This window comes from Brassica rapa, chromosome A02 (assembly GCF_000309985.2).
Source record: "Brassica rapa cultivar Chiifu-401-42 chromosome A02, CAAS_Brap_v3.01, whole genome shotgun sequence".
Classification (NCBI taxonomy): Eukaryota; Viridiplantae; Streptophyta; class Magnoliopsida; order Brassicales; family Brassicaceae; genus Brassica; species Brassica rapa.
Window position 1 is genome coordinate 11,659,175 of NC_024796.2, and position 118,930 is coordinate 11,778,104.

A 118,930-nucleotide genomic window follows, 5' to 3' on the forward strand; every position below is an offset into this window, starting at 1 on the left:
TAAGGTTAACTAAATATATAGAGTTAATTAAATACTTAAAGAGGAGGCATAATTAAAAAAAAAAAGAAGAGAAGGCATAATAATAAAAGTGATTAAACGGGTGAGTTATGGATCAATTCTGCAGCTTGACCCACCTAAAAGCTTTATACACACAAACGGATGGTTTCATTTTACTCCTATATCGCCTTTTGTCAACGGCGTGTAATTTACACGTCACATGTCATCAGCGCGTGGCGGTTGGATATGAATCTCAAAAGAAAGTAAGGGGGTGGTATTGAATCAAGGAATGTAATTGAATTTGAAAGAATTCTTAAGTAAGAACTTTTGCAGTATTTTAAAAGATTTAATGAGATTTTAATGCATTTATCCAATTCTTTTTATGATGGATTTTAAAGGAATATACATTAATTTGATAGAATACTAATTCCTCTAAATTCTATGAAATTCCTCTAAAGTATATTCCTCTAATTTAAAAAGTTCACGAAATTATTTATTAATCTTAAAACTGAAAGAAAAATAATAATTAGCACTACATTAGTTTATTGGTTGTAACAATATACTTTTATTAGTTCTTTCACATACATACGTGCAAATATTTATTTTATAAAAGTAGATTATATGATATATACACACGTAAATGATTAAACATATAAATACAGAAATAAAAACTCATGATATACAAAGATTTATGAAATAATAAATGGAGACTATTGGAAAAAACGCCATGAACTAATGATAAAAAAACTAGTATATGCCATGAACTAGTACTTTAACGTTTGGGAAAAATATTTTTTTTTTAGATGGAATTTTTGCTTTGTGAATAGATATGCAGTGCTCTATATATATAGGAGAAGTGATCTAGGTTTTGTTTCTTTAGAAATATATAAGAACTATTTTATAGGGATTTATATGAGAGATAGATCTAATTAAAAAAAACGTTTTTAAAAATGCTACGTACTATTTTGTTGAGATTTTATGATAAATGCTATTTTGTAGGGATTATGTTATTTTTCTTTTGTTATTACGTGAGTTTGTAAAATGTAGAGGGAGAAATGATAGGTTGTGTTTTTCTACGCTCATAGCAAATCTCTCCATATAGGCAAAGAATTGTTTCTTTACATTTCTATAGGACATTTTCCATTAAATTCTTATCAAATGACATTACTACAAAATCTCTCAAATATTGAATAACAATAGAATTTAAAGTAATTAAAAGAATGATTACAAATGCTTAATCCAATAACACAAGAATTTAAAAGAATTGATGAAATCAATAATTGAATAACAGTGGAATTTAATGGAAACTTAAATTCCTTCTAATTCTATCAAATTTCTAAATCCAATACCCCCACCTAAGAAACTTACCTTCTTCATCATCCACTGGAATTTTATTTTAACTTATATATTTACCTTTTATTTCTAAATAAAATAAAGACTTCAATCCAAACCTACATACGCATTAACCACACCTTCCCGTATTAACCCCTACCACCACTAACAGACAACTGTTTTAAATTGTTAACTAATTAGTCAAGTTAATTAATAATTACACACATAAATAATCCAGATTCTTCTGCTAATTAGCCTATTAATGACTCAGAGCCTAGTCAAAGTTAGTATACAAAGTATTCTAGTTTACATTCTTACATCAATCTTTTACAATTAGTACAATTATATATAATTACATCATAGTTATCTTCTCATTCTCCAATTATATGTGTTTCTTTTGCTGAAAAGCGTATCCGTAATCATTATTCGATTCATAATCTTTGTTATCCTTTCCACATGTATATTATTATTATTTGCTATCAATACAGATACAACAATTAAGTAGAATTTTGACTAATTGTTCAGACAAGATACACACGTTTATTAAAGATTTAAAAGTTTCGGAATACTATGAATCTTTTGTATTTAATATGAGCATTAAATAGGTAATTTGTGTGTTGGAAAAAGTGTGTATTAAATCAAAAACAAGGAAGAGAATAATTAAAACAAAAGAAACAAAAAAACGAAACGTGAATATTTGAGAAAAGAAATTTAATTGAATTCAAAGATCACCAAAAAGGTTTATTATAAATATTAAAAGTTCACGAAAAAAGAAAAAGAACGAAAACGCCGTTGGTGACCAATTGAAAACGGAACCTTGAAGACAGAGGAGTCTCTGTCTTGTCCAAATAAAAGAAAAAACCAGTTTAAGGTCTTTGTCATGTTTTTTATTTTATAATTTAATTTAAATAAAATCAAACTGTACAAATCAGATCACAGTTATTTTAATTAAGTAATGGTATAAACCCTAGTTGGAATTACAAAATAGGATAAATAAATTAAAAATAAAATAAAGAAGAGAGAGGAAAAGGTGAGAACAGTTAATGGCGGAGCAGTATAAGGAATCGCGTCTCTCTACAAATCTTCCATAACTCTGTATCATCATTCTTCTCTAATAGCAAAAAAAAAAAAAAAAAAAAAAGCAGAACAAGAAAGAACTAGTGTTTTGATGTTGTTGTTAGTGGAGAAGAAGAACAAAAATCAATCTCTCTCTCAAGAGTTCTCGAGATGCGAGCTCAGTTCTGTAGAAAAGGAACCTTCTCTGTACTTCTCCTCTTCCTCCTTTTGATTCTCATCTTGCCCAATCTTTAATCTTCTTCTTCCTTCAGTTTCACTCTTTCTTGTTTTTTTTTTCTCTCTCTCTGTGATCAAAGAGAAAGTCAAGAATCTTCTTCTTCTTGGTATCAGATCTGTTTCTTGGTCCATAATTACGTAATAGAGGGTTCTTGATCTAGGGTTTATTTTTGCTTGCAAAAAAAAAAAAATAAAGAATCTGTTTCTCATCCAATTCTACCCACCATTTTTTGTTGTGGGAGATTTTTTTTTTTTTAATTTTCTTACAGAAAAAATTTCAAAGAGTTTTAATTCCTTTTATTTTCTTCATTAAAATCTGAGGAGAGAAAATCAGAGGGAGGAGGTTTTTTTTGTCTCGTAAGTAAGAATATTTTGATTTGTTTATGGGAATACCTGATGGTTCACTCCTAGATCTGATTGTTAAGGTTAGGTCTTGGATAACTTCTGATCCAAGCGATTCTTCTTTGTGCTACTCTTCTTCTCAACACTTTGAAACCATGCCTATTGTCTCCAAAATGTGCAATGACTGTGGAGGAGCCAACCTCCACCACGGCGGTTACTATTGCCTCAGCTGTGGCCGTTTATGGTGCAAGAGCTGCTACTCTGAATCCGATAGACAAGAAGATTACAAGAAGCTTTGCAGAGAATGTGACGGTGAGGTTCTTGAGTTGAGAGAAAAAGGATATGACAAGGTTCACCCTCGTGATAGCCCTGATCCTCCATCTTTCCTAGATTGCAGGAACATTGCTTCTATTCGTTGCTATCCTCGCAGGTAAAAGTGTTTGTTGACCTTTTATTACAACACAATCTTTGGAGTTTGTTGTGTCTTATTATGTTGTGTGTGTTTGCAGGGGAGAGGAAGAAGAAGGAAGTAGAAGCTGTGGTAATAAGCAGTTTCTAAGCCCTTCAAGTGAATACTATCAGGACAGTTCAGATATAGAGTCAGGTAGTGTTAGTGCTAGGCATGAGCATTTTAGTTGTAAATCTTCTGCTGGTTCCAGTCCTCATGACAGTCCATTAAGGAACAATTTTAGTCCTCTTGGGCGCTTTGTACAGCACGCCAAAGACCTTAGCCCTAGAGCCAAGCCAGTTCAGGGGGCCATGGAACCAGAAGAGGAGGTAGATACGTTGCAACAACCGTTGGATTTTGAGAACAACGGCCGCATCTGGTACCCTCCACCTCCTGAAGATGAGAATGATGATGCTGAGAGTAGTAACTACTTTGCGTATGATGATGATGATGATGATGACGATGATGTTGGGGACTCTGCTGCCGAGTTTTCATTGAGTAGCAGCTTCTCTAGAGAGAAGCTTGGAGAGAACAGTAATGAGCCTCTTAGAACGGTGGTGCATGACCATTTCAGAGCTCTTGTTGCAGAGTTATTACGTGGAGAGGAGCTTGCTCCTTGTGATGATGATGATGGCAGTGCTGGTAACTGGCTTGATATTGTCACTGCTTTGGCATGGCAGGCTGCGAATTTCGTGAAGCCTGATACTCGTGAAGGAGGTAGTATGGATCCAGGGAACTATGTCAAGATCAAATGTGTAGCATCAGGGAATCAAAATGAAAGGTATAGTTTTTCTCTATAGAAACTCTTTTCATTTACTGATGTTCTTCTTCTTACTGAACACACCTTTGTTTTTCTGCAGCATCCTTGTCCGGGGAATAGTGTGTAGCAAGAACATAACACACAAGAGGATGACATCACAGTACAAACATCCGAGGGTGCTTCTTTTAGCTGGCTCTCTTGAGTATCAGAGAGTTGCTGGCCAGTTAGCTTCCTTCAACACTCTTCTCCAACAGGTTAGTCTTTTCCTACTCTGCCGGCCTTGAGATTTTGGGGAGCTGTAGCCGATTTAGTAAAGATTTCAATAATTTTCTTCAAAATATTTGGGGGCATTGGCGAATGTTTCATTGGGCTTTTTCCAGGACCGGCCCTGCTCTTCCTTATAATCTTTGATTCATGACACTGAACTCATCTTAATAATTTTTGTGTGTGTGGTTGGACAGGAGAATGATCATCTCAAGGCGATTATAGCAAGAATAGATTCACTTCATCCTAATGTTCTCCTAGTAGAGAAGAGTGTATCTTCATATGCTCAGCAGTATCTTCTAGAGAAGGATATTTCATTGGTGCTCAATGTGAAGAGGTCATTGCTTGACCAAATAGCGCGTTGCACCGGTGCTGTTGTATGCCCTTCTGTAGATAGTATCTCCACTGCTAGGTTGGGACACTGTGAACTTTTCCGGACAGAGAAAGTGTTGGAGCAACATGAAGCTGGGACTCAGTCCAACAGGAAGCCTTCAAGGACATTGATGTACTTTGAAGGGTGTCCTAAGCGCCTAGGTTGCACCGTTGTGCTTAAGGGAAGTTGCCGCGAAGAGCTGAAGAAGGTTAAGCATGTTATTCAGTACGCTGTGTTTGCAGCTTACCACTTGTCATTGGAGACTTCATTCCTTGCCGATGAAGGTGCTTCTCTGCCTAAGATAAGGCTTAAGCAACCGGGGATGGTTAGGTCAGCTTCTGAAAGGAGAATAGTTGATGATGGCATTTCTCTAGTGACTCATTCTCCTTCAGAGAAAGATCATGAAGACACAACATTGATGCAAGAGCATGAGGTTTGTGAGGATTTTGATCCAAGTCTGATATTCCCATCATGTGAAGTTGACACTGAGCAATCTGATGCCATGTATGTTGGAGACATCCCTGAAACACCTACTCAAGAGGTCAGAGGTGAAGAGGAGAACTTGCCACAACATGAGGGACATGATGAAGAAGATGTTTCTAGTGAATATTTCTCTGCTGCAGACTCTCATCAGAGCATTTTAGTCTCTTTTTCAAGCCGGTGTGTTTTAAAAGAATCAGTATGTGAACGGTCAAGACTCTTGAGGATTAAGTTCTATGGATCCTTTGATAAACCTCTCGGAAAATATCTGAAAGATGATCTCTTCGATCAGACATCAAGTTGTAGAACGTGTAAGGAGGTGGTTGATGCGCATGTCCTCTGCTACTCTCATCAGAATGGAAACCTTACCATAAACGTTAGACGTCACTCATCCATGAAGCTTCCTGGTGAACAAGATGGGAAGATATGGATGTGGCATCGCTGCTTGAGATGTGCACATGTGGATGGTGTCCCACCTGCTACTCGTAGAGTAGTTATGTCTGATGCTGCATGGGGACTGTCTTTTGGGAAGTTTTTAGAGCTTAGCTTCTCTAATCATGCAACTGCGAACCGTGTTGCATCCTGTGGCCATTCACTTCAGAGAGACTGCCTTAGATTCTATGGGTAAAAACTCTATATAACATAATCTCATTCTCTATAGTTATTACAATACTAATTATGTTTCTATTGTTGTGCAGATTTGGGAACATGGTTGCTTTCTTTAGATACTCTCCTATCAACATTCTTACTGTCTTCCTTCCTCCATCGATGCTTGAGTTTAACAGCCATCCACAACCTGAGTGGATAAGGACAGAGGCAGCAGAGGTTGGTTTCAAGAAGAAACATCTAAACCCTTTGCTTCATGTTTGGTTAATGCTCATATACTTTGTGTTTGTGCATTCTACAGCTTATGAGTAAGATGAGGACTATGTATGCTGAGATATCTGGTATGCTCAACCGCATGGAAGAGAAGAGTAGTTTACTAGAACCTGAACATTCTGAAGCCTCTGATCTGCAGAGCCGCATAACGGGTTTAAAAGATCAACTAGTGAAGGAGAAAGATGAATACAATGTGAGTTCCTTGTCTTAAACATTGCTTTTGCTTCTGAAACCTTGTTGAGCTTGTCTTTGATAGAACCTTCCTCACCCTGAACAGGATGCGTTGCAGCCTGTTTTTGTGGAGAATCTGCAAAGTCACGGGAGTTTGGACATTCTTGAGCTGAATAGACTGAGGAGGGCACTCATGATTGGTTCTCACGCTTGGGATCATCAGCTTTTCTTGTTGAACACTCAACTCAAAAAAGCTAGTGATGGCAATGCTTCTAGGAGTCTGGAGATTCATGAGCCTCCAAAGAGTGACCAGAGACCACATGAAGGTTCAGATGAGAGGGAAGGAAACGCCCATTCTGATGCAGAAGCTAATGATGACAATAAATATCCGGACAAGCTCCTCTCCCCTGGCTCCTCCCTGTCCGAGAGGATAGATTCAGCATGGTTAGGCTCGTTTCATAGTGAGGCAGATGCTAAGTCTCCCCTCAAGAGACTCGCCAGACCAATCCGGGTGCAGTCTTTTGATTCAGCTATACGGTTTCAAGAAAGGATCCAAAAAGGTTTGCCACCATCTTCTTTGTATCTCAACACACTCAGATCTTTCCACGCTTCTGGCGAGTACAGGAACATGGTGAGGGACCCTCTCTCTAACGTGATGAGGACTTACTCACAAATGTTGCCACTAGAAGTACAGAAGCTGGATCTTATCGTTGGTTCAGCGCCTACATACATCTCCTCAGCTTCTCAGATGGCTGATGGGGCTCGGATGCTGATCCCTCAACGCGGCTTAAACGATATAGTGATCCCTGTGTACGATGATGATCCCGCTAGTGTTGTCTCTTATGCTCTTAACTCAAAGGAGTATAAAGAGTGGGTTGTTAAGAGAGGCATCCCTAGGAGTAACAGAGATTCTGAACCTTCTTCTACATTCTCTACTTGGCGTTCTCTAGGGGCTATGGATGTTGATTACATTCACCATGCAGTGTATGGATCTTCTCAAGATGATAAGAAGTCTCCTCATCTGACTATCTCTTTCAGCGACCGCTCTTCCTCTTCCTCTGAAGGTAAAGTGAAGTTCTCTGTGACGTGTTACTTCGCAACACAGTTTGACACTCTGAGGAAGACTTGCTGTCCAAGCGAAGTGGACTTTGTGAGGTCCTTGAGCCGGTGTCAGAGATGGTCTGCGCAGGGAGGGAAGAGTAATGTTTACTTTGCCAAGTCATTAGACCAGAGGTTCATCATAAAACAAGTTGTCAAGACAGAGCTGGATTCTTTTGAGGATTTTGCACCTGAGTACTTCAAGTACATGAAGGAGTCTCTCAGCTCCGGGAGCCCTACTTGTCTTGCTAAGATCCTCGGTATCTACCAGGTTAGTTCTCAGTACTTTTGGGACAAAGCTTTTGGTTTTGAAGTGGAGTACTTTAGATTGAATGCTATCTGTGGTGTGTGCAGGTCTCAATTAAACACTCTAAAGGTGGTAAAGAAACAAAAATGGATTTGATGGTGATGGAGAATCTCTTCTACAACAGAAAGATCTCTAGGATCTATGACCTCAAGGGATCTGCACGGTCACGGTACAATCCAAACACATCTGGAAAAGACAAAGTTTTGCTAGACATGAACCTGCTTGAGACACTTCGGACAGAACCTATATTCCTAGGGAGCAAGGCCAAGAGAAGCCTAGAAAGAGCTATATGGAATGACACAAACTTCTTAGCTGTAAGTGATTATTACACTACTTACCAAACACAGTCATTGTTTCTTATAATGTTTTGATTAAATCCGTTTGCTTTTTTTTTGTTGCATAGTCTGTGGATGTAATGGACTACTCATTGCTGGTTGGGTTTGATGAAGAGCGTAAAGAGCTGGTTCTTGGGATTATTGACTTCATGAGACAGTACACATGGGACAAGCACCTTGAGACTTGGGTTAAAGCTTCAGGCATTTTGGGTGGACCCAAAAACGCCTCTCCAACAATAGTGTCACCAAAACAGTACAAGAAAAGGTTTAGAAAGGCCATGACCACTTACTTTCTCACTGTTCCTGAGCAGTGGACCTCTTGATTAAAGTGAAAGAGTGAATCATTTTTCATCATTCTTTTGTTATTCTACAATAAGAAAAAAAGGGGAATTGGTTTAACAGACTGATACAACATATACAGGTTGGGACCTGACTGATTGATTTGATCTTTTATTTGTTTGTGTTTGGTGTGTGTGAGTGTTGGCTTCTCTGAGTATGGAGAATTGTATATTGTATTTATCGGCTAAACTTATGCCACACAACTTGAAAGAAAAAAAATACTAATGATTTGCCATTTTTCTTTTATCTTTTTCTCTGTAATTGGTCTCATATTTTCAGAGTTTTGATATTAGATGACAAACATCAAGGTAATGTTACAGAGATAAGGATGTGTATTAGCTGAGCTCAAGATCAACGAAGAAGAAGAAGCTCGAAATGGAAAATGATTCTTGTTATTAGATCTTTCTGTTACAAGTTGCTTTATATAGCAACGGTCATCCGGTTTACAATAAACCAAAATCTAATAAACTTTATAACCGGTTTATATCAATCCTAATTGAATCATGTACGTTAATATTCCCCCTCAAGATGGCGAGTACAAAGAACATAGAGACATCTTGCCAATCAAGGAATGAAATAAACCAGGAAATAATGGCTTCGTGAAGACGTCGGCCAGCTGATTCTCACTGCGAACATGCAAAGTCTTGATCAAACCACTTACAATCCAATCACGAACTTGATGACAGTCAAGCTCCACATGTTTGGTCCTCTCGTGGAAAACCGGGTTGTTGGCGATATGAATTGCTGCCGTTGAATCACAATAGAAAGCCACTGATCTTGTCTGTGGTGCCTGCAATTCAGTAAGTAAATTGACAATCCAGATCACCTCTTTAACCGCAAAAGCCATCGCACGATACTCAGATTCCGCTGAAGAATGAGACAGAACATCCTGTTTCTTGCTTTTCCATGAAATCAGAGAATCACCAAGAAATAAGCAAAAACCAGAAGTAGAACGTCGCGTATCTGGACAAGAACCCCAGTCTGCATCAGTGTAAGCTTTGAGAGTCAAATCACATTCCGTAGAATAAAATAACCCCAAACCAATAGAGCCTTTAAGAAAGTGAAGAACTCGATAAGCAGCCTGAAGATGAGACTTCTTAGGTGTAGAGGAATACTGACAGAGTTTATTGACTGCATAGGTGATGTCCGGGCGAGTGATAGTGAGATACATTAAGCGACCAACAACGCGACGATAAACGGTTGGATCATCTAATACCGGTTCCTTGGAATCCTGACGAAGCTTCACATTAGGATCCATTGGAACATTGACAGGTTTACAAGCCAACAAACCAGCTTCCTCAAGAATCTCTAAAATGTATTTCCGTTGACAAATAGCAATACCCTTACTTGATCTTGCTATCTCCAAGCCTAGGAAAAACTTCAAAGGACCCAAGTCACGCAGTTTGAAAGAATGTTGAAGATTTGATTTGAGAATCTCAACCTCCAGATCATTACTGCTAGCGATGATTATATCATCAACATATACTAAAACAGCCACATATTTGCCGCCAATATTCTTGATGAACAAAGTATGATCAGTATGTGACTTTTGAAAACCAAGAGAGAGGAGTGTAGTACTGAACTTTATAAACCATTGTCTTGATGCTTGCTTAAGACCATAAATGGACTTGTTAAGCCGGCAAACAGCATTAGGAGGCAGAGATTCCCCCTCTTTTGGTGTGTAGCCCGGAGGTAAAGACATGTAGATTTCTTCTTGAAGATCACCATTTAGGAAAGCATTGGAAATATCCAACTGTGTGAGACTCCAATTCTTTGCAGCTGAGACAGCCAAAAGAGTCTTGACTGTTGTCATTTTTGCAACAGGGGAAAAAGTGTCAATGAAGTCGATTCCTTCCTGTTGTGTGTAGCCTTTGGCAACCAAGCGAGCTTTGTAACGTTCTAAGGTACCATCAGCCTTCAATTTAACCTTGTAAACCCATTTACAGCCAATTTTGTGTTTACCATCCGGGAGAGAACATATAGTCCAAGTATTTGTACTCTCAAGTGCCAACAATTTCTCATTCATTGCTTTGAGCCAGACATCAAACTTCTTCGCCTGAGCAAATGATACCGGTTCAACATGCTGAGCAAGAGCACAAATATAGGATTCATATCCTTCGGAGAGTTTAGCATAAGAAATATAAGCCGCCAAAGGATAAGGAATGTCCGTGTCAGTCATATGACACAGATATTCATTTAGATATCCAGGAGGCTTAGAAGTTCGTTTTGATGCTTCTCTATTTGGATGCGCGTTCACTGGTTCACAAGTTTCACCCACAACTGCAGGAATTTCACTCTCAACTGCAGGGGATTCACTTGATACTGGAGGAACATCACTATCTTCAGAGTGAGGCATGTGACCCATAGAGAAGAAACCATCAAGATGAATAGGTTGATCAGTAGAGAAAGGGAAGATCGTCTCATGGAAGACCATATTTCGAGAAATGTGTATCTTGTTAGAGTCCAGATCAAGTAGTTTATAACCCTTATAACCAGAGGGATAGCCAATAAAAACACAGGGTTTAGAGCGAGGCTGAAACTTGTGTCTATTCTTAGAGGATGTAGACATATAAGCTAAGCAGCCAAATACCTTGAGACCACTGTAATCTGGAGGTTTAGAAGTGAGTACTTCGTAAGGGGTTTTGTTCTTGAGTAAAGGTGCTGGTGTTCTGTTGATTAAGAAAACCGCGGTCAAGACACAATCACCCCAATAATCCAATGAGAGATGAGACTGAAACATCAAAGCTCTGGCAACATTAAGAATATGTTGATGTTTACGCTCAACCACACTGTTTTGCTCTGGTGTTTCGGGACAGGAATGATAAGCAATGATTCCTTTCTGCTTAAAGAGTTTGGTAAATTTGAGTTCAGGAGCATTATCTGATCGTACACTTTTGATCTTCGTTTTATATTGCAGTTCAATCATCTGTAAAAACTCAGGAAACACGGTAAGAACCTCATCTTTACTTCGAAGTAGATAGATCCACGTTACTCGTGTGTGATCATCAACCAAAGTAAAAAAATACTGATAACCCTCTGTGGTACAGACCGAGAAAGGACCCCAAATATCCATGTGAATAAGATCAAAAGCCTGTTGACAGATGTTGTTGTGAGACGTATAAGATAACCGCTTCTGCTTTGCAAGAGGACATATATCACAATGAAAGGACGTTTTATTCGTGTGTTTAAATCCAAGTACATCACGAAGAAGATCAGTTTTCTCCAAAGAGGGATGTCCTAATCTATTGTGCCATAACTGAGAATCAACAACAACATTAGTACAGAAAGATGAATTCGCCACATCCATGGATTCTGCTAGCTGCGTTGTATCCAGCACATATAGATTTGATATCTGCTCACCCTGACCAATCATCAACCCCTTGATATGATCCTGTATCATGCAAGACGAATCATCAAACATTATTCGATAACCCAATGCCTTAGTTACCTGACTGACACTCATGAGATTTAGTCTGAAGTCAGGAATATATAAGACATTGTCTAGAACCAGGGAATTGCTCAGCCTGATTCTGCCTATTCCTTCAATTCACACGCCCATACCAGTAGGTAAAGTAACAGAAGCATGTAAAGAAACACAAAATGTTTCAAATCTGCTTCGATCACAAGATACATGATGGGTAGCGCCACTGTCTACTATCCAAGAATCAGATACTAAAACATTGTCTGTAGCTTTTAAAATGGCAATGAATCGCAAGGTAGAAGATGAGCAAGCCATACCAGGTAGAGCAGTGATAGTAGCACCAGATGTAGAACCAACATGAGAAGATTCAGAGAAAGAGGGCTGGAGTTGCGAGTTGAAATAAGCAATGACGCCTTGAATCTGATCTTGGGTCAAGCTATTGATCACATGAGGGATACTCTGACCACCAATCTCTGTATTGGCTAAAGTGAGCTGAGCTGCAACAGGTTTAGAAGAACCTTGCGGTTTCCCTGAAGAAGGCTTCTCATATTTGGACTTGTTCCTATGCTTGAAGTCAATGGGATAGCCATGAATTTTGTAACATGTGTCTGTTGTGTGGCCAGTGTAACCACAATGAGTACAAACAGGTTTGTTAGGTCGCTGGTGATAATTCACATTAGCCATTGAGGATTGATCAACAACGGGAGCAGCAACTTGGAATGCAGTAGCATTCTGAACTGAAGCGAAGGATCGCTGACTGTGATCTTGATCAAGGAGATTGTAGATTTCAGAGAGATCAGGCAAGTTCTTCTTCATGATAATCTGACCTCGAATGATGGAGTAAGACTCATTCAAGCCAGCCAAAAACTTAATGATCTTTGCCTGATCAGCTTTCTTATCAATCGCCTTGCAACAATCACAGGTACGACAAGTAGAAACACACGTAGCACCATCCAATTCATCCCAAAGCGTCTTCAGGTTCGTAAAGTAAGTTGCAAGATCCAAAGCTCCTTGCTGCAATGACCAGATCTGTTGAGAGAGTTGATATGATCTAGGAATGTTGGTGATATGAAAGCGAGCTTCCAGATCTTTCCAAGTCTCAGATGCATCATTGAAACGTAAGATACTTTTGTAAATCTGCTTCGACACGGAGTTAAGAATCCAGGATTTCACCATCGAGTTACAACGAGACCAGATCCGAAAGTTCTGATGAGATTCAACCGGTCGAGCTAAAGATCCATCGATAAAAGCAGATTTGTTCTTCGCATCTAACGCAATAGTCATAGCAATCTTCCAGTTTTCATAGTTCGAACCATCTAGTACCTCAGAGATGAGCGCAGCACCCGGATTATTACCGTTTGTTAGGTGAAACGGAGAATGAATGCCGGTGAGTGGTTCCGACGGGGGAGACACGGGATCTGGTGATTGAGATTCACGAACGGTAGATCTTCTCGCCGATGCTGATGCGCGACCAACACGACGACCCACCTTTCTTCTGATCACCATTTCCGATCGTTAATGTGTGAAATTTGTGAATCGAGTCAGAATAACGTCGAAACTTTCACAGAGAAGGATCGATCGTGAGAATCAACAATCGATCGAGGTCAAAAGAAAGAAGAAAAGGAACGGATCGGATGAGAGTTTGTTTCTCGCCGCTCTGATACCATATTAGCTGAGCTCAAGATCAACGAAGAAGAAGAAGCTCGAAATGGAAAATGATTCTTGTTATTAGATCTTTCTGTTACAAGTTGCTTTATATAGCAACGGTCATCCGGTTTACAATAAACCAAAATCTAATAAACTCTATAACCGGTTTATATCAATCCTAATTGAATCATGTACGTTAATAATGTGTAATACATGTGAGACGATAACAAGCTCAGCATCTCTCGTCTGAATTGTGTTTCATTAAACTAATTTTGTGTGAACTAATTTTAATGTTAAATTAAGTTTGGTGGATAGAATAGGTATCTCCTACCGCTAGATTATACACAAGGAAAATCTATATATCATTATGGTTGTACATTTTTGCTTTAAAAAATAACATTTTTGCATTTAGAACATTCTGACTCATCTTTATATTTATTTTTGTAATATTCTTTTTTGTCAACATATTTTCATTAAGATCCATAATGGGATTTTTGTAATATTATTTAAAAGTAAATTATTCTAACCTACATTTTTTCTTCTTCTAAATTACAGATCTTTATTGTTTTCCTCTATGTCTAGTGGAAGAAATAAAATATCTTATTTTTACTCAATCTATTAGAGTGGATTCCACCTCATTATAGAATTACTATATATTTCTTAAAAAAATAATAAATATATCAAAAAAGGTTTAATAACTAGTCCCAAAGTATGATCAGCAACACTAAAATGGGATGATCACTGAAATTACAAAGAAAAAAAATCTGAATCCTACTTAGAAAAGAGGCAGAGCATCTTCAGAAATCTGTTCAATCCGCCTCAAATTTAAGCGAAAATATTTCTTTAGACTATATATATAACACAAAAGAAGCCATCCAATTATGCAGAAAATGAAAGGAAGCTACTATGCCAACTTCAAACTCCAAATATCTGGCTTCTCATACTAGTGGTTAGCATTAAACTAAGCTAACTAAATATATATATTTTTTGGAAAACTCTAAGTTCTAATAAAGGATAAATTGTTCATTTTAAGAACATACTAAAAGTTGTGTTACACAAGTTGGAGCACATCTGTTTCCTAGTTGCAATTTTCGTGATTAAAAGATGCAAGAAACGTGGCTTGAGATACGGAACAGTGTTTGTTTCTCTTTTGGTCTTCAACAAGAATACAACACAACTTAAAAATAATTGACAGCTTCTTTGTCTCCAATCTGAACGCTTCTTCCTCCATTACGAAGCAAGTGTTGTTTCTGATGAAACAAACCACTTGAAACGTTGAGGAGACAAAGTGCTGTGATCTTGTTGTAGAAATCAGAGACACTCTCACTCTCTTTCCACAGTTTCTCCACTTTCCACTTTGGTAACTTCAACTTCACACTAGTCACCACTTCTTTCTCTTCTTCAGCAACCTCCTTTATTACCGAGAGATCAGAAGATGATCTACGCGAAAGCTTCAGATTCTCAAGCCTCTCCTTGGCACCCATCCTGATTCCCAACCGAACCCTTCTCGGGGTTCTCTTTTTCCATCTTCTGCCACGTGGGTTTCGATCAGAGCCGGTACTGGACATAGCAAAGTGAAAAATTAACGTTTTAAGAGTTAATATATATAACTACGTATAGCCCCCAAATATTACTTCCAAAACCCAAACTGTAAAAGGGATTACCTGGGAAGTTCAACCATAAAATAAATCCTTTTGGATTGCAAGTATTGTTTAGGATCCAAAGGCTTTGCTCTGATACCGAAACGCTTCACGGATTCAGATTCGAAGAGAACGTGACCTGGAAAATCTTTAACAACCGTACCAGCTTTCACTGGAGTTTTCAGCTTGAAACTCTTGCCATTGATCTTCATGATTTTCACAGTTTTCTTGCGTCCCAAGATATTACCCATTACAGAATAATGTGTTTGTACGTTTACTAAAAATGTACCACAATAGAGTTTTTGTGTGTGTGTCTGTGGGGGGTGGGGGGTTTGGTATCTATTAAGAGCTCATGTATGTAAAGGTGGGTGCTCTGTTATAGATCAGATGATTATAGATTTTGGATTTATGGTTGGTTGTTGATGATACTGAACATTTTTTAGGTCAACAAAGTGCCAAATCTTCAATAATTAAATAATAACGAGAAGACAAAGTTAAGTCGCATTTCACTATCGATCTTAAACCTATAACAACCCAAAAACGAAGTTTATATATTAAAATCAAATAATTATATTGAAAATCGAGAGTATGTAATGTTCTTCACTTAGACTATATGTGCAAGATGGATACTGAAAAAATATGTGATGTTTCCTGGAAAATGACTCTTGCGTGAATCACTCCGATTAATCTGGAAATGTTGTAATTTATATGAAATGAACCGTGAAGCTTAACCAAAGTCCTCGTTAATCATATGAAAAATGTTGAATTAACACAAGTATTTGTATTAAAAATTAATCAAAAAAAGAAACAGCCAACGAAATTAAATTAGTAAGTTATTTTCGAAACTTTTTTTATTTGTTAAGAGCTATTTAGAGAGTAATCCTTGAGATGATTTGCGGAGAAGTTCTAGCGGATGCACTTTGCCCGGTGCTGCACCTGATGCACCTATTATGATCTTGTTCTCATCAGCTAGCGAAAGGCTAAAGAGTGTAGCTACTGTGATTCCTTTCGCTTCCATGGTTCCAGATCTGAGGAACTTGCGCACTATAGATGTGACTGCTCCTACAAGCATGATCAGACGTTCTTTGTTGCTTTGTGTATGGAAAGGGTAAGAACGCAAGTGATAGCTTTCTCCTGCGTTTCAACATCGTCTGATGTCAGAAGGTTGCCTAAACAGTATTTGGTCCGACCGTTCATGTAAGTGTAACCACATGGCTTCTCAATGTAGTGCTTAGTGCACCACTGAGAGATGAGACTTTGAGAGCGTGTTTGGAGTAGGAGTAAAGTTTGTATGTAAGACCTCTCGTATGTCTGTCAATGAAGAGTGAATATAATTATTGAGGTTTCGATTCAACAACACTATAGGTAAACGCTATGTATATAGTTCCTCTTGGTAACTGCTTTCTCAACTTTTAAACATTTAAGAGGCTTAGTTCAATAGTGTTCAAAAAAGTGTTCAAAAAAAAGATGCTTAGTTCAATACACCCTAAGAATTAGTCCCACTAAATCACGTTACCGTGCTTGTAGTACTAGCTAGCATTGATGCGCTGATATTTAACTTGATTTAGAGATATCAATCTCAAGACATGAGGTATGTTGAATTGCTACCTTTAATTAGTACTTCAACGTTAGTTTATGATCAAAATATTTGGAGTGATCAAAATGAAAAACAAAAAACTACCTTTTTGGTTCAAGAAATAGTTAGTTAATCAAGTCCATGACTATATATATATTAGCGTTTTGAAAAGGGAAAAAAATATACAAAGACATTCAATTTTAGTACTGATACATTCCTTTCTACTAAGTGAGTCTTAAATTGTTTTTTTTTTTCATAAAAGAGTAAAGTGTGATTTGAAGGGAGATGGAAATATTTTTCATTTCAAGTGAGTACTTATTGTCAAAGAAAGTACATCTTCTAAATTATCGTCGGTTTTTAACCGTGACATTTAATTAAGAGAAACGTTTGTTCACGTGGGTGTCTAATGAAAATCTGTCGGTCCAATTCGGGTTGAAAATTTTGAACATCATTTATTATCCTCTCAATTGAGTATTTTTATCTAGTAAATTACAAAAAAAAAAATATCTAGCAAAATAGTACAGATAAATACACCATTTTTCATTTTTATATAGCAATAAAATATCCGATTTCACTGGAAAAGAAGAAGCGTTTATTGACGCGTTGAACCATTGCTGTTAGATTCTTGAAGGCCACAAACTGGCCAAGAAACCACCGTCTCCGCGGGGATGAGACTGATGTTGAGGTCAGGCAAATGACTATGTCCGGCACTACTACTAGCACTATCATCATAGCAATTGGTACTAATTGAAACGGGTAACATTCTCATATCACATGATTCGGATACCGAAGAAGATTGATCACTAATGATATCTGTTTCAAGTTTCTTATGAGAGGAATTGAGGTATTGTCTTGAAATGTAGTTTGCGTGATGGTAGAGACGATGGTTGGTTGGGTCTATTCCCATTTTCATGAGTTTCCTCTTTAAGTAAGTTTCCCAATGGATCCTTATTTCAGTATCGGTTCGTCCAGGTAACCTTCCCGCTATCAATGACCATCTGAAAACTTACCATCAAAATCTTGTTACAACGAAACTTTCATATCTGGTATATTTTTTTATATAGTATAAGATTTGAAATGGAATTAAGAAGAAGAAAAGCAACGAAATTAGAACCTATTGCCAAGAAGTGCATGAAGCCTAAGTATGAGATCGTCTTCGTCTTTTGAGAAGTTGCTTTGTTTGAGTTCAGGTTTTTCGTAGTTTCTCCCTCCCACTCTACATCTCTCGGCACGATGTAGCAACCCTAAAACATTGATTAGGGATTAAATTTCACAGATTAAAACGATATCTCGTTGCAAACTCAAAAATGCACATGTACTGATGTACCTATATGTATAATTCATATGAAAAGCAAAACACACGATTTACTTTAGAAAAACTATATTATTGATAGAAAATAGTTACTGGAGGGCGGATAGAGAGCGCGGACACAGACTATGTTCATGCTTCTTCTAATAAGGAGATTGGTTGGTTTGGTTCTATTTTTAGGTTGATTCATTGTGAGGTTAAGCAATTGATATATATATATATATATAGAAACTAAGTGGTGGTAGCTTAATAGTAATTTCTTGGGTCAGTGTATCCACATCAATTCAGGTTTGATTCCCCTTGAGAACTAAATTATCACTACTTGATTAGTCTAGATTTGGACTTCGGTCCAAGTGGTTTATATTGTAACCGATGATCGGTTCACTCCTTGACAATAGTCGGAAGGTACACAAACTCGGATCATGCAATGTGGTACTCTTTAGAGATAGTCCATTTTGCAGCATTAAGTGTGTTCTTCGTGGGGCCGACCGGATAGCTTATAGGATTTATCAAATATACAGTAGAATCTCTATAAATTTATACTCGATAAATTAATAATTTCTATAAATTAATAAATTTCGTCGGTTCCAACTTTGGCCGGTTCAAAATTTGACATAAATCGATAAAAAATAAGATAATAATTTTTAGAAAATTCTATATAAATATATGGTCCCACTAAAATTATAAATTAATAAATTTTATGTATACATATTTTATATAAGTAAGAACCTATTATTATATTGTTTGTTTTATATTCACAATGGAATTATCTTTATATTTTCTTATCACTTTATATATATTTGATGAGATTTAGTAATATTATATCTAAAACCACATTTAAATTTTATGCAATATGTATTATATACACCAAATAATATAATAAAATTAATATAAATGTCAAATTTCGAAAAAAAAAACAATTAATATCTATCACTAAAATCAAATTCTTATTTTAGAATAAATATATTTTAAAATAAGAAATCTAAATAAGAATTTTTTTGTAAATTAATATATTTATAAATTAATAAAGTTCTAAAGTTTCAATATTATTAATTTATAGAGATTTTGGATTGAAGATAACGATTTGAATAAATTAATATCTTTTGTATATAGGCATATAGAATAGGGAATAGGAGAGGGATTGAAGCTAACGATTTGAATTTTACATGTGGGATGATAGAATCGGGCATGTAGTTGGAGGATGAAGAAGAAAAACACATCCATGTGCTAATTGGTCCCACGTTTATTCAAGACCCTAATCACCGATGTTTTCATAGTCTCATAAATGTGAAAAACTGTTCGCATTTAAAATGCCGTACCTACAAACATAATCTAATCCAAATCTCGCTCTTATCAATACAGTATTATTTTTTACAATCAGACATACTTTATTATTAGCTATTTATATGGTTCTACACTTTTAAATTCTGATAGTAGTTTTTTTTAATCCAGTGGTTTAACAAAAATTCACTAATACTTCTATACAACAATGTATGTTTAAAATCTCAAAAGAAAAACGAGTTATACAAATTAATTGAGAAAATGTTTACACGAGATTTTCAACATAACATAAAGAGCACAATAAAACATGGATCTCATATGGCAGCTGCATAATTGTCGGCTGTAAAATGTTTCTACTGGTATCAAAACCTAGACAAACTAAACATTTCTAGATCGAGGGCGAAACCCTAGCGGTCAAAGAAAAAAATGAATTTTTTTAAATTTGTTTGTAAAGATTTTCTAAATTTTTAAATTTTAACATTGGTTGATTTGATTTGTTTTGTACTTTTTTGCCAATTTACTTTAAATATAAAGTTTTTTATTTAATGTATTTTTTTTCAATTGATTTTGATGTGATCAAGTATTAACCACTAAATTCAGACTGTAAGTGCATGTCAATACACGGTAGTACTTTTGGATCAAATTTACGAAGACCAAGGTTACATTACAATTTTGTGGGGGACGAATAGAGTTAGAACAAAAAAAGAATTTTTTGTGTTTATCTAATTGCAATGAATGTAGAACCGAATGTAAATACAATGTAAACTATGAATAAGAAGCGTCAGGTCTCTGGTAATTCCCAAGAATCACAAACAGATATGATTATTAAACAAACAATGTATTAAGAACCGTCCTAAAACTAAAATCTCTTAATTAGACTAGCCTACTTTCGTAGTATTACACCCTATGCATTAGAATCCTAGAGACTAATTTCCATTGAATATTAGATTTTGAACATGCAATAATAATAAGTTTGATAGATTCAGAAACTCCCTAACATCAACTTCTATTGGCTAAAAATATTTCACTTATCTATGTTCGTTCAAGCATTTAATCTAACATTTCAGTGCATTAAACAATTTTCAGTGTGACTATTTCCTTATTTACTTTATGTGTTTGGCTTTGGTTTTCTTTTATTATTATTGCATTTTGCTATTAACGTGATAAACACGTCTTAGTTAATACTCCCGACCTCATTAGAATTTGTAAGAGGTGGTGTAGTTTAGATTATACAGAAGCGACCTTATGATTTTAACGACATTTTCATATTATTATGAAATAAAAAAAGGCTTTTGCTCTCTTCTTTCCTTGCATTTTGGCTTGAATTAGGATTCTCAACGATTTCAATAAGACATGATCTTATGCATTCACATACACAAAGCTGGTGGAATGATTGTCTCACATTCACAGACAAGTTCATGATAACTTGCAGGTTTCATCATCAAAGTACAGCCCACAGCCGATAGACATAAGCATGATTTACAATTCTAGGTTGGCAACTTTGTGTGGGTAGTTTTAACAAAGGAATGTGCTCCTCCTAGCTTTTACAAAAAGTTGAAAGCTCGAAAGATAGAACCTTAAGAGATATTAGAGAAAATGAATGCTAACGCCTACAAAGTTTAACTACCACCTAAAGTTTTTTGTTCCGATGTTTTCAACATTAAACATCTCTTTCCATCATTTTGCATGATAATCCTGAAGATTCAAGGGTGAATCTTTTTCTACCCTAGATGACATGATGCAGCGTGACTATTTATTTATTTCAATTATGTGTTTGGCTTTGGCTTTCTTTTGTTATTATCGTATTTTTCCTTTTAATGTGATAAACACGTCTGAGTTAATACTCACGACCTCATTAGGATTTGTAAGATGAAGTGTAGTTTAGATTATATAAAGAAGTGATTTAAGGGACATTTTCATATTATTATTAAATAAAAGAAGAGTTTTATTCTCTTATTTTCTTGTTTTCGGCTAGAACTAGGGGTCTCAACAATTTCGAGAAAATATTGATGTGAGGCATTCACAAACTAAATAAGATGTTTATGCTATTCTAGCTTATGCTACATCACTAGGTGATCAATCCAAGCAAGATCTAAAAACAATCTAGATGAAAAAAACTGATAGATTATTCTCTATTCAAACAAATTACAATTAACAATCCATAAATTCCCTTGAAACCCTAAGCCTAACTAATGGACTACTTACACATAGCATAATAATTGTAGAGATATGATGGATAATGCATAATGGAATTAGAAATCATAAACATGGTTCAGAGAAATCTTTTCTAAAGGGATAGATTAGTTTCCTCAAATCTCCAAAACCAATAAGTCTGATGAAAAAGAAAGTATAGCCTAAACAATTGCGGAAATAGAAGATATAGATCTAATTCACGTCATGGTTAAAGTTTGGGTTAAACCAAACCAAAAATGAGGAAAACGAGCATAACATTTGATTTAACCAATGGATCGACCTCAAATCAGTGGCATCGGAAAGTAACTTAATTCTCTATTTTGTTTCAAAACTTAAAAGAAATTTATCGGTGGGAAATCTTTTATCTTTTGGTAAACTTCTGATGCATCTACATAGTTCTACAATTATTTTTTACACTTAATTCGACACAATTTGCTCTAAATCAACCTAATTCCTGAAAATACTCTATAAAAGACTGAAAATTTTTGAAAACATATATTATAACTTGATAAACAGCTCAAAACAAAGATTAGAAATCGAAAAAACACATTTTATTATATTTGAAAAGGTAAAAGTTGCCGTTCAGTTAAACTTCTGTAAAGAAGTAACAAAAATATTTTGAAGCGAGAGGTGGCAGCAATTCTTACAGATTTCAATTGTTGATGACTGGTTTTAATGTTGATGTGGTTCTTATTAGAAACTATTCTTATCGCGGAGTGTAATATGAAATTTTATTTAATCAATTATTTGAAACAGTGATTTCATTAACTCTATTGTTACCAAAGTGATAACTAATAGAGCAAAAAAAAAAAAAATGACTTGTGGTATCTCTCTAGTACATATGTGTTTGTTTATAACTTTTACAAAAAAAAAAGTGTTTGTTCATAATGCTACGTTTAAAAATTATCGCTGGTAGCATCAAAATTTATCGGTGATATGTGTAGTGTCGTACCAGTCCTTTTTGTCCATTAAAATGGTTGTATGAATTCAACTGTAGTTCACACTTTTTTATTATCTACTTTATATTTTTCTACCTATTAATTTAACATCTGTATGAAATTTTCTTAAATAAAATTCAACATCCTTTTTTTATCATTAACAACAGACTCATACTGACTCTATGAACCACTCCAGTAGATGTTGATCCATGTGAACGACAAACAACGGTTGTTTTCTGACACTGCGTGCTAGGCTATTCAACATCCTATCCTAGTACTTTTAATTTATATTTTTATTTCTATAATTTAATAGCTACAAAATAATAAAAAATGATTGTAACCTAACTAAATAACTAAAAACAACAGTCTTAATAATTTTATTATATTTTATGTGTATTCTTCACTATATTTTTTAAATACTAAATTTGATACTGTTAAAACAAAATATGACATGACATAACTGAATTCATAAAATTAATATTAGTAAAAAATATAGAAATAATAATGAAAATGACGTTTTTGTTCTATACTCAAATAAAATGAAACTACTCTCTATTTATTGGTCATTAAAAATGATAACTTTGATATCCTACTATATAAAAGGGACTAAATTCAAGGCTTTTGAGGCTATCCACCTCAGCCAAAATATTCTCATCCAAAAAGAATTAAAAATAAATGTCATTTAGAAGATAATTAACTAATATAAAACTTTTGATATTTCTAAAAATTTTAAATTTGTAACTGCTAATTTATTAATAGAATCATATATCTATATTGAATTATGTTCTATTTTTAATCGTTACTTTAAGAGTAAATAAATTATTAATTTATAATATATATATAGTTTATAACTTTATATTGTAGTTATAAATAAAGAGAAAATAACCGGGAAAGGTGAAGAAGCTCATATAAAATTATGTAATTAAAATGGTAAAATGGTGAATATGATGAAGTGAATCTAAAAAAATTTGTTGTACAAATTATGGTGCTTTCTTCGTCCACTATAATGATTTAAAATAATATATATTCATATAAATAAGTCAATATTTGTTATTTTTTCTTTGTAAGATGTTAAGATTATCATTTTCTGAAAGGTTACACTGATCCAAAGAGATTAGTTTGTGGAGCTAACCAAACGAGGATTATAGTGTTTACTTTGGAAAAAGTAATAGGTTGAACGATAGATGGCGTGCGTGTTTTTTCACATGGAAATCTGCACATATATTAAAATTGTAAGATTTGAATCATAGAGAAAATATAGTGTATATGACTGAAGTTGATTCATTCTGAAACTAAAGATGGCTAAAATTCTTCTTTGTCAAAATGCATAGATGTGAACCTTATATGAATAGAGTTCTCAATTGCTTATAGCAGTGTAATAAATTCCGTGTGTAAAGGAAAAAAAATGTTAAATAAGTGAAAACAAAAATTATGATTTTTTTTCTTGTGCCTATAGGCTCTTCGCAATTTGAAGAAGAAAGAACATATTGTGTGAAAATCTTTGGCTCGGTCAAATTTTATCGATTTGTTTATAAAACTGTTGTTATATGATTCATGTAAATTTTCAGTGTTGATTTAAAAGCCCAAGAAAACCCATTTATACTGACTTTTTGATTTTTTTCTGTGATTTAAATTTAAAAAAAAATAAAACTTTCGATAAGTTATGTAAACTCAGAACAAGTATTTAACTTTAGAAAGCATTTACATGTTTCAAACTTATAATATATACATATATAATGTTTAAAATTATGTATATAAAACCTGTATAAAATGTGCTTAAATATGTTTCTCTTCTTTAATGTGTTAATTGTACTATATATAACATTATTTTAAAATTTCAAAAAGTTTATGTCACATTCAAAAACTATCAATAAAAAATATAATTCTCCATCTACAACCAGAAAAAAGAAAAACTATAAACATATAAATTTAAATTAAGAAAACTCACATTGGAAAAACAAAAAATTAATGTAAAAGAAACAAACCGACAAATAATATTATAAATAAAATAAATTTATAAGACACAATCCGCGCGAAGCGCGGAAAAAATCTCTAGTAGTTTTTAATATCCGCCAACATAAGTTTCGCCACATAAATTAATAAGATTCTTAAACCAATTAAAATAGTCGTACTATACACAACAAAGATAACATCCCGCGTGAAGCGTACACCAACCACTAGTATTTTACTATAAAATAATTAAGTTTGAAGTGTTGGTTGAAAATAAAATTCAGAAAGTCTAGATAACCAATAATAATATAACATCTATATATATAAATCAGGGTTTTCTCTCACCTCCTGCAGCCACGTCAGCAAGGAAGGAGGGGCTTTTTACGCCACGTGTCCTCATTCTTTGTTTCGAACTTTCGATGATGCAATCTAATGGGCCATACTTCTCTTATTAAAGTGAGCCCAACATATTATTGTGTTCTTATAACTTTCTTTGAAGGCTGGTACAATGATTTTTTACCATAAGCAATATTATTTTTTTTAAAGGTTTTTTTTCTCTTCGTTAACAACGTAGCTGCGTTCTATTACCGTGACTCTTGAGATTTCAAAACCTCAGACCAAAGCCTCTGTAACGTCTTCAGATTTTGCCTATACATTTATCCAAGCATTAACGTTGTTCCTACCACTCCTCCCAGCATTAAGTCGGCCTTATCATCCACCAAGGTAGCCGTTCAAAACACCGAAAAGTGTTCTTCCCCTGCGAGGACAGGCGCACTGCAACGAAATCTAAAGGTCAATCACAATCAAGCAACAGCTCTGTCAATGGCGAAATCTTACACTTTTTTTGCCGATTCGAATGCTGGTCGCTGCTCAAACACGGTGGATTAATACAAAGCTTACAACTCCGAAATCTGTTTGTTTGTTCTGTTTATTCTCTAAGTGGCTTTGATGTTACATTGAGCAAAAAAAACTTCCGACTCTCTGATGCCCATGTCTCCATTCGATTCAAAGATGGTACGTCGCTAATCACAGATTCGATAAAGTCAATACAAACTGAAATATTTTGATTCCCTGACTACGATGGCAAATACCAACAAACAGTTACCTGGTATTCTTTTAATCTTCTATATCTTCTCTTATCAATTAGGCATTTTTCAATCATATTAACGCATCACCACTTCTAAAATTGCAAGATACTTGGTGAGCTTTTCGCAATCAGGAGCACAACGTGTTATGTCTACTTTGCGTATATAAAGGTACTCGCTACATTTGGGATTCCCATGGCTGTCATCTTTTACAACTATGAATGTTATCGTCCTCTCCTCTCCATGGCAGTTTTATTGAATCTTTACAGAGATGTGAATGTAGTAACTCTTTTTGACTGGTTCATCTTTTGCATTTCATGTCAAATTTGAAAGCTATGGTTCTGAACCAAAATTTATGTTGGTCATTAGCATCAATCCTAAGGTTGTTGGTGGTGAGTAAACTTAATATTCCTTTTCTCTCCTGCAGTTAGACAAAACCTCTCTCCCATGCAGTTGATGTATTAAATTTTACAAACAAATGTAGCATTCTCTTAACTAACTTCCCATTATGCAGGCCGTTTTTTAAATACAACTTCTGAAACCCACATCTAATTTGTCTCAGACACAGCTGTCGGAAAAGAACACTGTGAAAAGTAAGTGACTATAAATCTAATATTAGACAATCAGCACCGATTGAACATAAATATTTTGCCATATGATTCAGTCTTATGTTTTCTGTGTTGCCACGTTTATTCTCTTAAAGTTATTTAGGGATGTCTCAAACCAAACTGGCTCTTCATCAAAGCTACTTCATGCCTAGAAAATAGAACCTCTAATCTGAGCTTAACCAATGTGTTCTCACATCTGAGCCACGGGTCAAAGTTACATAAATCATATTTTATCCTTAAATTGTTGTAGTCCTCTTACTGATGACAGATAATTGAGATTTTCTGCACCATCAAAGTTACTGGTATCCAGACAGAATAAGAATGGCGCTATATAGGTTGTTCAAAGAAACTTCAGAGAGAAATTTCTTCTTTCACATGCATCGTATGTGATAATACCAGCGCTGTAGGCGTTCTCAGGTAACGCTCTAATAGCCATGCTCATCCAAATATTGTATTCTACCCCCATATATTCCCTTACACTAATATAATTTTAACCTATATTCCATGTCTACAGGTATCAAGTTGAGCTGTCTGTCTCAGGCCAGACGGATGAAACAGTCCTTGTGGCTTTTGATGTGGAGATGACTAAGTTAACCAACATTCAAGCTGCTGAAGCCGACCATATTTTGGTATGCATATATTCAGCCATTTAGAATTACATAATACTTTTCCTCCTATGTTTGTTTTTTCTAAAAATATTGTGTCTTGGATTTGCAGGGTGTAGGTGTCAATGCTCATGTGGACAACGAACTCCCAGAGTTTATTGCTGATATTGTAGGTAAGACCTTCATCTTCCAGCTCAAGTTAGTAGAGTTCAATTTCACTCCTAAACACCAAAGGATGCACCTCTCCCAGAATTTGTTATTAATATTGGTATCTCATACTGTCTTAATATATTTTTCCTAAAGAATATATTCATGAGCATTACTGCATTCTGAACAGGGAGGTGACCATGGTACTGTTGATGATATGCCTAGAGAGAATCCAGTAGCATCTAAGGTCTTTGCTGGTGACAAGAAGACTGATGTTGAGCCACCATATGATGTGTCAGATGAACTCGAAGTGAATACAAATGCCAAACATCAACCATCCTCATCTGTTGTACCTGGAGGCGGGCGTCCGGCATCAACCAAGCAGGTGGTTGGTCCAAATGAGAATGGAAAGAAGAAGGCACGCCTGGCATAGCTCCACCTCGAAAACACAAATCTCCACTACATTTCTTCTGTTTTAATGTCTTCCTTTTATTTTCTTATCGTGAAAAGCTTTTGCAACTCTTTATCTATGTTATTTAAACTCAATGTAGTGGTGGATGTTTTGACTATTAAAGAAAGTTATTTACTAAATATGTCCTCTAAGTTTCTTATCGCACAAAGCTTTACTGACTTTATCTATTCTATATTAACTTCAATGTAGTGGTGGATGTTTTGACTATTAACAAAAGGTATTTACTAAACATGTCTTCTTTTAGTTGAAATGAAATATCTAAGGCAAATTAATCCGTGAACAAATCATGACCTCCGCATGACAAATATCGTGAAGATGACAAGTTTGAAATAACAAAACTATTAATCTATAATAACAAACGTACGTTATCGATTAGATGATCACAATCTCAAAAACAACGACAGTCCATAAATACATAAACAGAAAATATGAACTTCTTACTGATAAGCTGTAAGACATGTACATGTCAGTTCTTACATACCTTCTGTAAGGCTTAGGAATTTATGCCAAGATCCCTGCGACAACATAATTTGTCCTTAAACCAATTTTTTTACATTCAAATAATAAATAATTCAGATATTACACTTTTAAATCAGTCATTATTTTCATAGAATATGTAAAACTACGTTCTATCAAATGATATAAGTAAAATATGCTTCATATATTTTAGTCTTCAGCCAAAAAATTCAGCTAACTGAAATTGGAATATATTAAATTACACATGTATATGTTGTTTGAAACTATGTTCTGACAAATGAAACAAATAAAAGATTCTTTATATTAGTCTCGATTCTAATGAAACTTTTGCTGAGATTGTAGTATTAGTACATGTGATTAATAATTTTACTTTGTTTATACTGCATTTCATATTCATTGGCATAAAACAAATCCACTTTTAAAATTTTGAAAGGATAATCGTGAATTAAATGATATGCCACAACTTAATATCTATGTGTATATCCTTCTAAAAGTTAGGAAAATGAAATCCAATTATTAAAACTTTGTCAAAAGCAATGAAGATTAATACTCCCTATGTTCCTTAATATTACATATTTTAGAAGAAAAAAATTGTTTTAAAAAGATCTATTTTTTACATTTTCAAGACATGTTTTATTAACTAATTGCAAATTTTAAAAACTTAATTGTACTTACTGAATTTCTATTGGCTTAAAATTATGGAACAAAGATAAACACAAAAAAAATATGCAAATTTAATGTGTTTTATTAAAATGTGTGAAAAATGTAGAATATGTAACATTAAGAAACAGATAGAGTAAATGTCAAAATTTCCATTTTAGAAAAAAATAAAATATTTTTATACATACATTCAAATTATGATTATTTAAAAATAATTTCAAAACCAATAATGCAGAATCTGAAATACAGTAAAATACCTTCATAGCGCCGGCACACTCCTAGTATGGTATAATAAGAAGATTTATTGCTAGCGGCTCAAAATTGTTTGAATCTGTATAGCTGGATATTTGTTTTTTTTGTGTCAGCATCCATAGATACGTGATATTTTTTGTCGACAGTATTTGATAAAAATTCAGAAGATGACAAATAATAAAAAAAAAAAAATTGTTAGAAAATGTAAGCGATAAACTTTAAAGAAGAGGACACATATTGAAGAGTTTGTAAGCGGGGAACAGTGAGAAACATTAGCGTTCAGTTTTATTGAATGGTAGCTGGACTAGAGAGAGTACAGTACCACTGTACGAGGAATCTTGCATCAACCTCCTCGGAGCTTCTCACCAACCAAAACGTGTACTATCGAGTCTGTTTAAGCCCATAAGTACTAGTCCAGAGGCCCATTTATTTCCCCATTGACATAAGCTACTCCCAATATCAGAAGTCGAGTAAAACATACAGTTTGACTCGATATAAAAATAGTAAGCCAATTTTACTGTAAAACTAGGATAGGATAAGACCTGCGCCTTGCGCAGGGTAAGTTTATTTGTATATATTATCGATAATTTATATATTTGATCATTTTATTTATACATATACAATATTTTTTGTTGTTATTATATAATTATTATCGGATCAATTTTTATTAAAAATTATGGAACAAAATTATAATTAATTTATCATGAGCTGATCGGATTGGACATTAAACAAATTATGACATAAAAACCTTATTTTTTTCATCGAACACATTCTTGAAAAAAATGAACAGTATTGTTTCCACAGTTGAATTATTTTGACTTTTATCTTCCATATGGTTTTGAAAGCTTTCATATCAACCATCGAATTGATACATGTCATTTATATATTTTTAGTCATATACTTAAGGAAATTTACATTTTGTAATTTAAAGTCGTTTTAAAAAATTCAAAATATAACATATAAGAAAAAGTCTAACATATAAGAAAAATATAACATATAAGGTGTCATCATTTTTGTATTTTAAAAGTTGTTTTTAAAAAATATATATAACATATAAAGTTTCCTCATTTTTGTAATTTAAAGTCATTTTAAAAAATCAAAAATATAACATATAAGAAAAAAATTATTTTTTATTATATGGTTAATGTGATTGTTTTTTTAATAATATAAAATAAAACAAAAGTGAATAAGAATGCAAAAATTGTTATCAAATCTTTATTATTCATAATAATTAATTGTCATATATATGTAAATCATATTAGGTTTTCGTAGCTTTTATTTAAGGAAAGAATACACACTTCTTATATTTTAGGTTAATATAATGTTCTTTAGTGGACATTAAACAAATTATGACATAAAAACCTTATTTTTTTCATCGAACACATTCTTGAAAAAAGTGAACAGTATTGTTTCCACAGTTGAATTATTTTGACTTTTATCTTCCATATGGTTTTAAAAGCTTTCAGACCAACCATCGAATTGATACATGTCATTTTAATGTTTTTAATCATATACTTAAGAAAAACTTACATTTTTGTAATTTAAAGTCGCTTTAAAAAATTCAAAATATAACATATAAGAAAAAATCTAACATATAAGAAAAATATAACATATAAGGTGTCCCCATTTTTGTACTTTAAAGCCGTTTAAAAAAAATATAACATATAATGTTTCCTCATTTTTGTAATTTAAAGTCATTTTAAAAAATTCAAAATATAAGATATAAGAAAAAATCTATTTATTTTTATTATATGGTTAATGTGATTGTTTAATTTTTTAAATAATATAAAATTAAACAAAAATGAAGAAGGATGCAAAAATTGTTATCAAATCTTTATTATTCATAATCATTAATTGCATTATATATGTAAATCATATTAGGTAATTCCGTAGCTTTTATTTAAGGAAAGAATATATACTTCTTATATTTTATGTTAATATAATATTCTATAGTGTTATATAATTATGGAAAAACGGGACAACTTTAGATTGAACTATACTTTATACTAGGATAAGACCTGCGCCTTGCGCAGGGTAAGTTTATTTGTATATATTATCGATAATTTATATATTTGATCATTTTATTTATACATATACAATATTTTTTGTTGTTATTATATAATTTATTATAGAATCAATTTTTATTAAAAATTATGGAACAAAACTATAATTAATTTATCATGGGTTGACCGGATTGGACATTAAACAAATTATGACATAAAAACCTTATTTTTTCATCGAACACATTCTTGAAAAAAAATGAACAGTATTGTTTTCACAGTTGAATTATTTTGACTTTTATCTTCCATATGGTTTTGAAAGCTTTCATATCAACCATCGAATTGATACATGTCATTTTTATGTTTTTAATCGTATACTTAAGAAAAACTTACATTTTTATAATTTAAAGTCGTTTTAAAAAATTCAAAATATAACATATAAGAAAAAGTCTAACATATAAGAAAAATATAACATATAAGGTGTCATCATTTTTCGTATTTTAAAAGTTGTTTAAAAAATATATATATAACATATAAGGTTTCTTCATTTTTGTAATTTAAAGTCATTTTAAAAAATCAAAAATATAACATATAAGAAAAAATCTGTTTTTTATTATATGGTTAATGTGATTGCTTTTTAATAATATAAAATAAAACAAAAGTGAAGAAGGATGCAAAAATTGTTATCAAATCTTTATTATTCATAATCATTAATTGTCATATATATGTAAATCATATTAGGTAATTTCGTAGCTTTTATTTAAGGAAAGAATACACACTTCTTATATTTTAGGTTAGTATAATGTTCTCTAGTGGACATTAAACAAATTATGACATAAAAACCTTATTTTTTCCATCGAACATATTCTTGAAAAAAGTGAACAGTATTGTTTCCACAGTTGAACTATTTTTACTTTTATCTTCCATATGGTTTTGAAAGCTTTCAGACCAACCATCGAATTGATACATGTCATTTTAATGTTTTTAATCGTATACTTTAGGAAAACTTACATTTTTGTAATTTAAAGTCATTTTAAAAAAATTCAAAATATAACATATAAGAAAAATATAACATATAAGGTGTCCTCATTTTTGTACTTTAAAGCCGTTTAAAAAAAAAATATAACATATAAAGTTTTCTCATTTTTGTAATTTAAAATCATTTTAAAAAATTCAAAATATAACATATAAGAGAAAATCTATTTATTTTTATTATATGGTTACTGTGATTGTTTAATTTTTTAAATAATATAAAATTAAACAAAAAAGAAGAAAGATGCAAAATTGTTATCAAATCTTTATTAATCATAATCATTTATTGCCTTATATATGTAAATCATATTAGGTAATTCCGTAGCTTTTATTTAAGGAAAGAATATATACTTCTTATATTTTAGGTTAATATAATGTTCTATAGTGTTATATACTTATGGAAAAATGGGACAACTTTAGATTAAACTATAGTTTATATTAGGTGCTCTAGAATTCTTAGAAAATAGATTTAGAAGGCATTTAGATGTGCCACATAAGCAAGAGGTCTTTTTTAATTAATACAAAATTGAGGTTACATCTTTTCAAATGCTTCTCAATTAATATATAGGGGATTAGGTGCTCTAGAATTCTTAGAAAATAGATTTAGAAGGCATTTAGATGTGCCACATAAGCAAGGGGTCTTTTTTAATTAATACAAAATTGAGGTTACATCTTTTCAAATGGTTCTCAATTAATATATAGGGGATTTATAGCATAACAAATCTAACATCTTGCTTACAAAACTCTTTCATCACTGACCATCTTAAAAGGCTTCATCATCATATATTATTTTCATTGTCCAATATCTGCAATTTAGTTTTTTTTTTCTTAACAAAGTAAAGAAAAGTTATACTATGTATATAAGTTATTGGATTGTTAGGTACATAGTCTAACTTTTCGTTACCTTGTTAGGGATCCAATTGATTTGGACTGTCATGGCTGGGATTTTAACAAAAAAAGTGACTTCTAAAACTTTTAAGGCTTTATAACGTAAAAACTAAAAAGGAATCGTAAAAATAGTCTAACGTCACAAAGTATTGGCTTTAAAAAAACTAACCTAACAAGTGAAAACAACGAAAAAGTGGACTTCGAGTAATTTTAGGAAGACTTACTTTCAAATTTTAAAAATGTGATTGATAAAAAATAAACATTGAAGACTGCAGAAAAAAAGTGAAAGCTTCTAAAGCCTAATCCAATCGGACCCTACGTCATTTCAATTTAGATTGTTTTGTATACTATTTATATTTAGAAAATATGGATAGATCATATGTCATAAAAATCCAATAGTCCAAAAAGATGAAACAAAATGTAGTAGAAGATATAAGCAAGAAGAAAGACCTAGCCGTGAAAACCCGTCTCAGCCAAGGAGTTGAGTTTTTCTCAGCCTATCCATCTTCACAGCCAACTCCGCGACTTTATCTTTCCGGCCTTCATCGAGAAGCGCTTGTTTAAGCCGGCTAAACATATGCCCCGGTGCCTTAATACCCACATCCAACATCTCACTGAAATACTCACAAGCCTCATCTAACTTGTTCTCATTACACAAAGCTGTAATCAAACTAGAGAACATGTGCATTCCCGGAAGCACACCTTTTCCTTTCATCTCATCCCAAATCTTGATCGCCATGTCCAATCTCTCTTTATTACAGAACATCCTCACCATAATCTCATAAGTACTCACCGTCGGCTCACAACTCATCTTCTGATAAACCTCATACGCTTCTTTCGTCCGCTGCATCCGGATCAGATGATGCAGGATTATATCATAAGTCCTAGCATTTGGCCCTATCCCTTTCGTTCTCATCTCTTCCACCACCTTAAACGCGTCTTCCACTCTCTGCGACCAGCAATAAGCTCCTACTAACGCGTTGTAAGTAGGAGCTTCAAGGGGGAACCCCGAACTCTTCGACCTCTCGAAAAACTCAAGAGCTTGATTCAGCCTCCTCTCGGAACCAAGCCCATTGATCAGACTACAGAAAATATGAGGACTCGGCTTGCAACTCCTCATCTCCATCTCATTAAAGAACCTAATAGCCTCGTCATGCTTTTTAGCCTTACAATGCGCGTTGATAATGATCCCATAAGTAACAACATCAGGCTCAAAACCTTCATCCTTCATCTCTCCGTAAACCTCATTAACCCTCAAAAGATTCATCTCCTGACCCCACCCTTCGAGTAAAATAGTGTAAGACTTCACATCAGGCTCAAACCTTTTCTTCTTCATTTTGTCGAACACCTTCTGTGCATCACCAACGTTTCTTGATTTGCTTAAAGTATCAAGCATACGGTTAAAATCACAAACCTCCATCGTAAACCCATACTCTTCCATCCTCTGAAACGCGGTGATCGCTTCTTTAACCTTCCTGGCACGAGCGTAGCGTCTCGAGATCAGCGCGAACGTGTCTTTGCTCAGAAGCTTCTTGTGTTTCATGTCGTCTACCAAACTCCACGCGAGCTTGAACTGCTTGATCTTGCCTAAGGACTCGATCAGCGCGTTGTAGGTCGCGGTGGTGTGCTTGAAACCCTTTTGATTCTCGGCGTATTTGAAGACGGAGAAGGCTAGGACGCCGGCGTTGCTCAGCTTCTTCAGTACTTCTTCGACTAGCGACGGGGAGAGTTCGATGGAAGCTTTGTTGAGGAGGGTTTCGACGGTTGAGTCGGTAGATTTGGAGAGGATCTTGCAGATTCTATCGGCGTCTTGCGAAACTCCGACTTGGGTTTCGACGGAAGGACTGTGTAATGATTTGTGGAGAATCAAGTTTGAAGCTTTGTGAGTCCATTCGAGATTCAAGCTCTGTTCTCCGACAGATAATATTCTACAGTAGACACGACGAGAGAACTGTCTCCCGGCTAAGCGGATGATGCAAGCGAATATCATTGGAGTAGAAACTTACATTTCATTTTCGATTACCTTTTTAAATGCCCGGTTCTCAGTTTCGGTTCAATTTTCTCAATTTCAATTTTTGGGTTTAAAGAAATATAAACAGTAGTATTTATGAAATTCGGTTATCTGATTTTTGGTTTGATTCAGATAACAAGATTAAAAATATGTAATTTTTTAAAAATAAGTTCATTAAGTTTTGATTCAGATTTTTTAGATGGTTTTGGATGATTCAGCTAAAAAGTTAGATAGTTCGAGTTTTTCAAATTAAATGTTAGATAATTCACATAAAAATTTACAAAGTCCTAACGTAGTTTGTTTATATTGCTGGCAAATAAAAAAATTCATATAAAAGTTAGATAATTTAACATTAAAATTAGAAATAATTATATAATTTATTTTTATTTACTAATAAATATCTTTCGTATAAAAATCATATTTAGAAATTCACAAAAGAGAAATATCTTAAGATAGCTATTTTTAATCTTTTATCACAAAAATAGTTCTCAAAAATGACCAATATAAGTTTTATTAAAGAGTAAAAATGTATTTTTATTCTAGGATTAACTAATCTATACTTAGAGTTTAGAGTTAAGATTTTGAGGATATGGTTTCAAATTTAAAAAAATAAAAAATAAATGTTACAAATTTCAAAATAAAAAAAAAGTTATTTTCGTAAATCTATTTTCTTTCATGTTAAAAGGGTTATATGAGAGAATTATCCAATTCAAAAACCCACTTTATTTTTGTTTTGGTTCTGGTTTCAGTTTTTAACATGGACCATACAAAGATTTGACCATCAATTTAGTTTCGTTTTTGGGTTCGATTTTCGTTTAATGCCACAGGTCGCATTCCGTTAACTGAGAGATACAACAAAGAACAAAGGTGGAAAACGACACATGCCTTAACAAAAGGAATTGCAAAATCATGGGAAAAAGAGAAGAAATCTCTCCTTTCTCTTCTCCTCGTATAAATACAGCCCCACTATTTTCCAAAGAATTAACCTTTCAGACATAAAACAAATGTAATCCTGTGTCGTGTCCCGTGTGTAATGATTTCAGACAATCCCACCATTCTTCTTCACTTGCATTGATTTGTCTGTGAATTCAAATCATCAAGAAAATTCGTTATCGTCTCTTCCAGCTTCTTAGCCTGAGGACCAGCTTTCACCACGTTGACATCATCCCACTCCGAGCAAGGATCAGTCCACCAGCTACTATGGCTCGCGCACCAAGCTCCAGGGGTCACCCTGTACCGTCCCCGTTTCAAGATCTCTCTATCGACCTTGTCGAGGACCGGATCGTCCTTCTTGAACTGCCGGGCGAAAGCCGCTCCGCTTGAAGCCATCTGATCGAAATCCGGTGTGGTGAGGAAGTGTGGCTCCATCTTCGGAGGGCTGTCCCATATCATGTAGCGTAAGTCAGCGTTGACCGTCGTGTTAATGAACTCGGGGGCGTTGCAGATGACCGTGTGGAAGTAGCATTCTTCGGAGAGGATGACGTTGTTGAAATACATGAGGAGGATTCTTGGTAGATTGTCCCAACCGAAGATGCTGTATTCAAGGAAAGATCTGCTCAGTACGATCCACGGCGAGCCTGCGTGACATTACATGTTAGGGACTATGTAACCACAGAAAGTATTATTAGGTGCTGAATATTTTAACCTGTAAAGACTTTGAAAGCATCTGGTGTTGGTCGTTTCTCGGTGGCAGTGAAGAGCTGTGTTCTTCTGGCCAAGTAAAGTGCTGGATCCACAACAATAGGCTTGATTCTCTGAGATCTACCGAAACATACCATTATTCATTATCCACACTGAATGTAACAAACATTGTTAGTATATATATATACTTACTCTTTCCAAGCAAGATCACTAGTATGATCAATGAAGTTGACGCTTCTATTCACCGAGGCAAACACATGAGACAGGTCTGAAAGAGAAATCATGAGTGGAATAAAACGTTACTTTGAATCATATGAAGACAAATAGAAGAAGTGAGTGGATTAATAAGACCAAACATAACAAGCTCACAAAGAGATGTCCAAACAAAGATCTAGAGTGGAAATGATTCATTACCGTCTTGAGTCATCAGGGGATAATCCAAGGCACTCAGCTCAATAAACCAGTTCCAAGAACGACCAAGCTTCAGCAAGATCGACACGGCGTGAAGAGTATCAGCAACCTTAGACGCGCCATTCTCGGAGAGACGATGAACCTTCCCCAACACATCAACGTTCCCAAAGGCACTCACAGCAGGCACAGATTTCAAGTCGGAGAGAAGCGCTACCCTCTCGGCGTCAGTAGCTTCAGCTCCCAGATGGAGAAGGTACCGGTTCCTAGGGTGATAAACCGCGAGGAGCAACCGGAAGATCCGGTCACCGTCACCACGACCGCCGGTTATGTAATAAGCGAAAGATGGCGGGTAGTGAGGACCGTGGCGGATAGGGGAAGGGAAAGGGTTAGAGGTGAAAGCGGAGAAAGAGTAGAGCAAGAGGAGGAAGACGGAGAGGAAGGCTACGGAGAAGAGTGTGAACAGCCATTTCTTCTCAGCTCCCATCGTTGCATCTATGGAGTCTTTTTTTTAGGGATCAGAGTTAGAAGGTTTGAGAGAGGTGGAGGTTGAGATCTTGATTGGGATCGGACTCTGGTGAGATCTCTAGGTGGCGGAGAGAAGAAGCAATGAATAAGACAAGATGGAGGTTAGGGAGAGTGGAAGAGAGAGAGTGAGAATAAAGGTTAGGGTAAGAAGAGAAGGAAGAAGACAAGGATTCTCTCAGGTACAGGTTTCGATCTCCGATCTCAGTCGGTTGTGTACCTTTTTTTTAACTCGCTTGTGTTAACAGTAATTGCAAACTCTTTATTCCACCACTCGATCCTTCTATAGCGCGTGTGTTACACGCTCCTTGATATATGCCTGCGTGATTATCACACGCCGGTTAGTGCGAGGAAAAAAATAAAAATGGGCAGCTTTAAAACACAAAGTAGATTTTGGATTCAGATCTTATTAATATGTCCTAGCTTCCAGAAATAGTAACTAGATCATATCATTTATAACTTGCTCGTTCGATCTTAGTAAGTAAAAACTTACCCTTTTGGATTTTCAAAGCAATCACAGAGACACAAGGTCTTTTGTTTGGAAATATTGTTGGTATAAGTTTGTTTGAATTGTTGTTTAGTTACACGGAGTTGACCTCCTTGCTTACGTTCTCAACATATTCAGGTTTATTACCAAGTTGGTTATTTTGAAACTTAACTGAAACTCTGTTCTCCTTCTTCTTGTGTAGAGTTTCTGACCTTTTCTTGTCAATAGAAGCCGGTTTGAATTCATATGTATATCACCTCAACATAAATGCTTTTCCATTAACAAAATCAACTTTCTTTGGTAATCAAAACAGAAAAAAATAATAGAGGGGCGTTCCGAGAATCGAACTCGGGACCTCTCGCACCCAAAGCGAGAATCATACCACTAGACCAAACGCCCATATGTGATAAACAAAATCGAAACAGCACTTACAGTGAAAAATACAGATCAGAACTTATAGAAGGAAGCATCCTTAGCAGAGGAACCCAGGACAAGAACATACCATTGATCTGTCTTCCGGGCGGTACTCGGTTCTTCTCTAGAGTGATTTAGGAGTACTTGGGAGGATGATCAAGGCGAATCCATCAAGAAGACGACATTCGAACCGAAGCTTCAAACCAACGACGTAGGTCTTTCTTTAGGGCAGAAGAAATCGATCCGGGATCTATCGGAATTTCGGATCCGAACCATGTTGTAATCCGTTAAACCAATTATATACAAACACGTGTCAGTAAGTTTGCGTAGGCATCCCACGTGGAACTGTTTTGGTTTGTGACAGATATTTTATTCCCACGTGTGTAAACCCTTATGTTCGGTGTTTTAACTTTGAAGTAGCGCGGTAGTGGTACGATTTGTTCGGTCCGGACTTAACTTTAAACCGGCCGTCAGTAAAATCTTTCTTGCAAAATGTAAACAATGTGATGGATCAGTCAATACATTAACTTTGGTAAATATGTGACCCATTTGAAAAGCTATATGTTTTGATATTGTATATGTATGCATTCCTACCAACAATGGCATGAACCGTGCAGTTACAAGTTACATGATACCTTATTTCCTGGTTTTAATCATCTAAAATAGAAAGCATCATCCGTATTCACATGCTTGAGATTAGATATGTATTCACGGAAGAGTGACCTTTCTTAATTAAAATGTAAAAAGAGACGGGCCACCGTCATCATATCCAATGGTGGAGAGAGGTTGCTTTGAAAGATAGTGGGATTGGAATATGCGAGGAACTTACTCATAAACGTGTTATGTCTCGGAATTTGATTCTTTGGAATGGATATTTTGGCTACTTCACACATACAAAATATAATAAGTATTTATCTATGATTTATTAATAATTGTACTAACTATATCAATTTTACCAAAAAAAACTATATCAGTCACTTTATATTTTCCACAACGTTTATATATATTTTAAATTATTTTATTCATTATTAACTAATTTTAAAACATAAATGTATCACTTAAAATGTAAGAAAAAAATAAGGAAATGTGTAAAAAAGTTCAACACCATATCTAGAGTAAATAGAATGAAGATGGATTATATGAAAGTAAATTATTGCAAAGATCCAAAAATAATGCCTCTTTACTTCACCATTCAATGGTATCCAAATGGCATGATACCCATGGCCTCTGATTGGTGACACAAAAATCATGCTAATAATAAGAGAGTTAAGCTTTTAGATACTGTGTATAATGTGAATAAGATAAAATCCATACTTTTAAGTTCAAAAAAAAAAATCCATACTTTAATATATATTTCTTGAGAGATCTCCGTATCAATCTGATTACATATAAACTTTAGGTTTACCCTTTTAAATACGACCGTCAAAGAAGGCGAATACGATTCTTCTAAAGTTCTGTCTTTGTAAAGTCTCTTTCTTTAAAACACCACTAGATCTTGACCCGTGCTTCCGCACGGGTATTTGTTTTTAATTTTTATAAATATTTAAAAATTAAATACATATATTATTGTACTAATTAAATTATAAGATGATAATTAGTTAAATATAACTGAGTTAGTTTTATTATTCTGAAAATTTTAAATGATTTTGATTAGTTTAATTTTTAATAAACCAATAAATTAATCTTATCATTTAATCTATTTTATAGTTTTTTATGGATTGTAAAATTGATTTTTTGATTTTGATTTTTTAAATAAATGAATGATTGGATATCTTCTAAATTTATTAGATAGTTAAATATTAGACAATTTCATAATAATTTTTATAGAAATTGCTATTTATAAGGTCAGTGGCATTGAATGGTAATTATTGAGAAAAACTTAGGGTTAAAATTTATTTGTACTTCAGTTTTAATAGTTTAGATCATAACATTTTGTGCATTCGAATCACAAAGCAAGTCCGCATCTCTTGAACTTAAACACAATGGGTTCTGCCTCCAATCCTCTCGTCACATCCTCCGTCGTCGACGACTCGCCGCTTCCCTCAAACCTCACCCAAGACGATCTCAAGAAACTCGCCGCCTACAAAGCCGTCGAGTACGTCAAATCCGGAATGGTCGTCGGCCTCGGCACCGGCTCCACCGCCAAACACGCCGTGGCTCGCATCAGCGAGCTTCTCCGCCAAGGCAAGCTCCGCGACATAATCGGAATCCCCACTTCCACCACGACGCACGAGCAGGCGGTTTCTCTCGGGATACCGTTATCCGATCTAGACTCTCACCCCGTCGTGGATCTATCCATCGACGGCGCCGACGAAGTCGACCCCGCCCTCAATCTCGTCAAAGGACGCGGCGGGTCGCTGCTGAGGGAGAAGATGGTGGAGGGAGCGTCGAAGAAGTTCGTGGTGATCGTCGACGAGTCCAAGCTCGTGAAGCATATCGGCGGAAGCGGGCTCGCCGTTCCCGTGGAGGTCGTGCCGTTCTGCTGCAACTTCACGAGGGGGAAGCTGGAGGAGCTTTTCAGAGAAGCGGGGTGCAAGGCGAAGCTTAGGGTGATGAGCGGCGGAGAGGCGGCGGCTGTGACGGACAACGGGAATTACGTGGTGGATCTGTACTTGGAGAGGGATATGGGAGATTTGGAGGCGGCGAGCGAGAAGATATTGAGGTTGCCCGGAGTGGTGGAGCACGGGATGTTCCTGGGGATCGCGACGACCTTGATCGTCGCCGGAAAATCCGGTGTAACCGTTAAGGATAGGTTTGGGTAAAAGGGTAATTTCATGGAAACAAATTAGGGTTTATGGTTTGGTTTTGGTTTAAGATGGATCTTTGCTTCTGTAAACCCTTTGACTTATTCTTGGTCAGTATGTAAGAGTTTGATTCTTGAATTGCTTACTGTTTGTTTGGTTGGTTGGTTTTAAACAAGTTCAGATGAAATTGCAAAAGTGGTCCCTAACTTTCTCTATTTTACAAAACAAACTGGATACTTTATCCTTTTACCCAATTGCCTAAAACATCCGCCATCTAATCTATTAAAACAGAGTCCTATTTGAAACTTACCATGCCATGTTTTAATTTCAGACCTATTAAAAATGTTGTAACTAATATATAAAACAAGCTTAATAACTATCTAATAAAACACGCTCCATTAAGGATGTTTTGTCTTCTTATCTTACTAATTTAATTTATATCTTCGTTGGATTTACAAGAAATAAAAAACCAAAATTAGTTTCGGCTATATCAGTTTGATCGTGGATCAGCCATTCTTTTTGATTCGAGCAAGATTTTCTACTTCTTCAATCATTTAGTTGAAAGAAATCCTCTACCTTTAAATTTCTTAATTTGTTTTTTGGGTTTCACTGTAATTGAAATTGAAAATCTCTGCAATATTTCTTCTGGGCACAACAAAACCCATAATCTCTACAAATTCAAATCATGAAAAGTGAAAATCTCTGCAATTTCATTTCTGGGTACTTAGGGTTTTGTTCCTTAATTTCAGAAGAAGTTATAAATTAAAAGAAATACTTTTCAGGTTTTGATGGACTGTAGAGATGTGATGAGAAGAAAGAAAGTATAACTCTGAGAATTAAGAAAATGAGAGGAGAACATAAATGGGTTCTTTGAAGAAGAAAACCATCAATGCCTCTACCAAATTCAAGCACTCTCTCAAGAAGAAAATGAGAAGAAAATAGAAGGCTGAGTCAGCTCGGTCTCCGTTGAAGATGTTCATGATGTCGAGGATTTTCAAGTAGTTGATGAGTTTAGACAAGCCTGGTCATGGACGAGTTGCTACTACCTTCTAAACATGATGACTAGGACATGATAATGAGGTTCTTAAAGGTGAGGAAATTGGACATTGAGAAAGCAAAGCAAATGTGGGCTGATATGATCCACTTGAGGAAGGAGTTTGAAAGTCTTTTACACGTGCTTTGTTATGTTGTTGTTGTTGTTAACTCATTGGTCTATTCTGTATTCTTTAGGTACTGATATCTCTGCTGGAAAAAGAAGGAGAAGTCTCAGAGGAGAGGAGGGTGCAAGGGATGTGTCCTCTAACGTTAGAGGAGGTGGCTTTGGTTCTAACAGCATTGGGATTCGACATAAGTACATAGATATACATTGCAGCTCGTGATATATACATCAGATGTAATATTCTGAATCCATTCATTTTTCATGACAACTGACGAAGTAGTGCCAGAAAAAACACATATATATATGTGTGTTTCTTAGCTTACTATGTTGAGTTTGCAGGTATCTCATGTTTAAGAAAACAGCTTGACCACAAGAGATTCAAGGAGCTACTGGACTTGCATCACAACAAGCATGTGAGATCAGTTTGCAATAGCTGTCAAGGAAGCTCTTGAGAGAAGAACAGAAACACCAACACATCGAAGAGTTGTCTTTTTTTTGTTTTTAAAGTATCTAAGAGTAATCTCTGATAAACCTAAGGAGGAATATTACTTTTACGCAAACCTTCGTAAAAAAAATATAGTATAATCTTTGATAAATCTCCTTGACACAACGCAGAAAAGGTGAGAGATTGTTTCTTATTAGTTTTCAAAGCGTGTTTTTATGTAGCTAACTCAACTGTATCAATTAGTTTAATTAAATGGAATTTGGTAAAACCATTGTGCAATGTGAATTATGTGATTGATATATGCAGTAAAAGAATTTAATTTGGTTTATTGCAATAAAAATGATGTTTCTCAGTTAAATCATTTAATTTGGCACGTTTTCTTTTGATGTTTTCATCATCAATCTCCTTTCACTTATCAAATATCTGTCGATGATGGAATAAAATATTTGCGGAAAGTATAATATACATCTAAGTTAAGTTCAACAAGATGACAATGGTATCATAAAACTCAAGCTATCTTCATTTTCTTTATAGGCTTAGACATTTTCAGTTTATAAGTTCACTAATATGTAATATAATACACACGAGTACAAAAAAACACATGAAAAATTTATCTTACATATATAAAGAATAGTTTCACGATCATATCATACAAAAAATCAAAGCTAGACACATATATAAGTGAAAAATATACGCCCCACACCAACCATATTTTTTCCAAATAATAGGTAAGATATATATCATATCCGAAGATGACATAAGTTATCAACACCGTGTAGAAAAAAAATCATAGTCTATTTAAAACGCAATCCATGAATTTTTTTTTAAAAAAATACCAACACAATAGAAATAATTTAAAAATATATATATTAAATTTAACAGATAACTATAAAAAGTATCCGCGCATCGGCGCGGGTTAAGCTCTAGTTTAATATTATGTTTTATTTGTAAAATCATATTATTGTATTTCATAGAAGATACGGACGAAAACAATAACATCACTGTGTAGCTTTTATGTAACATTAGAAGAAGAGGAGCAAAGTTTCACTTTCTTGCTTTTAAAATGTGAAGTTGGTGGCAAGAGCCATGAGATTGAACGGTCTGATCTTGTTCTCGTTTCCATTCCACAAAGCTTTTGACATGAGATGGTAAGTACGTTCTGTCGGATGATAAAAATCCCAAAACATAAACTCGTTGGGGTTATTACAAATCTTGTATCCTTCTCTTCCACACTGTTTCAACCCTCCCAGTGTCCCTCCCCCACAACACGCATTCAACACATCCGAAAACCCTTTCACCAAAACCAATATTCAGTTTACTGATATACACACTTGATGAAGCATCAAAGACATGAATTACCGTAACGAGCAGGGTAGGTTTGGAATCTGTGAGTGATACCATACACAGCTCCAAACACAGCAATGGCTCCAGGGTACTTAGTGCCACTATATCTTCACTATATTAGAGGTAAAGCTCCAAACACAGCTCCAAACACAGCAATGGCTCCAGGGTAGTTAGTGGGGATTATGTTCACTATATCTTCAAGTCTTCTGTTATACTTCTTGGCCATAACATTCATCTTGCCAAAGCATTTATTGGTTGGGGCATTAGGAAGCAAGGCTCTTGCAGGGACACATCCTACTGGACCTAAAGAGAAGATGGCGATGCGACGAGCTCCTAGTTTGTAGATTTGATCAATGGTTTTGTTAACTTGGGTTAACATTGAGTCTACATAGTCGTCTGGAGAGAGTGTAGTGGTTTGGAATGGAAGAAAGTAGTTAAAGATGTCGTTGGAACCAGACTCTAATAAGAAGAGAGATTCTTGGATTACAGATTTTTCTATTTTGTTCTGCTCTACAAGTGTTTGGAATTGCTGAAGTTGCGTTTGGATCGGTGTCACTCTCTGGATTTATACATGTAAACGGATGATTCATAAGAAACAAAACATTAAGAGAGAGAGAGAGATGTTATAGTTATATAGTTACCATGTCTTTGTTGGTATCAAGCAAGAATCCACTACCGGCACTGGCGAAGTTAATGCCATTAGAAGGGAATCGTTTTAAAGTTCTGTTCAAGATTTGGATCTGCAGTTCCAAGAATGATTTCTGTAATGGAAGACCTATAAATTGCGCTGCAAGGAATCAAGAAAATAGAGAAAAGTAAGGTGTCTTGAGGAAAAAGCAAGTAATTAAAGAGTTGGGAGGCATTATTATTACATATGAAGTCAGCTACGGTTCTTCCATTGGTGAACCTCCCGGTAGGTTGGTGGAAGAAGGAAGAGCCATAAGGAGGAAAATCAGCTTGAGCAGTGCAGTTTTTGTTGAAATGATTGTTTCCTGCGTCGAAAATGGAGTCGCCAAAGGTAAAGATGGCAGGAAGGGAGGGAGAAGACTTGGCCAGAGCCACGGGAGAGGCTAGAAGGAGCAGAGTAACGAGTAAGTCCATTGAAGACATGTGTGAGGATAAATTCAAAGACATTAGTTATATATATTAACACTCACATCATTTAGATTAGTGTAGAGTCAGTCACACTGAAATTAAGGTATGTAAAAATTTGCAACGGAAAGGCAAGAGCATTGTTCATGTTTATACAGTTTCTCTTTGGTGTGATTAAAGTTAGAGGTTGTTCCCAATTTTCTTAGTTATAGATGATTCCTGTGACTGTTCAATTACCTTAAAAACAACATTAGAAAATAAACTATATTATCTAACTAGTATTTATTAACTAATTAGAAAATAAAATTTTAAGAATTGTGTTTCTATCATGTTTTCAATTTCTCTATTATCAAAACATAATAACTAAAAAAAATCGAAATAATGATTTGCAATTTGTCGAAAAACAAAATAAAACACACTTATTTTCTTGCAATTTTAATGGACCGTATGGGCCTGACCTCAAAAGCTTATCGATTTTAGGACAAAAATAATAAAAAAAAACAAATGGAGAGGCATCAGGAAAAGGAGACTCTAAAAGAATAAAAACATATTCTCAAAGCATCAGAAAATGCCCAAAGCAACAGGGGAGCCTCTCTCCCTCCTTTATTACCCCCCCTGAGCCGAAACCCTAATTTTCAAAATTCACCATCCCTAGATGAAGCGCATCGTCAGAATCTCAGTCACCGACGCAGAAGCCACCGATTCTTCCAGCGACGAAGACACGGAGGAGCCCTGCCGAGAAACAACAACAACAGCCCAGGTCCGCCGCCGCCGCGGGAAACGCCTCGTCAAGGAGATCGTAATCGACCCTCCCGACTCCGACGACAACCGCGACGCCTGCAAGACGCGGTTCAAAATCAGGATCCCGGCGGAGTTTCTCAAGGCGACGGCGGAGGGGGGGAAGAAGAAGTTCCGCGGAGTGAGGCAGAGGCCGTGGGGGAAATGGGCGGCGGAGATCAGATGCGGCCGAGCTCTCAAGGGACGCCGCGATCGTCTCTGGCTTGGGACTTTCGACACGGCGGAGGAAGCTGCTCTTGCTTATGATAACGCGGCTGTTCAGCTTATTGGACCTCACGCGCCGACCAATTTCAGTTTCCCGGCGGAGAGCCAAGAGGTGAAGATGGTGGCCGGCGCATCCGCCGTTGCTCGAGTCGCTTAATTGGGGATTTGTTTTGTCATTTAGTTGGTCGTGTTGAATTAGCAATGAAGGTCTGTTGTAATGGACTTTGTAAATGAATCTGTCTGTGCTGAATCTCCTCATGTTGCTTCTGCTCTTGCATGTTGTGGTCTCTCTGTGTATGTGTTTGTTACATCGACGACGAGATTGAAACCCTGAAATAAAGATTAGGAAAGTTGGGGTTTTTTGAATCGGGACTTATTCGTTATAAGAGGAAACTCACCTGGAGATAGATTGGAGATGTTTTAAGTGAACCAAACCAACATTCCTAATCCAATCAATTTCGGGTTAGTTATTCGTTAGAATTCAGTTTATAATAACAAAACGAACTTAATTGAACTGAATATTAACCGAACGAAACCAAAATAATGAAGGTTGGGCATATATTCAGAGTTTCGGACCCATCGAATTCAATCCAGAAAATATCCAAAATTATATAAAATGTTTATAACATATTTTTTTCTTAGATCTAAATATTTTCTGTGTGTGTTTTGTTGACAGATTAAGTGTTTTAGTTATTTGAACCTCAATTTATTTTTTGATATTTATGTTAGTTTGGTCTAAATATAAGTTTAGATGAAAACCCCAAAAACATTTTAATATTATATGTATTTTTGAATAATTAATACAAAGATATAAGATTTTGGTTACACCCAAAGGTTTCTGAATCCAAAACTTACCGAACCCTCTGATCCACAGAAAAAAGGAAAATCTGAATGGATATTAAATTTCTAAACTGAATATTCGAAAATATGAATGACTGGACCGAATCCAAACGATATCTTGACCCTCATGACTACTTTGAATAGAGGTTTTTCACTGATTAGAGTTCAATTGCAATTACTAAAAAGAAATTAACATAACTGAACCCGGAAAAATAACTAAACCACTAGTTTGAAAATATAATTTGTAAATATGTAAAGCTATTCGAACACTACACAATTATTGTTTCTATAAATGTACTTGTGTGTAGTTATTCATATTTTTGTACATGGAAAAACTTAAAAACAAGAAAAGAATCAAATCGCAAAAAAAAAGGAATCAAATTGCCTACTAATTTGTCGCCACCATAAAATACAAACATTGTACTAATGGCTTCACTAAACTAATTTATATGTTTTTTGCATCTTTTGATCCTTGTATGTGTTCAGCTATACATGTTTAATTCCTAATTTGCTAGTAGAAGCCTATGAAAACTTTAGGCGGCCGAAGGAAACGTTTTTTCCTTTTCCTTTTTAGAGGAGTAGAAGAATCACAATACGGCTGACCGCTAAATTCCAAAAGGAAATACTTAAAAATTATGGAGATTGGAAGCAAACATCTCTGAAGAAAACAAGAAAAGAGTGAGGAAACACATTGAGTGGGTTTAAAAAAGGCATACAAATTTTCGCTTGTATCGTTGATTATAAATTTGAAAATGGGTGGTTCCCAACTTGACATGATATAAAAGCATGAAGAGTTTTTGTTTTTTAGTGAGTGCCTTGAAGAGGAAGACACAAGCATCCGTATTGCCAATATAATCAACATTGAAACTAAATTTTAACCATTTCTAATATATTTTGCTATTTTATAGTATAAAATAGAATAATTGTAAGGTAAAATTTATTCTAATTCACTTTAAAATAGCATTCTTATATATTCTAAATATAATTAAATGTTATTTTTCTAAAATAAAGAAAGAGAAAAAACTATTTCAAAAAAATGGATTGGAATAAATTTACCTCTAAATAATATTACATGTAAATATAGACATGAATTGGAAATGTTATAATAAACATTGAAACTCTTTTAACCAATCAGAGAACTATAAATTTTGTTCTCTTTTAACAAATTACAATGTATTTAAGTTTGGTAATTTCAATACAGAAACTTTTCACCAACGGTTGATCTCAGATGCGTTTTCTTAATTAGGCATCAGTATAATGCCCCAATTAGATGAATGACAGAGAACACATGCATTGGTGACAAAGTGAGACGCTGCTGCATCTTGAAGAGGTATAGAATCATAACACGACACTCCGCTAACTTCCACAAATATAAATAACTCCTACTACTACTACTATACAAAGTAGGGAGACTTTTATTAATATTCATCACAAATCTCGAAGTCTCCGGAGAAACAGCAGAGAACTCAGGAAAAATGGACACGGCGGAGAAGGGTCTGCTCGCTCTGAGCGGCGGAGGAGAAGAAGAAGTCAGCACGAGAGATCGGTTTCTCCGGGAGATGAGGAGGCTCAGTTACATAGCAGGTCCCATGATTGCAGTAAACTCTTCCATGTACTTTCTCCAAGTCATATCGATCATGATGGTTGGTCATCTCGGTGAGCTTTACCTCTCCAGCACTGCCATAGCCGTTTCTTTCTGCAGTGTCACCGGCTTTAGCCTCGTCGTATGATCTCTTTCTCTATCCTCTCTTCTCTTGAAAAACCAGTTCTAAAAATCGCGGCGACCCCCAAAAAATCGACCACCTAAACAATAATCCTCTATTAAACGCCTAACCTATTTTTAGAACATTGCGAAAAACTATGCCAACTAAGATTTTGGAGCTATATATAATTTAGTAAAACATTTAATAAAAATATTTAGTAAGAATTTTAATAAAAAGAAAAGATCTATGTTTATGTAAATTTTTTAAAAAAAAATTGTTTACAGTTTGGATTGGCTAGTGCGTTGGAGACTTTATGTGGTCAAGCTAATGGAGCTAAGCAGTTCGAGAAGCTTGGCGAACATACTTACACAGGGATCTTCTCTCTGTTCATTGTTTCTATCCCTTTGTCTGTTCTCTGGAGTTACATGGGTGAGATACTCTCTTTCATCGGACAAGATCCTCTTGTTTCTCAAGAAGCAGGAAAGTTTGCCACTAGGCTCATACCATCACTCTTTGCTTACGCGACATTACAACCACTTGTTCGGTTTTTCCAAGCGCAGAGTTTGGTTTTGCCTTTGATTATGAGCTCAATGTCTGCTCTGTGTTGCCATGTTGTTCTTTGCTGGAGCTTGGTTTTCAAGTTTGGGCTTGGAAGCTTAGGTGCAGCTATTGCGATCAGTGTTTCTTACTGGCTTAACGCAACTGTGCTTGGATTGTATATGACGTTTTCTTCTACCTGTAGCAAGACTCGTGGGAAGATCTCCATGAGTGTGTTTAAAGGAATGAAAGAGTTTTTTCGATTTGGAGTCCCATCTGCATCTATGATTTGGTATGAACAACCTCTTTGTTTCTTATTTGGTTTTGGTCACACTGTAATGATCATATTATTGTGTGTTATGGTGTTGAATTAGCCTTGAGTGGTGGTCATTCGAATTTCTTGTCATGCTCTCTGGAATTCTACCAAATCCAAAGCTAGAAACCTCTGTTCTCTCAGTGTGGTATGTTCCTTATCTTTTAAACCGGTCCTACCATTTTAGGGACCAAAAACAATTTAGTAAGAATTTTGATAAATCTATTTTCTTATCAATTTAGGAGCATATGTTCATTTATACTGATTTAAAAATTTTGGAGAGCAAAGACCAATGTTTCACTTCTCTAAGCCCATGACCGGCTTTGCTTGTATTTTGGAATGAAATATCATCATATAAACTTACTTGCATGCTTCCTTGTTTTAACAGTCTATCAACAATCTCCTCCTTGTACCAAATACCGGAGAGTCTAGGCGCAGCAGCAAGGTTCTTTCTCTCTTTTTTTTTTTTATTTAATAAGAAAAGGAGATATCTAAAAACCATCTGATCACAGCTGTCTTTATATTTTATTGGTGTTGTATGCAGTACAAGAGTTGCAAACGAATTGGGAGCTGGAAACCCAAAAAAAGCTCGAATGGCGGTTTACACAGTGATGGTTATCACAGGAGTGGAAGCACTGATGGTGAGTGCGATAGTCTTTGCTGCAAGAAACGTATTTGGTTACCTATTCAGCTCTGAAACCGAAGTTGTGGATTATGTAAGAACAATGGCTCCTCTGGTTTCTTTATCAGTCATATTCGATGCTCTTCACGCAGTTCTTTCAGGTTAGAATCTGTTCCTATAGTACTGTTGAAGTCATTGAATAATTAAGAGACTAACTTAATGAATAAAAACAGGTGTGGCTAGAGGATCAGGGAGGCAAGACATTGGAGCATATGTTAACCTAGCTGCATATTATCTTTTTGGAATACCAACTGCTGTTGTATTAGGATTTACGTTTAAAATGAGAGGAAGAGGACTCTGGATTGGTATCACGGTCGGGTCTTGTGTACAAGCTGTTTTGCTTGGTCTTATCGTCAGCCTCACCAACTGGAAACAACAGGTTAGTAAATTACTGAAAGTGATACGTACGTCTTTTAATTTGATATGTTGGTTTCATACATTTAATGATTGTATGATTAGTCCATGTAAGAGAGTTAAGTGAAAGTGATGTCTATTTAATATTCATGTGAATCATGTGGGCATTGCAGGTGAGGAAGGCAAGAGAAAGATTGATGGGTGATAAGTTTGAAGACGACGAACATGTAGAGATCATCAGTTAAAATCAAAAGAGTTATTGGATCATTATTTTGTCATTTAATGTTGTTTTTTTCATATTTCAGAATACAGTAAAACAGTAATGGGAAGGATTAGAATGTGCACACACATGTACGTGCACATGAGTTATGGCATCTACTTTCTTTCCCATACACATGAACATGAAGTTATTTTCCTATCAAATTAAAGGTTAATAATCTTTAATCAAACAATATTAGTTATTAAGAAAATGTCCAAAACAAAGGCCTTGTCTAGTTAATTTGAAATGGAATAAAATCCTAACTAGAGACACTTTAAAGGGTTGGGCATCACTCCCAACCGAATCCAATCCAAAAAATCTGAACACAAACCTGATCAAATTTATAAAAAATACCTAAATGGATATTGAGTTAGCACAAACGGTATATCCAAACCTGATCATATAATATTTACTCCATATATATAATATCGAAAGTTAATCCGAGCATATCCGAAATTGTTAACATAATTCTCTCCTAAACCCAAAATATTATGTCATTTGTTAATATGTTTTATATTTTGTTTATTTGAATTTCAATTTCATTTTTAGATATTTGTGTTTGTTTGGAAATAAATATAAGATCGGATGAAAACACTTAAAGAGATGACAATATTTTAGGTATTTTAAAAGATTATGTATCTGTATATTCAGTTATATTCAAATTCTTGGATTCAAAGCTTACCAAACCGAACCCTACCTAAAATATGAAAAGTACTTGCATACATAGTTGATTCTTAGACCAAATTATCAAAAAATCTGAAATATCCGAACCAAATCAAATCCAAAAAATATTCGAATGCTTAAACCTACTAAAATTAAACCACTATTTTTCAAGGTTCTCGGTCTTCTTAAATTTCAGTATTTCAGGCATTGCCTGAATTTTGTGTGTTCTTCAGTAATAACTATCTATTCTATTAACACTGAAGTACAAAAAACTTCTTGCCTTTTTTAAAGTGGGTTTCTAACCATTTAATTTATTATTTTCATTTAAGTTAAGTGTTTTATTACAGTTTTTATATTTTTTTTAACTCTTCTAAATTACTTCATTAATTGCATTTACTTTAATAATTCAATGTCATTTATTATGCGTATTAACCAAAATAATTTCACGTGTCATAATTGCTCCATTAGTAAAAAAAAATTTAAACCAGTTAACAAATTTTTTTATTTGTTTACATAATCAGTTAGACATGAGCTTTCAGGTATACGTTTGGATATAGATCGGTTTTTACGTGTATCGAGTTTTTGAATGTTAAAATTAAACTATATTCGAATATTATAAATTTTTGGACAGGTTTTGAGTTGGATTCTACCGAGTCCGGGTAAGTTTTTAGAAACCTACAAATATCTAAATAACCTATATATTTAAATAAATTTCACTAAACAATTTATAAAAAGTAAAAACCAATAGCGGCAGATGTGCTGGTCAAGCTCTAGTAGAGAATAAAGTGGTTGCATGTGCATACTAATTGAAAAAAAGGTGCATACTAAATCTTGTTAACTGGTAAGACTAACTCCTATTTCAGAATGCAATAACAATAAACTTCTGAGAGGAGTGATTCAAAAGAAACTGCTCAAGAATCTAAGAATGCGGAAACTTTCCTACAATGCATGAAGATACTCAAGACTTTTGGATAAACTTGAGTGAATGCTAAGAGCAGCTGTAGAAATCCTCCTTCAGCAAACTATAGTGAATGTGAAGGATTGGATAAACAATTCTACGGAGCAGTGAATCTATCTATATATGTCAAGAAAGGAGCTATTTTTTCAAAGCATTTGAACCATCTCCACAGACCGGATACAAGTGTGTTCGATCAGACCATGTATTCCGGTCTTTTGAATCAATCTCAGAAATGCATTTCCAGACAGCAGTGTTAGCCTTAAAGCCACTTCCACCCCCACTGCCATACTCTCTCTCTCTTTTTCATTCAACCTTTGGCTTCCAAGTGTTGCAACTCATACCGCAGTGAATACGAAGATGTGTTCCCATACCGATACAATGTTGACCTTGACGCTTCTCCACACCCTCGATTATAACTAAAACACCAAAACCCTAAGTTAAACACGTTTAAGCTAAAATACCTAAAACCCATATGATTATTATAACCATAAATAAATAATATTAAGGAAATCCTAAACTGAAGACGTTAACTTCGTTGCTTGTCGACATAACTTCGCTGCATCACTATGTGAGACGCTGCTGTATTTTGAAGAGGTATAGAGTCATAACACGACACTCCGCCAACTTCCACAAATATAAATAACTACTATACTATACAAAGTAGGGAGACTTTATTGATATTCACAACAAATCTCGAAGTCTCCGGAGAAACAGCAGAGAAGTCAGGAAAATGGACACGGCGGAGAAGGGTCTGCTCACCGTAGGAGAAGAAGAACAAGTCAACAAGAGAGATGGGTTTTTCACGGAGATGAGGAGGCTCAGTTACATAGCAGGTCCTATGGCTGCAGTGAAAATGAGAGATATCTAAAAACCATCTGATCACATTTGTTTCTATGTTTTTTTTTGGTTGCTTGCAGTACAAGAGTTGCAAACGAACTAAGAGCCGGGAACCCGAAAAGAACTAGAATTGCGGTTTACACAGTGATGGTTATGGCAGGAGTAGAATCACTAATGGTGAGTGCAATAGTATTTGCTGCTAGAAACGAATATGGCTACCTATACAGCTCTGAAACTGAAGTTGTGGATTATGTAAGAACAATGGCTCCTCTGGTTTCTTTATCAGTCATATTCGATGCCCTTCACGCAGTTCTTTCAGGTTAGAATCTGTTCCTATAATGTTATTAACTAATTTAGAGACTAACTTAGTTAAATGAAACAGGTGTGGCTACAGGATCAGGGAGGCAAGGTATTGGTGCATATGTAAACCTAGCTGCATACTATCTCTTTGGAATACCAACTGCTGTTGTATTAGGATTTAGGTTTAAAATGAGAGGAAGTGGACTCTGGATTGGTATTACAGTTTGGTCTAGTGTACAAGCTGTTCTTCTCAGTCTTATTATCACTTTCACCAACTGGAAACAACAGGTTAGTGAATCACGGCAAGTGATACGTCTTTTGATATGTTGCTTTCATACATTTAATGATTGTGAAAGCACAACCATGATTAGTCAATGTACGAGAGTTACGTAAAAGTGATGTCTATTTAATATTCATATGAATCATGTGGGCATTGCAGGTGAGGAAGGCAAGAGAAAGATTGATGGGTGATGAGTTTGAAGACGACGAACATGTACTGATCATCAGTTAAAATCAAAAGAGCCATTCGATCATTTTGTCATTTAATGTTGTGTTTTATTTCAGAATATAGTAATGTGAAAGGATTAGAATGTGCACACATATGCACGTTCATGAGTTATGGCATCTACTTTCTTTCCCATACACATGAACATATGATGTTCTTTTTCCTATCAAAGGTTTTTTTTGTCATAAGCATAAATAGACTCTGATTCCGACTCTGATATCCTATCAAAATATCAAAAGTTAATAATCGTTAATCAAACAATATTAGTTATTAATAAATATTCAAAAAAGATCTTGTGGAGCTAGTTTGAAATTGAATAAAATCCTAACGAAAGACATAAAGTAAAGGGTTGGGCAGAATTCCAAACCCGATCATATATAATACTCGATATATGTAATATCGAAAGTTAATCCGAACATATCTGAAATTGTTGCTATAAACATAATTATTTCCTAATCCCAAACATGTTGTCTTTTGTTAATTATATATTTTATGTTTTGTTTATTTGAAGTTCAATTTCATTTTTAGATATTTGTGTTCGTTTGGATACAAATATAAGAACGTACTAGATTTTGATCCGCGCTTAGAAAGCGCGAGTTTATTTTTGAAATTAAATAAATTCTTCTTATATAAGAGATAATATATAGGTTTGAGTACATTTACCCGAGTGCACTGAACCGTACCAAACTGGGAAAAAAGCCTCAAAATTAAGCTAAATTTCATAAATAATCGAGCATAGAAAAAATAGAAATCAAAGTAAGGACCAAATGAGTACTTAAGATTTTAAAATTCAAATTATATACCTATTAAACATAACTAAACCATTAAAAATTTATACTATTAATAGAATTATATGTGGTAATGATTACATTTGAATAATCTATCATATATTCATATGGATTTATTGTTAGAGCAATTATATAATAGATTATGAGAAAATAATAAATGAATTCATTTAAATTATGTAAAGTATTTATATAGTTAGAGAAATATAAGTTAAGACCAAATAAATAGTTAAGTCTAATAAAATGGTCCAACAACCTTGTTTAAGTAGATTTTTTAGGAGTGATTCCCTTTTAATAGTATAGATGAAAAAACTTAAAAATGTATCAATCTTTTATGTATTTTTAAAGATTATGTGTATATTCAGTTCTATCCAAGACACTTGCATAGGTAGTAAATTCTTAAACTGAATTACCTAAAAATCCGAAATATCCGAACCGAATCCAAACATATATTCGAATGTCTAAACCTACTAAAATTAAACCACTGGAATTTTTTTCAAGGTTCTCAGGCTTCTTAAATTTCACTATTTCAGGCATTGCCTGACTTTTGTGTGTTCTTCAGTTACAGTTATACGGAATAAAATGATTTCATGTGCATACTAAATCTTGTTAACTGGTAAGACTAAATCCTATTTCAGAATGCAATAACAATAAACTTCTGAGAGGAGTGATCCAAAAGAAACTGCTCAAGAATCTAAGAATGTGGAAAGTTTTTTTCCTATAATGCATGAAGATGCTCAAGACTTTTGGATAAACTTGAGTGAATCATGTTAAGAACAGCTGTAGAAACACTCCTTCAGCAAGCTAGAGTAAATGTGAAGGATTGGATAAACTATTCTATGGAGCAGTACTGAATCAATGTCAAGAAAGGAGCTACGTTTCCAAGGCACTTGAACCATCTCCAGAGACTGGATACAAGTGTATTCGATCAGACCATGCATTCCGGTCTTTTGAATCAATCTCGGAGATGCATTTCCAGACAGCAGTGTTAGCCTTAAAGCCACTTCCAAACCCAATCTGCCATACTCTATCTCCCTTTTTCATTCTACCTTTCGCCTCCAGGTATTGCAACTCATACCACAGCGAAGACGAAGATGTGTTCCCATACCTATGCAATGTTGACCTTGACGCTTCTACATCTTCTTTATCCAGCTTTAGATGCTTCTCCACACCGTCAATTATAGCTCTTCCTCCAGCATGTATACAGAAATGCTCAAAAGCTTTCTTGAAGTTAGGTGTGTATACCTCCTTCTGCATACCCCATTTTCTTTTGATGAATGAGACTATGTATTTGAGCTGCTCTGAGTAAGGTAACACTTGAGGACCTAACTCCACCACGTTGATCTTCAAGGCCTTTGATGCTACCTTCACAAGCTGCTTAGACAAAGCTACTCCCACATTTCCTTCTTCATCAATCTGCTGCATTACACTCTCATATGATTCATTGTCTGATCCGACATGAGTTCTAATAAGATGCTGGAGTTTATACTTCGCATTAGGCTTGTCTTGCTCCCTATTGGAGAGAAGAATCGCTGCCCCACCCATTCTGAAGATGGTGTTAGCAATGAGCATTGACTTGCACTTGCCTCTATAACCATTTGGACTAACAGCTTCCATGCTCAACACCAACGCCAAAGAGTCACCATGAATCTTCATAAGATCCTTTACTAGGTTTATCGAAAGAAGCCCCGCGCTGCACCCCATTCCACTCAAGCTGAAGCTCTTGATGTCACTCCTCATGCCGAACCGGTTTATAATAATCGAAGTTATAGACGGAGAAGGACAAAAGAGACTACAGTTAGAGACAAGGATGTCAATACTCTTGGGATCTATCTTGTGCTTCAAAAAAAGGTCTTCAACAACAGTGAAGAGGATGTCATGAGTTTCTTCTCTAGCTGCTGAGAGAGAAGAGTTCGGTGGAATCTCATGAACCGTCACGGGAACACTCGCGCCATCTCCAATTCCTGACCGCTCTAGAATCTTTTGCTGGAGATCAAGGCTTTCTTGATCAAACACCCCAGATATGGTAAGATGCTCGATGAAATTGGAGACTGTAGCTCGCAAGAAGTCTGGAGGCTGGTAACATGAGAAGTCAATGAGGTATATACATTTTGGTCTGAAGAAATAGTAACTAAAGACGGCTATGACGACAAAGGCTGATGCTACGTGTGGGAAGCTCATAAAGGTTTGGGAGACGTTGATGAAAGGAGAAGACGAGTCCATGTTGATGGATCGAAGCTGAGAAAAGAGAGAAACAAGATGGTGAAACACATGGACTTTGAGTTTTGTGTGGGTTATAGTGTTTAGCGTAAAGGTTGTTGCATCACAGGGTAAGCATGTGAAGGGGGACGAAGTTCAGTTCTCGTGACCTATCATTTGCATGATTTCAAGGGAAGTGAACATTAACGTGTCTGAAGAGTAGACAGACAGTCCCTATCAGTAGTCTTAAGACAAGACAGTGTCTATCTCTGTAAATGAGCACAAGATTAATAGTTAAATTATGTAATAAATAGTTAAAATCCGGAAAAACAAAAAAATAATTTATTTAATAAATTATTATTGTTGTAATGAACACACACAAAAAAAAAAAAAAAATTTTAATTATCCTCGCATCGTCGTCTCTCAGAGATTCTTCAATTATTCTCAAATGGAAACTCCACACCCGAAGCTCATCACTCCCTCGACGACTCGAATCGGATGGATCGGCATCGGAATCATGGGATCAGCCATGGTCTCTCACATCCTCGCCGCAGGCTACTCCGTCACCGTCTACGCTCGCGACCTCAAGAAGTCAACTGATCTCCAATCCAAAGGAGCTCGCACCGCCACCACCCCGAGAGAGCTAGCCGAGATGAGCGACGTCGTTTTCACCATAGTCGGAAACGCCAACGACGTCCGATCGCTCCTCCTCGGTCCCGACGGCGTACTCTCCGGCCTCAAACCGGGAGGAGTAACCGTCGACATGACTAGCAGCAAGCCAGCGCTTGCGCGTGAAGTTCACGCGGAAGCGAGGCGGAGAGACTGCTGGGCGGTTGACGCGCCGGTGTCTGGTGGCGACGCGGGAGCTCGGGAGGGGACGTTAGCGATATTCGCGGGGGGAGATTCGGAGATTGTTGAGTTGTTGTGTCCTGTGATGAAGAATATGGGGACGGTTAAGTATATGGGAGGAGCGGGGAGTGGGCAGATCTGTAAGATCGGGAACCAGATCTGCGCTGGGAGCAACTTGGTGGGGCTCGCGGAAGGGATGGTGTTCGCGGAGAAGGCTGGTTTGGATGCGAAGAGATGGCTTGACGCGGTGAAGGACGGTGCGGCGGGGTCGGCGGTTATGAGGCTATTCGGGGAGATGATGGCCGAGAGGGATTATAGGGCGACGGGGTTTGCGGAGTATATTGTGAAAGATTTGGGGATGGCGGTGGATGAGGAGGAGGGAGGTGACGTGGCGGCGATGCCTGGGACTGCTTTGAGTAAGCAGTTGTTCTCTGGGATGGTGGCGAATGGAGATGGTAAGTTGGGGATTCAAGGTGTTGTTTCTGTTATCAGGAGACTTAACGGCATGTCCTGATGCTTTCGTGTTAATGGTTTCATGAAACTTGTCTTCGGTTTGGTGTGTCTGTGTAGTGAAGTTGATAATAATATCACATGTATCAAAAGTAAGAGATGGATCTTCACATTACTAACATAACCTAACGAGTTTCTTCCACTGCTACGTTGGAGTAGATACGATACACTCGAGCTATCTTCCTCAGATCCCCTCCATCATCTCGTCCATGATATCTTCCATGTCTTATACATTGGGGGTAACGTGATAGCCACCAAATGGAATGACAATGTAGGGAACAAACTGGAGTAAAGCATATGAACGATGACCATCAAGAAAAACCTTCAATTACAACAGCCTCATGAGACAAGGTACCATCTCAAGATTGTTATGTATTCAGATAGACTACTTGCCTCCAATAGAGAATGGTAACAAGGACAGCGAGAAGCAGAGGGAAAATGGAGTTGGTACCCTTGTGCTCATCAATCGCCTCGATTGCAAATATAGTCATGATTGATTGAAGGCAACAGTCATCTACTCGAAAACCATTGAACAGAGAAGAAGTAAAAGCATCAAAATACAAGAGAAGAAAGAGGAACGAATTTAAGAAATTTCAAATTCATAATATATACTTAGAACTAAAGAAAGAACATATATTAGATCTATAAGTAAATATAAAACAAGTATAATTCTAAAAAGAATAAGGAAAACCAAATGTTATTTTTTCTAAATTTAATTAGAAACAATGTAGTAACAAACAAAATTGTGACATACTTATGTTACTTTAGATTGTGATATATGTGAAAAATATAAATAATATAATTTTTTGTTGTTAGTTATTTTCTGTATGAAGAATATAAAATTACCAGTTGTTTTGTCCGCAATTACGGACATCATTATCTTTCACTTATTTATTGATATATATATACATTATTAATTCAAAGATCATCACGATAAACTATCATTTATAATCTCAAAAAATTTAACCAAACATCAAATTATATATGACAAAATTTTATATGTGCTCATGCGAGTAAAATCATTTTACATTTACTTATTAATACATACATTACTAATTCAAAGACTATTATGATAAGTTATTGTTTATGTTCTCAAAAATTTAAATTGATATCAAATTATTTATATATGACAAAGTTATTCATCAAAATAAACATGCTCATTATTTCACTTTTTTTTTTGAATACTCTCACGTATTATATATAATTTTAAAATTATTTTATACATTTTACTCACATTTAATAACTAACTCGATATTTGATTTTCAACTATATAAAATTAAGAATTTTACTTAATTAATATTCAATTACTTTTCTTTTTTCATTTATATTTTTTTATTATTAAAATATATTATTTTGGATAACAATATTTAATAGATAGGAACTGTATTTGTTTTTAAAATACATTGAAAGATATTCTTTTTGGATAACAACATACTAATATGTATAGGGATTATCTTTTTTTGGCTAATTTTGATTATATTACTTTTAATGAATTATCTAATTTAATAAATTTAAAATTCCTTTATAATCAATAGTTTAATTTAATAAATAAATGTAATGATTCATTAAGGGTAAAAAATAGTTTAACTAATATAACTTTAATGTGAGAGCTAAGAAAAAAAATCGCAAATAATAGTATAGATACGATAATATAAGTCACTGTATCATTTGTTATTGTTTATTTAGTTCATAAAATATGTAGAAGGAATGATATAAATTAATATACATTTTATTTAAAACGCAAAAAATGATTTTTTAACATGCTACAAAATTAAATTTAAGTAGAGTAAGATGAGAGACACTATAAGATTTAAATTTTAAAATCTTATAAAACTGAAACACATTATACCTTTTTCTCATTTTTTTTTACTATGCAGCAACATAATGAATTGATGTTCATGTATCATTTGTCATATGTTTTAATTTAGAAATGAAATAAAATTTAACTATCAAATAAAAACATGTTAAAAAAAAAAATATTTGGTTGAGATTATCCAGTTTCACCCTTATACCGATGAAGTTGCTCTAAGGTATTGAGAACTATTATATTGATGTTAGTTATTTTATAATATTATATTACAGAGTATTAGAAATTTAAAATAGAAATATTAACATTAGTTTGTATTAACAGGGGCGGACGGACGTTGTTGACTACGGGGGCACGTGCCCCCTACTACTTAAAAAAAAAAATTGTATATGATATAATATATAGTTATGCATATATAAACTTGCAGGAGAAGTAAGAAATCTAGAACACATTTATTATATGTCCCTAAATCTAATCTAGCCCATTATAAAAAGAAAGATAAGTTTAGTTTTACAAAGTCCAATCTAAAACTAAAAAAAGTTAATAATGGAAGTTTTTAATTTTAACCTAGCAAATGACACTAACGTTTTCGTCGTCTTCTTTTTTCTAGTTTTTACCGACTAGATTTTTCCTAATCACAAAAGTATAACGCAGGCAAACAAAAAGAGTATTCAACAGAGAAGCTAAAAGGTAAAACTCAATGAAAATTTTGATTTATGTGACTTAAGTAATAGGAAATCGTGAGAACATAAAAAAAAAATAGTATTGTGCTATTTTTTTTTTTTTTCAGAGACAAAATTTCAATAGAAAAATATTTCAAGCCTAAAAGAAAATTTGCATCTACATCTGACAATTCTGAGGATGATTTGCCTTCTCCCAAAAAACAAGACTCTGAAATTGATTTGGAGAACTTACCCAGTGATCCTGGAGATAGGAAAAGGATAACCGAATATCTTCCGAATCAAAGAGACGAGGTAAGACGCAAATATCTTATGAGAGGTCCTTGTCAACTTTGTGGTCATGAATTTCCTAAAACATTGTTTCAAAGTAAACTGAGACGATTCAATCCCGCTTGGTTTGATCTCTATGGCGATTGGTTAGAATATAGTGTGAAAAAGGATAAAGCGTTTTGTTTATTCTGCTACTTATTCAGAGATTACACTGAAAACAAATGTGGAAGTGATGCATTTGTGATCAAGGGATTCGATGACTGGAACAAGACTGAGAGATTGCGTGATCATGTAGGAGCAGTGAATAGTTTTCACAATAGTGCGTTGAAAAGGGCCGATTATCTGATGAAACCAGAACAATCAATTGTTCATGCTTTTTATAAGCAGAATGACGCGGTTAAAAATGAATACAAGATCAGATTGAATGCTTCAATTGATGCTTGTAGGTATTTGTTAAGACAAGGACTCCCGTTTCGAGGTCATGATGAATCGGTGAATTCAGTTAACAAGGGAAACTTTTTGGAGCTTATGAAATATACTGCAGAGCAAAATGAGCTTGTAAGTGAAGTGGTGTTAGAGAATGCCCCCAAAAACAACCAGATGGTGTCCCACAAAATTCAGACAGATATAGTTCATTGCTTTGCGGAAGAAGTTATTGAATCTATTATCAAAGAAGTTGGTCATGATGTATTTTGTTTGTTGGTGGATGAATCTGCAGATGTGTCTGATAAAGAGCAAATGGCAATGGTTTTTCGCTTTGTTGATACACATGGGATAGTTAAAGAAAGGTTTGTTGGTCTGGCTCATGTGAAAGAAACATCTTCTTTATCCTTGAAGAGTGCTGTTGATTCATTTTTTGCGAAACATGGATTGAGTATGAAGAAGTTAAGAGGACAAGGTTACGATGGAACGAGTAATATGAAGGGCGAATTCAATGGGCTGAGAGCTCTAATTCTGAGAGAATGTAGTTCTGCATATTATGTTCATTGTTTTGCTCATCAACTCCAGTTAGTTGTCGTTGCAGTTGCTCAGAAGCATTTTGAAGTTGGAGACTTCTTTGATAAGATTGCTGTCTTGTTAAATGTGGTTGGTGCTTCTTGTAAGAGGAAAGATAAGGTTCGAGAAGACCACCGGAACAAAATTAAGGAAAAAACTAAGAAAGGGGAAATCAAGACTGGAAAAGGACTGAACCAAGAGGTTTCGTTTCAAAGACCCGGTAAAACTCGTTGGGGTTCTCATTACGAGACATTGCTGCGGCTGGTTGATTTGTTCGCTTCTATTATTAAAGTTCTTGAGTATGTTGAAGTCGATGGAAGTGATGGTATCAAAAGACGCCAAGCTAATGGTCTTCTCAAGTATTTCCACACCTTTGATTTTGTGTTTTACTTACAGTTGATGTTGCTTCTTCTTGGGATCACAAATAGCTTGTCAAAGGCTCTTCAAAGGAAAGATCAAGACATTTTGAATGCTATGTCACTTGTGAAATCTACCAAGCAACAATTATACAAGATCAGAGATGATGGATGGGAATCTCTGATCAATAAAGTTTCTTCCTTTTGTGAGAACTACAAGATTGAGTTCCTGGTTATGGATGATGAATTTGATTCAAGGAATTCAAGAAAAAGAAGCAATATAACCAACTTGCATCATTACAAGGTGGAGTGTTTTTACACTATATTGGATATGCAGATTCAAGAGTTTAATGACCGTTTTGATGAGGTAAACACAGAATTACTTGGCTGCATTGCTTCCTTGAGCCCCACTAATTCATTTCAGGAGTTTGATCAGTTAAAAGTTATGAGATTGTCTGAGTTTTATCCTGAAGATTTTGGTCCTATCGAGCGGATTACTCTTGAGCATCAACTAGGTCTCTATATTGACAACATTCGGGAAGATGAAAGATTTTCTAACTTGAAGGATCTTGGGGATCTTGCATGCATGATGGTGAAGACAAAGAAACATCTTTCACATCCTCAGGTTTATCGGCTTTTAAAGCTAGTTTTGATTTTACCTGTTGCCACCGCTACAGTTGAAAGATGTTTTTCAGCGATGAAGATTGTGAAGACTAGCTTGCGAAACCGGATAAGTGATCAGTTTTTAAATGATTGCGTTGTTTGCTTTGTTAAAAAAGAATTGTTTGAGAAAGTAACAAATGAAGTAGTAGTGAAAAGATTCCAGAATATGGAGTCTCGTAGAATAAATTTGTAAGATACTTTTTGTTTTGAAATTTTTTTTATTTAAAAGAGTTAAGTTATTAAAGTGCCCCCGATTGATAATAGTTCTGGATCCGCCACTGTTTGTATAGTTTTTTGTTAGGTTGCATGGAATCATAAAATGATACTTGGAAATGAAGCGTTTCAAAAAATAAAAAAATGATTTAAAAAAAATAGAAATGGAGACGTTTTGGAAACTCTGTATAAGCTTGATTTGTTTTGTTTTATTTAAGAGAGAAAACCAAGTAATAGAAGTGTTGTCTTTCTTTGTGCAATTTATAAAAAAAAATTAGAAAATAAAAACGTGTTATCCTTAGTCAAAATGCAGTCAGTTCATTCGAGGTCAAATCATTATACGAAAATGATAACAAGTATCAAATTAAAGATGATATTAAAAATACAAGTTAACAATTAGTCATGAATATATACAAAAACATCAAATCAAATGAAAAATAGTTATTCGTTTGCATTTTCAAATCAAAATTTCGAGTTTCTAAAATGAAAATGCAAGTTTTCATCGTATTTCCAAAATGAGATTTTTTTGAAACGCTTTTTTGATGCAACTCCACAAGTTTCCAAGAAATTTTGATTCTGCAACATTTCTGAAACAAAAAAGGGACCTCGAACGAAGTTTCCATACAACATAGGTTTTTTTTGTGTATTAATAAGAACTAAAAAGATTACATATGTTACAATTTCCTCTTAACTCGTGCAAATTGGTGGCAACGGCGTGAATTTACCTAATTGGTCGGGCCAAACTTGAGTACAAGCATGCTCCAAGCTCAACGCCAACATTTCTTATAATCGAGTTCAAACTTGTTCCTTTAGAATGATTAAATTGTCACAAAACTCCACGAATCTAATTCAACATTCTCACAACTTGTTTTGATAAGTACGAACCACGCGAGTTCAATCAAAAAATTGCTTATTTAATTAGTATCACTAAGAAAGATTTTAAGCAAATGAAAACATATTCTACATGTAAATATGATTTATGAGATTTCTGATTTATGATATTCAAACACCAAACCAAACATCATCAAATATGCGTCATCAAAGTTATTCCATAGTCTTCATCTCAATTTCATTTTCATTTTGTCTTGTCAAGAGAGCGTAGAAATGATGTTGTTCTTCAACACTGTGATGTAGTCTTCACCTTCAGATGGCTTTTCATCAATCTACATTTTTCCATAAACTTCTCAACTGTTAGCACATTTACTGGATTCTATAAAAAAAACCTAAAATGAAGGAAAAAAGAAGTATAGATAATGAGCAAACACGTACTTTACCATGGAAATTGTAGCAAACCACCCTTTGATCTCGGCACACTAGAGACGTGGAAGCACTTAAAATACTAAAACCTTGCATCTCCATTACGTGAATCAAGTTAGAGAACTCATCTTCTTTAACCCTTTTCATGCTTATCTGCACAACGACCTCACCACCTGATCCCTCCAATTCAAGAACCGAGATTGTTCGATTATGAGGATCTTGTGGCACTAATACCCGGGACCTCCTGCTCTCGATTGCTTCAACAAGCTTCTGCTTTCTGAGAGTTAGCTCTTCAACTTCATTATGTAGCTTGGGAATGTAAGTGACCACTCTATCCATTATAGACGGCGCACACCATTTCTTCTGTTAACAAGCCTAATCATAGTCGATATGATTGATATATGTATACGTATATATTCAAAAGCAAAAGGGAGATTATCAAACCTTGGAGGAAGAAGAATGATCAGGAAGAAGAGTGCCGAGAGTGAGGTAAGAGGCATGAAGTCTCAGCCTCCTTAGACGCTCATTGGCGCTACGTTCTTGTTTCTTTGCTACACTACTTGGGCCATGAGCATCTTGATCATGTAATACTACTACTACTTCCTTCCCTTTACTTTCTGATTGAATTGGGCACGTATCGTCCTTCTCTCCGGACGCACCGATAGTTTCTGCAGGGATATGCAAGAGATCGTCTACGTCTAGTAAACTGGATGCAAAAGTCTGATGATTGTCCATACGCACCAACGGAAAGAGAAACAAATATGGCAACAACAAAGAGGCTTCGATCTCTCTTCTATTACACGTACGAGATGGTCTTAATGTATACTCAACCTAATTAATCAACCTCTAAACCCTAATCAAGTTAACAAGATGATCATGAATGACGATATGATATATGTATGTTGGTGTGTATATACATATAATAGAGATATAAATAAAGATATAGATTGGAATGAGCCCAAGTCAACCCCCACAAGTAGTATCTATGAGAATGAATAATAACAATGCAATTAAGCCCCACAAACTATATTTTTTTAAAATAAAGCATTCCAAAGGCAGTCTTATATATACAAAAAAAAATGTAAACTCAAATATATTAGAAGATAATAAGTAAAAATAAAAATAAAGACAATCTTAAATTTACAGCTCACACCAAGTTGGCCGGAGTGGGGAAGACAGTACTCCAGTAGTATAATATCATGGGCTCTGCAGTACAATACCGGTAAGAGAGAAAAACAAAAAAAACAAAAAAAACGAAAAGGAATCTTAAGACAGAACCAAAGATTCTTACCTGATTCATCTTCTTCATAAGGATGCATAGGTAGTCAAAGTCTCAGTTTTTCCTAATGTCTTGTCTGGTTTATGTGTATGTACGCAGGTCTTTTATGCAGTACAAATGGTGTTAAACTGTAGTACACAGTACTTACATTATTGTAATTATTATTTTTTAAGAATGTATTCGTTGGGATACATGTAATCCGGACTCCCCACTCTCTTCTATAAGCCCTTGATTTTTACAATTCCTCATTTGTATGGAATCTATTGTATTAATTAATATATCTCTAATGTATTATAGTCTTTAAAAGAAGAATTAACTCCAAAGCTCAATTGAAATTTCACTCCGACCTCACTTCATTTTAGAGTGAGAAATTGAATAATGAATTATAAAAAGATACAACAATGTTTCATTCTTGAAGCAAAAAAGTGGAATTGAATATATCCTATTTCATTATGGAGTTTGCAGTAGAAAATAAATTAAATATGATTTAAAGATGATCTAACCCTTGTGTTTTCAGTCCAGATATTGTGTGTTTTCAATTACTTTTATGATTTTCCTTTCTTTTCATAAATTTATGTTTATGTGTTTCTCCTTCGTTTTTTCTACTAGTGCTGTCTTAGTTTGGTCGTTTTACTTATAGACTTAAAAAAAATGATAAACCGTTCTCCAAGAAAATGTTAAATCATTGGTGGTCACGTGTTAGGAATATTTGAGTGTAGTCGGATTCGAAATCAGTTCGCCTTAGCGATGCTGGAACACCATGCTACCACCCGACCACTAGCACGTGGTTTTTACTTATAGACTTTCACATGTAATATGCTTACGCGGAAGGGGCTCACCGACAATGGTGACTTGGAAGACTGTTTGGATCAGCAATCTTCAAAAATTTATTGCTGCCAAGGATGCTATGCAAGGTATGGAGAGCTATCCCAGAACGTGGATGTTGTGCTTCTAAAGCTACCAGACAATTTGTACTATCACTGAGGTATATTATATCCTATTCACTCGATCGTGGGATATTTCCTTTTGTCTCAGTTGAGTAATCTTCTCATATATAAACTAATTAATTACAGCTGATCTTATCATCTTATACCAGTCCCTAAGTTGCAGCATGGGTTCACACACTCCCAAGCTGCCGTGGAAACTTGTAAAGAGAAATGATGTAAAGCTTTTAGTAAAAATGTGTGCATATTGTAAAGAAGCTGGTATATGGTGAATTTGAACTGCTCCCATTTGTACCTTTTCTCGCGAACAAAATGTATGTATGTCTCTATATGCTTTGTTCGTTGATGCAGTTCGTTGATGCTGAACATGATTAGAAGAGAGATAGACTACAATTATGTTATCACAAAACACCACTGTTGCTTGGCGAAGAGGCTGTCCCATTTCAAGCAGTAGATTACATATCTGACACGCCTCAGCTACCCCTTATATTATGCATTTGCCTCTCGCCCTCTGCACTGGACTTTAACACTGTTGGTTGTCTCTTTGCAGACCACGATATAAGATTGTCTCCTAGGACTGATCTTAAAGCACTACTGGGTTCTAGTCAGAAGGTTTCTTAAAATACATATGTATATATATAAATATATATATGATTTAATTATAAGTTTCTAAAAATTACAGGAAACTCAACCAAAAAGTTAGTATATTTTTAATTAAATACTAATATATATATATATATATGTTTGTATTTTAAGAATCTTGTGACTAAAATTTTCATTAGAGATGCTCTTATCATCTTATGCATACATGCTGAATAAGAAGAGTTTGCATTTTTTTCTTTTCTTAGAACATCTCCAATAAAAGATTGGAGGTGTTATAAATAGTTTCTAATGATTAAAATTAAAGAAAAAATAAGAAATTAAAAGAAAAGTAGGAGGAAGGTTACCTTAAAATTCTAAAATTAGATCTTTTTAGAATCTCATTAGAGCTTACTATGATTAAATTCTTTTTATTTAAGTCAATTAAAATTAATCAGTAATTTTTATCAAATTAAAATAATAATAAAAATTTCTTAATAACCTTCAAATGAGAAACTTACCAATGAGGTTGCTAGACATCTCCATCTCTACTCCATTTTTTTTTCTCTAAAATGGAGTAAAAATGAATATGGAGTAATGAATGCTCCAACCCAACTCCATAATAAAATTTACTCCATAAATGAAGTTGTCTATTTTCCGTGTGTTCATCGCTCCATTATAGAGTAGAGTTGGAACAATTTTACTTCATTTGGAGGAAAAATAAAGTTATACATTGGAAATGATCTTACGATTCTTCTAACGGTTCTTTTTATCGATTTGGTCTTCTCATAAATGCCACTCTTCTAATTAAAATTATCATATCAGATCGAAGTTCAAAATGTAACAAGAGAACACTCGAATTTACAAATCTATTGAACAACAGCTAGCGATAGGCCCAACCTTGTTAATGGACCTAATCAGTAGATGCGTCAAATATGAATGGACCCGACCGTCGCGTTTATTGAACTTACATTTTTAATAATGGGGTAATGCGGTCGGCGATTCAATTTATTGCATAACATTCTTGGTTTGGATTCCGGTTTAGACGTTTGCCTTTATTAATATAGGGTTTAGACGTTTTGGTTATAAAAGACGGTATCAGACGTTTTGGTTATAAAAGACGGTATCAGACGTTTTGGTTTTTAATGCGGTGGGAGGTTCAGTTTATATTGCGTTTCTCGTTCTTCTTTTCTGCTATTCAGAAAGTAAATTTGTTTATTTTCACATCTTCCTCACATTCGTACATATTGCAAAAAACTTCTGGCACGGTAAAAATTTCAAAGATCAACTGAATGGTTAATAACTTTTTCTGGTTAAATTTACAAACTTTTTATTTGGTCTTGTATTCAATTTCCAACCTCTAAAATGTAACTCATTGATAATGATATATTTGGAGCAATTTGATAGGTTATATGTTTATTTTCCAATAGTGGTTATGCTTTTCTTTTCTTATAATATTTTAGAAAGAACCTTGTCATATATTTTGACAATAATAGTTCGAGCCGCCCCACAATTATTATAGTTGGCTACTATAAATATTATTTTTCCTGTATTCGACACAATTGTTGCGAATGATATAAATGACAACATATGCCGTTTTATATGTTTTGGCATTAATGCGAATTTGTTTTTATTTGATCGAAAAATAGAGTAAAATAAATGTTTTACGATATGCATGGAAAGTTAATAATTTGCTGGGTATAGTGCCTTAGTGGTATACACATTATACGAACGAGTGACTCACGCTTCTACCACCCCACCTAGCACCACTTCCTTTCCAAACTCACTTTTTCTGTTTATCTATTGAATATATGATTAAAGAACTTACAACGTTAATCTTGTGAGCAAATAGATAATTTATCAAAGAAAAGATCATGCAGAATCCACTTTAATATTCATGAAAGTAGTTGAATTGCGGTCCAAAAGTTAAAGTCCAAATATAGCTGAGACAATAAGTTTTATGTAAAATTTCAGATTAAAAATAGCTCCCGTGGGAGTTGTTGACCGCGTCCAATATGTACCTTGTGTGCATATTTTATAGTTCATTTTTGTATAACAAGGGTTATATTTTGTAGTTTTTGATTCCTTATATATTGGCAAACAACTTTTGATTGGTTGATACAATCAATGACCATAACGTAACAAACTAATATACTGTGGTCTAATCTTTGAAAAGTTCACCATATAAGTTTAGATAGGGACCGGACAATAATCCGAGTTATTGTAATTTTCATCAAATGAAGCAATTCTATAATGCCTATAGACAGTAAAATAACTAAACATTTTTCATATGCGAGTTGGGGATTCTGGTTATAATTTCCCTATTTTAAATGCAAAATTAATCCCTATTTACTTTTTAAATGCAAAATTAACCATAGAGTCAAGAGAAGAATTATTGTTATTACGCCATTATTAATATTTTTATTTTTTATATAAAATATTCAACAAAAAAAACAAGATAAGACAAAATTTTAAAAGTTTCAGCACTTTCCTCTTTATTAAAAAAAAGATCTATAAATACGATTTCCATGTCGTCTTCAGTTGCTGAACCTGCCGGGACGATGAAGAAACGCTACCGTTGTCAGAAATTTCAGGTAAGATTCGTTGTGTGTCGTTAAGGTTAAATATTGGTTCTGAACAAAAAAAAGTGTTGGATGATTTGATAACACAGAGACTATGGGCAAAGCTGGTGATGAGGAAGTGGTTGAACAGAAGTGCTAGTGAGCCTGACTATGGTGCCGATACTGAAGACGAATCCGAAAACGTCGACGTTGGACTTGAAAACTATTACTCCAGCTCCGATGAAGGTTCTTGTTTCTTCTTTCTTTCTCTCTCTCAGGAGTCACCGGTTCTTCTTTTCCGGTTACCTAAGCCGTTTAAATCGGTTTAACAGATGGTGAAATATCTAGCACACGAAGAAGTGAATCTACTCAATCAAGGGTATGTGAAAACGGGGAGGATGCCATGGCCGCCGCAGCTGCCGCGGAGTTTATTAACAATGGTAATGTCACTTGCATATGTAGTTTTTAGATGCATATTTTATGAATAAATCTTTTAAGTATTTTTTTTAAAAAAATCAGATGCTCCAATGAAGTTAAGGAGAAGAAACTCGGAAACATTTAGAGCACAGTATATTAACAACAAAGAAATAAGGTACAGTTTCTGATGTTTCTTTAGATTTATTTGTATTTTTGTTGTATATTTATTTTTATTATAGTAGTACTATATATAAGGGGGAATTGTCAATAATAGCACATTTTGAAGTTTATATCTCAAAAATAGCACTAGAAGGAGAAAGACACAAAAATGACATTCATTAAAGGGTAAAATATCTCTAATACACTTAGTTTAAAATTAAATAAACAAATAAAAATAAATAAAAATAAATAAAATAAATAAAATAAAAATAAAAAATAAAAAAATAAATTTTTTTTATAGTTCCAGATTATATGTTTTCAGATTCGAAATTTTTATAATTTTTTTTTTTGAAACTTTTTTTCAAAATTTTTTTAATTTTTTTTTAATTTTCTTTTTATAATTTAAAATTACTTTTTGAAACTGTTTTTAAAATTTTTACTTTTTATTTTAGTATTTATTTTTTATAGAATTTTAAACCCTAATTCCAAAACCCTACCCCTTAACTCTAAACCCTAAGGTTTGGATTAATTAACCCAATGGATATAAGTGTACATTTACCTATTTAATTAAACCTATTTTTGTGACTTTGAGCCTTGAGTGCTACTTTGGGAACAAAAACTTGGTTTGGTGCTATCCTAGTCATTTTCTCATATATAAGTTATAGTCTACTCTTTTGTTTTTTTGGAACAAATAGTCTACTCTTTTTTTGTTTCAATCTTGCTGGGTGAAATGGAGACATAACACATAACATGTCGGAATTGAAGTAACGAAAACTTGTTGTTGTACAGAGTATGTGTTGGTACGTGGAACGTAGGAGGAACGTCACCACCTTCTGATCTTGACATCGATGACTGGATCGAAATTAATTCTCCTGCTGATATTTACGTTATTGGGTAAGCAATTTTATTTTCACAATATGTTCATGCTTCTTATAATTGAATTATTGTTTCTGTAAAATATAATAGAATAGATATATTATTGTGTTGTGTTTAATAAGAGAATACAATATGCATATATATAGTGGTAACATTAACATAATGTTAACACTAGATAATGCTAACTTTCCTAAACACTTAATGTAAATATGCTAGAATATCTTGAGAGTAACTTGTTCTTCAAGTCTTTCCTTTTAGTCTTCATGGTCTTCATGGGTTTCATGGGCTTCACAATCTTGGTCCGTAAGATACACATCTTACGGCCCACATATCTCTAATACTCCCCCGCACGACAAACGTGGGATGCAACACGCAAATCTGCAATCACAAAGCAGACCACGTATGTCGTGGACACTATGTCGAGAAAAACAAATCAGTAGGTTTCTCCGAGAATAAACTTCAACTTTAGACAAGGAGGGATGAAAACTTCAGCTTTTCTTTGGTCTTGACAATGGGAATACATCCCGTGGGCGCAACTACAACTCCACAAATAATCGTCCTTAACTCGGACAGTCCATAACTCGGACTAAACAACTTGACCTAAAAAAAAAATTGAGCGTTCTACTAGAACTCCCCCGTAATGGTTAAACTATAACCAATAAATCCCAAACTATGGGAAACAAAACACTCTGAGAAATTCTAAACTATAGAATAGATCTCAAAAAAATAAACAACTGTGAAAACCCGATCTTTTAACCTAAGGACCTTTTCAAACATCTCTCAATAACCCCTAGACCAAACCATAAGAAAAAAAAAATCTAAACAAAAACAAAGCAGGTAGAACAAAACCTATTGCACTTAACTAAATATAAAAAGAAAACAAAACCCTAATAACACAAAACCCCAGCGACTCATATTACCACGTCTTCATCGTCATTACCGTCACCATCTTCTTCAACATCGCCAACACCAACGATGAACGCCATCAAAGCTCTAAACTTATAATGCGGAAGTTTTAATTTCGATCCCAAAGAATCGTCTGCTCTGATACCATGTAAAATATAATAGAATAGATATATTATTGTGTTGTGTTTAATAAGAGAATACAATATGCATATATAGTGGTAACATTAACATAATGTTAACACTAGATAATGCTAACTTTCCTAAACACTTAATGTAAATATGCTAGAATATCTTGAGAGTAACTTGTTCTTCAAGTCTTTCCTTTTAGTCTTCATGGTCTTCATGGGTTTCATGGGCTTCACAATCTTGGTCCGTAAGATACACATCTTACGGCCCACATATCTCTAATAGTTTCGTTCATGTTATTTATGCTTTTTTTTTATTTGTTTGGTATGAAGTTTACAAGAGGTTGTACCTTTGAATGCTGGAAACATACTTGGAGGGGAAGATAATCGACCGGTGGCGAAATGGGAAGAAGTAATCAGAGAAGCATTGAACAGAGTCAGACCAAGACACTCGGCGGTTAAAAGTTACAGTGATCCACCATCTCCAGGGAGATTCAAACCATTTGAGGAAACACACGATGTTATAGAGGAAGAAGTAGGGTACGAGAATGATAGTGACTCTGGCGTTGAGATTCACCCTATTGACGAGGAGGATGTAGAAGAAGAAGAAGATAGCGAGTTAAAACATGACGGTGGAGTTATCAGCGAAGTCAACACACTCGTTGACCTGAAGTCCGGTTTGCCGGTTGTTGAGATCAACAGAGAGTTCTCTTCTCATAATAAGCTAGACAGACAAGTCTATTTACGTTCTAAAAGCTTTGAGAAGAGGAGGAACCATGATGATTCCTCTAAAACCGGTATGAAAACGCTAAACCGGATGCTGAGTGGACAAGAAAGGATCGGTTTAAGCTGGCCTGAACCGCCTTTGAACATGTTAGGACCATCAAGCGTTCTCGATAGACAGCCGTCTATTAAGACATATACCTCCTTACAGACATTAAAGTCTTTCAAGGCTTACAATTCGTTTAAGTCTGTAGCCGGACACAACGTTGGGATATCGCCGGAGGTATTAGCTCTAGCGTCCATGGACCTGAAGTCGCTGATGGAGAGGAAACGAAGACCGGCTTATGTGAGGCTGGTGAGTAAGAAAATGGTTGGGATTCTTTTGACCATTTGGGTTAAACGAAGCATGCGAAAACACATTCAAAACGTTAGAGTCTCTACTGTTGGAGTTGGTATCATGGGATATATTGGTAACAAGGTATGTAAAATATTACATATTATTATGTTACATTGTTTCAAAATCTTATAAAGTGATTTTGTGTGGTATGCAGGGAGCTGTGTCTGTGAGTATGTCGATAAACCAGACGTTCTTCTGTTTCATATGCACTCATTTGACGGCAGGAGAAAGAGAAGTTGATCAGATCAAGAGGAACTCCGATGTTCATGAAATACATAAAAGAACAGTCTTTCACTCTGTCTCAGCACTTGGACTTCCTAAGCATATCTACGACCACGAGTCTGTCTTTTTTTTTTTCTCTCTCTTTTGCTAACTTTCTTATATAAGTTTCTATAACTTTACTCTGTTTTCACCTCGTTGCAGAAGAATAATCTGGTTAGGCGATCTTAACTATCGGCTTAATTTATCGTATGAGAAAACCAGAGACCTCATCTCCAAGAAAGAATGGTCCAAGTTACTTGAATATGATCAGGTAATAATAAACGTTTTTTAACTGTTACAATTTGGATCCAGGATAGGTCTTGAAAACTATAAGGAGTGAAACCATTATGAACTGAAAACTAAATGATCAAAGACATGTTTTTCATAATCAGTTTAATTAACAGTCAAATAATATTATACATATTAGCCACTTTAATGTTAGAAGCGGCTACCAATTTTTTGTCTCGCTATATCCAAGGCCAACTCAGTTCAGATTTGCAAATACGATATTTAGAAAACTATTAAAGCTCTAGTAATCAACTTGACACATTTTTACCTATGAACATATGTTGCAGCTGGTAAAGGAATACAAGAAAGGTCGAGCATTTGACGGATGGTCAGAAGGAACCCTACAATTTGCACCTACCTATAAGTACCAAGCAAAATCAGAGGAGTACACTGGGGCCAATGGAAAGGCAGCACTGAGAAAACCAGCTTGGTGTGACAGAATACTATCTTATGGTAAAGGGATGAGGTTGGTTCATTACCACCGAACCGAGCATAAATTCTCAGATCATCGTCCGGTTACAGCAACATACATGGCTGAAGTCGAGGTGTTTTGCACGAGAAAGCTTCAGCGAATGTTGACATTTACGGATGCAGAGATAGAAGACGAGTCACTTGTGGCCGTAGTCGTTTAAAACAAGAATAAATAAAGAAGAAACCTAAAATTGGGTGTTTGTCCTACATGTGAAGTATTGACGACATAGTTTAGCAATGTAATATTCATTCTTCGGATGCGTTTTAATCTGATGTATACCATTTTATATAACAAGCTTACTATGATGGTAACTATCTCCTCTGTTCTTCTTTGAAGCCGATAAAAGCATGAATCCCTATTATATCTTTAGCTTCATGCTTAAACTTTTAAATTTCATTTGTCAACGCAATTTTTAATTATCTTTTAGAAAAACAATCAAACACTAAATCAAGACATTTCAGTTCTCTAGACGAGATAGGAAATTAGGAACACACCAAACTTCTGGTAGTAAGAGATGAGATGTAACACCAAAACACATGATAGTACAACTCTTTCAGCACTGGTATGATTTATATCAAATGTTTACTGGGCAACAACTACACGAGGAATGGGCTCAAAGGGGTTCGAACTCTGGTTTTTGCTTATTAGAGAAAAAGAGTTAATCATACTGTTGTTGATCTCCTAGAGGATTGTCTTTGCTTCCACAGGTTAGATCTCACTCTTTTTTGCAACAAAAAGAAGAGGAAAGCTACAACCACCACAAGCGCAAACGTGATTCCGTTATTAGTCTCCGTGAAAAAGCGCGTTAGAAGTAACGGCTGACCGTAGCTACAGTCACAGTTGCTTCTCAGAAGTTTGCCTCCATAACTTGCGTCTGGGATGAGAATGAAATCAGCGGTGACAGCGTTTTCGCCTAACCAAACAGTTGTTGTCTTCGGTTTATATCCAGGAGAGGACGCTGTGACTGCAAATCAGCAGATTGAAACTCAAAATGATGCAAAGGTATTCAACAATAACAACATATAATCACACATATTTTTAAAGCTAAAGGTGAGGAGAGAACATCAGACCTTCATATATTTTTCCAGGTTCAAGCAACCGGTGGTAGTCTGCATACGCTTGATGGGCTTTAACCTGGAGAGGACAAGGATTAGGACGAGTACTGAAGAACTAACAAAATTCATAAAACAATGTTAATATGAGTATTACCGTATAGTTGATTCCCTTGACCACAACAAGCCCAGGCAGTGGCTTTCCCTGGTCTAATGAAAAGATCCGACCATGAACTCCTGTCTAATGTAGAGAGAGGAGAGCGGTCTTAATAAAAGAGAGAAAAATACAAAAGGATGCACGCAAAGGCACTAAATATCAAGTCATTTTAGAATTCCGATGCAATTTATACCTTATTTAATAAATAAGCTTAATATTAATTACAAAATGCATTGATATTAAAAAAATTATCATCTCAAATACTATTGATTAACTAATATGAATATAAATGCATTTGAATATAAATGCATTTCAATCATTTTTTTAATGCGTGAGAAATGTCAAAGTAACACGGAACGGAGAGTATATTAATGATATAACAAGATTAAAATGTTGGGTTTTGAAAATAATGATTAAAACGGTGCATACCTTCACTAAGCTAGCAACAAGATTCAGCATGCTCTTTCTGTTGTACTCCCAAATCGTGGGAAGCTGAAAAAGAGATACGAACTCTGTCAGCTAACTGCTTAGTAGAATAGAATCCAAGGAGAAACAGGTTAACGCATATGAATATAAGAGTTAGAGACCTCTGAGGCACGAGGCCACTTGTTGTCACTTATTTCCAGAGTCAACTCAAAGCATCCTCCATGTATGTAATTCCAGTCCTGCATCCCACCATATATTGGGTACCTGCAGAGAGCGTTTTTGCTTAAAGAACTAATCATTTGTTGGAGAAGACAGAGGAAGTGGATCAGATGTTGATACCAGGATGCTCCATTTGTGATTCCATCCTCAAACTCTATGCTGAAAGACATGTTACGGTGAGATTTGCTGTATAGACTCGCCAAGAACCGGAATGTCTGATCATCAGGACACCCATAATAGTATTTCCTGTAAGAAACAGCTACATGGTTATTGCATTGCACAAGGGACCACACAATTATATACAAAAAAAAATCATTTTGAAGAGAAGCAAACTACCTCTTATCCTCCGTACCATCCCATGGAAAATTTGCTACCAGGGCACCCTGTAACAAACCAAGGTATCCACAAGCAACAGTCATTACTACTTGTTGTGGAATTAAACCCTTCGGAGAATATTTAAAGTAAGCTTCCAAATCTAGAAACTTACCCCATGCAAAGTAGCTGACGCTGTGAATCTTATATCTCTCAGCCAATTCATAATAGCCGTAGTTTCAGGTTGCCTCAAACTCAAGTCTTCGTTTATGGGAAAGAACTGCGACATTAAGTATGTGTTAAGCACCCAAACGTGACTAATGACTATATGAACAACCAAAACAAATAAAATTTAACTAGACAGTATTCATGATTACTCCGAGCATGGTACTTATGAAAGTGAAAAGCACCAATAGACAAGTCACCTGGTCAGGGAAGTCGCGATTTAGATCAACATTGTTTGCATTGTTACGTCTCCTGACTGAAAAGCCATCTGGATTCAGTGATGGCAGTATATGAAGGTGAACGTTTTCTACAATCAACTTAGCCTGCATACCAAAATATAGATAATATCAGTGTAGGCCTAGAACATTTTTTTTCACAAATCCAGAACAAAAGAAGCAGAAAGATCAATTACCAACGGATCTTTCTCATAGTTATCACAAATCCAGTTTGCAAGACGTAATAAGAGCTCACGCCCTACAGGTTCGTCTCCGTGTACATTCCCAATGTACTGCATGAACAAATTATTCAACTAATTAGGCTTTCATCAGCAGGAATCATAACTGATAATCACAGAGAGATATTTAACCTTGAATGCAGGTTCAGCCTCAATCTCTCCAGGCTTGTCTGATATCTCTATGACCCACTATAAAAGGCAAAACAAGGCAACAGTGAGATTAAGACACGCACTTTGTAAAAACAATAAGATTCAGTTTTGGTAAAGGTAAGAAGAGTGGATTACCAAAGGAAACCCATTGACACTCTTCCCGATGCTGAAAGGACGTTCCAGAAAACCCTCAAAGAGAGAAATAAAGAACCACAAATCAACAACACCATATTACTAAATCAAGAACATCAGCCAAGTGATCAATTTACCTGTACAATCTCGAGATCTTGCTGCATCTCTTGGTGAAATCTTTCATTGCTTTCTCAAGATCAGCATTCGTCATGTACCCTCGAGTCAGTTCCACACTTTATGCAATAAAAAAAACATAGCTATCAGTAACACAAGACACTAAGAACATCACAGTAACACCCAAACAACATTACCTCGGTCGCTTTTCTTCTTGCGCAAATAAGTGCCTCGCAGTACCATGAAAACTAGCATTTCCATCACCTAATAAAATATTAATACACAAAACAAAAAAAATCAAGATTAACTAAAAAGCAGCAGTTATGCATAAACCTTAACTAATGTCTGAACCGTTACATGTCATATCTGACATTATGCCAATTCAAACCAAGCGCAATCAATGAAGGAAATAATCAATCTGCGAGACGTAAAGTATATATTTTTACGGCGGACCTGGCTGGATGTAGTCGGAGTGGCCGCCTCTAGCGGCGATCTTCGGAAGGAAAACGCAGATCGCCGTGAAAAAGAGGAGACTTTGAACGAATCTGAGCTTGATCATAGCTATAAAAGAGCAGATCACACTCTCTATCTCAGTTCCTTGCTGTTTGATTCGTAGTTAAAGCAGTATCGGGTTCTCGGGGCTCCACCATTGATGGGTATATGAAGAGAGAACAGTGAGGGAGGGAAGAACCGAAGAAGGAGGTGGTGGGTGGGCATTAAACAGTTGACCCTGAAGATCGAAGCAAAGGTACGACAGTTTGGGCTTTGAGTATGTGGGTTACTATATCTTAATGGGCCCAGTTATTTTCAATATTTATTTTCATATACAATTTATTTTTTCTAAGAATGCTAATAATGATATTAGCATGAGTGTGTATACAATTCATATACAATTTACACAAGTCATGTATTACATGACTAAGAAATGAGCAGACCAAAATGTTAATTCACTGATTAGTACACTTAAACAAGACATGTATTTACCATCTGAAAAAATAGGTGATGAACTGATAAGTTTCTTGGGCTTCCAACTTAAAATCAATTGGCAATTAGCGGATTGGCTCAAGTCCCTTATATATTACCCAAGTTTTTTTCATATTTCCGATGTGAGATATTCTCTCCAATATGGACTCATGATCATACGTTGAGAATTGGATTCCACTAATCTTACTTTCGTGCTCCAATACTCTATTCAAAGGCTGTGTGAGATATTTGTTGTGAATGACCCGATGCATTATGCATTGTGTGAGGTATTCTATTCATGCACTCCAAATGTTCATGCTGGAAGCTTTATGCTTAATTAGAGCCAAATATTTGTTACCAGATATTCAATTCCCCGTCTAATATGATATTGTTGCTTTGGATCTAATTCTTTACAGATTTGTTCTAAGATCAGTTAATTTCCCAAAATGTCTTATAGTAGGATTGAATCATATATAACATTTTTTTTTTTTATGTCTAATATCCGATGTAAGATTTGGATTGTAAATTTATTCTAACAATCCTCTCTTCAAACCAAACCAAAGATCACGTAACCTTTACCAATTTGTTGTGACGGACCAAATGCACTCCTTGGCCATATGCTATACTAGAGCTAGGTTGGATGTCTATGTTGGAGACCAGATGCTTAACTAGTGCCAGATATCTGTCACCAAATGCTGAACATATTTATCCGTTTTATACCTAAACCCTCACGAATTTATTTTTGGGTTGGCTACTCTCCAAAAAATCTCGTACTAAATAGAATTGGACCATATAAATATTAAACTTTGATTGCCAATTTTTTTCTAACAGTAGCATTAGGTGTATTCTAACAGTATTAGGTGTCGGTAGCAAAAAGAAAGTACGAAAATATGAACTTTTTTTCTCGAATTCTTTAAAAAACAATCAAACCATAGGACTAAACATTTATCAAAACTGAATAAGTAGCATATGAAATACATAACATTATCTATTTTATTATTTACTTATGATGGTAACCCAAGAACAAGATTTTAGAAGATTCTACTTTACCGTGTAAAACGTCTTCGATATATCTGATTATGGCTATCAACTCCTTACCCTTTAGATATTTTTGAGTGAGTTTGCTGAGAGCCAGAGACTATATAGAGACCATGATAATGTATCCGAAATCAGAAAATCGATGACAAATTAATGACGCCTCTCAACAAATCTATGACAAAAAATACTTTTGGGATACGAATCAATTTTTCGTAGTATCTTCAAATTAGTAAATTATTATTTTCTCACATGTATGCCACTAGTTATACTAATATGAATTTCTTTAATCTTCATCGTTTTCACCAAGTTATTTTTATTTCCCCCTCATCATCTCCAATTATGTCTCCTCGATCTTACTCATATATGACAAGCATCAGTATTGATTCCAACTTGGCTCGGTGTTTAGGTTCTCTTAATATACGAATTCAAATATTTAGCTCTGACTGTAAAGCACTTCTGGCGATAATCTATTAGAGTAAAACAATTTTTCAGCTGTATTATGCTGATATCATCCAATCAAGAGAAAAGTGTTTTTAATCAATTTACTCCACAATAGCGTAAAACTAGAGTAATACATTACTCTACTTTAGTCAAGAGAAATTTTTTACTCTAGGTTCCATTTTTCTCTTTCCTCTATTTTCCACCTTTTGTTTTCCTCTCATTACCTCCACTTATACTCTCTCATTTACTCTATTTTAACCAATCACACTCATAGAGTTTTCTTTTGGTAGGTAAAGTCATCATTAGCAGAGGTTAAAAATGACATGATTAACTATAAGCCGTGGGGTATCATCCTAAAGATTCAGGTGGAGTACGACACGTGTTGTTCATACTTTATTCGAACCCCTCTTATATTCATACCCTATTTGAGATTTTAATTTAATTGAATCAAGAGTGTGCTAGGGATATTTTGATACGACCGTAACCTGGAAAAAAAAATCACTCATCTGCTCATTTTTCTTCTTATCAGATAAATTTACGTCTTTCGTGTAGTTCACTAGTTCTTTTCCATTCCATTATTTTTCTTATCAAAAGTCCATCAATTATGTACAGCTAATTAAAACATATTTGATAAATGCAATTTACAATGTATCGAAATAGTTGTAATAAAAATAGAAAATTAGCATCAACGAGAGGCAGTACAGTACTAATATACTTTTGTAATAACCGAATCACTTTGGAAGTAATTGTTCATTGATCTCCAAATTCATTCGTATAGTAAATGTCATGATTTTGTAGGAAAAGAATAATAAAGTTTTTTTTGTTTGAATTATAGTTTTTCCCAAATACAGCATATGTCCCAAAATATTAGAGTTAGAATCATAGAATATTGTAAAATAAAAATAGAACGGAATATAAAAAAAAATCAAATGCGTGCATACATCTCTTTTTTTTTGGCATCTCATATTTCTCATTTAACTAAATCAACTTGGAGTTTGTTAAATATCAACTTGGTGTACGGTTATTCTATAAGCTGTGAAATCATGTTGTGGATGGCTGGATGCTCCACTGTACCCCATGATGCTCCACTGTACCCCATTCGCATCATTACGAATAATTATAACTTTAATGAAAATGAATTATTTAATTTACAGCTTCATTTTTAATCTCTAGATAATATCGTGATCTGATCAAGTTAAAATTATTAGGAAAAGTTAATTTTTGACAGAAAACTCTCTTTCATATCAAATTAAGAACCCGAAATGCTCTTTTGTACTTTTGCTATCAGATGTCGAACTAAGAACCCGAAATGCTCTTTACCAAGAAAATATAAAGTTCAAATAGTTTTTTTTAAAGCTTTTACCACAAAAAAATATTTCCAAAGAAGAAAATGATCAGAAGAGGTTTCATTAAAGAGTAAAAAAAACACTTCTACCTCTTGTTTTACAGATATTTAATTTCAAGTTATATGTTTTCAAATTCAAATATTTTAATAATTTTTTCAATTTTTTCAAAGTTTCTTTTTGAAATTCGATAAATGTTTTTTGAAACTATTTTTCAAAATTTTATTTTAAATTTTTTAATATTTTTTTCTATTTTTTTTAATTTTAAATATCATCTCCAAAACTTTACACTTTAACTATAAACTCAAAATCTAGGATTAGTTGACCTAAGAGTATAAAAATATATTTATCCTTTAATTTATAATTATTTTTTTAAAGTTTTTTGTGAAATAAACTAAAAATGACTATCCGAGAGAATTATTCTTTATTTTTTACCATCATTTTACGATTTAATAATAATCAAGTTGATAAATGGAGTACATATACTAATACTTAGGAAGATATATACACAAAGAATGAAAAGTAAATATAGGATATACATTTATAGTTTGTATTAATGTTGTCGTTGTCTCGACATCCAAATAAAACCCGTTATACCATGTTGTTTGAAAAGAGTTGAGTTCAGGATATCACAATACTAAAAGCAAGATATAGAGAGCAAAGAAGTTGTCCACGTCACTAAAAATATTCCTCCAATCAGAACATTTCATTTGAACATGTCAGATGGGCTTCAGTCTATTGAGTTACGTTTGGGCCTCAGGTGCATATGTTTTTTCGCTGGGCTTTGTTTAGTAAAATCTTCCAATAACAATCATTTTTCCTGTCAAGTCATATTACCTGTTCATCTGCGGCCCAATTAACCCAAGTAAAAAAACTCTATCTATTATCTTTTTTTTTGACTCCATCTTCTCCGTTTCTTCTTCATTCAATCTCTGTTACTGAACCTCAACTGTTATCCATGTTCTTCAATACCCTCTTAAGGAATTCCTTCCACCTCCTCTCGAAAAAACAAAAAAGAAAATCCCTTTCCTCGACCTTATGGCCAGATGGTGAGTCAAAGGTCTTAATCGCCGAGAGAGACGGTTTAGTCGGCGAGCTAATGAAATCAATTAGAAGAGACTCAGATTCGAGCTTAATCGAAGCGACGCTATCCTGCTTGATCGCGATCAGCTCACCGAGGCGCGTGAAACTCAATCTAATCCGAGAGAAGCTCATCAAGGATCTTACGAAGCTGTTAACGGATCCAACGACGGCGAGCGTTTCAATGACGGAGAAATCTTTAAAGCTTCTCGAGAGTTTAGCATCCACAAAGGAAGGCAGATCGGAAAACTGCGGAGGAGACGGCGAGTGTTTGAAGACGGTGGTTAAGAAGCTGATGAAAGTATCGACGGCGGCGACGGAGCACGCCGTGACGGTGATTTGGAGCGTCTCTTATCTTTTCACGGATCCACAAGCGAGCGTTTCGGTGATGGAGAAATATTTGAAGCTTCTCAAGAGTTTAGCATCCACAAAGGAAGGCAGATCGGAAATCTGCGGAGGAGACGGTGAGTGATTGAAGACGGTGGTTAAGTGGTTAAGAAGCTGATGAAAGTATCGACGGTGCCGTGACGGTGCTTTGGAGCGTCTCTTATATTTTCAAAGAAGAGAAGGCGCTTGAAGCGGTTACGAGTACTAACGGCGTTACGAAGATTCTGTTACTATATATGAATACTAGAACTATAAATTTTTTTCTACTTGATGCTTTTTACTGTTTTGAGTTCTTGGTTTTAAGATTTATAAAATAACCGAAGGTATATGTTTTTTTGGTTTCCTTCTCTCTCTTTTGTTGTTGAGAATTCATGTATTACATATATTCCTGATGATGACACAATGTTTCGTTTGGATTTTTTTCACCCAGGTTTGGTGCAGAAGATGTTTTAACCATCTAGGCGTTTTGCATGTTCAAGGTATAAGTTTCAGTTATGTGTAAAACATTGTAATTTTCTTTTCAGCTGAATGATTGCATAGATAATGGTAATACTGTTCTAAATTGTTAATGTAGTGATTTCATGCTCTCTTTACGGGGATGATGATACTTGGAAAGCTTGGCTTAATGTTGATAACTCTATGCTCCACAACTACTACTATTTTTACAATCTTTGATAGTTTTCACAAGCAAAAATTGTCTAGGCTTATGCACATATTCTCGAAATTGTAGTTCTAATGCTAAAGTCACACATTTATATCATTATGCTTACGAGTTGAGAGCTGCTCTTCACTTTCTCTAAGGTGAGAAAAAAAAAGATTGATTGTGGAGCAACAAAAGTTTTAATGTCTTTTAGTTTCCCAGAAAATAATTAACTATGCAGCCATTAAAAGTAGTAATTTGGACTAATCTTTGGAAACTAAATATAACAATTTATCTAACAGAAAAAACATTTGAATATTAAAGTTTCGATTTTTGTCTATTAATGTTAGAACCAATACAAAATCACTGGCAAAAAACCAAGAAAAATCAACTTGATTAAAATATTAATTCCATGAAAAAATTTAAAGACAATGGAAATCATGTAAATATTTCATCTAACAGAACAAGATGATGTCTTAAAAATAAAATTAATATCAATATAATGTGTATATAAATCATTATAAGAAGTATCTTGAAGGAGATGAACATTTTTTAGACACTATAAAAAATTATATCATTTAAAAAAAAACAATCATAGAACAAAATGGAAAATAACAATAACTAAACAGTGAGTACATAACTGAACATATAAAAAAGGACTAGAAAAACATATAAATAGGAAAAATAACTGAAGACATAAATAACTAACAAACTTAATATAATTAAAACATATAGAAAAAATGACTGAGAACATATAAATGAAAAATACATATAACACAAGAACCAAACCAAAAATGAATGAACGTTTTTTATCATAGGTCCACATTTGAACAACCAACTATTTAAGATGTAATATATATATTTTCACAAAACTATCGAACATCAAAGAGTGAAAAAATTATCTTGGTACGAATAGTCTTAAAATATATAATGATAAAAACCACATTAACTAACTATATATAATATATTATAAATTAATCAACACAATGCATGAAAATTAATACTCGCCATAAGATTTTTAACAATATTTTACTTTAACAATTCCATAATAATTATTTGAAGCTTCAAATGATAATTAACAAAAAAAAACTAAAATACATAAACATCATACCACATATAAAGTCAATAAATATTAACGACTGAGAACAAGAAAATAACATCAAACTAATTTATTATACTCATTTGTAAATTTCATGAATTATAAATCTATTGTATAGTGTCAAAAATATGTGGTACAAAATAAAAAAGTTAAACAAGTCATACTCCGAATTTATTAAAAATTAAACAAAATAATGAAAATTATCTAACATATAAAAATTTATAAAATACAAACTTAAACAAACATCTTTCTTAATGAAAAATTATAATAAACTTAAAAATATAATTATAATTTTATGATTGTAAATTGTTAGTTATGAATTTCAATTACCATCTCAAAATAAAAATACGCAAGTTTAATTTAATTTAATAATATTATAGGAAAATCCGGGCGTAGCCCGGAAAACCCTCTAGTTATTAATAATATATTTTCCATTTTTTATCAGAACGTCTATTTTTGTGTATAAAGTGTTAGTGTTTTACAAAAAAAAGTGTATTGGGGTCTGATGAATTAGATCATTAACAAAAAAAATATATTACACCGTCTTCTAGACCAATTTGAGCAAAATTGAAGCATTGGGACTGTAGTGGACTCTGATTTGTGATTGGTTTTGCTTAGGGATAATGTTCTGGTTAACAATCATATATGTCGACCGCATCCACCAAACTTGTTGCTGACCTCAATATTTATTTTTATCGTTCCTAATTCATATTGAGATTGTTCTATTGGTTAGAATATGATTTTGTGATAACAGTATCTACTATTTTTATTCATCAAAATGCAAAACTTTACCGTCTGAAATCATTCAAAATAAACCAATTGACATTGTTCTTAATCGAAAAGTTAAGACGACGTAGCTAGCTATTGTTCACAAGCTTTTTTCGAAGGTCTATTTTTAAAAAGAAGATCTATTCTTTAAGATATTGTACAGAAAATATTAAATTTAAAGAGAATTTTATTCCCAAATTTTATTCTTGAATAGAAAGAAGACTAATTATCATCACATGAAACCCCAATGGCTGAGCAAGATCGCTTATGGTCAAAATTCTCTTATCAAGAATAAGCTGTGGGTGCTCTTTAGTCTTTATGAGCGTACTTTTGACCCCTGCATGATTATTGGAGACATAAGTTTGTGAAACATAAGTTTGTGAAAGGCATTGAACAAATATGTGTTCTTCAGTCTTACGGACACTTCTCAACCGCTTGTTAAAATGATTTACAACCACCAACAATTAAATTAAAGGCTTAGTATAATGACTACCATGTACTCAAGTTCTGCTTGATCCAACAAATGGAAAGCATTTTAGTGAATATAAAAGAATTGACGTTTTATGCATCTCAGATTACTCATTTCTTTCAAAACGAAAAAGAACCACATTTTAATACAAAACAAATATTAAAACCAACTAAAAAACATAACAAAGTGTTGGTAGTATAGTATAAAGTGAGTTGATTTTGTGTCCCAAGTTTAAACCACCTTTGTGTCCTAAGTTTAAACCACCTTTAATATTATAAATGAAAAGATTACTAATCCAAATTTCTAGAAACTAAATTTACATATAACATAAGTCGTGGATATAAGATCTAGAACTTTCACTGTTATATAAAAAACATAACACATCTTATATCTGAAAGTAGGGCTGGGCATTCGGGTATCCATTTGGGTTCGGTACAGATCTACTCGAGTTTTGGATTTTCAGGGTCAAAAATTTCAGTCCCATTCAGGTATTTTTAAATTTCGGTTCAGGTTCGGTTTGAATCTTTGTGGGTTTGGTTCGAGTCCGGATAACTCATTTAAATGATTTTAAAATTTTTTAAAATTATTATATACTTTAAATTTCTCAAAATCTATAAATAAAATAATATATTGCGTATAAATTTGAATAACATATGTCAAAATACCTAAACTTAACATATAAATTGGTTTGGTTTGAATATTTTGATAGAGAATCAATAGATATTTTAAGTATATTTTAGCTATTTTAGACATTTACTTTTGACTATTTGTATATATTTTCAAATATTTTAGACAACTTAAAAGTATCTTATATATTATGGATGGTTTTTTAATATATATTAAATCTAAAAATAATTAATATATTTAGGTATATAAATCTATTTTAGGATACATTCGGGTATCCGAAATATCTCGGTTCACATCGGATTCGGTTCCGGTTCTCTAGATACCAAAATTTTGAAGCCCTTTAGATATTTAATCAATTTCAGTTCGGATTCGTTACTAATTTTTTGGATTCGATTCCGGTTCTTCGAATTCGATTTTTTTTTGCCCAACCAATCTGTTTGATCTTCCTTTTACTTTGTAAATTCTTTCTAAAAAAAAAAAAAACTGAAACTCATACAATCCCAAACACCAAAAACCGGATTCAACATCCGCTTGAACAATCACTATACCATTTTTTGATTAAACAAAATCCTTATTAATTAAATAATGGAGATGTTGATGACAATCTTCCATCCCTTGCAAAATCAAGTCATGTTAATGGAAGAACTCCCAAACTGCAACAACAGCATTTTGTAATTTATCAATATAATGAAATTACAATAATATCTTCAAAATAAATTTATTTTAAGAAATAAGTGCATAATTCATTAAGAATAAATTAGAGCATAAAGGCCAACCTTAATTATCCTAAGGCATCTCCTTTCTTTTAAAGATTCAATGCCGATGGGAACATAAGTTTAGTGCTTCTTGTAGATTTAGATATTTATAATATCTGAGTTGTATTTTCTCCTTTTCTTGCTTCCTTTAAATTTTTATTTATTATCTTCCACACACATGACACATCGCATTTGCAAACATATGATGCAATAAGCTTCGGATTAAATTACGATACCATTGACTCATGTGCTTAATGATTTGTTCGAGCGTCTAACATACACTCATGCGGATTTGAATATGTTAAAGTCACTGATTTATGCTTCTCTGAATCGAAAATAGTTTCTACTTGTATGTGGTAGCTGCAGGACCTAAAATTTGTTCGGATCTCCATCCAAATAATTTAATTGTTTTCTTTTAATATTCTAAGATCCATATATTCGAAAAACATAATTGGTTCGAATTTCCAATAGTACTACTTTAGTTTATCACATATTATATTAATGCATATGTTAAAGTTATATCAAGAAAATCACTGTCGCAGATCGCATTGTACATAAGCTAGTTACATAGTTAATTAAAAAGCATGCACTAGGATACATAATATACAAATAAATACATGAAATTTAGGGAGTGGAGAATCAAAAGAAGCTTTATTCCCCCTACAAGACAAAAGAAATGAACCATGTGTCAATCATAGATACGATCTTGAGAGCCAATGAGCTCAAAGATGCGAGGCAAAAGAAACAACAGATCGAACACACACTTTCTGTGTTTTGCCTTTGATGCATTTTGATTTGACAAAGATTCTTGATCTTTCACCATTATTGCTTACTTAACCTGACCCATCTATCCATCACCTCTTCGTAAGGACACGTGCCCTTTATCCTCTTTCTTAGAAACATATTACTATCAACAAATTGAAACCGAAAAGTTTCAGGTAGTTAGAGCATGATTATGCATGTCTTTTAGAATGAAGTTTATATCGTAATATAAGAAACGTCTCTTAAATTTTAATTAAGAAAAACTAAGAAACGTCTCTTATATCTCTTATTTAAGAAATATTTCTTAATTTTTCTTAGTTAAAAGCTAAAAGACGTTTCTTATATTACGCTAAGAACCTTACCTTAAGAGATCCGCATTAATCATGCTCTTAGAGCATCGTTACTGGTATAGTCTCTTTAGAGAGTCTCTTAGCCATTTAATAATAATTTTGTTTTATTATGTAGTTAAAATTAAATAAATGAAAAACAAAGCCATTAAGAAAGTTACACTTGAGACATGAATCTTTTCCCATTAGATTGAAATCTTTACAAGAAGCTACGTTCCTCATCTTTTTTTGTCTCTCTCTTCTTTTTACAAAATATTAATATTATTTATATGTGAGAGACTCAGCAAAAAATCATCAATGCTGGTGCTCTTATATAAGTCCAAATATCTGAGATCTGAAAAACCTGGATTTAATGGAAACCGACCCTAATCCGAAAGACGCGAAAACCTAGACCTAGTCTAAAAGATGATTATTTGAATATATCACCACTAAGTTATCATATGTTTAGTTATGGATTCTCTAAAATGATATTAAAATAATTAATGGGAATATACTCTTAATTACATTTGCTAAATAAATTAAGTTTCTAAAGACATTTAGGTTAGTTCATAGGAGAACGATTATGCATTCCAAAAACAAGACTGTTATGTGCAGTACAATTTGTTTGGATGAAAGGATGGATGAATGTCTGGTTCGAAGGTGACAACAAATGTTAACTTTGGTGATTAATAAGAAGGATGAAAATCTGAATCTGGGCAATCTAGTGTATAATATATCACACTGGGTATGTCTACAACAAATGTCTACTATGTGGCCTGCAGACATTGTGATTTCAAGTTTACAGCTCTAATGAGCTCATGTGATCGGAACGAATTCAGATGTTGCAAGCATGAGCGGTGATTGTTGTGAGGACATCTTTCTTGTAGACCATGGATTTTACCGGTTCTCAACCATGGTATATAAATGTTTTAGAATCTTTTTATTATGTTTTAAAATCTTTTTAGTGTCTTTACAGGTTTATGTATGTTTTAGAGCAATGAGGTAATTATGGAGCATTTTGGAGATAAAGACAGAAGAAACTCGTATCTGTTCACTGAAACAGCCAGAGTCGGTATTCAGAGTCAACCGTCGATCGTAACACCACATGTCAATGATCGACAGCGACGCGCAAGAAAGGGCCGACTTGTTCAAGGCCAACTTGAAGCCTAAGTTCCACATAACTACAAAACTATCACTGGCCAAATTTAACCTTATATTTATGTACTCTGCCATTGTATTGTGCAACACACGCTTTCTTATTTTCTATTATTCACAGCATAAGGTTCTTAGAGTTTTTAATAGTTTGGAGAGAAGATCTAAGACTCCTTTAGATCTTTGTATTGGAACTCCAGTTTTTCTACCTTATTCTATTTATGCATTTTATTCAGATATTTGCTATGTTCTGTTTGGCTATGTCTGAGTAGTTTTCTCTGTTAGATTTAGAGTTATTAGGGTTATGAATGATTAACCAATACTATAGAATTGATAAGGTGATAATTAAACAACCTTCAAAGAATTTCTATTAATGCATGTGTTCTAAAGTAGCTAACTAGAACTTCTCTTGAGATAGAATTACTAGAAACAAGCGACAACTGATTTAGTTAAGACTAGTGAACATATCGATCAACTTTCTAACTCTTGTCTAAGGTAGCATCGATCGATGCTAACTTAGTAGCATCGTCGAGTTAGCATCGGTCGACGCTCGATCCGTGTCAACAAGCGACATCTGAGATACTAGACTTAGTCAACATATTTGATTCGCAGCGGAAGCTAGACATCTTATAAATTAGACATCAGGTTCTAAGATTGTCATCTGCATACCTTAAGCATTCTATATCATTATAATCATGATTACTTGAACTCTAGATCTAGCTTTTTTCTTTTATTGTTTACAACCTCAATCAATTGAACAACTGCTTGTTCATCCTGCTTTAATTTATTTACTTGTTTATAATTTACTGCCTAGCTTAATCATTGACTACTTTAGATCTATTGTATGCCATCGCTTCTTCTGAATTTGATCCTTAAGTACTGCAACTGAACATCTTATTTGAGAGAGTAAAAATTCGCTCTAGGATAATTTGAGTGATATCACTTTTCTTAAAGATAATAAGGCTTCAACCATAAAGAATGAAGACACATCAAAACAGCCTAAGGAACCCATGATAGTATGATATTGATTATCACCAATCATAATCCACCCTAAACCATCAACCGTTGAAATTCAGGACCAAGTTGCGTCTGAGTTGCATGTTATCATATTTGGCAGAAAAGGTGGAGAGAGCAGAAGAAGGCGAGCCACATATAGAGGTGGGTGATCTGACATCTGTGGTCGATGGTGGATCTTTACCCCTCGGTCGCCACCCCAAAATTGCTCCTTTGTCTAGCCTCCTTCCCTGTCAAGCTCTGGCCTCCCCACCTCTTCTTTGCTTCATCTACAATGGTTCTTCGTCTGGATAGCCGCTGGATCCAATAAACCAAATCGATTTATGGGTGTGTACTCAGCTTCCCAAGAGTGACGGCAAGGTCATAGATGGTCGGATCTTAGTAGGAGGTGTCGTCTTAATAGTAGATATAGGCTTTGTCTTTAGCTAGATATGGATCAAAAAAATCCAGAGGGTTTGTTAGAGTGGCATAGCGTTATTGCCTTCGCTCCACTGGTCAGCTCACTGCCTCCACTATCTTCCCATGTCTCCTTCTTCGACTGCTCATTCAAGAACTTCCCATCTTGTTCTGCTGGTCCAATATGAAAAGGTGTTATTAAGGCTTTTTCTGGAGACTTATTTTTCTTTCTGATTTTGCAACAGCCACCATGGCGTTTGTTAGGTTTGGATATGTTTGGTGGTTCAAGATTGCTCAGGGTTTCGTGTTGTTACTCTGCTTTGTCTTCCTTCCACATGATGGCTCTTTTCACCTTTTTGTCTTGTTGGTGAGAGCCTCCAGCTCCTTCGCATTTTATTGTTCCATAAGGAAGTTGACCGTCAGAATTTTACCTTTCTCTATGCTCTGCATCCGGAATTTTTAGTGCTTTACTTGTGTGATAGGACTGGATCTGAGTCTTTAAAATCTCCGCTTCCATCTACCAGTGCTTCATCGGTGCCTCAACTGTTGGCTTCTTAACGTCGGTTTGGATTCTCAGGGAGACGGTTCGTTGTCTATTGGAATGAGCAACATCAACATTAGACTTCACCCAGTGTGATGGCCAGGCCAGGATTTTTGTCAACCCTAGTTTGAATGTTACCGTTTCATAGTCGCTTTTGGGATGGTCTTTGGTGTCTCATAATATTTTTCGGTTGTTTCTCTAATGATCTATGTTCTTGTTGCAGGTTCCGATAACAAGTCAAACCAATGGTTTACTGCACTTGAATGGTTTTTCTTGAAGTATTATCACTAAGTTAAATAATATCCTTAGGATTGTGATTGAATCTTCTTTGTTTTAAAGTCTTTTTAGCTTCTTTTCTGGATTCTTTGACATATGCTTTGATTAGCTATTTAGATACACTAGGATTTGATTTTATCAAAAATGATTGTATCTCTTTGTGTTGTTATTTGGTTAATGAAAAATCAAGTTCTTATAAAAAAACATTGGTCTTAATTGAGCTTAACGGAAAGTTCGTTCTTCAGTCTGTAAAGATCAACTAAACGTCTAATGTATAGTAGTAGAGGTATATCTTTGTAACGTTATTTTCAGACTTTTCAGTACAAATTGGTGCATTTTTATTCATGTTCAGCAAACATAATCCCATATTCCAAGAAGAAAAGTGAGTTGAAAACCGCGTACCGAGGAAAAGAATAAGATTCAGGAGTTTTTGCCAAGTAGATAAAGGGCAGGCCAAGAATCATTTAGAAATGATAAATTATGCATAACAAGAAAAGGCTGCATCGGAACCTAACATGGGCAGGTCATTGGTTCTCCACCACGAAATTCACACGATATCCTATTTAAATATTGACTAATTATGCTTCTTGCTTAATGAACATCACTTAATTTTCTATGATGGTTTTTTTACTGAAAAAGGTTAAGAATTAGTATTCATTAAATGGGTTTAAATGGGTTAAGATAAAATAACTAGGTATTTTGTCCGCGATGTGGGCTTAAACATTTTCATAATTTTTGAAAAGTTCTTTGTACACTATATTTATTATACTAAATTAAATCTTAAAATAACTTAATATTATATTTTTAATTATATAATTAAAAAATATTATTCGAAACCGGATGAAAACCCTAGCACTGACTCCTAGACCTGCCACGCCAGAGCTGTCACTACCGCGAGAAATAAACCACTATGAATAGACTGTATTCTGATCGCCCCACTAAGGTGACATCACCTGGAGAGAAAACGCCTCACCATAGATGGATTATGTGGGGTATTAGTTGAACCAACGTAGAGAAACCCTAAAAGTGAAGGCTTTGATTGGTGACATGAATTAATTTTAATTAAGTTTGAGTTAGTCTTGTAATTCAAAAATGTTATAATCAATAATCAAATTTAATTTTCTGATATTAAGTTTGATTTAAGATGTGTTATAGTTTTTTTGTTTTTTTGTTTTTTTAGGATATCTTATAGTTGAGTTACACCTTTAACTTAGACCCTTAATAAAATTGTTAATTCAACACTTAAACTTACATCAACCAAAATTTCATGTTTTAGAAGTTGAGTTACAAATTTGATTGTTTTTTTTTTGTTTTAAAAAATATGAAAATCGTGAATTTCAAAAACTTGTCATAGATTTTTTGTTCCTTTGTATATTTTAAATATTATTTATGTTTCCAATTCCATAATTAAAGTTCATGCTATTATTATTATTTTATTTAATAATTATTTATTATTAGAATAAATAGTATTATTAATTACTACAATATTTAGAAAATAATATATACTGAAAATTATGTTTCAAATTTTTCATATACTTTATTTATTTATTTAATGGTTAGCTTAATGGTTTATTTGGTTTTTTTGTTAATTTTTATTATTTATATATGTTTATATATTCAATTCTTTTATTTAGAATCCATATGCAACTTATATATCAAAAAAAATTTAAAGGTTAATTCTATGTTTGGAGGGAGTTATGAGCCTAAAGCTCATAATTTCAACGGTTCTTGCAAATATGATGGAGCTAAATATAAAACTACAAAATCTTAGTAAGGTTTACCCAATGTATATATATCTTATTAATTTGTTTAATCAATATATGTTGTGATATGTATTATATTGGCTGATTTATGAATTTTATTTATTCACTGTATTATATGACTAATCTAGATATTTCTGAAAGTAGTAGAGAATTTTGATGGTATCTTGAATGTAAAGTATGATATCTGATAAGAGTTTAAGTTTCCCACATCTAATCTGTTGATTGTTAGGTGTTATGTTTTAATGCTTGTATGACTAAGACATGTGTATAGATAGATAGACAAAATTAGATTGATTAATTCCTTTTTAGCCTGCTTAAGTATCAAATATACTAAAATATCAGTTACCCATAAAGCGGGTAACTTTAACACAATATAATTTTTTTCTGACATGAAACTGTGATTTGTATATATTTGTGAAATTGAATCATGTATACACAACTTTTGCCCTAATTAAGTCAATACTTTAAATCTCACACCATGGTACATTCGTTGATAGACACAAAACTTGTCCCATCATAGGTAGTTTATTAATTTCACCATTCTTTTTGGGTTTTAAGCCAATTCAATCTATATATTTTCTCTGTTGATAAAAAACTAATATATTTTCTCAGAAAACTTATTGTAGATTGGAAAGAAAAACACTGTTTAACTAAGCACGAAGCTAATTGTATATACACGTTAGGATAACATGTGTGTGTGGGGGAGGGGTTTGTTTCCCATGTTCAAAAGCTCGGCTGGAGCAGAGGATTACGCGGCGGTGGAGTATTTAACGGTGGCTCATTGTGGCGATTTAGCCATATTATGTAATCTATAAACATCTACTAATTAATTTGGATTGGTTTAAATTTTTAAATTACATGCACAATCTTTGATGCTAATATCACATATATTAATCAACTGACTACTAAAAATTTAGTCTGTGTTGAAGGAAAAATAGTTACTGTAAATATGAGTAGTTAGAAAATGGATTTTTTTTTTGTGAAAGAAAAATAAAGGTTTTTAGAGAAAATGTGCAGTAGTTTTATTCTAAGAGCAAGATGGGCAAAGAGAACGAAATCTAGGAAAATGGGAGGCAAAATGGTTTTTAGTATTGATAACTCAAGTTCTTACAAGAATTAGAAAAAAAAAAGAACAAATACTAAACTAGTATGTGAAGAATTGTGTAATCCCTAGTTTAATATTTAGTCTTTTTAAAATAATTTAATTTTCAATTATTCCAGAATTGACATCAAATTTGATAACATGAATTTGACCGTGTCATTCACATCATGTGGGTGTAAGTTCACTGTTTAGCTTTGGCATGAATCTTACACTTTCGTAATTTTGATTATTTTACTCTTTTGTTTTTACTTTTGATGTATACTTTTTTTTGGTGTAAGCTTTTGATCTATACTTATTAGACATTAATTTTTAAGCCACAATTTACGTATTAAATGTCTGTTAGAATTGACATATGTAACATTGTAGTGATCTTTCGATCCGAAGCATGTAATTCTTTTTTCGTCAAAAAAACATGTAATTCTTTTGAATAAGCTAAGTTGTGCTTTTAATAGCATTTGAGTTACCCCGTTGTATGTGCGCAAAGACGTGTTAAAAAAGAAGCGTTGCTAAATAAAGCTATTGATAGAGTTATTTTTAATTTATTAAAAAACAGTACAAAGAATAATTGGCCGTTCAATTCGAAATTTTGAGAATTATTAAGAAAAAAAAGAATCATGTCATTTGAGAATTTAAGTTTTACCATAGTAGTTATTTGTATGTCATATATTAGACCATTTCCAATGGTGTTTAATTTGTCATTTTATTTTGAAGAAAATTTTGTTCTAATAGTATTTTTTCTTGTTTCTAAATAAGGCAATGAATATTATTGTTTCAAAATTGTATAAATATTGTTTATATTTTCATTTTACAAAGATAAACTTTTTAATTATAAATTGATCTTTATTTTTATGTTTTGCATAAATAAATTATATATGTAATGTCATCAAATTAATTATTATGATTTAATTATTATTTTCATTTAATTGATAACGCATAAAATATTCGTTTCTACGAACTTTGGCTCGCTTTAATTAGAAGAATTAAGATAGAAAAATCTTATTTCTCACTTTAAAATGATGTAGTTAATCACGTATAGGAAATATATGTTTGTTGTTTTTCATAAAATCTAATGTTCATTTTATTCCCTATTTATTATGTTAGGGGTAAATTTTTAATTATATGATAATGTTAAATGTATATCAAATGGAAATTGGGTTGGGTTTTTGTCAAAAATGTTGAAAAACATTAACAAATATGAGAAATATTAAATTATTATTATTTCATAAAAGTTGGAATTATTATTAATAATTAATGAAAAATTGAAATATAATATATTTGAAATATATTTTTTAGAAAGAGAAAATAAAGTAAACTGTTAGAGAAAATGATATTATTTTCTTCATTTGAAGAATGTTAGTTTTAAAAATAATAACGCCAACCATCGATGAAAACACTTTAAATTTAACATCTCTCTTTTTTCAAAACATTTTTGGTTAACAGAAAGAGAAAAGCTGTCCATATTTTATTTTATCTTATTTTTTCACCTCACAAAACACAAGTGTTAAATTTTCTATTCTGCCTTCTCAATTTGACATTTTCACCATATTTGATAATAACCTTTCAAAACAGAAAATATTTGGCTTATTAGAAAGTTAACATAGTTAAATTTCGTATCAACATCGTTAAGTTTTGTATCAGTTAGTACATGTCAGGTCATGTCACATCCGATGTTAGATCAATCAATCAAGTGTAACATAGAAATAAATTTGTACAAGCTAGAAAAGAAAGGCTAGTATAAAAAAGGCTAAAAAAAAAAAGAAAAGAAAAGAAAGGCTAGTATAATCTGCAAACCCGTAAAGTAACAAACAATGCTTTAGATGAGCTCTCACATGTAAAGCAATATATATTTTGTATGAATGCATACTTAACATATAACATATATAAGCACATACATATATTTTAATATAAGAAAAAGGGAGGCTTGTGTGGAGAAAAAGGTCCTTTAAGAAGCAGAGAAGTCAGTGGGAGAATCTGATAATGAAGATTGTATATAAAGTGAAGAAGCTGGCATGAATTTGGTCATAACTTCATAGTTTCTTCCAAACAAAAAGAGAAACCGAACAGCAAGTGGGGAACCTCGAAGCTAGTTCAAACTAGTGGGAGGTTGATCCACGTTCTAACTTCAAATCAAAATCCAAATTTAAACACAAATTTGAACGTTAATTCATCATTTAGAAATGGCTCGTGGAAAGATTCAGCTGAAGAGGATCGAGAATCCAGTTCACAGGCAAGTGACTTTCTGCAAGAGGAGAACTGGTCTTCTCAAGAAGGCCAAGGAGCTCTCTGTGCTCTGCGACGCAGAGATTGGTGTTGTGATTTTCTCTCCTCAGGGAAAGCTGTTTGAGCTTGCAACTAAAGGGTATTATTATATACTCCCTCTGTTTTTAAAAGATACATATTTTAGACTTTTCACATATATTAAGAAAACACATTAAATATGCATTGTTTTTTGTGAATAACAATTTTCCATAACTTTAAGCCAATAGAAATTCAATAAACACCATTAATTTTTTTGAAACTTACAATTTTTCATAAAATCATACATTGAAAAAGTAAAAAATGTATCTTTTTAAAACAATTTTTTTTTCCATAACATATATTTTTTAGGAACGGAGGGAGTATATCATAGTGTTCATACTTGTTTTTGTGTTTGTATGCAATTAAATAGAAATTTATATGGTGGGAATCTGATTTCATAAATCAGAACAATGGACGGGATAATTGATAAGTACATGAAGTGTACCGGTGGTGGTCGTGGTTCTTCTTCTGCTATTTTTACTGCTCAAGAACAACTTCAGCCTCCAAATCTTGTATGTCTCTCGTCTCCTTAATTTTCATTCTTTGTTTTCTTATTTATTTATATCTTGAATTCTTCTCTTTGATTTTTGGGATTGATTGTTGAAACTGCTTGGTTTCATGGCATTTTTGGGTTGATTAAACTAGCCAGTCTCCATGTCTCATTAAAAATGTTAATTACTTCTTCCATTTTGTTCTTTTGAGTTAATTTAGTTTTCTTTTTCTCCATTTCCATATAAATATATTATTTTGATATGCTATCTGATACACGTGTTGACATGCAAAGCGTGAGTTTATTGGACGTTGTTGATTGATTTGAAATAAAATTGTCTGTAAGTTAGGTAGGGCACCTGATTCTGATTCTACCTGAAACTAATACTATTGTAGTTAAGGGCATGATTAACCCTCAAAACCCCTTTGGGTTTCTTAAATTTTTTTTTTTTGTTTTATCTGATTAACAAAAATAAAAAATAGAAATAAAAAATAGAACCAATCGCGGATTGCCACGTATCAGTAGAGTCCGCAAACAGTCTAAGAAACCACCGAAAATCGATCCTTATTTGGTGGTTTTTATAACCTGTTTCTTAATTAATTGATAGGATTCGCACCATAAAGGTTATTAAGAACCCCATGAATATCCCGCTATATTGATGGCCTAAGAAGTTAAACATTCATTGCACCTTTTTTCTGAACAACTAACTAGTCTCACATTCTCAGATCGTTCTACTAGAAGTATAAAGGAAAAACAAAAGAAGTTTTTTAAGTGTAAAATGTTTTCTATTAGTTCTTCATCACTGAGAACAAGAACAAGTTTTATTTTGGTAAATTAAAACAAGTCAAATTAATTACTGTTAAAGTTAAAGATGCTTTAGAGATAATAGTACCCATATGTATCCCACTTTAAATATACATGCATGGTTCTTATTTTGGTAAAACATTATGTGTGTGTATGTGTATTTATGTATCTTTATCTTAAGGACTAATTTATTTGTATTTAAAACAAATTATTATTAGTTTATATATCAGCACAAATTATAAGTTGCCCTGGATAGATAAAAGAGATAGCCCCTAAACTGTTGTCATTGACACGCTCAGAACTAGTATTGGGTTTTTATCCTAACTTATTGATGCATATATGTATTCATTTATTGAATAAATACATGTACGTATATATGTACGGACATGACACTAACTTGTACGCCTTCAATTTGTCTACACCGGCTTGTTAAATTACTTATAAATAACAGAAACACTGAACGAACGTTGATTATCTCTAGGAACCGAAAGATGAGGTCAATGTGCTTAAGAGAGAGATTGAGATGCTTCAGAAAGGAATAAGGTATATATTATTAACTATTTACACGTTAATTCCTTACTAAGTTGCTTATATTAGATTAGAAATTTATATATGAGTATGTCTATATAATATAATGGATTCAGGTATATGTTTGGAGGAGGAGATGGGGCGATGAATCTTGAAGAACTTCTTCTTCTTGAGAAGCATCTTGAGTATTGGATTTCTCAAATCCGCTCGGCTAAGGTATACATGTATTAATGCATATAAAGATATATGCATAATCAAAGAGTGAATATCTAAATACTGATGATTATAAACGTTATATGTTTCTGTTGAAATAAAATAAGTTTATATATAAATTGCAGATGGAGATTATGCTTCAAGAAATTCAGTCCTTGAGGAACAAGGTAAGCACATATAACATCATTCTATATTCAGCTTCATACCAACTGGCATGAATCATGAGTCTGGTTTATAAGAACTGGACATAGAACGTTAAATTTAACCTTGTTTAACTGTTAATTGTGTGTGTGAAGGAAGGAGTCCTCAAAAATGCCAACAAGTATCTCCTCGAGAAGGTAACAATTTTACTATAGCAGAGCTATATCCAAATGTATATCTTATACCGATGATGTTTAGACTGCTTTGCCCTAAGGATTTGCTTTGTTGTTGTGTTGGTGAAATAATGCAGATAGAGGAGAACAACAATAGCATATTAGATGCTAAATTCACAACTGTGGATACTAACTATTCTTATCCGCTAACCATGCCAAGTGAAATATTTCAGTTCTAGACCATAGAATATTTGAAAACTATTCTTACGTATTCAAATAAATCTTGGTAAGTATAATTAGTGTTGTTAAATCACACATAACTATAATAAAGCCTGTGAAACTTTTTAGGCTGTTGAAAATTTGTTTGTAACTGTTTCCTCTTGTTTTTAATTTGTTGGTGTGAACAATGAAATGACTACAAGTGTGGTGTGTACTTAAACTCTTTCTGTCTATGTTTGGAATTTATGGATTGTATGGTTTGTGTTTAAATGAGGATACCTAGCTAGCCTCTTTTTCAGTGTATTTACATTTTTTTTGTGCAACAGTGTTTTTACATTGTTATCTTCTAAATCGAAAATGGATAAGAAGGAAAGTAGTATATTTCAACACAAAGTCGAAATTTATTTGAATGGATTCCAAAACTGACTATTTCATGAAACCTGAAACAAATGTATAGGTGTAGAAACTTCAGTACTGACTAATCTGAGAAGTCAAGCACTACAAGAAAACAGCGGTATTCTGACGGACGTTCCGACGGAAAATGAATTCCTCGGAATATACCGAGGCATTTCCGAGGCAATTCCGAGGAAACACAAAATTTTGCTTCCTCGGAATTCCGTCGGAATATTCCGACGGAATTCCGAGGAAAATTCATTTCGTCGGAATATTCCGACGGAATACCGAGGAAACTAGTATTCCTCGGAAAAAACCGATGAATTCCGAAGAAATATTATAGACGTTAGAGAGCCGTTGGAGAGCCGTTGGGGGATTTTAAAAATTCCGAGGAAATTCCGACGAACTAGCCGTTTGCATCGGAATTCCGTCGGAATTTCCTCGGACCGTCGGCAGGATTTCAACTATAAATACAAGCACCCCTCTTCCTCTTCATTCACACCATATCTTCATCCTCCCTCTCACTTTCTTTACACACGAATTTGATTCATAAAAAACATGTCTTCTTCAAATTATTTTCGTTCTTGGATCGATCGACCTCATTTGGATCCGAACACGAGATTGCTTACGGAAGAATACCAACAAGGTATAACCGAATTCATGGGGTTAGTTCACCGACAACCGGAAGCAAAAACAGGTATGTTAAGATGTCCTTGCTCTAATTGTAAAAATAAAAAAGTTATTAAAGAATGGGATGTTTGGACTCATTTATATTTGAGTGGGTTTACACGAAGTTACAAAATTTGGTATCATCATGGAGAAACTGATTATGAACTTGGTAGTACTAGCGAACCTCAGCCAGCGGTTAGATTAGAAGATCCAATTAGAACGGATGTAGATTACGGTGTAGGTACTGAGCAGATGGTAAATGATCATTTTAGAGGGGAAGATTTACCCAATGCCGAAGCTAAGAGATTTTATGATATGTTGGATGCTGGAAAGCAACCATTGTACGAAGGTTGCAGAGATGGTCATTCAGCTTTATCATCTGCTACAAGATTGATGGGCATTAAGACGGATTATAATTTGGCTGAAGACTGTGTGGATGCGATTGCTGATTATGTAAAAGGTATTCTACCCGAAGATAATGTAGCTCCTGGCTCATACTACGAGGTTCAGAAACTCGTAGCTGGTCTTGGTTTATCGTATCAGGTAATAGATGTATGCAGAGACAACTGCATGATTTATTGGAGGGCGGATGAACAGCGGGTTTCATGCAAATTTTGTGGGAAGCCTCGTTATAAAGATACGAGTGGAAGAGTTCCAGTACCATATAAAAGGATGTGGTATTTGGCTTTGACGGAAAGGTTGCAGAGGCTGTATCTGTCTGAACGCACAGCGCAACCAATGAGATGGCATGCGGAGCACTCAACAGATGGTGAGATCAGACATCCTTCAGATGCAAAAGCGTGGAAGCATTTCCAATCAAAGTATCCCGACTTTGCGTATGAGAGAAGAAATGTCTACCTTGGATTATGTACTGATGGTTTCAGCCCGTTTGGCAAGAGTGGAAGACAGTATTCTCTATGGCCAGTCATTCTTACACCATACAACCTACCCCCAAACTTGTGCTTGCGACGAGAGTTTTTGTTTCTCTCGATTCTCGTTCCCGGACCAGAGCATCCTAAGAGATCACTTGATGTGTTTCTTCAGCCACTAATATATGAGTTGCAACAACTATGGACTCAAGGTGCTGAAACATACGATGTTTCGTATAAAGAAAACTTTCAAATGCGGGCAGTACTAATGTGGACAATAAGTGATTTTCCAGCATATGGTATGTTATCTGGATGGACAACGCATGGAAGGCTATCATGTCCATATTGTCAAGATAACACTGATGCTTTCCAACTAAAACACGGAAGGAAAACGTGTTGGTTTGACTGTCACAGGAGATTTCTACCACCAGATCATCCATATCGTAGAAGTAGGAATTTGTTTACGAAGAACAAGAGGGTGTTTGACAGTCCACCTCCGGAAATTCGTGGGAAAGATTTGAAGACACAACTTAGAGATTTTGGTGCAGAAAGGACGCCAGACGTCGGTGGACATGACATTTTCCGGTAGATGGTGTTGGAAACCTACATAACTGGCACAAAAAAAGTATTTTTTGGGATCTGCCATACTGGGAGGATCATCTACTAAGGCATAATTTAGATGTCATGCATATCGAGAAGAACTTTTTTGACAATCTCATGAACACGATCCTTAATGTTCAAGGTAAAACAAAGGATAATTTGAAGTCAAGACTGGATTTAGTCGATATATGTGCTCGTTCAGAACTTCATGTTGATGAGAGTGGTAGGGCTCCTTTTCCCATATACCGACTTGATGCAGCGGGAAAGGATGCGTTCTTTGATTGGATTTCAAACGATGTGGAATTTCCAGACGGTTACGCATCTAATTTGCGTAACTGTATCGACAGAAAGGAAGGAAAGTTTACTGGCTTGAAAAGCCATGATTGCCATGTAATGATGCAGCGTCTCCTTCCGTTTGCCTTCAAGGAACTATTACCACGAAATGTTCATGAAGCAATTGCAGGGATAAGTGGTTTCTTCCGCGATTTATGCACAAGATCAGTGACTCTTGAAGGTATTGAAAATTTGAAGACTAACATAGCTGTGATTCAGTGCAACCTTGAGAAGATATTTCCTCCCTCATTTTTTGATGTTATGGAGCATCTTGTTATTCACCTGGTAAGAGAATTGGAACTTGGTGGTCCTGTGCAGTATAGATGGATGTATCTGTATGAGCGGTATATGTTCCATTTGAAGAAGATGGTGAAAAATTTAAGTAGGGTGGAAGGGTCTATAGTCGCACAGATGATCAATGAAGAAACTTCAAACTTTGCCGAGTACTACTTTCCAGCAGAAGTTCAGACCAAAAACAGAAGACCTGCTCGGCATGATGATAGAGGCGAACGGGCAACATATCATTGGAAGGTTCCAGACATTTTCACAGACGTTGGACGACTTAGCGGAAAACCAAAGGACCGTCGACTTACTGATCAGGAGCGCAGTCATTTGCAAACATATTTACTCACCAACTGCGAAGATGTTCTTCAATATGAAAGGATTTTCATGGCAGAAAAGCGGTTAGAATATAGATACGCCACAGAGGACGAACTAGAAGAAATGAAGCAGAGAGAATTTGGTGGATGGATGTTTACTTATGTGAGTGATGGTTTGGCCAGAGGCGAAACATTTGACGATTGGATACGCGAGATGGTCGTTGGACCAAACTTTGTTGTGAAGTCATATCCGAGATTTTGTACTCGAGGATATGCATTCACAACTCAGAAGAGGAGACGTTCGAGTACGACTTACGATGCTGGTGTTTGTTCTGCATCAGGAGATGATGTATACTACGGACACATAAATGAGATTTTAGAAATCAAGTATTTGGGCATGGTTGGATTGCGCTGTACTGTTTTCTATTGTGACTGGCACGACAACACTCCAGATCGAGGTGTGAGAACAGATGCATTTGGTGTTACATCAGTAAATTCAAGACGGAAGCTGCAATATTATGATCCTTTCATTCTTGCTTCTCAGGCCGATCAGGTTTGTTATATCAAGTACCCCCGGGTAAGGAACAGAGATGATCCATGGGTTACTGTTACAAGACTCAACCCGAGAGGCCGAGTTCAGGGAAGTTCTGAGCTGGAAGACCCACTACAACCAAGCACATCCGGCAACTTAAGTGCAGCAGAAGATTTAGGTGGAGTTGGCCTTGTAGTCGATTTAACTGACTTCGGAGAAGAAGCCGCCGTTCACGTAGATGATGAACCAGTGATTGGAGAGTTTCACCAAGATCCAGATTCAGATTCATCTGGTGATGACGACTCGGAAACAGACTAGCGTCGACTTTTTTTTTTTTTTAAAAAAAAAAAAAAAAAAAAGAAAAGAAAAGGAAAAGAAAAAAAAAGAAAAAAAAAGAAAGATGAAAAAATTGAATTCATTCAAAAAAAAAAAAGAAGGAAGAAGAAGCTTATCTTGTTTACCTATTTACAATTTTTTTTTGTATTCATCTTCGTGCTTTTTAGGCTTTTTATTTAATTTATTTGTAAAATATTATTTTAATGAAAATAAAAATTATAAATGAAATATCTTTATTTATTGATCTTATTTATACAAATGCTAAATAAGTATCTTAATTAATAACTATAAATGATATATTTTTAAAATATTTTTTTCAAAATTTGATATAATTTAACTTCAGTTATTAGTAAATGATATAAATAATTAAGATCAATTATTTAAATTGATGTCAATGCTAACATCATTTTAAAAGACTGATGTAATAGTTAATATCATTTTTTTGTAACCGATACATAATGATATCATTAACAATAATTGATGTAAATATTTATTATTTTTACATCATTTATTGATAAATTGATACAAATTATTTGCATCACCACTTTCAGAGTCATTTATTTAAATGATGCAAAATATTTTTACATCATTTATAACTAATGCAAAAATATAAAATAAATGATGCTAAATGACTTTTTTTTTGTAGTGCAACAAGAAGACCGGCCAGATTGATGATGGTCTTGTGAGGGACGTGGTCGACCTGGTCCAAACTCAGGTGTATGACGAAGTGTCTCAGCTTCAAACCGATGATGACGATTCGACGGCCTCGACCAACTTGTCTCGGGTTCGAATCAACGAAATCGTTGAATCGGTAAGTTTTTTTTTTTTTAAAGTTCAATTTAATTATTTCTTGATTTTTATTTTATCATCAATTTAAATTATCTAAACTTGGTTATTTATATTTCAGTCGGTTCCAAAGAAAAAGGGACGTTTGGTCGGTTTGGGTCGTCGCTCCCGGTCGGCTGCCCTTCTTCTGCACCACATGCGTATGTTGATCCAGAAGTTCTTACGGCTCAGCTGAAGGACAAGGATGATCGGATATCTGCGTTGGAGACTCAGATGGCAGCTCAACAGGCGGGCTATGAGACCCAGAAGAGGCTGAACGAGCAGATGATGGAGATGATGAAGAGGATGTACCCGAACGAGACGTTCCCGAACATTCAAGACCCGTAGTTTTTTTTTTTCCAAAAACTCTGAATGTTTTATTTAAATTTGAATATTATCTACTATGTTTTATTTTATGTTTTATTCAATTTTAATTTTAAATTTTAAAAATTTTAATTTTTAAAAATAAAATTAATTTAAAAAAAAAAAAAATTTTAAAAAAATAAATTTTTTCAAAATTCCGAGGGAATGGAGTTCCTCGGAAAATTCCGAGAAACTCCACTCCCTCGGAATTTTCCGAGGGAGAGGAGTTTCTCGGAAAAGTACGAGGAACAAATGTTCCTCGGTATTTTCCGATAAACATTCCGAGGAATATTTCGTCGAAACTTCTGAGGATTGGGCCATCGGAATTCCCTCGGTATTTTCCGAGAAACCTTCCGACGAACTTCGTGTCCTCGGAGTATCCTCGGAATTTTGTTTCCTCGGAATTCCGTCGGAAAATTCCGACGGAATTCCGAGGAATTATGAATTTCCGAGGAGTTATTTCCGAGGACTTTTTTCGTCGGTATGTCCTCGGAATAGCGTTATTCCGACGACATACCGACGATTTTTTCCCTCAGTATCCCGATGTTTTCTTGTAGTGAAGCATTTAGACTCAACCTTCAAATTAGTAGATCAAGATTCAAGATGCTAAAACATACATATACAACCATCATTTTGAGTTAAAAGAGCCATATTTGTTACTTTTTATGCTCGCTTCTTCGGCATAATTGGTCTTCAAGATTGTCTGGCCTTGGAAGGTTCATTGAGAATATCGACGATTAAAATGCAACGTTTCTCCACGATTGGAAAGTAAGTCCGGTGACTCGAAGCTTGTTCTTCAGTGGAATGGGAAGCAACGACTGTCTAAACAGTTACTTGATAAAAAACAAAAAAAAGAACAGTTACTTGATGCCCAATTTTCCTACCCCTAGCCAATTCAAAGCTGAACGTTTCGGCGATATATTGGTTCAACATACACCAATCAGCTCATTGTAATACAAAAATACTAAAAAAAAAAGGAAAAATACTTAATTAAGCAAGAAGCTAAAATGTAATCATAACTTTGTTGTTTTTTGGTAATGGAGAGACTTTTTATAATCTTGATGGTAGGAGAACTTGACTTGGACGAATGGGATGCTTAATGCATTCCAAGTATTAGCTCAATAAACCTACGGTAAATGCAGGGAAGAAGTGAACCAACTTGTTCTTCCGTTCAACACAAACGTCACAACAATCATCTTTGATCTCAACCAGAATCTCCCGGTGCTAAATTCATTTACCTCGATATAGCTCATATTTTCGACGAGATCATCGCTAACCCAGCGAGTTATGGTAATTAGCAAATGTTAGGCTACCAACTCTTGAACCGATAACTAATTATGGTTGTGTTGGTTTTGTAGGATTTACTACTTTGGACAAGGGATGTTGTGGGATAGGACGGAACAGAGGACATATATCACTTGTCTTCCCCTATGAGACACCTTGTCCTAACAAAATTTAAAAGTTGCTCTTGTAACGTTTTTGAGTTTCGATAATATCAAAAGGTTTGAGACTGAGGGTATGACTGGTTTTTCCGGTACCACCCGCAAACGCAGCTTTTGCGGTTGGTAGCGGTTGTTGGCGTTTTGCAACAATCGCTCAAACCAATTCAAACTGCTCCAAATCGCTCTGAACCTCATAAATTCAAAAGCTGGTTCCAGCTAGCGGTTGCGGGAGGATAAACAAAATTTCTTTTTTTTTTCCAAAACAATATAAATACAAAAAATAAAAATATTCAATAAAAAAATTAAATTAGAATTATAAAAATGCTAAAATATATCTATTATATTTTAATTAATATTATAAAACTTTAAAATAAAAATATTTTCTATAATTTAAAAAAATTTAAAGTATAACTTCTAAATATAACTTTTATATTTATTATAATATTATTATTTTTGATATTTTTATAATTGTATAAAATGTAAATATTGTTAATTTATTATTTAACCGCTGCTGCATTTGGTAGTTAACCAGTCATAAGTATCCCGCATCCGCACCAATTTCTAACCGCAGAACCAGTCGTACAAATCTCTTAAAACCGCTAAAAACCGCAACCACCCGCATCCGCAAACTCCTGCAACCGCAACCGCAACTGCTGCGGTTGAACCAGTCAGACCCTGAGTCATGTCATTTTCCTTATGAACCTTTTTGAAAACGTCAAATTTAATCACCAACGGTCCAACTCATATCTGTAAGGAAGATCAGTGAAATGGGCCACAGAGAAACCAATCAAGCAAAAGGTCCAACTCAAGAGAATCAGAATAAGACAAAAGACAGAGCGACGGGAAGGAGCTCGAGTACGGTAAAGGAAACGCTCCTACTCCATAACAGATTTGATGCTTTAGGTGACTCACATATTACAGTTGTGACCTAACGTCTAGATTGTTCTGAGTGTTTGTATAAAGAGAGGTGATGTGAGGAGCAATCTAGACGTTAGGTAGAGTCACCTAAAGCATCAAATCTGTTACGGAGTAGGAGCGTCTCCTTTAGCAAAGTTGGCCCATCGATCTTTGTCCGAGTATTCCGAGATTACATCATCTCAAGGAAGCGTATTAGACACAAAATGTCCCACATCGAATGTTGGAAAGGATCCTTAATAATATGTAAAATAGATGGACCATTTTACTTATCACCAATTGGTTTTAGGTTGGAAGCCCATCTAGCTTAACACTACGCCGTCTCCAATACCACTCCCCAGCAAACACTCTCCGAAATCTCCGTCACCAAGAAGGTACACAGAAGACTAACAAAACAACATGCAATGGTTTATATTACTGTATAGTGTAACATAACACTGCATCAGGTCTTAGACAAGACATAGCCGTGCAATTTTCTCGTATTTGGTCTTGGCCACGACAGTTTGATGTGGGCGTTCCTGAACCACCAAGGAAGAACAATCTTCTTAGACGAGGACGTGTCATGGATCCACATGCAAGATCGCTGAGAAGTTCCCGTCTCTTGAATCGTACCACATACAGTACAATACTAAAGTAACCATGCCCGCCGGCTCTGGACTATATATAGTTTATTACCGCTGAAGGAAGCGCGTTGGTAAATGTCCTTCTGTTTTGTGTTTTCTTCAAAAAATAAAATATAAGGAAATGTATTTTTTTTAGTACAAAATATGTATAGAGAAGAGAAACAAAACAGAAGAGTAATTACTAGTTAATGATGATTAGAGTGGTGAAGAGTTTAAACAGAGAGGTAATTAGGGTGGAAGTGATTACTGATTACTTGGATGCTAGGAAAGTGAGTATGGTCTTTTGAACGAGTTTGCAAATCCAACGACTCTGGTCTCTTCCTAATTCCTTACGTTCAGATCTTTTCTTCGTCAGTTTTATCAGCCACATTTCTAGCCTTATTCGTCCCGATGTTCCAGCGTTCCCACAATTCAACAGAGAAATTCAAAGAAAATTCATATAAGAAAACACTTAAAAGTCCACAAATCGTATAACAATCTAAAAGGAATATTACACAGCTTAAAACAAATTTAATACATTATAAAAAATATAAACAATAAGCAAAATCCATACTCTTTTTGTTAAAAACATCAATATTAAAAATACTAGATTATGAAAGTGTTCATAGTGCCTCAACGCATAGCCCCAAAAAGATTAAAGATTATTAGTAAGTCGGTCTAAGCAATTACCAACTATACCAATATACTTAATATATTTAGTATAATATATTAAATATTATGATTTATAATTATTTTCATATGATTTTGTACTATAATATATCAATTATTATAATTTATAACAAAAAACTATTCATTATTTATTAATTATTATTATTATTATGTTTTAATTATTTGAACGGCATATAAAGTAATCGCCACCATACTAAGGGTCTGACTGGTTCAACCGCAGCAGTCGCGATTGCGGTTACGGGAGTTTGCGGATGCGGGTGGTTGCGGTTTCTAGCGGTTTTAAAAGATTTGTACGATTGGTTCTGCGGTTAGAAATTGGTGCGTTTGCGGGATACTTATGACTGGTTAACTACCAAATGCAGCAGCGGTTAAATAATAAATTAACAATATTTACATTTTATACAATTATAAAAATATAAAAAATAATAATATTATAATAAATATAAAAGTTATATTTAGAAAGTTATACTTTAAATTTTTTAAAAATTATAGAAAATATTTTTATTTAAAAGTTTTATAATATTAATTAAAATATAATAGATATATTTTAGCATTTTTATAATTCTAATTTAATTTTTTTATTGAATATTTTTATTTTTGTATTTATATTGTTTTGGAAAAAAAAGAAATTTTTCTATCCTCCCGCAACCGCAAACGCTAGCTGGAACCAGCTTTTGAATTTATGAGGTTCAGAGCGATTTGGAGCGGTTTGGAGCGGTTTGATCGATTGTTAAAACGCCAACAATCGCTACCAACCGCAAAAGCTGCGTTTGCGGGTGGTAGCGGGAAAACCAGTCATACCCTAAAAAGCCTACAGCCTAGGAACCGCATAAGCCGCCACAGAACAATTACCTAATTTGCAAAAAAAAAAGAAGACTGATACTTATATTTGATTTTGACATTTTGTTAAACTATGCATTGAATTACAGTTTTGGTATTTTTTTATAAATGAATTTACTTTGTAAAATGGTATTTTTTTGAAAAACAAATTAGGAAATGGAAACGTATTATAAGCGTATATCCAAATATAAATATATAAAAATGATTTTATAAAAATTAATGACTAAAAACATATGCAAGATTTCGTATAAAAAACTATTGTGTACAAAAATAATTTTATAGTATTATTTTAATATTTACATATTTTTATTCTCTCTCTATTTTAATACTATTGATTTTTAGATTTATATAAAATAAAAATATAATTTTATATTTCTTACTTATTTATAACTTTATAATTTTAAAAAGGAAAAGAGATTCTGAAAGCTTATTTTGGAAATTAGATTCCAAAAGTTACAGCAAGTTTCCGATTCCGAATTGAGAAACACGTTAGATGAAAACCTAGTAAAATACAAAATAAATAAAAGATCCTAAGAGAATTGAATACCAATACATGTTTGCTCGACTCTCCACTCAGTATGATCCCTTGTGCGTATGTACAAAATGAAGTTTGACAATATATTGTGTGGTCAATCTCGTTGGCCTAAGATAACAAGCTCACTATACATTACACTGCATCAATCCCTTGCTTCACGCACAGAAGGGGCAAAACATGTGCGTTATTGTTTGAATTTTCTTCTTCTTGTTCCTTCTTCTTTCGCTTTCTCTTTAGCTACCGAGCATCTCTTCCTGTGTAACGCTGCTGCTGCCTTGTTTTATTAGATGTAGACTTTTCCACACGGGCTTTGCGGACAGCTTGTTGGATCTGCTTCTCGTGCTCTTTGAGCATTTCTTCAAGATTTCCACCAGGAGGCATCAACGGTCCTGAGTAATGGATTCTGTTCTTCCTTGGTGCGTTTCCCTGGCACACACGAAAAGGTTAAGGTACGCAACATAGACTAGAGTGGGTAAAACAAGAAAGAGGCTTACGGTTGAGTAATCTCTTTTGGAAGCTCTTCTAGAAGAATCACCAGACAAGTTTCCTGTTTGTGATATCCTAGACTTCAGCTCTGCATTAGTTTGCCTTTTGATGCTCCCACCACCTCTGTTCCATTCTGTATTAGCAACACTTGGATGAACCATAGAAAAAGCATGAGCGTAACCATTCTGCTGGATCCCTCTTCTTGGTGGTTCAATCCTAAACCCGGTGCCACCTTCCTCGTCTGTTTTGAACTTATGGCTGATGCATGTGACTTTAGACTGCCCTCTGTCCATAAACTCAGGTGTCTGTGAAGTTTTAAGATCTTTTGGTCGTCCTCTTGTCACAGTCTCTCCCCCTCTTCTCTTGTTATCCTCTGCCCTTAGTCTGCCACAGAAAGATTCATGAGTAAAACCCTAAACCCTAGAAAGAGAAAGAACAGTGGATCAAAAGATTCCTTACTTTCTTGCTTCTTCGTTGCGAAGCTTAGCGTCAAGTTCCTTGCTCGGTGGGTATCTAGGTAAGCTTGATGGATTAGCAGGAAGTGGCTCCATGGTGAAGAACTGAAGAGAAGAAAACTGATCATGAGAATGAGTCTAATAACTTGTTCAAGAAACATGCTCTAGGGTTAGTTTCAATATATTACTTCGCTTCTCAAGGAAGAAACAGCTGATCCACGTTTCTCAGGTTCTATTGCCAGTAGCTTATTGATGAGGGTCATAGCTGATGCAGGGAAATGACTAAAGGTTTCAGCAAGAACAGGTTTGTAAGGGTGACTAGGTTTAAAAATTGTTGCAAGTGGCAGAGTTGCTCTTTTCCAGTAATCTTCTGAGGGTGAACCACATAGCTTAAAGATCTTGTGCATCTGCTCCACCTGAGAAGCAAAGATGATATGTATCTCACCTGACGTTTTCTATAAGATAGAGGTTATGAATAAATCTGAGTAGAGAGTGTTCTGGATTATAAAGTCAGTGCTAAAAATATGTTTCTAAATAAGCTTAAAAATAGTTTTATAATAGAGCAACATCTAAATCTAAACTATAAGTACCAAAGTCACATTCATTGTAAGAAAAGTTTTTTTTTCTGTTTGAATAAATTTAACATTCTTTCAAAAATAATATGTTCCTAAAGGATTTAAGCGGTCAAAGGTTCAAAGTTATGAGAGGTCTGCTCACTGGCCTACGGACGTACGAGTCCATAACCTCCTAATCATTAAAAAATGTTATTAAGAAACTAAAACATGTATAAGAGAGTTGGATTACTTCTGTGCGTCCTGGCATAATAGGCTTTCCAGCAAAGAGCTCAGCGAGAATGCAGCCGGCACTCCACAGGTCTATAGCTGGTCCATACTCAGTCGCACCGAGCAACAGCTCAGGCGCTCTGTACCATAAGGTTACAACTCGGCTTGTCAACTGTACATCTCCATTACCACGGTAAAAATTTGCCAATCCGAAGTCACCAATCTTCAAAACACCTTCGTTGTTAATCAAGAGATTAGATCCCTTGATATCACGGTGGAGGATTCCTCGTCTGTGGCAATGTTCAAGACCACGAAACAGCTGTTGCATATAGCACTTGATCTGAAAATAAAGTAAGACTCAAGTAAATACTTTATGTTAAGTTTCATGAATTTCCAATTTAAAACTAATTAGCGGTAAAATGACTGACTCAAATCCTTTATATATTATTTATGTCTGTCCCATTAAAACTCTCGATGTGAGAGTTTACATTCTTTAGAGATTAAGAATCTCAGTATTCTCTTCTCATGTTCCAAAATTTCAAGTCTATTGCAAAACAAATATGTAATACCTGAGATTCAGAGAATTTTATTCCAGGAGAAGCGGCTAGACCTGCGAGATCGTGTTCCATGTACTCAAAAACAAGGTAGAGACTACTTGAGAGTCTAGAGGTGACTAGACCTTCAAGCTTCATAACATTGGGGTGATCAAGCTTACGAAGAATGAGAATCTCCCTAGCCATAAACCGGACACTCTCTGGGTCCATATTCACAAACCGAACTTTCTTCATCGCCACGATCTTTCCCGTTTCCAGGTCTCTGGCTTTGTACACGCTGCTGTAAGTCCCCTGTCCAATCTGTAAACATAAACTGCTATTTTAGGGCAAAAATATCATTTCTTGCATTACACGGATCCAGGAAAAATGATGAACTTACTTTGTCTAACTTCTCATAAGAATCTGCGCAGCGAGGAACCCATCCTTTGATAGCTTCTCCAGCTACAGAAGCTAACCAAGACGGCCATTCTCCGCTAGTGGGTTCCGTTTTAGTTCCGATCAAACGCCCTGGCTGCTGTTGGTGTTGCACTACCGGCATAGCCGTGACTCTCCTGGTCGGAGCTCCCACAGTAACCGCTTTCTTGGTGCTGCTTCGATCAGATGATGTGGAGGGACGACGCACCACTGGATAACCATTAGCCACGACGGTGATGGAAGCTGCAGAAGTCTGACGTCTGAAAGATCCTACTTCCTTTTTGGATAAAGAGGACGAGGAAGACGGAGGATGAGGCATAAGATGCATGATGGAATTGCTTGAATCCATTAGCTCATTATTGGCAACGGCGGCGTTTGAAGAACGCGCGGTGGCGCAAATGCAACCCATCACAAACAAACAATCATTCAAACACCGAAGTAATATATGGAAACAAAAACAAACTTAGTTTTGCCCATTTACTTTATCTACTTCTCGGAGACCAAAACTCTTTTTCTTCTTGTCTCTCTCACGTTTTGTTGCGATAGATAAGTAGAACGTGCGTGCCACTCAATGTCTTTTTTGTCAACACAATAACCTGACACTTCATGTCTTAACTGAGTCTCATTAATTTTGTCCAATGGGCCCATTTCCATTTGCAAAGCCTGACAACTATTTCTGCTGTGTCAAATCAACATTTTTTGTCGCCTTGTTCTTCTGGTGTCAACTACATGAGCAACAGAGCAATACTCCTAGGAACTATCGCTTCGACAAGACAAACAATTTTTTTGTCGTGATTTGTTTCACACTTTGGGTTTGCGTGTACAAGTGTTCTATAGATTTCGGCCTGTCAAGTACTATAATGACATCATTATTAATATTAGACCTTGCAATTTAGATATTTCATACCAGACATTTCAGAATCTTAGTTTAAAACTTTTCAAATATTTGGAGCTGTAATTTTATGTGGTCAAAAGTAGGACTAGTTTCAAATCTGATCACAATATTATTATTTTTATCTAGAATAGGTGACGTAATAAATTGCAAATATATAATATATAATATATCTAATATATAAGATATAATATATATACATATATAATGTGAATTAGCTAGTAAAAATGATTACGAGAATGACTCAATTCACTTTAACAAATTATGAAAATTGGAATTTTTTGAATTTTAATGATTTAAGGTGAACTAGAAAAACTGTTATGGTACTATAATGCAATTTATCTAAGATTATAGGACTTAAATATTTGTATTTTTTTAACTAAACGTTATCAAAAAAATTGAAGTCACTAAAATATTCATTAAAATATTAGATTCTGATATTTTAAAAAAGTTAAGTTTGAATAGTGTGTCATTTTAATACAAATCAATTTAAATACACCCTTTTGGAGATATTTGTATACAGATAGATCATATTTTCTCAAGAACTTAATAAAAACTGAATAATAGTGTTAGCTTAAACAACCTAGTTATATGAAAAACAAGGAAAACATCCTAGAACCAAAATTATTTATATATACTAAATAAAATATGATATATTTATAATATCAATATGAATAAAATGAAAATATAATCATAATCATGCTTTCCTCATTTTAACTTTCCTCATTTTTAGCAAACAAATTAATGACATGAAAGAATCAACCTGGGTTATTAATTATGGGTGCACAACCTAAGTTTTATCATATAATCTAACAGATTTTACTTTACTATTCTAATATCTCGACTCCATGTAGTCTGTTGGCTTTAATATCTTGGATCACTCATTGAATATAGAGGAACTTAATTTAAATTTACACATAACCAAACAAACAAATTTGTAACGGAATTATGAATTAACCGTGTAACGTATAAAAGAATTTGTTTTTTTTATTGATGAAAACTACATCATGAAAAAAGAAGCATGCGAAATGAAAACTCACGTTGGGAAATAAAAGAAGTAAAAAAAATTGTATTCACATCCAATATTAATTGCTAACATAAGGTGCTCACATGCGATCGTCATCCAGTAGATAATCGTACACGGAGATGCTCAACGCTTCCCTTTCGCTGTATTCCGCCATGTTCGCCGTGGATAATCTATATTCGCCGCCTCCATTCACACCGTCTTTCTTAACGGCGAATCCAGCATCGATGGCCATGCCGGCGTCTGATGCAGCTTTTTGGATGGACTTAGGAGACGTGTAAGATGCGAGGGAAGGTTGAAGCAAATGAGGAAAGTTAAAAACTTCTTCGCCCAGGGAAGATGGTCGGTGCAAGCAGAAAAAAGCAACGTCGTGGGCTACGGCGGCGCCTTCAGCGGTGGAGAAAGAGCCTAACCAGAGGCGTTCACGAGTTCTTGGAACCCTAATCTCCGATACCCATTTTCCCCATTTCCGGCGTCGGATGCCTTTGTACTTGGCCTGATGAGTTTCTCCAGCGTCTCTCGAATCCATTTTGAGTAGATGATCTTGAGAGAAAGGTGTTGAATATAAATACGTTGGAGGAGAAGAAAGTTATATCAGATTACTATTGGTTAGAGGAAAAATAATAATATTAATAATCAAAGGTGCGACCAGGGGAATATGTGATATTGACATGTGGCTGACACAGTTGATGTTTTCTTTTCCAAGTACGATCCGAACCTATGGGCGTTTCTCAACATGTTTAAGTTTACATCGATTATATAGCTATTTGGATAAGCATATGAAATTTCAACATAAAACATAACACAAGTGGTGGATAAAGATGGATCATTCGAGATATTGCGTGATTTATTGAATCTAGTTGCTGGTCTAAAACTGTGTGATTATAATTGATAGGACCCACTCATAAAATCTAACTAGATTTTCACCCACACGGTTGTGCGGGTATATATTCACATATATATATATATATATATATATAGATATTTTTTTTACATAATTATTATCTATTTCAATGTTACTCACATATTTAAATGTTTGTATAATTATGCCAAATATAATAATTTTATAGTTTTCATGCTGTAAATTAAAATCATCACATATTATATATTTGTCCTACTGAATTTGCATTTGATTGCTAAACTAAATTTTTTAATGCATGAAACAACATATATGAAAACAATTTTGTATTTAATTTATTATAATCATGATCCGTAATTCAAATCGCTAGATTTTTTTAGTAATTTTTTAATGTTTATTAATTTTGTATAATAAATTACTGTATATTAAAAAGTTTAAGATAAGTTAAATTTTTATACATGTATTATATAGTTTACTAATATTAACCCGTTCTACCAACATATTATATTTTTAGCATAAATATTTTATATTTATGAAAATAAAATATGTTAACTTATCAATTTAAAATAATTTTATCATATTTTGTTCAATATAACATTTTTATTTTAAAATGATAGATATTATTATAAAATTGATAAAATAGGATATAATTTTATTCTTTTAGTAAAATTTCATTACTAATTACAAAATTAGTTGAAAATATTTATATTCAATTTATGACAATTAAGATCTTATTATAATCTTTTTCAAGAGATTTGTTAGAATTTTAATTTTTAAAAAAAAAAATTAAAAGATATAAAATATATTATGATTAAAGTAGTTAAAAATATTATATATATTATCATTAGTGATATACATTTAATATAAAATTTAAATGATGGTCCAAATAAAAATATCACTCATCAAAAAATCATGATTTTTATTTTATTGGAAAACAAATTTGAAAAAATTAAAATAGAAATAAATATTTATTTCTAACAAAATCTTTAAAAATTATTAGTAAATGTATTTCTAAAATTAATTAATTTCATTTTATTTAAATTTTCGTATATAAACCAAAACTATATTCAATTTTAATTTCTAATTATATTTTATGATAATTTAAATTAAAGCTAACTAATCTTTGAAAGTAAATTTAAAAAGATTCTAAGAAGATTTTAAAAAGATTTTGTTAGAACATTTTAAATGTATTCATTTGTATTTCAAATAAAAAGATAAAGATATTAAAAGATATAATAATGAACTTATGTAAAATATAATATTTTCTAAAAATGGTCCAAACTAAAAAAATTACACATGAAAAGAAGTCATGACTTCTGTTTTAATATATTAGACTAGATTTTGACCCGCGCTTTGAAAGCGCGGGTTATTTTAGATTATAAATAAATTTTGATAAGAAATATTATTTTGTAATTGTTGTAAATTATTATATTACAAAGTTGTATGATATGACATATTTTTGGGTATTCGTTTGAATTTTCGGGTACGTTTTTGTATCAGGTATTTTTTGGGTTTTCGCATATTTTTTGGATTTTTGGGTATTTCAAATCTTTTTCGAGTATTAAATATTCGAACTGATCCGAACCTGTTATGTATTAAAAATACAGGTATTTTACAGGTATTTGAATTATGGATACAAACATAAAAGGAACAATTTAAACTCAAACAAAAAAAATCAAATACCTAATTAGGTCCAAATGTCTAAGATCTGAAGGACTCAAACTCGAAATGAACCGATCTGTACCAACCCGAAAATTCGATGGCCATGCTTATTCTATTTCTCATTATATTTTGTGTGCATTTTATAATAGTTACATTTGTTAAATTGGTAAGACTTGAGATTAATTTACATATTTTAGCTAATTTAATAGTATAGATTTATACTGTTTTTAATATAGTTTTTAAACTTATATTAAATAATAATATTTTTTAATAAACATTTTTTAATATTCTATTGCTATATATTTAAAATGATTACCGTAAGTCTAACCGATAAACCAAGTAATCTAATATGTAATCGGGTATGGTTTTTAAAAATATATATAATTTAAAACCCATAAAAAAACTATTTTTTGAAAATTAAATTAATTATTTTATTGTTTTAAAAATATATTCATATCGTACTATATAACATGATTTTTTTAGCATAAATAAATTATACATAGGAAATTAGTAAAAGTATCATCCCATCATAATATTATATATACTCACAATAGTGAATACATTAAAATTAGTTTTGTGTCCAAAACAAATATTGGAATTGGTTTATTCACCTTATGCAAATATCTATTCTAGCTATAGTAATCTTTGAAAAGAAATAGTTCTAAAGTTAAAAAAAAAAAGTAATTATGTTTTATTTAGGCAAATAAATAATTAATCTTTGCAAATATCATAGTAGCATAATAATTCTTTTATTTATATATCATATCAAAAAACAAAAGCAAGGTAAAAGCATAAATAATTATGTTGTAGTAAAAAGTATATATAGTTATGTTGCTCAAACATATAATACACTATGTGCATCGTGATAGTACTTCTTTCATTGAACTCTAAGAAATAATATAATTCATATATAGTGTATATATTATAATAATAATCGATTAGTTTCGTGAGTTGCCATTTAGTATCAGATTAATTATTGATTGGTTGTAGTGTTTCTTTTAAATTGGTTAATAATGATTAATAAAAATAAATAACGTAATGTTCCTTTTTGGACCAACATAATGTTCCTTATAAATAGGAGTATATATTTTGATTGATTAAGGCAAACATTAAATAAAATATATTATTAATGAAGGGGTCCAACAACTTTTATAAGTAGATTTCTCAAGAATGCTTCCCTTTTAATAGAATACTAGATTTTGACCTGCGCTTTCCAAGCGCGGGGTTGTTGGATTATATTATAATACAAAGTTTTATTATATCGAAAAACATAATTTTTAACAGCTATATAATCTACAAATTAGTTTATTTGAGATTTTATATGTACATTTTTACGTAAGTTTCTTTTCCACATAAGAATTATATCCGGATAAAAAAAAAAACCGAACCGACCCAAAATTATAGGTTTAGTTCAGGTCAAGAGAATATAACATATTGGGTTTTTTTTGACCCGCATGTCTTTGTTTGAGTCCGGATCCTACCGTAGACCCGATCATAAATATGTGTTTATTAGGTATATTTGGATATTTCGAATATTTTTCCGGTATTATGGATATTGTTTTTAAGTTTTTGGTTTACGATTAGAGTTTTGATTTCAGGTAAATTTTTCAAATTAAAAAAAAAATTGGGTGTTTGGATAAAATTTTGGGTATTTTTCAGTTCATCGTGTCAGATTTTGAATAAGATTTTAAAATTTTAGGTATTTGAATATTTTTGGTATTTTTTTGGAGTTTCAAATACTTTTCGTGTTTCGGATATTTTTCAGATTTTTCATATATTTCAAATTCTTTTAGAATCTTGAATACCCGAACAGATG

General features: G+C 34.0%; 18 protein-coding genes, 2 long non-coding RNA genes and 1 other non-coding gene across 30 annotated transcripts; 10 read left to right on the top strand and 11 right to left on the bottom strand.

The window, feature by feature from the left end:
* The first annotated feature begins 1,521 nt into the window (after positions 1-1,521).
* On the top strand, positions 1,522-8,665 carry LOC103852695 (putative 1-phosphatidylinositol-3-phosphate 5-kinase FAB1C). The gene is made up of 9 exons (XM_009129592.3): positions 1,522-3,394; positions 3,474-4,193; positions 4,273-4,426; positions 4,634-5,913; positions 5,988-6,114; positions 6,197-6,361; positions 6,446-7,708; positions 7,792-8,058; positions 8,148-8,665. The coding sequence occupies exons 1-9, from the start codon at positions 3,006-3,008 to the stop codon at positions 8,400-8,402; spliced, it is 4,620 nt and encodes a 1,539-aa protein (XP_009127840.1). The 5' UTR covers positions 1,522-3,005; the 3' UTR covers positions 8,403-8,665.
* A 5,823-nt stretch (positions 8,666-14,488) lies between these two features.
* Positions 14,489-15,434, bottom strand: LOC103852696 (uncharacterized protein At1g66480). The gene is made up of 2 exons (XM_009129593.2): positions 15,151-15,434; positions 14,489-15,046 (listed from the first exon to the last, which is right to left on the bottom strand). Exons 1-2 carry the CDS (start codon positions 15,375-15,377, stop codon positions 14,665-14,667), a joined length of 609 nt encoding a protein of 202 aa, XP_009127841.1. The 5' UTR covers positions 15,378-15,434; the 3' UTR covers positions 14,489-14,664.
* Positions 15,435-17,128: 1,694 nt separating this feature from the next.
* MYBL2-2 (myb-related protein 308) lies at positions 17,129-18,201 on the bottom strand. Its single transcript, XM_009129594.3, has 3 exons — positions 18,108-18,201; positions 17,817-17,946; positions 17,129-17,700 (listed from the first exon to the last, which is right to left on the bottom strand). Exons 1-3 carry the CDS (start codon positions 18,199-18,201, stop codon positions 17,295-17,297), a joined length of 630 nt encoding a protein of 209 aa, XP_009127842.2. The 3' UTR covers positions 17,129-17,294.
* LOC117132115 lies at positions 17,217-18,074 on the top strand. Its single transcript, XR_004455612.1, has 2 exons — positions 17,217-17,458; positions 17,566-18,074. It is a non-coding gene; the product is annotated as an uncharacterized LOC117132115 (long non-coding RNA).
* Positions 18,202-24,362: 6,161 nt separating the features above from the next.
* On the top strand, positions 24,363-28,300 carry LOC103852698. 8 transcript variants are annotated; one of them, XR_629991.3, is made up of 7 exons: positions 24,367-25,481; positions 25,567-25,629; positions 25,792-25,850; positions 25,973-26,483; positions 26,581-26,695; positions 26,784-26,844; positions 27,009-28,300. It is a non-coding gene; the product is annotated as an uncharacterized LOC103852698 (long non-coding RNA). The 8 variants fall into 8 exon arrangements; XR_004455634.1 differs by having other exon boundaries at positions 24,372-25,481; positions 25,567-25,850; positions 25,973-26,051; positions 26,317-26,483; XR_004455633.1 differs by having other exon boundaries at positions 24,375-25,481; positions 25,567-25,850; positions 25,973-26,051; positions 26,335-26,483.
* Positions 28,301-32,922: 4,622 nt separating this feature from the next.
* On the bottom strand, positions 32,923-34,620 carry LOC103852699 (pentatricopeptide repeat-containing protein At1g71060, mitochondrial). Its single transcript, XM_009129595.3, has one exon. The coding sequence runs from the start codon at positions 34,587-34,589 to the stop codon at positions 33,069-33,071; it is 1,521 nt and encodes a 506-aa protein (XP_009127843.1). The 5' UTR covers positions 34,590-34,620; the 3' UTR covers positions 32,923-33,068.
* Positions 34,621-35,470: 850 nt separating this feature from the next.
* LOC103852701 (beta-glucuronosyltransferase GlcAT14A) lies at positions 35,471-39,030 on the bottom strand. Its single transcript, XM_009129596.3, has 5 exons — positions 38,174-39,030; positions 36,666-37,503; positions 36,444-36,519; positions 36,256-36,371; positions 35,471-36,187 (listed from the first exon to the last, which is right to left on the bottom strand). The coding sequence occupies exons 2-5, from the start codon at positions 37,144-37,146 to the stop codon at positions 35,673-35,675; spliced, it is 1,188 nt and encodes a 395-aa protein (XP_009127844.1). The 5' UTR covers positions 37,147-37,503; positions 38,174-39,030; the 3' UTR covers positions 35,471-35,672.
* On the bottom strand, positions 37,999-38,070 carry TRNAP-UGG. The gene has a single exon. It is a non-coding gene; the product is annotated as a tRNA-Pro (tRNA).
* Positions 39,031-39,360: 330 nt separating the features above from the next.
* On the top strand, positions 39,361-41,044 carry LOC103852702 (probable ribose-5-phosphate isomerase 1). Its single transcript, XM_009129597.3, has 2 exons — positions 39,361-39,572; positions 40,007-41,044. Exon 2 carries the CDS (start codon positions 40,068-40,070, stop codon positions 40,845-40,847), a length of 780 nt encoding a protein of 259 aa, XP_009127845.1. The 5' UTR covers positions 39,361-39,572; positions 40,007-40,067; the 3' UTR covers positions 40,848-41,044.
* Positions 41,045-42,492: 1,448 nt separating this feature from the next.
* On the bottom strand, positions 42,493-45,144 carry LOC103852703 (GDSL esterase/lipase 6). Its single transcript, XM_033286034.1, has 5 exons — positions 44,650-45,144; positions 44,419-44,564; positions 43,948-44,336; positions 43,793-43,869; positions 42,493-43,724 (listed from the first exon to the last, which is right to left on the bottom strand). Exons 1-5 carry the CDS (start codon positions 44,909-44,911, stop codon positions 43,492-43,494), a joined length of 1,107 nt encoding a protein of 368 aa, XP_033141925.1. The 5' UTR covers positions 44,912-45,144; the 3' UTR covers positions 42,493-43,491.
* Positions 45,145-45,280: 136 nt separating this feature from the next.
* Positions 45,281-46,237, top strand: LOC103852704 (ethylene-responsive transcription factor ERF070). Its single transcript, XM_009129600.3, has one exon. The coding sequence runs from the start codon at positions 45,525-45,527 to the stop codon at positions 46,026-46,028; it is 504 nt and encodes a 167-aa protein (XP_009127848.1). The 5' UTR covers positions 45,281-45,524; the 3' UTR covers positions 46,029-46,237.
* A 265-nt stretch (positions 46,238-46,502) lies between these two features.
* LOC103852705 (protein DETOXIFICATION 14) lies at positions 46,503-54,753 on the top strand. 2 transcript variants are annotated; one of them, XM_009129603.3, is made up of 7 exons: positions 46,503-48,435; positions 48,699-49,243; positions 49,326-49,412; positions 49,653-49,709; positions 49,809-50,047; positions 50,120-50,325; positions 53,757-54,753. In XM_009129603.3, exons 1-7 carry the CDS (start codon positions 48,187-48,189, stop codon positions 53,826-53,828), a joined length of 1,455 nt encoding a protein of 484 aa, XP_009127851.1. In that variant the 5' UTR covers positions 46,503-48,186; the 3' UTR covers positions 53,829-54,753. The 2 variants fall into 2 exon arrangements, with proteins under 2 accessions (XP_009127851.1, XP_009127850.1); XM_009129602.3 differs by lacking the exon at positions 53,757-54,753 and adding an exon at positions 50,474-50,763 and having other exon boundaries at positions 47,143-48,435.
* A 346-nt stretch (positions 54,754-55,099) lies between these two features.
* LOC103852706 (3-ketoacyl-CoA synthase 7) lies at positions 55,100-56,873 on the bottom strand. The gene has a single exon (XM_009129604.3). The coding sequence runs from the start codon at positions 56,828-56,830 to the stop codon at positions 55,481-55,483; it is 1,350 nt and encodes a 449-aa protein (XP_009127852.1). The 5' UTR covers positions 56,831-56,873; the 3' UTR covers positions 55,100-55,480.
* Positions 56,874-57,016: 143 nt separating this feature from the next.
* Positions 57,017-58,280, top strand: LOC103852707 (probable 3-hydroxyisobutyrate dehydrogenase-like 2, mitochondrial). The gene has a single exon (XM_009129605.3). It carries the CDS (start codon positions 57,255-57,257, stop codon positions 58,167-58,169), a length of 915 nt encoding a protein of 304 aa, XP_009127853.1. The 5' UTR covers positions 57,017-57,254; the 3' UTR covers positions 58,170-58,280.
* A 242-nt stretch (positions 58,281-58,522) lies between these two features.
* LOC103853366 (zinc finger MYM-type protein 1) lies at positions 58,523-63,174 on the top strand. Its single transcript, XM_033286033.1, has one exon. The coding sequence runs from the start codon at positions 60,965-60,967 to the stop codon at positions 63,128-63,130; it is 2,166 nt and encodes a 721-aa protein (XP_033141924.1). The 5' UTR covers positions 58,523-60,964; the 3' UTR covers positions 63,131-63,174.
* A 1,009-nt stretch (positions 63,175-64,183) lies between these two features.
* On the bottom strand, positions 64,184-65,191 carry LOC103852708 (transcription factor bHLH160). The gene is made up of 3 exons (XM_009129606.3): positions 64,852-65,191; positions 64,420-64,770; positions 64,184-64,313 (listed from the first exon to the last, which is right to left on the bottom strand). The coding sequence occupies exons 1-3, from the start codon at positions 65,140-65,142 to the stop codon at positions 64,239-64,241; spliced, it is 717 nt and encodes a 238-aa protein (XP_009127854.1). The 5' UTR covers positions 65,143-65,191; the 3' UTR covers positions 64,184-64,238.
* Positions 65,192-69,698: 4,507 nt separating this feature from the next.
* On the top strand, positions 69,699-74,708 carry LOC103852712 (type IV inositol polyphosphate 5-phosphatase 3). The gene is made up of 9 exons (XM_009129613.3): positions 69,699-69,803; positions 69,881-70,016; positions 70,103-70,210; positions 70,290-70,362; positions 71,136-71,240; positions 72,587-73,454; positions 73,528-73,712; positions 73,797-73,905; positions 74,210-74,708. The coding sequence occupies exons 1-9, from the start codon at positions 69,738-69,740 to the stop codon at positions 74,552-74,554; spliced, it is 1,995 nt and encodes a 664-aa protein (XP_009127861.2). The 5' UTR covers positions 69,699-69,737; the 3' UTR covers positions 74,555-74,708.
* Positions 74,709-74,810: 102 nt separating this feature from the next.
* Positions 74,811-78,359, bottom strand: LOC103852711 (carboxypeptidase SOL1). Of its 2 annotated transcripts, none has more exons than XM_018656956.2 (15): positions 78,089-78,359; positions 77,833-77,899; positions 77,660-77,754; positions 77,525-77,580; positions 77,372-77,428; positions 77,198-77,293; positions 76,986-77,108; positions 76,736-76,840; positions 76,585-76,631; positions 76,369-76,494; positions 76,191-76,293; positions 76,033-76,095; positions 75,604-75,687; positions 75,465-75,528; positions 74,811-75,358 (listed from the first exon to the last, which is right to left on the bottom strand). In XM_018656956.2, the coding sequence occupies exons 1-15, from the start codon at positions 78,192-78,194 to the stop codon at positions 75,057-75,059; spliced, it is 1,494 nt and encodes a 497-aa protein (XP_018512472.1). In that variant the 5' UTR covers positions 78,195-78,359; the 3' UTR covers positions 74,811-75,056. The 2 variants fall into 2 exon arrangements, with proteins under 2 accessions (XP_018512472.1, XP_009127858.1); XM_009129610.3 differs by having other exon boundaries at positions 77,525-77,555; positions 77,659-77,754; positions 78,089-78,358.
* A 6,716-nt stretch (positions 78,360-85,075) lies between these two features.
* LOC103852713 (agamous-like MADS-box protein AGL12) lies at positions 85,076-99,746 on the top strand. Its single transcript, XM_009129614.3, has 7 exons — positions 85,076-96,936; positions 97,282-97,387; positions 98,651-98,712; positions 98,814-98,913; positions 99,036-99,077; positions 99,207-99,248; positions 99,362-99,746. The coding sequence occupies exons 1-7, from the start codon at positions 96,755-96,757 to the stop codon at positions 99,461-99,463; spliced, it is 636 nt and encodes a 211-aa protein (XP_009127862.1). The 5' UTR covers positions 85,076-96,754; the 3' UTR covers positions 99,464-99,746.
* Positions 99,747-109,865: 10,119 nt separating this feature from the next.
* On the bottom strand, positions 109,866-114,608 carry LOC103852714 (probable serine/threonine-protein kinase At1g09600). Its single transcript, XM_009129615.3, has 7 exons — positions 112,643-114,608; positions 112,279-112,563; positions 111,732-112,049; positions 111,116-111,343; positions 110,932-111,032; positions 110,481-110,856; positions 109,866-110,412 (listed from the first exon to the last, which is right to left on the bottom strand). Exons 1-7 carry the CDS (start codon positions 113,084-113,086, stop codon positions 110,224-110,226), a joined length of 1,941 nt encoding a protein of 646 aa, XP_009127863.1. The 5' UTR covers positions 113,087-114,608; the 3' UTR covers positions 109,866-110,223.
* Positions 114,532-115,739, bottom strand: LOC103852715 (ethylene-responsive transcription factor ERF020-like). Its single transcript, XM_009129616.3, has one exon. It carries the CDS (start codon positions 115,120-115,122, stop codon positions 114,676-114,678), a length of 447 nt encoding a protein of 148 aa, XP_009127864.1. The 5' UTR covers positions 115,123-115,739; the 3' UTR covers positions 114,532-114,675.
* Positions 115,740-118,930: the final 3,191 nt, after the last annotated feature.

Bases quoted from the DNA above. Each gene is read 5' to 3' on its own strand.
- LOC103852707 (XM_009129605.3), top strand. From the start codon at position 57,255: ATGGAAACTCCACACCCGAAGCTCATCACTCCCTCGACGACTCGAATC.
- LOC103853366 (XM_033286033.1), top strand. From the start codon at position 60,965: ATGAGAGGTCCTTGTCAACTTTGTGGTCATGAATTTCCTAAAACATTG.
- LOC103852702 (XM_009129597.3), top strand. From the start codon at position 40,068: ATGGGTTCTGCCTCCAATCCTCTCGTCACATCCTCCGTCGTCGACGAC.
- LOC103852695 (XM_009129592.3), top strand. From the start codon at position 3,006: ATGGGAATACCTGATGGTTCACTCCTAGATCTGATTGTTAAGGTTAGG. The intron at 3,395-3,473 runs GTAAAAGTGTTT...GTGTGTTTGCAG, and splicing joins ATTCGTTGCTATCCTCGCAG to GGGAGAGGAAGAAGAAGGAA. The intron at 6,362-6,445 runs GTGAGTTCCTTG...CACCCTGAACAG, and splicing joins AGGAGAAAGATGAATACAAT to GATGCGTTGCAGCCTGTTTT.
- LOC103852711 (XM_018656956.2), bottom strand. From the start codon at position 78,194: ATGATCAAGCTCAGATTCGTTCAAAGTCTCCTCTTTTTCACGGCGATC. The intron at 77,429-77,524 runs GTAATCCACTCT...TGCCTTTTATAG, and splicing joins GTGTCAATGGGTTTCCTTTG to TGGGTCATAGAGATATCAGA. The intron at 75,529-75,603 runs GTAATACTCATA...TGTCCTCTCCAG, and splicing joins TCAAGGGAATCAACTATACG to GTTAAAGCCCATCAAGCGTA.
- MYBL2-2 (XM_009129594.3), bottom strand. From the start codon at position 18,201: ATGAATCAACCTAAAAATAGAACCAAACCAACCAATCTCCTTATTAGA. The intron at 17,947-18,107 runs GTAACTATTTTC...TCAATGTTTTAG, and splicing joins CGCTCTCTATCCGCCCTCCA to GGTTGCTACATCGTGCCGAG. The intron at 17,701-17,816 runs GTTCTAATTTCG...GTAAGTTTTCAG, and splicing joins CATGCACTTCTTGGCAATAG to ATGGTCATTGATAGCGGGAA.
- LOC103852704 (XM_009129600.3), top strand. From the start codon at position 45,525: ATGAAGCGCATCGTCAGAATCTCAGTCACCGACGCAGAAGCCACCGAT.
- LOC103852701 (XM_009129596.3), bottom strand. From the start codon at position 37,146: ATGGGAGCTGAGAAGAAATGGCTGTTCACACTCTTCTCCGTAGCCTTC. The intron at 36,520-36,665 runs GTAATGAATCAT...TTTCTCTTTCAG, and splicing joins TCCCCTGATGACTCAAGACG to ACCTGTCTCATGTGTTTGCC. The intron at 36,372-36,443 runs GTAAGTATATAT...ATGTTTCGGTAG, and splicing joins AGTGATCTTGCTTGGAAAGA to ATCTCAGAGAATCAAGCCTA.
- LOC103852706 (XM_009129604.3), bottom strand. From the start codon at position 56,830: ATGGACTCGTCTTCTCCTTTCATCAACGTCTCCCAAACCTTTATGAGC.
- LOC103852713 (XM_009129614.3), top strand. From the start codon at position 96,755: ATGGCTCGTGGAAAGATTCAGCTGAAGAGGATCGAGAATCCAGTTCAC. The intron at 96,937-97,281 runs GTATTATTATAT...TTCATAAATCAG, and splicing joins TTTGAGCTTGCAACTAAAGG to AACAATGGACGGGATAATTG. The intron at 98,713-98,813 runs GTATATATTATT...TAATGGATTCAG, and splicing joins ATGCTTCAGAAAGGAATAAG to GTATATGTTTGGAGGAGGAG.
- LOC103852715 (XM_009129616.3), bottom strand. From the start codon at position 115,122: ATGGATTCGAGAGACGCTGGAGAAACTCATCAGGCCAAGTACAAAGGC.
- LOC103852699 (XM_009129595.3), bottom strand. From the start codon at position 34,589: ATGATATTCGCTTGCATCATCCGCTTAGCCGGGAGACAGTTCTCTCGT.
- LOC103852705 (XM_009129603.3), top strand. From the start codon at position 48,187: ATGGACACGGCGGAGAAGGGTCTGCTCGCTCTGAGCGGCGGAGGAGAA. The intron at 49,413-49,652 runs GTATGTTCCTTA...TTGTTTTAACAG, and splicing joins ACCTCTGTTCTCTCAGTGTG to TCTATCAACAATCTCCTCCT. The intron at 49,710-49,808 runs GTTCTTTCTCTC...TGTTGTATGCAG, and splicing joins AGTCTAGGCGCAGCAGCAAG to TACAAGAGTTGCAAACGAAT.
- LOC103852708 (XM_009129606.3), bottom strand. From the start codon at position 65,142: ATGGACAATCATCAGACTTTTGCATCCAGTTTACTAGACGTAGACGAT. The intron at 64,771-64,851 runs GTTTGATAATCT...GCTTGTTAACAG, and splicing joins ATCATTCTTCTTCCTCCAAG to AAGAAATGGTGTGCGCCGTC. The intron at 64,314-64,419 runs GTACGTGTTTGC...GGAAAAATGTAG, and splicing joins GCTACAATTTCCATGGTAAA to ATTGATGAAAAGCCATCTGA.
- LOC103852703 (XM_033286034.1), bottom strand. From the start codon at position 44,911: ATGTCTTTGAATTTATCCTCACACATGTCTTCAATGGACTTACTCGTT. The intron at 44,337-44,418 runs GTAACTATATAA...GTATAAATCCAG, and splicing joins TTGATACCAACAAAGACATG to AGAGTGACACCGATCCAAAC. The intron at 43,870-43,947 runs CTACCCTGGAGC...TAGTGGCACTAA, and splicing joins GTGAACATAATCCCCACTAA to GTACCCTGGAGCCATTGCTG.
- LOC103852696 (XM_009129593.2), bottom strand. From the start codon at position 15,377: ATGGGTAATATCTTGGGACGCAAGAAAACTGTGAAAATCATGAAGATC. The intron at 15,047-15,150 runs GTAATCCCTTTT...TGCTATGTCCAG, and splicing joins TTTATGGTTGAACTTCCCAG to TACCGGCTCTGATCGAAACC.
- LOC103852712 (XM_009129613.3), top strand. From the start codon at position 69,738: ATGTCGTCTTCAGTTGCTGAACCTGCCGGGACGATGAAGAAACGCTAC. The intron at 71,241-72,586 runs GTAAGCAATTTT...TTTGGTATGAAG, and splicing joins GCTGATATTTACGTTATTGG to TTTACAAGAGGTTGTACCTT. The intron at 73,455-73,527 runs GTATGTAAAATA...TGTGGTATGCAG, and splicing joins TGGGATATATTGGTAACAAG to GGAGCTGTGTCTGTGAGTAT.
- LOC103852714 (XM_009129615.3), bottom strand. From the start codon at position 113,086: ATGGGTTGCATTTGCGCCACCGCGCGTTCTTCAAACGCCGCCGTTGCC. The intron at 112,564-112,642 runs GTAAGTTCATCA...TTATGTTTACAG, and splicing joins CTTATGAGAAGTTAGACAAA to ATTGGACAGGGGACTTACAG. The intron at 110,413-110,480 runs GTAAGCCTCTTT...CGTGTGTGCCAG, and splicing joins CCAAAAGAGATTACTCAACC to GGAAACGCACCAAGGAAGAA.